This window comes from Cygnus atratus, chromosome 1 (assembly GCF_013377495.2).
Source record: "Cygnus atratus isolate AKBS03 ecotype Queensland, Australia chromosome 1, CAtr_DNAZoo_HiC_assembly, whole genome shotgun sequence".
NCBI lineage: Eukaryota > Metazoa > Chordata > Aves > Anseriformes > Anatidae > Cygnus > Cygnus atratus.
The window spans coordinates 205,556,628-205,700,806 of NC_066362.1; the positions used below are offsets into that span (position 1 = coordinate 205,556,628).

Consider the following 144,179-nt stretch of genomic DNA (forward strand, 5'->3'; position numbering starts at 1 on the left):
AAGCCCATCCAGTTCCAACCTCCTGCCACAGGCAGGGATGCCACCCACTAGATCAGGTTGTCCAAAACCCCATCCAACTTAGCCTTGAACACCTCCAGGGATGGGGCATCCACAGCCTCTCTGGGCAACCTGTGCCAGTGCCTCTCCACCCTCTGAGCGAAGAATATCCTCCTAACATCTAATCTAAATCTCCCCTCTTTCAGTTTAAAACCATTCCCCTTGTCCTATCATCATCTGCCTGAGCAAAAAGTTGCTCTCCATCTTTTTTATGGTCCCCCTTTAAGTACTGAAAAGCTGCAATAAGGTCACCCTGGAGCCTTCTCCAGGCTGTAGAAGAAACCCCAAACTTCTGCACAGCTCTTCCAGCCCTTGTCTACAAGGTGCTGTTTCTAAATGCTTTTCTACACTGATTTGGGGTCCTCTTATTAAAAAGAGACGTCCTGAGTGGTGTTTAAACACTGATTTTGCCAAAGACCTGGTCTGCACCAGGACTTCATTGTGGGGTTGGGCTGGGGTGGCTGTGATGGATGTACAGACCTGATGTGGAGCTGCTGATGTGCCACGTGCTGGTAGCTGAAGAGGATGGGTGGTCTTGGTCCATGGTCCACGAAAGGGGCTTCTACTCCATCCTGACCACGAACATCACGGGATGTGAGCGTATGGACAAACCCACTGAGCTGTACAGCAGCTGCAAAGCAAATTGAGAGCAAACAGTCAAATTCGGGGGAACGTGGCAGAGAGATGTTCAGCAGCAAGCCATTAATCAGCCCTCCCACTTCAATTAATGCCAGCAGCAAGAAAACCCAGCTGGAGTTTGCTTGCTTTTCAAATAAGCTGTATAAAAATATCCCTCCTGTGACAGCTCTGCTTTGATGTCGGGGCTCGCAGGTTCATTGCTGGTTTAAATCTTCTAACTAGCACTTAATCTTGTTTTCGTTCCAGCCCAGGCAGGACGTTAAAAACAAGAAGATTAAAGAAAAGCCTTGAACAAATAGAAAAAAAAATAAAACAGCAACAACAACAAAAAAACATGAAGACTTTAGACTAACAAAATCCTGTTAAGCAATGACTCACGGGTGCTGGGACAGGTCTGCCCAGGTGCAGAGTGGATTTGGCTGCGGTGTTCGCTGCTTCTCTTACCTGAGAGGTTGGACTTGTCCCCAGGTTTACACAATGCTGCAATATTTTAACCAATTTCCTCCGTTCCGCTGCCCGGCAGTGAGTCAACACAGCAGCTACGAGGAAAAAGCACTGCTAAAGTTAGGCATCCACATAAATCACTGCAGCAATGATGCTCTGCAGCCAGCCTATAAATATTAGGGGTTTGACATCAGTTTACATCAGCAGGCTAACTCAATTAATTCAATTTCTGCAGGCTTATGCGAGCTGTTGCTCATTAACATTCACCCACCTGAGCTCGGTGATGAGGAACCACTGAATCAGAGCCCTCGATGGCTCAAGTGTCACCGGGTGCTGTGCTGTGGGCGCGCAGTCCCCCGGAGCTGCACGCGCCGAGCTCTGGTGGCGTTAATTACAGCTAATTCCATTAAGCCGGCGTGTGCCTCCCGCATGCAAATTCGGGAGCCTGTCTCAGAGTGAAGCAGGTTAATCAAGCTGGATGTTTTTCACTGGTTTACTTGGATTACAGCGGGTGTTGCGTGGGAGCCAGGTGAGAAACCCAGCACAGGGAACCCAAATTCCTGGTAAGGGATTTAGGAACCAGGGTGCTGGCTTAACAGGACCGCTTGCAAAATGGGTTTACGGTAAATCCACGAGGTTTCTGCTTGTAGGTTGGGACGTTTTATCCATCACACGTGGTGCTCCATATACCAGGTCCCTGTTGACATACGTGGGGTCCCGTCATGTGCACAAGGTGAACGACGTCTTCCCAGCCCTGTTCGTGCTCTGGGTGCAAAGAACCTCCTGGAGCTCCAGTTCTCACCACGTCGTACCCTCTCGTGCTCTCAGGTGGCTGAGGGTGGATCCACACATCCGCAGACCCGTCTTTGTCCTGCTTCTGTTGATCCTCTTTTCCATGCCAGGACAGCTGCAGCGTTGTCTGTCTGTCCTGTCCTGCTGGGGACCCATCAGAGGAGCCTTGCTGGAGCTCAGGCTGGCTTTGGACCCACCACTTCGGGCGACCGAAGTCCTATCAGCCTCAACATCGCCACTGACAGAGCACCAAAGGTCCCCTGCCAAGGTGGCAGTGACCATCTCCATCGTGGGCCCCTGGTTAGGAACACAGGGATTAAAGTATTGCAAATAAATAGCTTCAGTTTTATCATTTTAACAGGCTGAGTAAAGAAAAACAAGGGGAAAAAAAGAGGGGATTGGACATTAAGAGAGCTGCAAGTAAATTTGCAGTTCTGTAAAGGAACTGTCAAGCTTGAAATTGAATTTTCTGGCTGGGAGGAGGTCTTCGATAGAACCACGATGTTCTTTTTTTTTTTCCCCCAGGGAAATTTTGAAGTATTAACCAATTGTGGGCTAGTGCAAAACTGTGCTTCACCCAGACTAGCACTCAGGCAAAGTTTGGCTTTATTTTGGACGTGCACCAAGGAAGCAAAACCGAGGTGACCCATCCAACGCGGTTCCTGGTCACTCCATGTCAGATCTGCTAATTGTATGGGTTGCAGGAGAAATACTGAAGCTCCAAAAGCTGGAACAAAAAAATAAAAAGTAAAATTCACACCTGGGGACTTGGGGCATGCAGTTCCGATCCCCCAGGCTCTCTACGCTCTGAACTGCAGGGAGCAGTATCATGGGAAGTGAGGTTCCCCTGGGCATTTACCCCACACTGCTATGAGGTTTCCTGCTCTGTGGCTTGGCCCCCAGGTATTTAATTCATGGTTTTTCCTAAAAGAGACACGGCTGCAGAGATGTGAGCAGGAAGAAATGGGGCCTCTGAGTAGGACGGGCCAGAAGTGGGGGAAATATCCCAAATCAGTACCTGATTCTGGCTGCTGGGGTGTGGTATGTCTTGCTGGTAAGCGCCTACTGGTCCATGGTTTCTGCTTAGAGAGGTTCTGCCGTGCAGCAATTCTCCTCCTCTGCCACTGAAAGAGGAAAAGGATGAGGTTGAAGAGGGCCCTGCTATCCCCTGCTCTGAATCAGTCAAGCTGTGAGCTCCAAGCTCACAACACATTCACATGCCTCCCACCTCCTGCTCTCCCACCCGTGTCAGGCATCTGAATTCCCCTTTTAATGGGCGTGCTGGGGATGGGCTTTGAGGGAGAGAAGATCCTGTACTGCCTGCAGGCAGCACCCCACCTCTGAGCAAGGTCCTGTGCTTGAAGGGCCCCAGCAAAAGGCAGTGGACTGGGGAAACATGAGAGCCTTGCACTGGAGTTCAAAGCTCTCTTAGTTTTAAGATGTTTTTAAGATGTTTCTGTGCTTGGTAGCTGGCTACAGGCAGGAAGCCCAGCTCACCGAGCTACCACGGGGCTCTTACTGCAGTGGCTGCAGACAGGTGGCTTTCCCCTTCCTCCTCGTTCTCCCCAGGGAAGGAGATCCTCTGAGTGCATCTCTGGAAAGGATCCTGCATATTCCTGTATTAGAGAAACACAGCACGGGCAGGATTAGAACAAAACCAAGCTCTCACTGCATGGAGGAAAAGGCAAACCGAGAGGTGTCTGCGTGCTCTGTAGCAGCGCTTTGCAATCGTTTTTGTGTGCGCTCCACGGGAGCAGAACTGCCAAAAACGAGCTGGCAATTTTAATGACATGACCACAGAGATGAGCTAACATAACTGGGGCTTTGTGAAAAATGTCAATGCCTTCACTGGATGTATAACAAGAGAGGATGCTTGGAGGGGGCTTCCAATCTAACCCGAGGCACCCAGCCACCCATCAGCATCCAGACGGACCAGCCAGCCCCGTGCAACACAAAAGCAAAGAAACACCCAGGGAAAGTTATATTTAAAACAAATTTCTTTAATAATTTGAACTATAAAGACACAAATTAGTGCTTGACTGCAGCATGAGTAACAACTGAAATACATTAAATATACAAAGCTACCGTGTTTGCAAAACAAGACAGGCTGATACAGAGAAGCCTAATGTTAGTTACCAGTTGCTCTGGTACAAAGAAGCAGTCGAGTATTATCAAAATTGTCAATAAACGTTGCTCGATGCAGCTGTGTTTTACAAGTCAACTGCTCTTCATCTGTCACAGTGTATTTATCCATCTCCGCAACAATATGCTGAATTTCAGGACAAAATATTACAGCTAAATAGTGTCAACGTTAAAAAGTTTGGTCACATAATGCGCCGGCTATTTCCTGTCCCTTACAGGCAGGCAGATGTTATGTGCTACGACAGTAAACAAGGCATCATCAGTGCACGAAGCTGAGTTCGATAGTTAACATCAAAGAGTCAACGTCAGTTTGGAAGATCAAGAGAAAAAAAAAAAAAAAACAGTTCCTGATCAGTCTGAGGAGTAACTACTGCTTATGCTGCTTGAAATTCTCTTCCAAAATCCAGGGAGTGATATTTATTCTTCTGCAGGGACTGACCAAGGTGTTATTTTAGCAACTCATGCTACCAAAATGATTTCTATGAGCACGCTGGAAAGCCCATCTCTATACAATATTGGTTTTAAGAAATAGATCTATGTTGTTCCAGGGCTTTGGGGAAAGAAGGATGAACCTCGGATTGTGCTTACACATCTTCCCGTGTCCTGGTGAGGAAGGACAAACAATGGGAAGACCCTTTATTGAAGATTCATTCGGGAAATCTCAACAACCTGCTCTGAGCATCAGGCAGATGTGTGGACTCAACCTGTGCGAAATGTGCGCAAAACATTTTGCAGGCACTGGTTTAGGGTCGTGCAGCAGCTGGATTCTCATCTTGATTTGTCTTAAATCTGCTGTTAGGTGCTTAACCTAAGCTAGATGCCTTCAACACGTATAAATAGAGAGTTCTGAAGTAAAGCATGAGATTCAGGCACCAATCCTGCCCCCCATAATGTAGATATGAACTCTCTGGAGCATCAGGCAGGGAGCTCCAGTAAGTAAACGGGGCTCTGCATAAAGCGCTCGCTTGACTGCTGTGCCTTCACGTTGCCTGTCACTGATTTAAAATGTGGGGCTAAATCCAGCAGGCAGCTTCCAGACTCGGGAATGACCCAACAGCATCAGGGACATGGAGCTGGGAGGCACGTGGTTGCAGCCAGGAAGAGGAGAGCTACGTTTCTGCAAAGCAACTAAAAGGAGGAGCACTCCGACTCCTGCATTAGAACAATATTTAACAAAACACAAACCTACCAAGGACCTTGTCTGCAGACCCTGGGGAAAAACATGGCCTCAGCTCTCAGAAAAGACTTAGAACAGAGAGTTCAGGCACTTGGCAGCAGCAGACAGTGGCTGGGCGAGACAAACCAACAAACCCCAACCCAATCTCAATGGTTACCCAGTATGATCTCTGCAGTTACCTTACAGGATCCCAAAACTGGCAGAGGGCGTTCCAGATGCGTAAAAAGCATTTTCGTTCATGTGTGAGACAACTCATGTCACGTTCCAGCCTCATAAAACAGCTGAAAATCTACAAGGAACTGAATGTAACATCATTCCATCACCTCTACAGTAAAGACCGCAGGCAGCATGAAGAGTTAAACGTAAAAATAGCAAAACATTCAAGCTTGTTACACAAGTATCTAAAGTGCAGATATCAAGAGGGTGGTTGACGTAATACTATGGGATTCTGTGCTTAATCTTTTCTTATTCTCTTTCCATATACAATTTCTTAATCTCCTTCTGGCTTTCACTTCCCCTGGGTAATAAAGACTCCATCATTTATCCCTTTTCCTAAGAAAGCCTCACAGTTAATCAGTGCTTTGCATTTAAAGCCTCCCACCGCCTACTTTAGAAGTGCAGATGGGAAGATCAGATTTCTTTAAAGAAAAGCAACTGTTTTACCTGGATATGTCAATTAAAGTTATGGGGCACACAGTTCACCAAAATGATAGTGTGTTCCTGGATTTTGAGGTGTCCTGAAGAAAACAGCAGTGCTGCTTCATTGCAGCTCACCTTCCACTCCCAAGTATCACACTCAGTTACAAAAATACAAAAAAAGAAAATCCATGGGGAGAAATAGGTTTAAAAGTTGTCTTACTGGAATTATTGAATGCAAGCTAAAAGATGTGGTGGTGGCTGTGAGAAACACAAGTGATACTGGAAGGACACTCTTGTTATGAGTTTCACATAGATGAGTTTGCTGAAAAACTCCTTCAGCTGCTAGAAACCAGGTGCTGGGAGCAAACTATGGCCAAAGAATCAAACGCATTTCGAGGCACACAGTTTCCCTTCAGCCAAACAAGGCAGGGCTGAGGATGAACACAGCCCAATATTAGATTAGAAGATAATTAGAACTAACTATAGAACAGTATTTCCTAACACATCTTTTCCAAAGTCACGCCAAACAAGTTGTAAGCATCACTTGAGCTTTAACTGTAACAATATAGTGCCAAAAAGGTTTCACTCCACCTGTCTGCACTGAAGTCCTCCTACTCACATCCCCTTCTAAACCAGACTCCTGGGTGCAGAGGAAGAGCAGACAGAGCAATACCTAGGAGCCTGACAGCCACCAAACGAGTCAGGACATTTGCGCAGCGTGAGCAGTCAGCCACAGATCCACACAATACTGCTGCAAACCTCAGGGGCTGCATGCTGCTCCAGCATCTGCATTTTCAGGCAGGCATAATTAAGGGCACAGGCATTGAACAAATACAAGACAGAGGTAGATTGGCAAGTGACAGACTGCATAATCCAATGCTGACTACGGGGCAGTCTTCTAAACACTTGCTGGTAGCACAACTTCCTTGTGCTTAAAGGAAAAGCAACAGAATGAGGTCCGGAGATGACTAATACTGCGAGCCAGCTTCAAACGCCGCCTCCAAAACACAGACAAGAATCCTCCTGGTGGCAGATTTCTCCTTCTCATGTCTCCTCTTTATAGCTGAAAACGTAGGTCTGGGGCTGTATCCAGAGAACCTTGATTCCTGGCGTCAAGTATGGAGTTGATCTGTATTGGGAGAGCTGTTTTGACATTTTTCTACTACTTGCAAGGAAGAAGTTCTCAGCTGCTGATCTGTGCCAAGCCGATGGTCTCAAGATGATTATTTCGTGGTTCTTCATAGATGTTGAAGAATTGAAGAGTTTATCACTGTCATTAAGTCTGCCCAACACAGCCTGTAGGATTCATTTTACAAGCCACCTGCTATTTCTGTAATCCCCTTTAAAGTAGCTGCTGTCTGAATCCTACTCAAAAAAATAGGATCAAAGATGACCCATCTTTTAAGTTGTAGTGCAAGAAAAGTTTGGGATATGCTGCTCTTAAGACTGTAGGGAAAAAAAAAGCTCAGCACATAATTCAAGTGATGGAAATAAAAAGCAGTCTAACAGACATCTAACAAGTGACAGTCGTGAAGACTTATGTCTTTCCAGGCACTAGAAAAGTTATTCTGAATTTCAGTGACATGAAGCTAGAATTGGCTTGCCGTTTTCAATATCACTTACAATAAGGCAGTCAACCCGAAGCACCCATAATTTTAGATTACTTATGCTTAGAAGGATATGCATATAAAATTACATTCTTCAGGGTCTAACATAACCTGAAAGAAAGGCTACTGGGAGGGTGTCCGTCGGTCATTTGGAATGAAAGAACAACACTATTTGCACAAGCTTTTAAGATAAAAACCATCAGAGACGAAGAATATCCAAATGAAAAGCTAACAGCAGCATAAAATTAAGAAGAGCTTTTCCATTTATTCTTTTTTTTAAATCCTAACAATTCAACAGGACCTGAAGAAAACACCGTGTACTTCCTTGTTCCGAGTGTGTAGGAGAATCTACAATTTCCTTAAAATATATCATTATAGAGATGCTTTATCAGTAAGAAAGTGGCTTTTTAGAATACTGTGACTTCTGCAGTTATGAAGAAGTAAAAAGCAGAGCCCTCAGATCCTCCAGAAACAAAACTAAGGGCAATAAAATACAGGTTTTGTTCGTTGTCTTAAAAATATTACCATGTCTAGCAGATGTCACTTGTGATTGCTGATGCATCTAGTTGCTGTGCTGCTCCTTTTACAGGACTCTTTCCCCTAATTTATGGGAGCATGTAAACATACTAAACAAGAAAACAAGATACAGGGTGCAGAAACACACTTGAAAGAGCCTGGAGATGAATAGGCAGGCACTTATTTTTAAGCTACATTTTAAAAACGGTTCTCAAATGTCTCTACAAAAAAACATGCCTTCTGGGTAATTACAGACATCTAGGCCAAACCTGCATTTTCCTCGCTCTGTGCTAGTTGTTCCAACCTCTTTCAGTTTGAAGACCCCTCAAATTTCCCAGAACTGGAGCCTACTGACAACAGATTTGTTTAAAAATTTTGTTCAGGTATCTTTATAGTGGTTTGCTGATTACAGGTTGCAATACACTGCTTTCAGCTCGTGCTTAAACCTTGCTGAAGTCATTCAAGGTTAAGCATCTTTTTCCAGCCCTGAGTTTGGGTCTGCATGATCCCAAGAGCTCAGGGCCAGTCACCAGATCCAAAAGCAATGATTTTGTTTGGAGACTTGCACCAGTAAGGGTGCTACTGATGGACACTGAGGATACAGCTAAGTCACAAGCAGGAAAAAAAATATTAAAGGGAAAAGACCGTTTTAGTTATCGCTGATTGTACAACACCGATTTCAGTCTGACTTCTTCCACTAGTCAGCACAAGGAAGCTTACAGTAGCCGGAATTTTGTGATCCTGGAGACAGCTTTATAGCTACATAACTATGCCTTGCTGCTGCGTGCAGGTTTTAAATCAATGCAGAACGGGAGTTCCAATCAGTCTGAGCATTTCCCTTTTTCCTTCAAGGCAAGGAAGGACAAATCCCTCAGAGCATCAGAAATTGCATAGCATGGCAGCCAGGAGGCCTAGAGACAAACTCCAGTAGTCGCCCCAAGATCTGGGGAGACAAAACAAGAGCCTCCAATATGAGGTATATTTTGAAAAACTGTTAGTTCAATGTTTTCTTTATGCTTACTGACTAACTTTGATCAGCTGAGTAGGTTGCAGAAATCAGAGGGTTTGTACCCGATTAAGAGCCAAAGGTTGGTTTTAAAAAAGCATTCAACTTTCCACAGGGAAACTGCGTAATGGAAAGATTAAGAGCAAGCAGTCAAAATACTGCCAATTGTATTTTGGGGTTTCCTCTATGTAAATCTTGTTCTTTACTCCTCTTTCTTCATTATTCCTGAATAAGAAGACAATTCTCAAAGTCAGACCAATATTTAAGACTCTTTAAATAGGAAAGGCATGAATTCAAAGCTGATCGAGCACACATATGTGGTGCTTGTCAACCTGTATCAAGAATGGAATACAGGGAATGAGAAGCAGGGACAGAAAAGGAAAGCATGTAAATAATAAAACGTTTTAGAAGTGTTTCTTGTGGTTATACAGTCATCCTGCACTCTCCTGATGGATCACTGATCAAACAAAACAGGATTTCTGTTTCCATACACAAACAAGAACCCTTATAATGCTTCACCATCGTAAACGTCTTCTCCTGGTCACACCCTGGAACATCCTCCAGGATGTACCTCAGCTGGACTAAAGAGAAAATGGAAACTTGGTAGAAAATTACCTAAATGGCACATGTATCCCAACCTTTTCTGCTTAAAACTTAAACAGCAAAGGAGGCTGTGGAGAAGCAAGGCTAGAATAAAGCCATAAATCAACCATTACATACTTCATTAATTGTATAAAAGTGCAAGGTTAAAGTAGTTCAGGTTAAGCATTCAGCTCACTATAGGCCACACAGATACTTAGCTTGGCCATCAATGACCTGTTTTGTTTTTTTTTTTATCATTCAGTTACTAATATTAGTTTAAACCACAGAAAGAACAACTGAATGAAAAACTTACGCAACCCACTTCAAAAATGGTTAGTTTTCTGTGACCAGCACGAAATATTAGCTCAGTATCACCAGCTATACAATATATACAGAAAAATATTGTGTCTTAAACTTTGTTTTAACAACTTAGAATAAAGCTGTACTACTAAACATTATTTCCCTAGCGTGCGAACTCTTCGCTCTGCTCTGGCTGGCGGGCCCAGTAACACCGAGAAGTCCTTTGATAGCAACAATACTCGAACAGATCCATGATTCTGACAATCCAGCCACGGCAATTGTTGAATCGCTTTATTCAGCCAGGCCAGGGGGTCGCGTGGGACTGCCTGGGTCTCAGTCAGAGCTTCTTGGGTGGCTCCACGAGAAGAACAGGCCATATCCCGAACACAAACTGTTAAAACATGAAAAGAGGGAAGATTTCTTGGAATACCACCTCTCCTAGAACAGAAAGCCAACTCTGTTAACGATACTTTAGCTGCTTTTCTTGGAATGCAGCTAGATATTGAAGACAATACCCTAAGGAGGCACAAAAAGCAAGCCTCTGTGTGTGTTCAGGCCCGAGACACCTGAATGCTGCAGCTCATGAATGGAAACAAAACACTGGTTGCTTACCTTCACCTTTGGCCTGTGTTTCAGGAAAAGTGTCCTTGTGTATAAACTGAGGAAAAGAAGGAGAGCGTGCTTGAAATTTGATGTATAAAATAGCATACAAAGTAATAATTGTGTCCCAATCCCAGATTTATTTTCCAGCTAGAAAATAATTGCTTCTGGGATTGCAGAACTACCCATTCTGTCTAAGTTTATGCAAAATAGGGAGTATTAGCCTACAGTGAATCCCACTGTGCTAGATTCCTATTAGAAACTGATCTACACTACCAGCTATGTGTGTAGGCAGAGAGAAACCAGAGAAGTAAATTCTCTCTGCTAAAGAAAAGACTGAGTAGGGGTTAGAGCCTGTCAGTTTGGAAGGACGTAATTTCATCAGTGTACCACAAAACGCAGATGTCAACAGAAATAATAAAAAAGCAGAGCTGGGTTCTGTATCTCATTTTTGTTCTGGCCCATCCTCTTTTCTCAGCAGACCTGAGCATGACCTCACTTTTTACGTGGACGTTTCCCCAGATAGCATAAGCGATGCCACAGTGTGGCTGAGAAAACACCAGGGAAACTACTGCAGAGAAAGCATGCGGTTCCTTGGGTTAGGACAGACATCAGGCATCTGTGCATTCCCCAAGGAAAAAGAAAAGTTGTTTTCTCTGTGCAAGCATGCTAGAAAAACTTTGCCTATGGTGTTCAAACTGGTATGTGATCACGTTTTCTCAACTATGTAGAACATAACTGTAAGAGAGTCTCTAACAGGTAAGTGGTAAAAGATTATTTAGATATTGAACATACTACCTACATTCTTCAGACTCCAGCTTACATTCTGCTCTCATTCTTGCTTCCGGTAGATGGTGGTATAGAGCAAAAAAACAGACAAATCTGCTCGCTGCACACTTGCTAATGTAGGCTCTTAAACATTTTAAGATTTCTTCTAAAGCTAACATCCTGCACTTCTGGGAACAGCTCTGCTCCAACCACTCCAGCTGTCACCCCTTCTGCACTACAGCATGATGCCTGCTTGTTTTCGGGAGTGACAGCGCTTATCAGAAAGATGAGTTACGCTTCTAAAATTAAACCGTATTTAAGCACTTGAGGATTGCTGCAGAAGAACAAAGATATTAATAGCTTTTATTTTTGAAATATACTGTCAAATAATTTTGCAGTTGCGCTGCTAGAGTTCCCACCTGTGAATTGCATTTTCCTGAAGAAGTATGGCTATTTAAAGACTGATGACTATATTTTGAAGAACATACATTACTTCTGTAGAGTTTACAGATCAGTAACAAAAGGGAAAGGAAAACTCACACCTCCTCCAGTTTAGTAAGAAGTCATTTTCCTGTTCTTCTCATCGATACAACTTGTTGAAGTAAATCTGAACCTTGGAAACCTCCTAAGACTGCTTTATGATAATCCGGTTTAGAAAACATTTCCTACCTTAGCAGGATATGAAGGTAAGAGCCCAGGCCTGTGAGAATATGCCACCACGCATGAAACTGTGTCACGGCTCCCACAACAGGAGGCATCTTCTCTCGTAGTGCCCTGTAAGAGAGAAATACCACGCAATTGTTTTTCAAAACTAAGCAATCTCGGGTCTGAGTGATCAGTTACCTCTGGAGTAAAACGTTAGAGAACATATTTATGGCATCCCACACTCTCAAATGAGTGCTATCATTCTTCTCGCCAAAACCCTGTCAACTACTGTCCATAGGAAGAAACGCTGAGGATACGGTCGGAGAGAACAATCTGACATCACTGCTTCACCTTTGGCAACCACTCCACCTTTTCTCCAGTTCCACGGGGGCTCAGCTTGGCCATCTGTGGCTTATTATAAAACAGGGACAAAACGGGTGTTTAGTGAGGAAGCAATGAAGGTGGAGGGTCTGAAATACTCTGCCAAACTGCTCTATATTTTGAACAGTTACGAGGCATTAGCCACTAGGGAAGAGGCTAAATGGAGACAGAGAAAGAAAGGGAAAGAACTAAGTTGCCCTTTCTTTCTCCTGCTCAGGAGGTTTCTGCAGGTAACGCCTGTTTGGTTGCTGGTGAAGCAACATTTACACCTGCCTGGCTTCTTTTTTGACTTCTATTTCACATTCAGTCAAAACAAAAAGGGAAAATAGTAACGGTTGCAGGCGTGAAGGAAGAAAGACCTGCAGCTTCCGTAATACTTATTTACTGCATGATGTTACAGTGTCTAGTAACTGACTAAATGCTAATCCCTGAGCTACTGCTTAGGTTTCCAGAGCCACTCAGCTACGAACGTGAGCACAGCTTCAATTCAGTCAGGAACACCCAAACCATCACCCTGGCACAGCCTCAGAGCAAGATGCCTCAGAGCAAGATGCACAGCCTCAGAGATGGCAAGAAATCTCAAAGCTCAAATTCAGAAGCTCCTGATTTTTATTTTTATTTTTAAATCAGCTCCAGTCTAAATGAAACAAGGAAAAACAAGAACTGCATCAAAACACAATTTTCAACATTAAAACCCAAAAGAGCAGGTGGGTGGATGACTCATGTTAAATCTTCAACAAATAAAAAATTACAAGGAACTAAAATATATTTTTTTCCAAAGGTTCAAGTTATAATACCACCTGTAGAACTCAAAGGCTCTGCAGACATCTGATTATTAAAGCTAGTAAACAAGAATGTGTTTTTGTTTTTTGTTTTTTTTTTTCCCAGCACCATAACCAAACAAGTGTAGCAGCAGATATGCTAACATTTTTTCCCTTTGCAAAACAAGGCTGGAAAAAAGCGCTTAAGCAGCTGCAGCAACCTTTGGGCCTAGGACCAAGTTCCAAAGCCCCACAGAGCTCCAGCAGCAGCTCAGCAAGCTCAGAGAGCTGGGGGTTGTGATCTCACCAGCGATGTGATGCAGCTGCAAAAATCCACCTGGATGCCAGCATGTGCAGAGCCACTGTACACCCACCTATTTGTGTTGGCAAATAACTGTATCAAGCTGTATCAGGTATTTTTAGAGTTGTGGCATGATGTACTATATTCAGTACACCTGTATTTTTTAAACATTTAATGGAAACCCTGCTAGAGTTAAGTTTCAATTGATTTAAAATAGCGCAGGGTCTACAGAGCCAAAAAGGACAGAAGTGGACTTCTTTACAGCATGCTACAAGCTCAGCGTGACAAAGCAACCTACTAGGAGCTCTGCGCACCACAGATTCAAGCGTATAGCAGTGCATGAGAGAGTCAGGATGGGATTTTCTGGATGCTGGCATCAACCTCTCCATCTCCACCAGCATGTGGTGGAGCACAAGCACTAAGTGAAAGAGAGGTGCTGCTATGAAGCTGCTCAGCTCCAGGGAATGCAGATTTTGAGAACAACGTGTTGGACTGGTGTTCTTTCTTGCACGGACAGAATACATAGGCTTACAAGATGGTGGGCTTGTCTGGAAGACTTTTTTTTTTTTTTAAATAAAAAAAAGCCAACAATTGGCAATAGACTAAACAGAAATGAAATCTTTCCTGGCCTCCTCTAAGTGCTAAGACTTCAGGCTTAATAATGACAGCCAAGCACAATGCACTGGCTCAGAGTTACTGTTCTTTCTCAGACACTCCAACAGCTGCTGTTTACTGGTGACAGATAGATTGCAGCAGGTATTTCTTTAACTTGCAGAACTGCTGCTTTTGATATTTTCCCAGGAAACAGAAACCAAAAAAAAAAAAAGCAGGATTAAAATCTCATTCAGATGAAATCAGGTGTGAAGAGCAGACTTTTTGTATGCCACAGATCCTCAAAATTACTTCAGTGACATTACTTTCCCTCAATTTAAATTGAGGTTAAAGAGAAATATCAATTATAAAAAAATAAAAGGAATCTATTCATGGGAAAGAAAACCTTTAAAAGAACTGTTCAGCGTTGAATCTAGTCACGAGCAAACTGGATAAAAACACTTGTGAACGTTTTGCAGGCAGCGTATCATATATACCATGAGATGGAGACTTCAACATACACCACAGAAAAAACAAAGCTTTATGCTAAAAGATCATTAAGACGAAGTGAAAGTGCTCACCTCAATTTATCACAGAAAATGTTGTCCACATTCCAGAGAAAAAATCCCATTAAAAATACAGTTAAAGATGTATAGCCTAGACCTCTAAGCCACGGGTATACCCTAGACAGAGAGAAGAAAAAAAAAATAATATTAAGTTTAAGATGCTTTAAAGGCAGCTTGTAACATACATAAATACAATTACATACAAGTAAACTGATTAATTTAGGAAGATAGCTTTTCCAAAAGAAAAAAATAATATTAAACTCTAATTTCATCTCTTTAACTATTATATTTTACCTCTTCTGCTTTTCCTGAATTAGCACTCTCTAGGATTGGTCTTTCGGAGGCTTTACTTCTCCATTACTAGTTGTTCTGCTAAGTGGGAAAGCTGAAGTTGTCTAAAATATATTTGTCAGTCCTACGAACAACCTTCCAGTTAAAAATTAACCATGTTACAAATCGGGACTCTCCCAAGAGAAGAGGCTCATTTCCAATACAGAACGTCTTTATAGGAGGGAACTCATTCAAATAAGGTCTTTCAGAATGGCCGTAGTCTTTTGTGAATGAAGACCACCACGATCAACAACGAACCAAATGAATGCTTTCAGAAAACAATAATTTCATATCGTATTTTATCATTGACTGCCCCCGGCAATAGAAAAATGATAATTCCATTTTAAGAAAAATTAGTCCTATTCAGGATCTAAGAACCATACCGAAGACTCAGCTACAAGAAAGCGCATCATTAATAAACTCACCCTCACTACCTGCCTTCAGGTTGGACCGTGGAACTGTCAACTTCCTACACGAAGCTGCTGGCATTTGCTCCCTTCCCACTAGCAAGTCCAAAAGCAAGCCCTATTCCAACCCCAAGAAGCTGCCATGAAATACCCTTCGAGTGATTTTTATAAAATGCACAGTGTAGATATTTGGGTTAAAACGCATTCCTGAGCTGCTTTTCCTCCACCGTGCTGTACAAGGATTTATTTCAGAGCTGTGAGCACTGGCGACTGAAATGTCCAAATGGAACTAACCAGATACAAGTTACACATGTTAACAACACGTGTACTGCCAATATAAACCAGCAACGTGATCATTTGTTTAGTCTAATAAACGCATGGAGCTCTGCGTGGTGCATGGCAGAGAGCACACTGTAATATTCCCAACCCAGTGCTCTAGAGACACAAGGAAGCCCAGGACATGAAAGAGCACTAAATGGTATGTTATACACGCTGGTAATTAGGTAATTACAGCTAGAATTGTTCAGGGAATTAATGGGGGGGGGGTTGTGAGGGAATATGAGAAAGGCTGGCACCATTCATTAACAGGGAACTCGCTTTGTGAACAAAGGGCAACATTTGCCAAGTCATAATCTTGGGAAGGAAGCAGACCCAAGAGATGAAAAGCTGGGAAAGAGAGGCAGGAATGACAAATGGCGAGGACCAGAGGAGGCAGCAGCCTGACAGGAATTACGTTCTGCCTTTCGAGATTTCTGTGCTGAGCTCAGAGTGACTTCCAAGCCTGTACTAAGAAATACGAGTGATAGAAAGTTAATGCATATTAAGGAAATAAGACAGAAAAGCAGAAACAGCAGTTGATGTATGAGTTAAAACAGAATTGGACAAGTGCTAGAGCTACGAACAGAAAGACAGAAATGCATTTCAGCAATGCAGAGGAAGTAAATCCAAAAGTATACTCAGGGCTGGCTTGTAGAAGAGAAAGGGCACCACCAGGTCAGCACAGCTTCCCTGCCAGAACATCTCTCCCCATCCCAACCTTCTAACCACAATTTGCATCAGCATAGCTTATGTAGAGTGATGTTTCAATGAAGCGATCTAGCTAATTAACAAAATACACCCCCAAACCCCTAAAATTGAGGGGAAAAAAGCAGGTAGAACTTCATAGACTTTACTGGAGGAAAACAAGGGATGATAGCCCGGGAGGATGGTTGTGTTGGTAGTAACAGGAAACTGTGAAATGTTGCAGAAATAATGAAAATGCACAAAAGTGGAATTTGCAGAGCTGGAAAGAGAGCAGGCCCAAGGGCTTGTCTACACAGAAATAAAGAAATTCAATCTAAATGGCCAAAGCTACAAGAATAAAATTAGAACTACTTAAACTTGATTCAAGTTTGTTCCCCTTGGAAGTAAATTAAGGCAATGCCCCTTAAGATCTCTAGGTTAGGATTAAAATTTCCATGTTTATGCGTTTGGAAAGTTTCTTTAAACGGGTTATGGTTTCTACAGCTGCAAGCAAATGCAATCAATTTTAAGTTTTTCTTGCTCAATAGCAGTCTGTGAACATTTATGCTTGGTTTGTGGTGATTTCTTGGGGAAAGTCAAACTAAATTAACTGAAATTGCGATTGAAAGGTGATTCAATGAATCCACTTTAAGTTCACACCTTTTGTTGCATTCTTCCTTGTGTTCCTGAACAGTTCCGTGTAAAACTCAAAGGTTAACAAAAGGCAGATTTAGCCTGAAGACACAGTAGAAAGAAATCAGCTATTTTCAAAGGCAAAACCCAAACCCATGAGAAAGCCAGCTGTTCACAGGGGAGAGACAGGAACTGACTGAGCCCCTGAGAGCTAAAGGAATATATTTATCCCAGCACTGATTCAACTCCTTTTTCTTCAGTTTTATACACCAACTCTGTGCTCTGATGCCTCTCAATGTGTTTCAACATTCAATTCCTTTTGTTTGGTGTAAGTATCTTTTAGTACAATTTCTATTACATATACCTAACTTTACTTATTCAAAACTGTAGCGAAAACTATCATTAAACTTTTTGTTTGTTATCTTTTGCATTTGAATTTTAGATACTTGAGATGGAACGAGGAAAGGAAAACGTGAACTAATGGCTCAGCTCTGCAGAGCTAAGCTCATACCTGTCTCCAAGAATCACAATTAGAGTTTGGACAATTGCAAGAGGTCTCACATTTTATCCAGCTCTGTGAAGACAAGGCCTCTGTCCCCCTTGAAGTCCCAGGCTAACAGCCGGAGCTGCTAGCAAAGAACCTGGCAGTGAACACTGGCCACAAGTGCAGAGATAGCAGCTTTGTTTAATGATAACCCACTGGCTTCAAGAAAATTCAGAGAGGTGCGGCAGTTCCTTTTAACCAAGCAGAGCACGTGAGCTACCATCATATACCTAGTTCAAGAAATTTTGTCACTGCTCGTTTCTCATGTTAAGCCTACCAAAAAAAGACACAAATGCTAAATTATATCTTACAATGGGTTAATAATGATACATAATGATACTTACCATAATACTATATAAACAGACCGTAGAACTATAATGGAAACCAGTGTTCCATACATGATCTGTAAATAAAAACAGAGACAAAATTCAGAAGTGGTAGTCAAGAGACTTTATAAAACACTACAGAAATAACATTTTTTGCAGACTTCGATTTTAATTTTTTAACCTCAAGAAAATAGCATCCCTGCTACATATCTCTCCAGGGCTTCCATAGAGGTTTCAAATAAAAATAAAATTATAACCACGCTCTTTATGCAATCACAACAAAAGTCAGTGTAAAACCACAGCAACATTTTTTTTGAATCAGAAAGCAAACACTAGATGGCACTCGATAAACATCCTGAAATCAAACTGGTAAGTAAATCCTATTATTTCTTCTCTACCTGTACATTTTAACCCTGGGACGCATAAACACCAGCTGAAAACACTTTTGAAAATTATTAATCAAATATTAGTGAAGGAAGTGTATTTTTTTTCCTGAAAGCAAACACGGCAATAGAGCACACATTCTGCCCACACCAACCACCAGCATGGAAGAACCTTTGCAGGAAGCTTTTAAATCGACTATTCCGCATTGCTGGGATTCAATCTAAGCACACAGCGAGGAGGCTGCGTGCTCCGAAAAGCTCCACGAGCAAAAGCTGGCTCACTGTAGGCTCCATGAAGTTGAATGCAATAGCCTGGCTTATAGAAAAGGTTGAGGTAATCGTTTATTTTCCGCCTCGTGATCTTCAAATCACTCTCCATTTGTTTTTGGTTTTTTTGCAAACTTCGGATGCACCTAACACCATCTTCAAGACGCACAGACTAAAGATAAGCATCATGCCCGACCGGTGATGCAGAAGCAACGAGGATTATCCGACACCGGTACCATCACTTCACTTCCCATCCTTTTTATTCTCAAAGCCTTCATCCTGCCAAAAAGCAGCTTGTTCCGAGCAGCCCTGCCCTGCTCTTTGCCCCTCTCCAGTGACCCACAAGGCCCTTGCTATTTTTCGCTTGCTCATTCCCTGACCTTCCTTTCTCGTTTTTGCTTTTAGTCAACTTCCACCTAACTCTGCCTTGTTTTACATGACCCAGAAGAATGAGGAACCTTTGCTGTGATTTTCGAATGACACTAAACCTCGCAGAGTACTGGTTTGCAAACCAGGGTCCTTACAATGTTGTATCAACTTCCTAATCCCCTTCTTTTAGACGATATTGTCTTCAAGGCAAGGAATACCTCCTACTCTGCTGTAACCAGGGCATTCAGCTATTACTGCCCTGCAAGCACATGCATGCAGTCATTTGACACAGAACAGACTGCTGTGAAATAAAATCTACCCTTCAAAATGTCCATAAAGGCAAATTTCCGAATTTGTTTTAGCTCTAAGGACGAGGTTAGCAGCGCACACCACGTTATCAGTGCGTATATAAGGAACCTGACAGACAAGGGAGCCTTTATGTTTGGCAACAGGTGAAAGTAAGCTCCAATATTGACTATGTAAAGTCACTCAGCACAGCAGCTCTTTATTTACATTCAGCGAGAGATCAAATAACTTCAGTAACCAAACCGCTGCTACTGTGTTCTGTTCGAGAGCTAAACAAAGCAAAACTATTTGAAAGGCTAATTAGTCCTGGCTTGTACTTTACACAAAAACTGTAAACGAATTCCAGTTCCCTTGCCTGGGGTACGGCACATAAATGAGAAAAAATCCTGCTCGACACGCCCAGAGTATCAAGGGCTGACGAGTCCCAAGTGAAGCTGGAAAGGGGACATGGGGCTGGGGCTGCCTGTGGGCTCAGTGCTTCACCAATTCTTCAGCACTGGGAGAGTTTTCCCTAAAAAGACACCGCCATACGACAAATACAGATTTAAAATTAAAAGTTAAATGCCATTTTATTCTGTCAGTCTCATTTAAAAGAGCCTGTTGTGCTTTCCTAATCAAATCCAGTCAGTCAGTCTAAGAGAGGGAAGGCAAGGAGGAAGAAATCTCGTAGAAGGGCTCCTCAGTTCAACTTCATTTCCTTGCTGTTCTCTTCTCACCCGCAATTTCCATTGCTAAAACGTTCCTCTGTATCACAGACATAGAAAAACCTACCCATGAAGCGAGAGACTTCTATCATACTGGTTTAGAGCATGAGCACACTCAAGCTTTTATCATTTAACTGATTTGCTCTCAGCTTCTTTGTACGAGGAGCTAAATAGTGCTAGATTATGTCACGAGAACGCAGCCCAAAGCCCAGGTAAAACACGGGTTAAAGTAAAACACTGGCTAAAAATGTGATTTTTTGCAGCTGCTAAAAGCAGGGAAAAGCAAAAGCTAGGAAAAGCTTTTTTTTTTTTTTTTTTGCAGAGCCACTGGCTCGGTATCTCCTAGCGAGTTGCTTAATGGCTTGTAAAAGAGGTCAGGCTTAAGTGTTAATGGAAGGAGAGGAGGGGAAGAAAAAAAAAAGGAAACCTTGCAGTGACTGAAGAAAAACTTGCCCAGGGTTGACACTTCCATTTCTTGCCTTTTCCGCTCCCCCACACAAATAGGTTGTTAGCAGCAAAACACGTTTGCGTTTAAAAGCCTGTGAAAAGGCTGGAACAACAAACTGCTCTGCTCTGTGCGCTCCAATCCTCTGCGCACCGGAGGTGGACATCGAGGAGGTGATGCTGTGACACGCCGAGGCTGCAGCCACACGTCTCACTACAGCTGCTCCTCACCAGACGCCCATAAACGGAGCCACGTAACCTAGTTTATACTTTGGGGAGCAGTGTTTTACTTTTATTCCTTCGCCACCCATTGGGTTTACCAGTTTAACCACGCCACAAACGTGTCAGGCATTATCTGTCCACCCAAAGAAGGGTAAAGTACCAAATAAAACACAAGACATCTACCTTATTGAGGTCTGCGCTCAAGTTTCTCAATTCCTTTAGTCCCCTTTGTTGTTGTTCTTTAATTAATAAATTACTTCAGTGACACATGAAAACCCAAGCATCGAGAGCCTGTTATTTCCACTTCCATTTCTTCTGTTTCTGCCCATTCTTTGTTAACAAAGTCAATTTATTAGCCTCAAATATCAGCGCACACTTTGGGAAACCACACAGAGATTGTGGGTTCCTGGATGCCACTACTTCTCTATTAATATACAAACCATCTATCAAGAAATAGCTTAAGTACTTGAAGATGAAAACTGTATTTGAATTTTACAACAAAGAAAACAGACTTCTACATGTTCTTTTCTAGGAAAGAAGTCTGAGCAGAGGTAAAACGGAAGGGATTGCCTCAAAATAACACTGCAAACTCTGCATAGTTTTATGGCTGCACTACGTGCTGCCCTGACAGCTCACGACTGAGCTAATCCAGATTCACCTGCCTTGGTCTTGTTTGGATGCATGCACATGATGGCTACACAACATCCAAGTCCCTGCAGCTGCACGGTGCTCAGCAGCTTTCCAGAGCTTCTGGGACATGGTCTGCAGCTGGAAATTGACGTTTTCTTGGGTTCCCCTTCAATGACCTGTAGTGCTGGTCCTCTGCAGAGCCTGAACATCTTTCCACGTTCCCTAAGCTATCATGCAGGTAGAGGTACCGGCTAGAGTGAAAGCTGTACTGGCTTTCTGGAAGCAAGGCTGTGAAACTAAAGTTTCACTCAAATTTTGTTTACGCCTGCTCTTCAGCAGGGCAATGTCTAAGCATAAAAAGCTCTGTGGTGAAGACATGTCCTGAAAAACTCGTTTTTAACAGACTGCTTGACATCCTGAGAATGCAGAAAGAAAGAAAGAAAAGTTCCACTAAAAGGTACAATACATTAAGCCAAAGTCTATAACTAACTGTTGCCTTAGCAGCAGGGAGGCACTCTGGAAAGCTGCAGGACACCGAGTGTTGCCCACAGGTACTCTCCAAAACAGGGAGTCCTGTAAGTCTGAACAAGCTGTGCTCTGCCACAACATATTCTTCATGCAGTTTCAGGCTCCCAAATGCATTTCAAAATACAGGTTTTGTACCACCTTAAGTCCTTCTGCTGCCTTCTTTGCATTTGTATGTTTAAAACACCTCTGAAGACAATTTTACTCATTTAGGCAAATGAAATACCCTTTCCTTCAACACCCACCCTCTGCCTCTTACCTAAAGCCACCTTAACCGGTAAATCTGATCCATCTTTTTTACTTCTATCATTTTTATTGTTATTGTTGCAGATAATTCACTGGCCACGTTATTATGCTGTGATCAGCAAATGCATTCAGGCACTGACTCCTCCTTCAGGAACCCGTGCACTTAGAGCAGTAATAGCTGGTATTCACCCATCACTGCGTGTTGCTCTTCCATTTGGAAGCATTTCAGACACTCCCCTGTTTATCAAGTTAGTCCTCCGGGTCTCCCACTTCTCTCTTCATCCTCCTCTGTACTCAGAGATGTCTCTGAACTTCGTATCATCAGAACTTTCATCAGGAGGTGAGTCTTTTTCCTGCTACAGGTCATTAAATAAAAACACTTCCACCACCGATCCTGAGAAAGTCCAGACTGAGACTGCCTTTCATCATCTCCCTCACTCATGTTCCCTTAGTCACTCCCTTACCTTATTTGAAATTTCATACCGCCCCACTTCTCCAGCTTGCTTAGTTTCTCATGGGAGAACATATCAACACTTCCGTCACGTCTATACAAAAGATGTTTTTTTAAACTGCATTTCCTAATGCAGAGAAAGTAGCTACCAGAAAAAGCTATCAGGTTAACCTGAACATTTCATCTAATTTTCTAATTACCTTCTAATTATCTCTGTGAAAATCTTTTTTCAAACTCTTGCAGCAGATGATTACGCAAATGAAAAAGTTTTTTAGATTTATTTCATTATTCCTGTAACTTGGCGCACCAGCTACATGAGGTTTTTGACCACCTCAGACGTACAGGCAGCATATGGTATGTAGCAGGTAAATAAATCCAGAGAGAAAGCCACGTTTTGCAGATGACAGCTTTCTAGGCCATACCATATTAGAAAGAAGGCCACCTGTAAGACATGACTCTAAAAATTTAACTCTCCAGGTCGTTTCTTCTACTGTCTTCTATTTGTCTTTATAGGGATGACTCCACACCAGCAGCCAATCTTCCCCCACCCCTTTCCTCCCATAAGCGCATATATACATGTGGTAAACAGGGATGAGAAACTAATCTGATTTAAGACTAATTCTGAAAAGCTTTAACCTGTTCAGTTCCCCAGGAAGATTCTCATCAGAGAGTAAATTTATGTGCTAGGGGGGAAAAAGGAGAGAGGCCACAGCTATTTTCCTTGGCAATCATGCTGGCTTGAGAACGACCGTAAAACTGGGTCCTATGTCTCTTTAGCACTATGGAAATTAGGTAACAGTGCTTTAGCCACAGTGATTTTGACATAAGCAAGCCAATACAAGCTTGTAAAGACCAGTGCAATCTTTTGTTTGACTAATTGATGAAACTGAAAAAAAAAAAGATCAGATGTCAGGCAGACGGGTGTTTTCTTCTAACAATGTGCAGTGTCCAACTGACCAAAATGTGCATCTCCTTCCTCCTAAGGGTCTCGGTGCTTCACCTTACAGACCTGGAATGTCTGAATGGAGAAAAAGAAGCTGGTCTCTGTTGCCACTGTGCCATGAATAATAAACTGAAATCCCCTTCATGCCCTGCTGGCAATATGCAGTTTAAGAGCCCAAGCTGGGAAGGAAAGTGGAAAGCAATTCACTGAAAAGTAAGGCTTGGATCCTGGCTACGAAATGTAATAGAATCCTTTTCCATTCTTCTTGCTCGCCTTTTGGGGAAGAAACACGCTGTAACAACGAAGAATATAAAGCTTTCCAGGTAACTATTCCCCTTTTTGCAAGGCTGACAACGATGATGATCACAAACACCTAGAGGAATCAAGTGCTGTTTTATATCCTAATGCTGCTTTCCAATACAGCTAGGAACTAAGACTGCAAGTTAAAACTTAACCTTCCTTCAAGTCTATGCAATCCGTCCAGTTGGAAAATACTTACTGAAATTATAAAGAGGACAAATATTAAGAAACATAACCTTGCTTAGCTGTGCAGTCAGAAATGTTTCCTCCGGATTTACAACATATTTGGCAAAGGGTAGGAAAAAATGAGCGCAGTACTTGGACATTTGATATTTGGCCCTAATTGTACGTTCTCCATAAAAATCAATATAGAAAGAGTTGTAAAAAGTCCACCAATTTTATGGGCCTCAATCTTTCCTACATTGATTCCTTACGTATAAATTACAACAGGGAATTTATATTCGGAACCTAAGAGAAACCAGAAGCAAAAAATTAATGGTCTGTGGCAACAGGTTAAAGTTTCCCTATTTCGCTATTTCCAGAGAGGTCGTAATATTTTTCTTCTTAATATCTGGCACGTTGAACAATACCTATATGAATGCCTCAAACAGGGAAGCTGTGATCTACTTTTGCAATAAATACAGGTTGAGTAGATTAATTAAAGAAATACAACAGTCCAATGTAAGTAGTAAATTCTGCTATTATTACCGAAATTATTTTAAATTACTTCATTCAAAACCAGTTACAACTATCCCAGTAAAAGCATCAGAAAATGCCATTTTCACCCTGGCTAACATCTTCCTGCCAAAAATGTAAGCAGGGGGTGGGTGGGTGGAATTTAATAAACGTGATCAAAAAACCCTGCAAGTTTATCTTTTTATCTAGAGGTAGAGTCACAATTCTTGTTTCTAGGAGAGACTGTCTGGAGCAGTTGTGAATTTATTTTATTCGTCATCGGTTTACTAATCCAACACTGGGAAACGTGCATCATTTTTATGACCGCTGATGCAACAGGCACGTTTTGACAAGCGATGGCACTATCTATTGCAGAAAATGAGGCTTTAAAGCTCTGTCCTGCAAAGAGCTGTGCTTTTGCTTGGCAATTTTTCAGCTGTTATCCCTAATCAAAAAGTCATAAAAGAGGGAAAGCTACTCATGGCATAGATAAGCAAGCATGACTTCTAACCTCCTGTGAGCCGGCAAGTGCTACAAATCCTATTCCCACCAGCAGCAGATGCACATTAATACTGTCGGACAGCGTTGCTACAAAAAGAACTTGTACCAAACATGCCATTAATCCTCTATGGCCATAACAACAAACCTGCCATGTAACCTTGTAAGTCATTCATTTAAATTCAGCTTGGATTTATACAAAGTAAAATTGAGTAGTTAAAAGAAAAAAAAAAAAAAAGTTAATATATAAAAAGGGAGAGAAGAACATGGGGTTAAGTTGCCCAAGCCATGTTATGATGTCAGGTCATAGCTTCACAGCAGCCGCTAATGTAATAAAACACACAAGGGCTCATTAAGGCCTTCCTCTCCTTATAATTGTCACTGATGAAAAACACCTAGACTATTAGGTCAAATACGAAAACAACACACAAACCGTTCCAGTTTTTCAGGTCACCAAATAACAGGATGGCGATGTGACAGCAGTACTGCTTAAAGAAAAAGTGAAAGGCAAATGGGGTTTGCCTTCTCTTCTTCCTTCCAGCTACAGCATCCTACAAAGCATTCCACTAAAACAGCACAGTTTAAACAAGATCAGCTTCTCCAACAGAGCGCCGCTTACCTGGTGGAATACAGGTTCTTTCAAATTTAAGTAAACCTGCAAAGATTAAAAAGAGATAAATAATTTGCAATGGAAAACAATTATAACATTATTAATTTAAATATTGCCAACCTTGTTCTGCTAGAATAAAGACACGAGTGCCTATCCATATGCCATTAAAGTTGATTAAACATTTGAAGTTTCCTCTGGCAAAACCTGGGGGTTCTTCAACAGATTTTAACCATGGAATTATTTAAAATTCACAAGCACAAATGGCAATATCAACAGCTAAAAGCTCCTCATTTAATAGAGTTGCAACACATACATGAACAATTACAATGCAGAAGTTACCAGACACATTCTTGATATGCGTTGTGAGATAAAAACGTACCCTGCTTTGATTTGCTATTATTGTTTTTGATGATAACATTTCAATTCATTTTACCAAAAGCTAGTAGTTAAGGTGTATAACATGTATCTTAGGCATAACATGCCATAGGTATAAAAAATAAACTTTAGGAGGCACAGGAAAGACGAGACTTAAAGGCAGAAGACCTCTAACGCTACTTTAATAAGAAAGGTTTATCAATAAAAATAATTAAAGATGTTCCAACTGTGGCTGACGGCCAGTACAAAACTAATTTTGTTCATACAGGCAGCATGGTGCCTTGAGAAAGGGAACCGAGTTAGGCATGACACAATTTAAAGTCTTCTAGTTTTTTATACAGCTAGGTTCCTTTCTTATTCTGCCTGGTGTTTCAAAAAACCAGCCAATATACAGGACTGCATCACAGCTCACTTTTTGCAGCCTGTTGAGCAGGATTATTTTCATTTCTGTTGACGAGTTAAGGTGAGGCCCAGAGGGAGAAGACAGCTTGTCCAGGGTCTCATAACATGTCACAGCCAGAGGGCACTGTTTTCCTCACACTCCTATTCTAGCAACTGTATTACTGTGTTTCTTCTTCTTCATTTATTCTGTATAGTGGTTTAGATTGAAAAATGTCAGGTTTCTCAGGCCAGCACGTTATTTTACCCCCCAAAAAACAATTACTCCTTCTTCACTGGAAGCGGGGAGATTCAGGACTGCCTGTGTAATGTTCCATCACTGGCAGGAAACTGTCAACATACGGGTGAAAATGTCAAATTAGAAAAGTTACTTACTATGCTGACTACGAAGCTGTATGTTATTAACAGGAAAAGCAGTGGATAATTGACTGTATTCTTGTACTTGAAACATTCATACCTGGAACAGAACATAAAGGAGAGTGATAACATTCATCACTTACCATATAAAGGCTGTGTTTTTCAAGGTATATTATCACAGAATTTATGAGACAATTGATCTAAATGAGTCTTAGGCCCTTCAAGGAATTGTAGCTGCTCCAATAAAGATGTGTCATTTTAATATGAAAACCCCACACTTCTACCAATAAATGTTTTTCAAAAAGTCTATTGCAAAATAATAAAAAAACAATAAGCTTATGCATATAAAAAAAATAAGCCAGTCAGCGGAAAGAAACTGGTAAGCAGAAGCATTTTTCGAAGGTGCTTAAGGGGTGATAATGGATGACAAATTAGAAACAAGTTCAAAACGCAATACAGCTGCCAAAAACCATGACATCTGTGAGCTCAAGTCAGTGTGGGAAAGGGACTGCCTTACAAAACAGCGAACTCTGGAGATCTGGTAAAACGCAGGCTGCTAACAGCTTTACCACAGCCACAGTGCAGTAAATTTACTAGGTCAGGTACTGGAGGAAGTGGGAAGTAAGAACTGCTAATCGCTGCCAGTATTAATTAAAATTAGCTTCACGATCTCTGTGCTGCACTTCAGGTATAACTGTGCTGGAATTACCAGACACATCCCAAAATCACAGGGCGTTGGAGGTTGGAAGGGGCCTCTGGAGATGACTGGGGCCAACCCCAGGCAGGTTGTGACCATCTCCAGAGGAGACGTATGAGGTGGGCGACCTCTCCCGGAGCTCTGTCACCCTCACAGTCAAGTGTTTTCTCACTTTCAGCTGGAACTTCCTGTGTTTTAGCTTGTGCTCGTTGCCTCTTGGCCAAAAGAGTCTGGCCACATCCTCTTGACGCCCTCCCTTCAGATATTTATACACATTGCTGAGATCCCCTCTCACAGCCTCTCCTCACATGAGGGATGCTCCAGTCCTCTAATTACCTTTGTAGCCCTATGCTGGGCTATCCCCAGTATGCCCAGCTCTGTCTTGTACTGGGGAGCCCAGTGCTGGACCCAGCACTCCAGAGAAACAAAATTTTTCTCACAGTGGGGCCTCACCAGGGTTGATTAGAAGGGGAGGATCACCTCCCTCGGCCTGCTGTCAACACTACTCCTGATGTACCCCATTGGCTTTGTTGGCCACAAGGGCACATTAATGCCTCACGGTTAATTTGTTGTCCACCAGGACTCCAGGTCCTTCTCCACAGAGCTGCTCTCCAGACCATAACTTCATCAGAAAAGAAAAAAAAGCGAAGAAAACAACCAACAATATCATTTTGTGCTTCTCAAAGTCACCAAATCATTAGGGCTGGAGGAAGATGTCTGTATAGCTACGAGTCACATCTGCCTACTTTACTATTAGCTCCTAAGAAACAGCCATCATCGCGGATGAATAAAAGGAAACAAAAAATGTGTAGGAATATCTGGAAAAAAATCATCAGGACAGCACATTGCGAAATGGATGGCCCAAGTAATTGCACAACCGGAGAACCACTAGGACTGAATGCGGTATGAGGGCATGTCCTGGGCAGAACTACCCCACCACCTACCTTCAAGAAAACCATAATGATTATTAAAGGCCTCCCGAGCTAAACATGAGCTCATTCTTCAGAGCATTTTAATTACTACCAAACAAACACACGCAGAATCTTATTAGGGCTAGAAATACAGTAACAGACTGCAGTGCTTTTGAAGATGATAGTGTAACCACTGCACAAAATGAGCATGATTATTTTTTCAAACAGTTTTTTTAAAGCCTCTTCTCATCTTTTCCCCAATCACATTCAAATCAGACAAAAAATGCAAAGGCAATTTCAAGGAGATCGGGAGCTACGACGGAAATATTTCCACTAACAGAGGCATTATTATTCTGGTCCTGAGCTTGCACAAATCATACTAACGGATGAATCAAAAACTGATGGTAATTTCCACAGATGGAGGTTTAGTCCTGTAGCATCCCATCTCCACTGCAAGCTACCAGTAATCTTCACCAAAGATGCTCCAATTTGCAACAGCTGAATATTTGATCATATGTTCAAAAGCAAAAAGACAATTATTTTCTGTCTGGAACGGGTTGTTTTTTTATCATTTGGACTTTCCAAGTGACAGAACAAATTGTGTTAAATCCAGGCCTTGCAGCAACAGGCAAAAAAAAAAGATAACTTACTGTACCTTTACAGTCACCAAACACTACATTGTTCCTGAAATTAAATGGCAGAAAACATCTTGGCACGGTATTAGGCAGTGATGGATGTTCTGAAACACTTCTCCACATGCACTCAACTCTTCAGAGAATCTTTTAATTTTTCAGATGAGTGAAAAGCAGGTTTAACCAGAAATCTGAAATTCGCATTTGGAGTCAGACGACATCATAGAACCATAGATAAAATACCAATAAATTACCATGTTGATAATTTTGTAGGCATTACTGAAGTGATTTTATTGTGTCAGCTGTTTACACACCAAGTAACACTGAGCTCTGGTTGTATACAACACAATTCTTTAATGAGAGGGTTTTGTGTTGTTTTTGTTTGTTTATTTGTTTTACTGCTAAACAAACACTGGTTAAACATCTCTAAATTAGCAAAAACTAGGACTAAAGCCAGCCTGGTGCTCTAATGGCCAAGTCACCAAGCTGTGCTGCTGGCAAAACTGAGATCTCATTGAAATGAACAGAAGCTTCAGTGTCAGCCTCACTATACGCTACATTGGGCTACACATATTCTATATAACCAAAGGTAGTATTTCAAAAATATTCAGAAAAAAAACATTTAACAAATACTTACAGGCAGTAGACAAACACACAACAACTGTATATCATTGGCAGCTCATCCAACAGCTACAAAAAGCAGAGACATCAAAACATGAAAACTACTTTTAACTGACACGCTCGTGAAAGTTAATTAAGAAGTCTTAAGAAAATAGGAGTTTAAGTCATTTGGATATCCACCTTCTTGATTGTACTTTCAGTATGTGGCAGTGTCAAATCCTATTCAGCTACTGAAATTTTGCCGCTTTAATAATTTTATTACAACGAATCTTTTGAAAACTACAATTGATAAAAAAAAACATGCCTTTAAAGAATCATGACGTTTTCACTGTTCATACCTCTTTAAGCATTTATAATTAGTTTTTAGAAGTCAATTTGAATATGACCACACCATTTACAGCCTGCTCAATGCAGTCAGCCACATTTTCTCGCTTCTATACAAGCTTCACACAAAGAAACTCTTTACAATATCATTTTTCCATAACGTAAAAGAGAACTTTAGACCTTTTAGGAAGCACCTTGTAATGTGCTTGAATGTTTACTTCCTAATTTTGGACATCTCTTATGTGGATGAGCGAAGACCTGCTGCCTCTGATTTCTAATACATCCAGCAAATTATACCGAGCCACTTTGAATTGTTACTCCCCCCCACGATTGCCTCTTTTCCAAGAAAACCAAGAACCGGATGCAAAGAGATTTTGATCTTGTTCCTCCATCCCGCTGGAAGTTGTTGATGGCCATGTTTGTACAGCAACTCCCTCCCCAGTACTGGTAAAGGGTACTTAACGGTTCACAGTCACGTTTTTCTGACTGATGAGACACATTAAGAGCAATACCAGCTTACGGAAACCCTTTCAGAGAGCCAGCCTGATTCTGTCCCAGTTGGCAGCATTAGTCTAACTGCACAGGCAAAAACCTCCTTTTAGTTTTGAGCATTCATACTGGAAAAAAAAGTGAGCTACAGAAACAGAGAGGTGAATTATTCCAAGCTTGAACTACTAGCTTTTCTTGCGTTTGGTCACAGAAACTTCAGGAAGTATTTCACAATGCAGCTAAACAGATCGAATGACCAGCTGCCGCTGCAGGACAGGTCTTAATTCTTCACCCACACCCTGGCTGCTTTTCTTGAGCTAACAGTCCCACTTGTCTGACCCACAGCGAGCCATTTCCAACAGGCATCCCAGCACACATCTAACTTCGCAGAAAAAATAGGTTTAAATCCATGAATTTGTGCGTTATATTGTCAGGGACTGCAATAGGTAGCTCAGAAAGTATCAGGAAGACAAAAGGCAGATGAGGCTGTCAGGCGTGTTCAGTGGCGCTTTGCCATCAGATTAGTTCATCTGTGCTGTGCTGCCTTAGAGAGGAAAAACAAGCAAGAGCTGAATTCAGCTTTATACTAATAATTATTACTTAGAAATTGAGCAATATTCTTACTGAGCCCGATAGGAATTAGCTGCAGGATTAATTCATGCGGCTCTTGAAGAGTCTGAGTGATTTACAGTCTCGCAAAAGAAAGAACGCAAGAAGAATAGGAAATATAGTAAATATTTTCAAATTTGGACAGCTGTGCACACACTGCATATACTGATAGCTTCTCAGGGACTTTGCATTAACAGCAAAAAGAGTCTTAACAAATCCTAGCTAAAATTTGCTTGCAGAAGACAATGGCTTCTGTAGCAAAAGGAATTCATCCCTCCAGAAATCCTGTCAACAGGATGTCTGAGCACAGAAGAGACATGTATAGGAGGAAATTTGGTGCGCTGATTTAACTGGTTAAATAAGCATTTTGGATCCCTCGAGCCACAATCAAGCAATGTTCCCATCAAAACAAAATTAGAGGAAAAAAAGGTGATAAATTCAGAAAAAAATATTCCCAGCAACTGCTTTCAAGAACAGAAGCTTTCACATTTCTCCTAATTAAGCTATCTGCACACCGAACATTTACAGTATTAAGACTGAAAGAAATGTCAAGAAACTCTCTTCAAACAGCTATCAATGCTGATTTTAAATCGTAACAAGACAAAGTGAATGAAAAGAGATTATTTACTGGTTGAAATATTTCCTCTGTGGTGATTCATCAGTTAGCAATCAGTGTTATGGGCCACAGATCTAGCTTGGCTGCCAAAATAATGTGCGCGCTTTCTCTATCTCACACAAAGCCTTTTACTCCAGTGGGAAAAAATGATGCAAAACCTTGCTGCTCCCCTCTTCTCTGCTTCTGTCTGCCCTTAACATACCACAAGTCACAGGACCTGCGGTTGTTCTGAAGCGACACCACAACTGTGTGGTTAGCAGCATCAAGTCACGTGGATTAAAAAAGCCTCTACACACAGGGAAAAAAAAAAAAGAAAAAACAGTGTTTAAGCCTGGATTATTTTAATGATCCAGAGTTCAGTGTGGCTTTGCTCACCTGCATCAGTACAAGAAAGAGGACATGCCTAATGCCCTCTGAGATGCCCTGGGGTCTCCAGTACAGCCACTCAAGACTGGTGGGTGTGATGTGGGGTCTAACGGACCTGCATCTTTGTGGGATGGCAGCTGGAGGCCAGGCAGAATACTCCTGTGGTCTAAAATGGCACTGAACACACCTTTCTTTAGGAAAGCTGATATTATTCAAGAGAAGACTTCCTGGAGAATGCCTCAGCCCAGCTGACCGGTTCCCTAAGCTCCACTGACTATGGCAGGAACACAGATTTCCGGCACATGCTTTTCTATGAAGGCTTCTTCATTTTGAACTGAATCCCACTTCTTCCCTTCTTTGATACAAAGATGAATTTCCTTAATTTTCTGAGACCTAAAACAGGACAAGACACTGTGTCCTTTAAGAAAATGGTTAATACCAGAAACAAATTTACATGCCCAGTGATTTATTGCTGAATACCTTCTGCTTGAGAGCAGGAGAGAGAGGGAGACTCAACTACTGCTACTCAGAAGATACTGACCTCAGTATCTGTGCTACAGGTAGATCTAGATCAACACAAAATATAAGAGAAAACAGTAAAATGAAATAAAAGCCTAACAACAGTCTGTGCTGCTTGCTGTCAAACCACAGCTGCAGGAATTTTGAAATAACAGCGTGACTAAGAAGCTAACTGTGATTTCCCAAAGGATAAAGTGTTGTCTGCTAAAGTAAGCAATAGATTAGAGCTCTTACTTTCGGAATACATAAAAGTGCATATTCCTCTACATCTATCAGTGGAAAATACCTAATGAAATAAAACCATGCAAGTTTTCTGCTAAGAGTAGGAGTCATACGGATGATATTTGAGGTAGATGAACTCCTGTTACACAGGTTTCCTCCAGTCCAGACATGGCAATATGACTATGCAGTGAGAAACACCACGATTTACAGCTACTTAGCAGTACTCACCTGCATTTCGTACTTCAGGGTCATGTGGAAGCACCAAGATCCCAATCCCACAGCTGAAAACGAACCAAAACCATGGTTATAATACAAGACTATGTAGAAAAATTTCAGGCGAATTAAATGAAATACACAAAATTTACTGGGGAAAAAAAAATAAACCATCAGCATCCCACTTCAGGGACACAAATCCAATTTTCCTTGGCTGCCTACTTTATGTCATCAGTGATATACTTGGACTTTTGGGTGTATGGAGGAGGTTTCCCTGTCTTCTACAAACTGGCGTGATCTCACTTGAGAGTAGGAGTGGAGAGAACCAAGAATGAATGGAGTATTTTTATTCTACCTCTTTTTTTTTAGCACATTAAGATTTATTTGCCTCAAACCTTCTCTAATGGAAAGCATCGTTCGCACGCAGTAGTCCTGAAAGTCTATGATATTTCTTCTTATTGTACAGTTTTAAAAGGTACATTTTACAAGCAGCTTTTGGTCAGCGATAGAGGCAAAACCGAATTGTTATTAGAACTCAGAGAATCAGAAATTCAGCGTACACAAACAAAACACATACAGTATGGTTTCATTTTGTGAAATGAGATCACCATTTCCAAGATTTCTTCTTGGAAACTCAACCTTCTAAACGATGCATTTTATCTGAAGTACTTTCAACTCTGAATTTATCTGGAAATTAATTTATGCGATGTATGCTTGGCCTATAGAGACTTGTTTTTTTTTTCAGTTAGATGAAGACAGTGTGTCTTGGAAGTTAGATTTCATTATTTAGAGCAAAGCTGGTAGAGTATTTAATGTATCCTTCATTACTTTGAAATGTGAACAATTAAGCACTCTCATTAAGCACTAGCTCGTTTCTATTTTTGCAGGAGTAAGTACATTAACTTGATGTCTTGTCTTCCTTCAAGAAATTAGGCTTTACCTTGGACTAGTTTCAGCAAAAGCCAAGTATTTCCCACTCAGTCCTTGATGGCTGGGCAGTGCTGCTGTGCTCTGCTGCAAGATTATCACCTCCTTTTCCACGCACAACACCTAGGCTTCACCGATGCATAAACAGATCACGAGCCAACAAACAGTGCAGTTCGTAAAGGATTCCCCAGACAGCTGACTGACATGTCTGGAGATGTTCCTTTAGATGCTTTTAGACTAGAATTGTGATTATATGTACTCGACCAAAGCATATAATTTATAAAAAAAGCATATAAAACACAAAAATATTTCCAAACAATAAGCAATGTTTGTTTTCACCTTCATTAAGGTTTTAATGAGAAAGTCTCCTAGCTGTATTTCTAGGTAAACACAACGGATTACGACCGTTATTCACTCTGAAGAAAAAACACATGAAGATCATCAGTAAAACAGCACCACCCGTTACATTACCCTGGCCGTCACTGTGATTTCAGTATCTTCTTGATACAAACCCTCACAATTTATAACAACGATAACGTTCAAATATGGACAAAATCATTGCAACTCAAAGAAACTGAGATTCATTTTAAATTACCAAAACATCTTGTTAGGTTTCTTTTGTTTCTGTTGTCACTTTTTAATGCTATTGGGGATATAAATCTCAACAATCTGTTGCTGAACACACTCCTCCCCTTCCTGCTACATGATTAGCAGCAGTTATTTCTGGCTTGTTTTTCCTCTCCACTCTTTGTAAAAATTGAGAACGCTGCAGATATTAGTGTTTCAGGTCATTAATCCTGGGACTACAAATAATTTCTATAAATTGTTAATCAAAAAACTGCTGCGTCTGTGTCCTGATCACACCGAGTTCCTTCTTCAATTACGAAAGTTTGCTATGCACTGGAGAACTATGCATAAAATAGTTATCTAAAACAAGAAAAGTTTAAAAGGGAATCATCACAAGGCCATTCTTAAAATAAAAACCTCTACTGGAAATGGCTGTAATTCTGCTCACAGCAGTCTTGATGGAGCATTAACAACATCTCCTCCAACCCTGCTGCAACTGGGCACAGCAGCATCTTTACGAAGAGATAGTTTAAATGATGACTGAAGAATGAAATGTGGTTCTTCACTTACCCATTTATACCTGCTTACTGCAAAATCAGGTATAAAAGCTAAAGTTGAATGAGCTAAGAACCAAGTTTCTGATTTTCTACCTTTGGCTTATCTGCTGGCTTAACACAGAACTCTGCAAAGAGCTTCATGAATCTGGTCAAAATTTAAATAAAATAAAAAAAGAAAATGCTTTAAGAGATGATGAACCCCAGTGTACACTGAAGCAGGTGATGCTCTGCCTCACTGACACTACCATGCGACTTCTAAGCTTCAGCAGAAGGCAACTAACGTCTAGAACTGCACACACTGCTGAGTTGCTGTTTCGTGGCTTAATGTATCAAAGTTCAGTGCTGAAACTTTTCCGAAGTGAAGGGAGGAAACACCTATAACACGCCAAGGACTGCAAGGAAATCTTTACTTCCTCTGATACGCTCAGAGCCCATCACCTCTATCTGTGAGGCTTAGAGCAAACTTACAAGGGGCTTGACGTGTATTTCTCTCCAATAAATAGTGGTTTATTACTTAAGCCTGGATGTCTTTGTGTGCAGCTTCTACGTGCAGATCTACTGGAATGCAGCTATCTGCAGACATACTTTTTATCACATAATAACTTCAGGATCAAGGCATTTCTAGGGAATATTGGCTTCACAAAGCCACTGTTGCCATGAGATGTTCTACCAGCTTTGTAACTTTCACAATACAAGTGATCACGATCACAGCAATTACATCGGTTTTCAATAGAAGCAGCTTCCCCATATAGCCACTGACGAGCTGAGCAACAGATTTGTTCCTTATCTGGTAAGCAGAATTTACCGTTTTTTATCTCCTTTTATTTCCTTTTGGAAAGGAGCTCAACTCACCAAAAACTTCCTAGCAATTGGGAAGGTTAACACCATCTGAAGCAACACCATTTTGTCTGTAGCTGCTATAACTCATGGATACTGCACGTCACTCAGCATTTATACATCGATGAACCACTCCAGTTACAGGGGATATACAGAAATATATACATATTTATTTTACTGTCCTCCAAACACCGAGATTTCAAGGCAATATCCATACTAGAAATAATTACGCCTGAGATCAAACTCCAGATACGTACCACGTAAACTCTCAGGATTTGAATCTGAGAGTGACCTTAATAAATTTGAAGTTTTCAATAGCTTGAGGAAGAATTAGAGGTGTCACAATCAACTGTAATTCATTTTTGATATAAGACTGTCCATCAGCATTCAGAATTTATCACGAGCCTAAGCCTTTATAGAAAAATCAGTTTGTTAGGATTTCATAGATGTGAATTTAAGCTGTACAGGTCCTATACAAGAACACTATTAAGGGCAGGCTCCAGATACAAACACATTTATTTTGGTATCTAGACGTATTAGATATCAAAAATACATATAACTGTCTGAATCTGGAGCTGAAACGAAAGATGAACAACAACATGCTGCACCATAAACAGCCACAGAATGAAACAAGAAGAAAAAGCAGAGTTAAATGAATTATTTTTATTATTTTGCTTTCTACACTTAAAAATGGTTTCCCCTCCGCTGCCTAAGAGACTGAAGTGCCCCTGGTGACCCCCAAGGTACAGCTGGGATCTGGCCCCTTCCAACCAGCACCTTCCCCGAGCAGCTCCCGGGCACCATCCAGCAGCCAGAGGAGCCCTGAGCCTGTGCCCGACAGCGGATTTGTATGCGGTCACCTCGTCTGGGAAGCTAAAATGAACAGACACGGGCTGTTCCACGCCGCTTGGCTTCAGGTCTCAGGAACGCTCCTGAACATGTCTGATTTACAAACACCGACGTGGCCTGCGCACCTCCTCTTTGGCTCTTAGGTAACAATAAGGGAATTTATTTCAGGTCGAGGACTTCTAGCAACTAATTTTGCAGATATATAATTTCAACGGAAATAAAGTTCGGAAGTAAATAAAAATATACTTAAATTAAGACCCTCGTAGCATATAAACCGCTTGGGAACCACACAGGTAGAACCTGATAAAATGCCACAGCATCAAAAATCCCAAACATCTGCATGTTCTTTGAGGCAGTGACAGTCTGATTTATTCTACCTGCTTTGTGAGATGCAAAATGCTAAAGTAATTGCTTAATTCTTAAGCAATTCTTAAATGCTTAATTGCTTATTCTTAGTAATTTTAGCTCGATTATTTTCAACAGTTCTCCAAGGCTTAAAAATCTTACCCAGCTTCTGTTGAGTTCACTGACAATATGCCCTTTGAGCTGAAGTGCAGCAGAAACGAGGGCTGAGAACAGCGTGCTGGATCTCAAAGAACTTGCTGAAAAGCACAACTCAGCCTTGGCACCAGCACGAACAAGGAATTTATTTAAACAGTTACTTAGAAATCCCTCCTCTTGTCCTGCCAACTTGGGATCTTAACACGTACGTGAAACAAACAGTGCCCTCCTAATTCAATAGGCGCTCGGTTCAAAGAGGAAAATTGTAGGGTATGAAGTGAAGCACTGAGCACAGCGTGATAAAACACAAAGGAGCTGACAATCATCTAAACGTCTGGATGCATCCAAATGAAACAGCTGATTTGGATCACAACAACGTCTAGAAACAACACGTCTTATGTTCTCAAATGCCAACAGATGGAATTGCAGCGTCCGCTTTGACAGCCGTCTTAACTTCTTGTAAAATCTCAGTAATCACTCAAAGTTGTTAAAGCCTAACTAAAGTGTCCACCTCCATCTTCATAGCAGAATCATGGAAGAATTTCTGCTTTAACAGAACAACCCACTGGTGTTATTACCTAGCTGGAAGCTCTACTCTGTGGTCTTTTAATGAAGCATGGTTCCTGAAGTGAAATCAGCAGTTTTGTGCTAAATTCACTGTTCCTTTATGGATTTGGTCTACTTCTTTGTTACAAATTACGTACACAGAGTGAAATCTGTTAATAAATGAAATTGTTGTAAGGAAAAAGTATTCTCTTGCACTTACAAAAATATATTTCTGTACACTTACCCTATCCTCACTCATTCCCATGCAAAGAATGCTAACGGTCTTGGCATGTTTCAACTATATTTAAAATTCTATTTATCTACTCATTTGCTGCTTTATTCGATAGTAAAACACGTGTTAAGAGGTTTGTGATTCCAAACCATCCTGCTCCTGTTTTTCACCGAGAAACGATAAAGCTGCCGACATTCCTTTACATTTTTCAACTGCTGTAAAACAGCCCTGCATTGCCAATACCGAAGTGGAGACAAAACAGAAGAGAAACGTTTTGGAGAGCGACCTGCAATGTTAGGTCCCAACACGAGACATGAAAGTCAAACCACATGAGCATTAACACTTCAGACAGTAGTCAAAGGCTTCTGCCCAGCCACAGAGGAGCAGAACTCATCTGGAGGTCAGGACTGCCCTGTAGCACCACTGCCAAGTCTGCAGGTTGAGCTCCCCTTCACAAACACCAGGAACAGTACAAAAAACTGTTTAAAAATTATGTATCGTAAACAAAGACAGAATTTGTTTGTTGTTGACTAAAAACAGGCACATTAAATGGTACACAAGAAGCCCACTGAGGGCTGGAAATCCTTCTAGCAGTCTTGGTGTGACATCCTGATGTTCTGTTCAAATACTGGCATATTTTATCCATCGTGAAGCATTACTGGTGGAGGCAGCCACAATTTATGGTGAATACTGAGACTAAAATGCATTTTTTTTTCCATTTTTCAGTTTAGAAAGAATGGCAGTATAGGACACTTTGGTTCAAGAACAAGGGAAGAGCCAACTGCAGCAAGTGCTTAGTTTCATTCTCTGTCTTTTAAAAAGGAAACTGACCCTCAGAAATTCCTTCTACCAAAGTATTTTATACTGGGACAAAAATGAATAACCATAAAACGCTTACAAATGGCTATTTGCAAAGTATTCAGAAACTACCGTGGCTGTACATTGCTGCTGCTTTTCTTTCACACGTATTAGCAAAGCTGAACTGGGTCTCCAAGAAATTGAAAAACCCTGAAGTTGTACCTAGCGTACGTTACAGCTTCATTGGCATCAAGAATATGTTTAGCATATGGGTGTCTGCTTTTCTGCAATGTTTCATCTAAATACATGGGTATGCCAGTCGTGGAAGTAACAGTTACAGTAAACCAGTCTCTCACCACTGAGAAGGCTGAGGAAAATTGCTTCCCCAGAGATGGGAGCTACAGCAAACACCAGAAATCCTGTGAACCACAAGTTCTGTGAAATCCACTTCTCGAGACCAACTGCCAAGTCTGAGTCATCTTAAGACACCTCCTCTTCGCATAAGGAACGTGATTTTTAGTTGTATGATTGAGATTCTAAAGGGAGGTGTTTCTTTTCTGCATTTTGCCATCATAGAAAGAAGTTCACTGATGCCCCAATGTCACGTTGTTCTTCCACCCCAGCAAAGCTTCCTGAATACGATGGCAGTCAGGTTGGTGGGTGGTTTATGCCAAAGAACCAAACACAAATTGCAACTCGTGAAAAAATGCTTTTCAAATTCCTCTAAGATCTTTCCCATTTATTGTATTACTTTCCCATAGAAGTATTAAAGCCCACACTGATACAGCATTAAACCATTTGAAAGCAGGACCACGTAACCTCTGTAAACCATCAAAGAGCACTGTGAGCAGAGATGCACTGAGCAGGACTTTAAGGGCAGAGAAGGACCACTTTAAAACCTCATTAAGTTATTTAGTGAACTCTTAACTTCATGCCCCTCCAACAAATGCCACTTCCCTGCAAACGCAAACCTCAATTTTACTAAACCGTTAAAGTTTCCCACACGCAGTATTTGGATTCTAGTACTCGGTTTATTCACATTCGGATATTGTTCATTGCCCATCTGGGCTCTCTTTATAATGAAAGAGCAAATTAAGTGTTACACATACCTGTAAGACACAAATAGGCAGCTAAATACCGTTTTTCAAGGCCATCTTTATAGGTCTGAATCGCACCATAGATTGGAGGTAGAATGAAAATCAGGTTACTCACTGTGTTCCCTGTAGGGCAGAAACAAAAAGCAGAGGTTTAGAACTGGGTTTAGAACCGGGTACTGGGCACTTTAAATAAACACAGCTACGTTCATTCGTTAAAGACTGCTCCTACAGTTTCCATCCAGAAAGCTACCCCTTTTTGAAACAGTCTTCTGCTTTCACACATAACACAGGGTTAAATTTTGGCACAACGTGGTTAACTATTTGAAGGCTAAATAGTTCTCTTTTGTCCTTTTACACGTTTGGAGAGCAATAAAAAACTAAATTAACTGAAAAGGTTGGCTTAGGTGGTGGTAGGGTTACCCTGATTGCATGGCACATGAATTATAACCCAACTCCTTAAGGGCATGAAAGCCCCAAATACAGTTTTCTATGGTTTTTCTTCCCTTAGCGCTCTCCTCCACACTGCCTTCAGATGCTTTAAGGTCACGAAGTGACCCGTTCCTAAACAAAAGCCATTCAGGCTTTCCAGAGCACACAGAACAAACCTGACGTGGAGCTGCATTGCAGATCACGACGCAAGATCAAGGACTGCATGATAAGGACCAGCAAAAAGAAGCCCCTAACGCTCAGCATGGCAGGCAAGTGCCAAAGCTCATCAGGAGCACCCGCACCAGGGGACAGGACAACGCTTCCAGCACTGGGAAAGATGAAGAAACCTTTCTTTCCTCTTGTTTTCTGTTTTCAGAACCACTCTCCCACTTCGACAGGTTTTCAAACTGTCGTGGCCATTGCAAAAGCGCAATGAAATAGCGAGAAATGCAAATGCATCAAAAGGAAATGTAAATTTCTCAGCAGAAGGGGTGCAGATTCAGCTTCTGAGCCCGACCACAAATCACAATTTTGAGAATTAAGGCTTTGTAACAGGAACGAGACGACATGCAACTTAGGCAGAACGCTGCTTACGTAAATTAAGCTGCAAATTTTCACGTGTCATCCGTTAAATATTTATAGTTAAAATTTTTAACTCTGATTTCCAAATACCTCCATGTCAAGTGTGATGTATGATATGCAGAGGCCAAGAAAAATTATTTCTGCCTTTTGTGTTCAGCAGAAACTCCTGGAAGCATGTCACCATGTAAAACACAGAATGAGCATGAGCAGACCACGTCTGAGCACATCCAAGCACCTGCTTTTCAGATCTGCCCTCCAAGATCCATACCAGAGGAAAGTGGTAACTGCCAGACTACGATCATAAAACCCCAAGGTATTACAGCACCTCTGGGAACAGAAATCCCTATTTTACAGGCTTACGGAAAATTCAAACCCCTGGCAAAAGTGGTTATTTCAGGACCCGTGGATAAGAAGTGCACCCAGTCAGCCTTAACAAGTTAGCTTTGTAGATTCAACAAATGAAATCCAAATCTCAGTTTGAGACGCTCTTCTTGACCAGATAAGCATCACATCCAAAAAGAACCTTTCTTTACTGATTTAACATCACCTCCTGCACAACCGCGAGCCTCACCAACTTATGACAACCACGCCAGAGATGTCACTCCTTCGGGCAACTCTGCAGAGAGGCTCCCCCACGTAACAGAAGCCCAGCTGAAATCAAACCAGCTCTGTGAATATGTTCAGGTTTGTACCAACCCAGAGGTTTTTCAAGCCTCGTTTCTCGGGGGGAGCATTAACCTCTCGCAGCATTCCTGCAGTGATGCAATGGGCAGGGATTTGCTCTCTCCATAGGCCAGGCTTGGCAGAAAGCTGCTGCAATCCGGGGTCCGTCGCCGCCTCCTCCCACGAACCACGCAAAGACGTCACCTAACCTTAAAAACCGGAGCAAAGGCTACACCCAGACCGGGCAGCAAGTCTGCTGCTTTCTGGAGGAGCTCTCAAACGCATCCATTTCACGGAGACCTTAGCAGACAGTACATAAACATCATTGTTTAAGGTCGTTTTATTATGCAACAGGCAAAAAGCTGGCAAAAACCCAAACCTGCAAGCGCTGAACAAAAGAAATCCCGCGCTGTTTGTCCCCGGGTGGGAAGGCACGTGACAGCCACGGAAATCTGCAGCAGGCTAACAAGCCTAAATGGACGAAGGAACGCAGTGAAGAGATGCCTCTGTAGGAAAGCGAAGGTCTCAACACTTCCTGCAAAGCTGTAATTACGTTAAATTACGGGAAATTTATGAGCATTTAATCTAGGAGCATCTTTGCTGGGAGAGGAAATACCGCAGGCCTAATGTAGCTGTAAATTCCTGCCGCTCCTTCTCGACGCTTTCTGGCCCGCATTATTCAGTACGTTTACAGCACGGATTAGGCATGCCTATTTGCAAAACATTTATTGAAAACCGTGCCTTTTTTTTTTTTAAATAAAGGAAATGGGGGTGGGGGAACAATGAATGAAGCAGTTGGGCATGCTGCTAGTAAAATTACTTCTTTCAAGAACGAAAATTACAAGGCCTGTGTTAAACCTGAGAGCCCTAGGAGTGCAGATTTCATAGAAGTCCTGTTAGTCTTCGCAGGATTATCCTCACAGAATAGCTCAAATCAAAAGGGATTTCTCTTATTTTTTAACTAACTCCATCAAAAACGGCAGTGAGACGTGTCCAGAGACTAGCAACCAATACCAAGAAAGAAGGAAAAGGAGACACAAGTAACTGCCGCCCTATTACTCTGAAGTTAATTGGAAACAAGGACATGAAACAAGCTTTGAAGGAAATAGATCTGGAAGTTGAAAATGGGGAAAAAAGCTGATAAAAAAACTGATCTTTTTGTTTTTCATCTGATTTTCTTTATAAAAACTACAAAGGCAGCAAACTTCTTTGGAAAAATCAGAGATTGGAGAACGTGTAACTAAGACATGACAAAGAAAATATACAAAATAATTAAGGAGATCATTGGTTATGCCTGTAAGAAATTCAATATATCAGGAATTATGTGACTGCACATGGAGGGGCCTTGGGTTTAATCCTGTACTGAATTCTTACATTTTGTACTCGATTCCTCAGATAACTGGACCAGTACTTGAAATATCGTGACTGAGACCATGCCTTGCCATATGAACGTGAATCCTTATTCCAAACATAGGATTAATTTACTTGAAGAGGCAGAAAAGAGAACAAAGACTGTATGGTGACAGCCATAAGCCATCACCGGAAGGCACCTAAAATTTAGGCCACCTAAAAGGCACCCCCAAATTTATTTCCAGGATAGGCAGGGAAACAGGAAAGTCTTCACGCAAGCCAGTAGTGGAATACAATGTTCTGTGTTCATCACTAAATGGAAAAGCACATCAGTTGCATCACTCAGCTGCGAGGGTAAGGTGGGAACCTACAGTATGGGAAGGGACAAAAATGGTTTAGCTCACCTAGCCCAACAAAGAAAGGCTGGAGGGAATGAAACCGTGCTCCGCAAACACACCGTGGGTAAATGCCAAGGATCCACGGGAGCTGTTTGAACTAAAGGAATACTGACAAAGGGATAAATAAACTAACCTTAAATAAATGCATAGTCGAGCCGTATCTGTGTTTCACACATCTGCACACTGTGATACCAACACAACAGCACAAACTACCAAGCTTTTTGTTTTGTTTTACTACGCATATTCATTCAATCATCCTCAGGTCTTAAAAATATATATACACACGGTATCATAAACACACAAAGATCTGTACAAAGACTGAAATCACATCACAGACGAAAATTATAAGCAAAAACTTGGAGAGGAAATAGTATTTACAGGCTAACATGGGCACAATATATTACTTACTCTTATCCTAAAAGCTTCACAGAGCTGGAGTACACGAATTTGAAGGACCCTACTTTCACAACCTTTCTATTTTCCCCCAATATGTAGTTACTTCTCCATTAGAAAGTCCTTTCTGCAATAAATTTGGATGAGAAGTCAAAAGGATAAAGCAAGCTACGTTGTAAATATGTCAAGTGATAACACAACACGGTGATAAAGAAAATACCTTGCAGGATGTAGAAGCATCAGGAGCACAGCACATGGAGCTAGGATACAGGAGATGCTTTCAGTGAAGGAGGAAAAGGGGTATTTAAAAGGAGCAGCAAAAATTATCACCTTCTGCTTTGGACAAGGTGAGTGATGTGGCTTACAGGGTTAAGAGACCGTAGTGACCCCAGCCCCTTGTGACCCCCCGTACCTTGCTGGTGGGGCAACACCAGGAGCTGAAGGTCCTTGGCTCTGTGCGAGCACTGCTCTGCGAGAGCCAAACGTTGGTGTGTTTCAGTGTTATTCTCATCCTAAATCCCAAGCGCAGCACTGCATGAACCCTTACAGAGAAAATTACCTTGATCCCAGCTAAAACCACGACGGAGATCCTTCCTCCAGTTAAGTCTTACAAACTGGCATTGACCTTTTCCAATGTTCAAGTGTTTTCAGTCTCTTGCTCACTCTCACACTTTGGACTCCTGTAGGGTTTCTACAAGACCCAAAACCCAACAGAAATAACTGTTACCTCCAGACAGCAAAGAATTATTTTTTTCCAGTTTAAAAAGCTGACTATTTATTAAAAGCTCATTTAAGATCAGGTCTAACAAACACGATATTCATTACTGCCTACCCTTACGAACAACTGCAGCTCACGGTGAAACACCAGAACGAGCGGGGGCTGCTAATTTCTAAACTATACACACCTAAGCTCCTATAAAGTCAAAGTGTTCCCTTGTAATTATAAATGAAATAAGATTTTGAGGCTGATGAAGTCTGTTCCATTGCACGTGTGTCACAGTGCACTGCACAGTCAGTTTTAGGGCACTACCTGGGTCCTGGAGCTTTCCCTTTTTCCATCCCCGTATGAAAAAACAAAACTGATGTTAACAAAGAGAGCCTGTCAGATGGCCTCATGACACATGCAGAACCTGGATCATCCTTCTAGCTGCTTTCAGATGCAAGCTCTCTCTCACAGCTCGTGTTTCTGGCATCATCTCTAGCAGCTCTGGCGCAAATTGAAGGGTTTACCAGCTGTAAAGAGCTTGGGAAGCAACACGCTGGTGTGGGCACGTAGGTGACCACCTACCGTGGGAGTACCTTCTCTTAAAGAGGACTCTTCTCGTGGAAGGATGTCTAGGGATACGAAAGCAAATAGGAGCACACTTAGTATCAGCATAAGAACAGCACAAGAAGAACAGTCCTGGTGCCCAGAGCACCAGGCACGGGGAAACAGCAAAAGACAGAAAGGTTTTTGGAAATGAGATTCAAATCTTCACCTCCACCAGCCTTTTTTTTTTTTTTTAATATCTTCCTCTTCAAAGGCCACAATAACCGCACTTTGGAGGGTCAGGAAATGAAAACTCCTGTCTCCATTTGATATTTCTAAAGGACCTCGAGGGGAGAAAGACGAGTCATCCCGATGGGAATTTTGCCAGTAGGTGATTACCGAGCTCCCTGCTGGCTGACGCGCATGCGAGATCGATGTCCGCACACCTACCTTTAAAAGAGAGAAAGAGAAGCGGGGAATGCTTTTAAGTGATGAGATCTGATTCTTACCTCCTGCAATTCCTCCAGTCTCCTTTACCAAATGCTAAACAAGCCTTGATTTCGTTTACCTGGCCGTTCACTGAAGTTGCAGCTTGCAATGATTCTGCTGCAACTTGTGTTAGCCAGCACACCTCGAACAACAAAATGAGAAAAAAAAAACACCCGAGGAAACAAACAGCGAGGCAATTACTGAACCTTATAAGCTACGTATGAAAACTTACTGAAGAACCATAAAAACAGGTACAGGTAAATAACAATTCAAACTAATGGGTTATTAGAGAGACTGTATGTCCCGAAGTATTTAAAAAAAATAGAAATCTAAAGATCAATTTTTGTATAAATCATCAGAATTGTAACATTAAGCTCCACAGGAAGACAAAACACGATAGGAAAATGTGATAGCGTAAGCACATTACAAAAGAATATTGCATTAACCCAGCCCTGTATAGACCTTCGCAATATGAAACCCATCTTGGCATACCATTGGGAGAAAATACAGGAGGGACGAGCCAGAGGGCTTCAGGTAAGAGCAACACAGAGCTCTACAAAGGAAAAGAAAGATTTGGAGAAAAAAAAAAACAAAAACCAGCTACCTCAATGCTGGCCAGGCAGCAGCGACAAGCAAGTGACACAGAAGTCAACAGATTTACAGGGTGCAAGGAGTGAAAAAAAATATTTGCATTTCTAATAAAGAGCCTTTTGATTAGCATTTACAGACTACACCAAGGAAAAGGGAAATTCAGGCGGAACACCCAGAAGCTAAGCTTATTTAGAAACCAAGTTTCCGCCCCAAAAGAAGCCACGAGTCCTAGAACAGTTTCAAACGAGCCTGGACAATACGCTACAAGATTGTAGACAGATGTAGATGAAGTCCCGGAGTTGGACTCGATGATCCTTGTGGGTCCCTTCCAACTCCGGAGATCCTCTGATTCTATGAATGCAGCACCTGGGACCTGTGCTTTGAGATCTCGGAGGCTGCTTCGTCCTTGGTGGGTCTCCATTCCTCCAGGATACGTGGATGTAGGCTGGCATCCTTCCGGACAAAACGTGCCCAGGTAAAGCATTTCAGTGATTTAGTGGAGCGGGGAGGAGCAATGAGGTAATTTTAGGGGGGAAAAAAGATGATTAGTTATTAACAACGCAATTTGATTTTTATTCCCCGTGCTCATTTCCGAGCGGCTCCAACATGCTGCGTCAAGCAACACGTCCTGATTTACAGCCTTCCACGCCTCGTGTTCCAGAACTCACCCCCTTGGCATTCGTCTGGCCCCTTCAGCCAATATTTTTGCAGACGTTTTTACCCCGATTACAGCATTTCGTGTTACATTTGTGTTCTTCACAACAATCAAAGCGCGGAAGGTAATTAGGAGAAAAAGCTCTCAACTCCCCTGACTAACGACGCACGCACGAGAACGCTCAGTTCAAACCTGTAAAGCGTGGGTGGATTTTCTAATGCACGAGCCTCTCTTTGGTATGCACGTCTTACAAAAGCACTTGTTATTAAACTGCTTCTGGATCGCCCTGGGTTACAATTAAGCTATCCTTTGCTTTCCCCTCACCTCTCTGCAAAGTGCTTCGCTGCCGTGTAGGGCAGACAGCAGAAAATTAGAGCCTACCAGGAGGCTGGACTGGCACCGACCTTGCTTCTCATGGACGTTACACTAAAAATAAAACAACTGCATGCAAGTTAACGCTACACGAAAGGAACTCTTACAACTCCATGCATTTCTTCACCAGAACGCAGTATCTGTGCAATCCCGTAAGTACAACATTCGAGTTCAGAACGTAGATTTCAACTCAAACGTTGAAACATTCATTGCTGGGCCAAGAAGATTTTGTTTTTCCCTCTCAAGTCTAAAACAGATCCATCACCTATTTAGTTTCTGTTACTGCAATGGCTGAGCCACTCCAACCTCCTGTGTGCTTATCCTCAACAGCCCTGCAAGAGCGATTTGGGTTAAAAGAGGGTGCCTGAGTCCCAAGGAAACCTGCACAAAACCAAAGCCAGGACTTCAAACACCAAAGTGTTTCTCTGACCACTAGACCATCCTCACCTGCCACAATAAAAGAGACTTAACCACACCGCCTCTTGTACATTAAGTTTTAGAGTGAAGAGTCTGCAAGAGTAAGGACTATACTTTCCAGAAACAACGTTTTTATGACCAGTTCTTACTTCTTCAGTCCTCCTTCTACTGGAATTTTATTGCAAAATGAAGGAAAAGTGTCTGATAACCAAGAGCTTGGAAGGGTGATTCTTCTGAGGAAGGATGATTGACTTTTCTTTTTTCAAGGGGTTTGCTTGAAGCCCTTCATGATACGAGTCCGAGATATGCACGAGATGTTCCTTCTGTTCCTCAGAAGAGGGTCAATAACAGCTTTGGAGGGCAGATGACAAAACGTGGGGGACCAACTGTGAAGTCTAACAGAAAATTAGGAATGCAACTGCAAGGAGAATGTTCTGAGCTGTAGAATAAAGACAGCTACACAAGCGAAATCAGAAGGGCCACGCTTCTCACTTCCAAAGCCCAGCTCTGCTAATTGTCCTACTACGGCTGTAACGATGTCTATGCCACCTAGGCCTGTCAAAAGTACAGGGTATTCTGAAGATCTAATAAGTTTTGGGGGTTTTGAAGGGACCATTTCACTAAATGTAACAGTATTTGAGAAAGTAACGAGAGCACCAGAAGCTACCCTTGGCTATCTTTTGAGTTTGCAAGAAGAAACCTGGACATACAGGGTGATACACACCTCCTTTACACTATATTTCATTTCCAGTCCAAGATATCCACAGTCAACTAGACTACAAGAAATAAATTTGCATCACTATTAGCTGATGTGCCATCCTGTCACCTCTGAATGTTGCTTTCCTGGAATATGGGAAGCCTCGTGGAAGAGAACGCAGCATTTCCCTGAGAAACGTGCACCTGAGACGACAGCAAGCAGACCAATTAGGCTGAAGTACACCTGGAAGGATTTTGCCAGTAAATTTGAAGTTAAAACACTCGACATAGGCACATCGTTTGGGAAAAAAAAAAATCAATCTACAAAGCGCACCAAAAGCAAGTGCTTACAGCTGGAAAACGCAATCAAAGTCAGAAGCGATTAGGCTGAGATGATGTAAAGTTAGAGCATTACATGCAATAAGCTCCTTGCTCAAGGGCAGATTTGCTGCTACTACAGCCTTGACTGGGAAACGAAACGTCTCTTAAATGTTATTTTAAGCCAGGCTGCTGATGTCAAACTGGAAGGAAACAACCAAGAAGGGCAGGCTTGCTCTTGAGCCGGTGCTAAAACCGAAGCGACCAACACGACGTTACAGGTATCATCTGTGGCATTTCCAGGCTTGACTCCCTCCTCTTCACCTTTCTCCTTCTGTGCTGGTGTCAGCCTCCCGGCTCCACGTTCAGTGTCCGCACCAGTTCCTCCAAGCCTGGGGCTCTGCCCGGAGCAGAAAGCACAGCTTTCGGCAACTGTCATCTGTCTGTCCTCACCCAGACAGCGCCTTGAGGCACCGTAGCTGCTCCCTGAACGGTGGGTGGCAGAGGGTAACTCGTATTAGTGCTCTTTTCCAGCCAGTTGTAGCTTTAATTTAAGCAGCCTTGCTTCAAAAATCCAAATCGTCTTGCTTTCCTTCCTTTCTTCCTATCGCTGCGGATTTCCCCTGGGTGCTCAGCATGACTGAAGTCGCCCCTGCTGATGATTCACGCAATTCTTCTGCGATGGATGGTGGGAAATTAAGAAGAAAATGGTAGGTGACAAAGGTAAAAACGGAGCACACCGAGATGATGAAACCAGTGCACAGCAGCCTTCACAGCACCGGTTGGTGGCATCCCCTCTCCTGCCGCTAAACTAGGCGAATTCTCATCTCTAAGTTAAATTTTCACAGGGCTGCCTTAAATTAAAAATCCCCAGCACTTACCACAAAGTATGATTTAAAACAAAAAGGCAAAAAGGGATCAGATCTCAGAAATGACTTTAACTCTCCTTCTTCATGCCTAAATACCCAACTTTCTCTCTTTTACACACGCACTCCTCTTCTTTGTGCCACCTCTGAAGCCTGCATCACCTTTCCCCATCAATGCAACAACCTAGCAAGGACTTTCAGCTGTACCTAACTCACGAACCCAAGACTTGAGCTACTTCTAATTCCATCTCTCTTTTTCCACTGTCCAGCTGTCATTTCAAGACAACTTCCAGGTTCTCGCTTGAAAAATGAAAAGAATAAAAAACCAGCAGCTGCCTATTAGCCCTCAAACATCAGCAAAAGCTATTTATCTATGTGCAAATGAAGCTTCTCCACATGGACAGCAAGATCCAAGTTCAGATCTTTAAGAATCTCACGATCTAACCCAAATATAGGAAGAGGTACACAACACACTGAAGGTTCAAGCTTTAGGCAACCCTCTTTTTAACTTTACCAGCTCCGGTTCATACCCGGGGTGGTGAGCGTTCAGGCCCACAAAAGTTTTGGTGCATACGGATATGAAACAGTTGAAAACTAAACACAAAATGAACGAAATTCCCAGCACAAACGGCAGCCTGAAGACTGGCAGAGGAAGCTTTCAGAAGGCAGAAGAAAATAGAAATTAACATGAGTCCTATGGGAACCAGCAAGGAAAACTTTAAAGACAAGAAAAAGGATTGAGTTTAAAGAAGTTTAAAGGCAAGAAAAAGAATCCCTTGGAATGGGATATGTTTAAGAAAAGGAACTAGGAAACATTCCTCTACAGCCTGCAACAGAGAAGGAGGGAAGACAAGAAAAGTTAAATTGGGACGGACTCAGTTTTAGCATTCAAATACCGTGCTGGTGTTGGACATCGTGCTGAAGACAACGATAAAACTTGGGCCTTGACAGATTTAACAGCCACCAAGTCCCAAATGCCTGCGAGAAAAACAACGGCGCTACCGCAGATCACAAAGCCGTAGCAGCTTGTTGAAGTGAAGGAAACCAACATCTGCTGTATGATTTCACTACCCCGGCGCACTTCTCTGACACTTCCCAAGGCATCTACACGACTCAATGGAGCTGATTCTTCTCAGCGACTCCACTCACCAGTTGGAAAGAGGGACAAGTGACACAAATCAGAGAATCTCAGCTGGTTTTCACTCTGCTGCTTCCCCGGAAAACCAGGAATTTTCACCTTACAGCAGCTAGCTGCAGCTTGATGATGATGGCATCCAACGGCATCCAGCTGCAGCAGCCAGACCTGCAGGTACCAGGGGCTGCGAACAGCAGCGCTTTGCTTTTGTTCTCTTTTTGAGCTTCTGATAAGAAATTCAGAGTTTAAAGGAAAGCATTTTGCTTCTCCAGACTGCTTATGCACGCACTGGTCAACGCACTGCGTGGTTTTTGTTCTCTCTGCTTGCATCGGTCATTTCCACAGCTGCAAAAAGGACTTGAGGGGAAAAAAAAAAAGGAAAAAAAAAGAGAAAAGATAAAGACATCAGCTTGCGCTCACAAGCGAAATATCATCTAGAACAACTCTGTACATACACCTGTAAGATTTAACACCTGAAGAGCCTGCGGGTAGCCTCAGTGCTGCAGCTTGGGGCCAGCACCAGAGCTGGCAGCCACCAGCAGGGCTCCAAGAAAGCCAGACTTGCAGATTGTATTTCTCAACAACGAGTAATTCTTCAGGTATCCCTGGGTTTCTTCCCAGCGAGGTCAAAACACCAGCTGGAAGGGACCACAGCGGCGTGCTTTGCAGCTGGGAAGCTGCCCTCCACCTAACCACTCAGATGGCACAGACTTGGGAGGATGGAAAAACCCAACGAACAAGTGACAAGTCTAATACCATGGGCAGAAATACTCTGTCCTGAGATCATCAGAGCTCCAGGCTATGCTAACCGTGCTGCAACAGCCCTACAGGCTCCTCCTTTGATCGACTTCTGTATCTGCGTCCCGGATCCTGCCCAGCTGAAAGCCCGTCTCCACCTGGAATTAGCAATTACCAAAAATCCAGCCTACAGGGCAGCAGCATCACTCCCAGCACCTTGGTTTTTCTCTAATTCTGCCTTCCTGCCTAAAGCAGAGCGAGCCGTGCCCCCTCCTCAAAGCCAAATGTCAAAAATCCGTAACTCGTGAGTCATTAGTTTGAGTCAAGTCTCAAACTAATGGCCTGGACCTTGCCCAGCTGCGCCAGCTCACGCTCCTGTCTTCCTCCCCAGCTCCTCTGGGTTGCAAGGAGAACGAGGACAATGTTTCTTGGACTAGGTCGCAGGGGAAAATACCCTCTCCGCCACAGAGACCACTGGAGATCCTTCAAGAGACACACACCACGCATACGTCATTGCTGGGTCACCCCAAGGACACCGGATTCTGGAAATAAACCCAAAGGAACCGAGGAACAACATCTCCCCAGCAAAACCAATAAAAACAGGAGAAAAGAATAAAATAAACTAACACCCCAGGACGCAGCTGGGGAACAGATTCCCCGCTGGACATTAATCTCCATTCCGAAATCAAGTTTGGAATTTCCCTCGGGAAAGCTCTGCAACGGTTGAGTCACCAGTTGCTGGAAAGGCGAAGAGCTGGAGAGGACCCCGGGGAGGTTGGGGGGCACACAGGGTGCTTCTCCCAGCGAGAACGAGAGACAGAGGGGTTGCTCCTGCCCCTCGAGCTGCAGGCACGCTGAGCTCCTGCTCCGCCAGGGATCTGTGGCCCTTAGAGCCAAGCAGAGAGCGGTCCTGCAGGGACTGACACAGACACAGACTTCTAGGTTGGAAGAGACCTCAAGATCATCGAGTCCAACCTCCGACCTAACACTAAGTACTCCACTAAACCATATCGCTAAGCTCTACATCTAAACGTCTTTTAAAGACCTCCAGGGATGGTGACTCCACCACCTCCCTGGGCAGCCCGTTCCAATGCTTAATAATCCTTTCGGTAAAGAAGTACTTCCTAACATCCAACCTAAAACTCCCCTGGCGCAACTTTCGCCCATTCCCCCTCGTCCTGTCACCAGGCACGTGGGAGAACAGACCAACCCCCACCTCGCTACAGCCTCCTTTAAGGTAACTGTAGAGAGCGATAAGGTCGCCCCTGAGCCTCCTCTTCTCCAGGCTGAACAAGCCCAGCTCCCTCAGCCGCTCCTCGTAAGACTTGTTCTCCAGACCCCTCACCAGCTTGGTCGCCCTTCTCTGGACTCTCTCGAGCACCTCCATGTCCTTCTTGTAGCGAGGGGCCCAAAACTGAACACAGTACTCGAGGTGCGGCCTCACCAGAGCCGAGTACAGGGGGACAATCACCTCCCTAGACCTGCTGGCCACACTGCTTCTTATACAGGCCAGGATGCTGTTGGCCTTCTTGGCCACCTGAGCACACTGCTGGCTCATATTCAGCCGACTATCAACCAGTATTCCCAGGTCCTTCTCTGCCAGGCAGCTTTCCAACCACTCATCTCCCAGCCTGTAGCTCTGCTTGGGGTTGTTGCGCCCCAGGTGCAGGACCCGGCACTTGGCCTTGTTGAACTGTGCCAGTTGCGGGGAAAACATCCGATCTTCAGCCACTGATCGCTGTGGGCGTGCGGAATGCTTCCTCAGAGGAACTAAGTTAATAAAAAAAAAAAAAAAATAGTTAGCCTGGTCAGCCACTGTAGATTTTTGAGCTAGCATAGGGAACCTGAGTATTTCGCATGTACATTTTCAATGGCACAAAGGGGGCTGTGCCCAAACTTAAACGCTGCCCAGGGGACTCTTGCCTGTACGGGGATCTTCAGATGCTCCGATCAGCTCATCGTAAGAAAACTGATGCTAGAACAATATTTCTCTGTTTTTTGGGGCTGTAACATTCTCCAGAAACTTCTTTCTTCCCGACACCTTCTGGCTTTGTACTGCTTCCACAGCCACAGGAGAGCCGAGCACCTTTAATTCACGCAGCAGCTTTGCTTCTTCGCTAAGACTGAAAACCATCTGTAATTAACGAGGCCCACACACAGGAACTCAAAAGCCATCACAGGTGGGCAGCTTTGCCCTGAAAATCCCTTCGAAGAGGGTTCCCTCCTAGCATTGGAAATTTTACTTCAAAATATGTATAAAAAAGTAAAACTCTTTGCGTTTTCTTAACCTCTCGCGATCTGCGAAACTTTCTGCGAGCCTTTTTAGGCTTGTGAGAGAGAGAAACGGCCACACGGAACAGTGCTTGCACACGCTGCAAGACGAAATGACCATATACTGCTGAGCTGCAGGGACTGAAGACAGCTCCCAGGAATCCTCTGCGCAGTTTTGCCACGATTATTACATCTTGCTTTTGTTTAGAAAGCACCTTCCCCACTGTTCCGTGAAAGGCTCGAGCAAATACGGAAAATGCATTACATAAATAGCCGTTTCAAAAAAATAAAAATAAAAAAGGACAAATCCTAAACAGCCTAAAGCCTTTTTTGTCTTTCAATTATAACAACTGTCACTAAAGGCTCCTTTAAAGGCATCCAGAAGTCCGCAGCGCTCCTTTACCATGATTTATTTTGCATTAATCTTCCTATTCCGAGCTCCAAATAGATGCTCTGTAAATTCATATCATGCGGTTCGTAAGCCTCTCTGCCTTAGTTTGCACATAGCAAAATTAAACTGTATAAATGCCACTGCTCTGTTCCCATTTGGAGTGGCAGATGTCCAACTGCCAGCTGTACAAGCACTGAATGTGGAGCACTAATTACAGAGTAATCAAACGCTTTGTTAATCCATACACGGGACTTTTATTGTCACTTAATAAGTGCACCACTATTAGTGGATAAACACACGTGCGGTGCGTTACCACTGCATCCATCGAGCTTTGAGCGTTTCCATAAGGTGGTAGAGAAAGGAGAACTAGGTGGCTGGGCAAATGTGGGCTTTCCCGAAGCTTTTGGCCCTGTCTTTCCCTGAGTGCTCTTGTAAGAACAGAAAGTTGAGCTGTCACGGGATGACAGGTAGAGCTGCTTCATGGATTAGAAACTGGCAAAGAGACAAAAAAAGAATTCAAACATTGATTGTGGCAAAACGCATCAGAACGGTGCCACGAGATTAATACACTTGATTTAAGCTGGAAGATCATTTACAAACTAGGAAAAGAAAGAAAAATAATAAAAGAGTACTTGACACTGACCCTAAGTTACTTAAAATCTTGATGCGAGACAGCGTGACAGCAGAAACTGGCTGTCTGGCTTACGAGTTTACTTTCAATGTATTATTCCTTGAAGAAAGGGATCCTCTATCAGCTTTGTTTGGTGCAGAGCACAAAAAGCAAGCTCGAAGTGTTAAACAACATCCCCCAGCTGAGCCCTGCTCTATACACCCCCCCGACATTACAGCCACCATCAATTAGCTTCATTTTCCCTTACCAGCTCTCCTGCCCCCTAAGTTGAGGGAGCTCCCGGAAGGAGGCTGATAAATGGGAAGAGGAAACCTGCGAGGAGGCTTCCTGCATCTGGGTCAGGGAAGTTACACACTCAGATCCATTTCAGTCTTCAAGACCGTGAGGCTGTGGCATTGTCTCCTTTTAAATCACGCTTTAGAAATCATCAGTGTCATGATGCCTTTAAATAATTCAGCTGCAGCCAGGCAGTCGGGCTGATCGCACCCAAGTAATCCTCCATTCTTCCTTCACCTGCCACTTCATTATTGAAAGAACAGACAGAGCTCTTGTAAGCCCGTGGAGGCAGACACAGTTGGCTTTATTTCATTTCAGGTTTTTGTTTGGTCTCACATGGGTAGTACCTAGCTCAACAGTCCCTGGCCCTTCTCCAAAGCCTCTGGAGAAGGAAGCAGGATGTCCATGAGGACCAGGGGACAATGTATGTGACAGTCAACATCCAACACTGATGACATTTTCCAACTTTAAGTAAGTTTAGCTAGTTGCTAAGTTCCAAAGTAAGGATCCTCCTGCAAAACAGAGATCCCGGTACCTTTGTCGACAGCTCAGCTACTGTTTTTGTAAGCTTGCTCAGAAAAGACAGTGGTATTTTTGTGTCACTGTTTACAACACTGGGAGTTCTCTGTGTCTCTCCCACCTAACCACACAAACAGCAGCCATCTTACCTCTCGTCTAGATCGGAAACGGGAATGATTTAAGAAACACTAGCAGAAGTGGCGAGAAACATGGGCAGATTCTTATGATCTGCTTTTTTTTTTTTTCCTGAAATACGGGTTCCATAAGGCAAGGAAAGTTATAGAAATATGATAAACAAAAAGCAACAGGTTTAATTCTGGTAATAAAAAGCATCTTATATGAAAGTAGCAGAGCTTACTGACAGGCCAAGAAACCATTTCACCAACCCCTCGGAAGCCCAAAGCTGCCTTCAAGACATTTGCCATTGTAAATGCCAGCGTGAGGAAACAGCATCCCAAAAGCAGCTGTGCTGTAGATGGTGCATATTGCTCAGACAACGGCAGCATGAGGTGTTACTTCGCATACCCGGAAACTTTGATAAAGCTTGAACCAAGCTGAAACCAACTGCAGAGCTACTAACAACAACAGATAACCCCCAAGATCCTTCTGACTGAGGATTATAAACCTCTAGGTACCACAGAGGGCTCTTTTCAGCTTAAAGCATCCATTTAAATCTCGCTGCTCTCCACGTTCACAGCAATGGAAGTCTATGAACATCGGGTACGTCCACTTGTTGCCGTCCACAAGAGGAATATTTCTCATAAGGACGACAGCAAACACAAAAAAGGTGAGGCACGTATCACAGAGACATTCAAATCAAAACAGACCCCCAAAACTGAACACTACATGGACTAAACTGACCTGAAACATCACCCCCACTAAAATAAGGAATAAACTGTAACGATTTTACCCTTAAACAGCAGGACTTACATCCTGCTGTTGGGGTGGGAGGGTGTTTTCCTTAATTATTATTTTGCTTTCTGTTGGAGCACAAAAGCTGGGGTAATTCAGCAGCCAGGCACTGGGAGGTGGAAAGGATTAGCTCAAAACAAACACACCTGTACGGCTTGCCCTCCAGCACATGGGAGTCGATCCAAAGCTCCTGAGGAACCCTGACGAGTGAATTACTCCACCACACAATAAATTTCATCAGTGAGGGATATGAGAGTCATTTTGGTGCTTAACACAGGTTGGCACAATAATTCTTTACATCTGTTTTTTTCCATTTCAATCTGTTTAATATTCTATGGAAAGACACAGAGCACTTAGTCATCCACCTCCACGAGGCAGGAAAATTGGCAAAGTGCAGACCCAAGGCAAGAAAAAGCATTTTTTTGTTGTTATTAAAAAAAAAATAAACAAACTGTGAACACAAGTCATTGTGTTTGGAGTGCATCGAGAAAATGCAAATATGAAGTGCTATAGAAACAACACTGCCCCGCGTTACCTCACCTTCACTTCTCTGGTTACATACAGTTGATTAGCTGCCACCATTTACTAATTCTTGAAGGAGTGAATGGCAAAGAACAGCACGTAGGCTTCGGGAACACAGTGTGGCAATTTTAGTACAAAATGCTAAATATCACAGACTTAATTTGCAAACCAAGCTTTCAGTTTGACTCTCCAGCACGCTTTAGAGACCTAAAGAAAACACAGTATTTGTTCTGGAACTACCATTATCCTTCAAGCTTTGGGCCTCCAATAGCTTCTTACAGATTATTGTTATAAATTATTCACAACAAGCATTCAAAGCAAAAATTTTAAGCATGCCACCAGCTTAACTGACTGATATCAAGACAGCGAGAGGTCAGAAACTGATTTTCACTATTCTATGAGGTAAATAACACAGGCTGCAAGTTTATAAAGCAACATCTTCAACAACAACATCAAGAATTACTACAATGAAAGTTTTGAGCAAGATAAGAGAAATATTTTTGTACTTTCTGGTTTGTTTGCTCTCTGAATTTGATTTTTTTATTAAGAGTAATGAGGCCACAAAGGCACAGCAACTGACGAAAGGCAGTTGGGTCAGAGACCCCAAATGTACTCTCAACTCTTCAGTTAAAGCAACTAGACTTCAGGACAGCATCTCTCTGATCTTCCAAAAATAATTAGCTCCAAATTACGTATTTCAGAGAAAGTTGGGAAAGACCCTTCAGCTGCTTTATGAAAGACATGCTGCCAACTCACTTTAGCTGGCTAAGGCTTAATTACAGTGAATCCACATCCTCAAAAAAAAAAAAAAGTATTTCCTCTGACCCTCACAGTGCAGTTACAGAATTATTGCTGAGTAAGATCTAAACCACTGTGACTTCTCCAATGACATCATCCACTGTTAACCTAACCCTAAAATACAGTGGATTTATTTACTGTTTTGCTTTTTAAATTTGGTCAACTTAAATGTTCTAAATTACAGCACAGCTCTTATATGCAGTTGTTTCCGAACAATTGTGCTGAAAAAAATGTGGTCCCAAACACTAAAACCATCAGAACAGACCAGACCTTCTATTGTTAGTCCCTTTTTCTTCCAAACACACACCTTTCCACTTCCCACCATTAATCTCATCTTCTTTCTCCTGCGTAATCCAGAAGCGGATGAAAACTATCAGTTCACACATCCAACAGCCAGGAGACTATTTCCAAATTTACATGCTAGTCAAATTTATTCTTGCATGGGTGAAGGAGCAGCACTTCCTCTTCCCTGTGCAGATTATCTCACAAGCTACTTTTCACCAAGAGGAAAACACAGAAATACATACTCTGCAAAAGCATCAGTCTATTTAAGAACTTCCCATTTCGTCCCATTTTAGTGTATGAAGTTCCCTCTTAAACAGCCATAAATCTACATGCCAACTTCCCTTTTCCTCCGAGTTTCTATGCCGTTTGTGCTAGTGTTTTTCACTCTTTTCCCATTCCCACACTCTGAAACCTCTTTCACAACTATTTATTTTGGTTCCTCACCCGTGTCAGTGTTTGTCACCAGGAGTCGCAGCCTGGCACATACACCCCGAGCCTTCCCTCCCCTGCCTGCCAAGCTCTTCCAAAGCGCTGCGGAAGCATCCCAGCTATGTGAGAGGCATTCTCGGATTGCCTACTCCAAGCACTTCAGGAGAGGAGAGCCTGTTCAGTTTAACAATTTTCCTAGGGTCTTAACGCTTCAAAAGCAGCCTCTTACCTTACAGGTGTGAAAGGTTTGTTTTGTAGGGCAGGGAGTCTGTCAGGTGGCACGTAACTACAACTACTACACCGCTGAAAGTCACAGGACACAAAAATACTGCATTTTTTGGCAAAATATCAGTGACAGAGGGCTTGACCCCTTACCCACTACCGCAACATACTGTATCTCAAGCGCCATGCAGCCCTGCTGGATGACCCTGGAGTTGAACAACCTTCTTCTTTCTCTAAAGCTGGCTTATATATGTACATATAAATTCCTGACTGCCCTGAATAACAGAAGTTTGACGTCAAAACAACAGCCTGAAGGACTCCTGAGGTTCTTCAGGGCTACTGTAACAGGTAAGGCCCACCACCTGCAAAAAAAGCAGCCTGAGGAACTGGCGGAGAGCAAGCGAAGGCGCCTGTCGGGTACAAGGACACCTTCTCCCTCCCCAAACTATTTCGGTGTCATCCCCACCTCCTGCAAGGCTGTATGGCTTCATGGCACAGTGCCCCGAGTTATTTTCCAAGAAGGGGACCCTCTGGCAATGCACAGAGTGCTGTAAAACCAACTTTATTCCAGCACCAAGCCCCCCTGAGACCCACCTCACCCCTAAGATGTCTCCCCGAGCACCCTCCTCCTGCCCCACCGCAGCTCGGGGCAAAGCCAGAGGGGACAGCTTTGGGACAGCCGGTGCCCAAACACCACACGGAGCCGTGGGGGAAACCATTCAGACGGCTATTTTGGGGTAAAAGGGTCAGGAAAAAAGGAAAAATCCCCGCTTCCACACAGCACGGCTGGCTGAGGGGCCTCCGGCCACCGCTACCCCGCCATCTGCCCCCCCGAGGATAGGGACTATGGAGGAAAGAGGGTAAATTCCCTGCGGTGGGGCTTCGTGAGAGGGGCGAGGACACCTCAAAACACCCGTGGGGATAGAGGAGAGGGGGAATTAGGGGGTGAAAGGCCGGGGCTGGGGTCGGCGGCCACTCACAGAACTCGGCGATGTAGTAGGAGACGGCGTAGTTCTCCTCGCACCACTCCAGGGTGGAGGTCGGGGGGCCCCAGTAACCCTCCCGGTCGGCGGCCGGGGCCATGGCGCTGACCGCTCCAGGCCACGGAGGAGCCGGGGGAAGGAGAGGGAAGGAAGGAGAAGGGAAGGAAAGAGGGGAAGGAAGGTGGCCAGGGCCCTGAGCAAGGCGGCTGGAGGGCGGGAGCCGCCGCTGGGCCCGCCCGGCCGAAGGCGGAGCTGGAAGGGGGAGCGAGAAAAAAGGGGGAGAAAATGGGGAGTTGTCATGGCGACCGGCTTGCCGAGCGCCCCTGTGAGGGGGGAAATGTGGCGGGGAGGCAAATTTTGAGGTGGAAATGGGAAATTTGGGGAAATGCTGATGGGAAAGGCCGGCTGGGTGCAGGCACCGACATGGCCTCGGTGCGCTGCTCTCTCCTCACCCCCCTCTAAGTCCAAAACATCCCCCCCAGGGTCGCTGTGGTGGCATAAAGGTGGTTTCCCCCCGTTCTGTTCTTTATTATAAAAAATAAAGGTTCATAACACGCCGGTGTCTTGTTTTTAAACGAAGAGGAAAGCGTTTCTTGGAGTCGTGGGCCGGGAGGAAGGAGGCAGGGAGGAGGTTTTTTATAGCACTGCCTACTACACGGGGGTTTTCTCTCATCTGATGCCTTATTTAGTTCCTTGCTCTTACTACGCGTACTATACTTACACCAGGAATATGCAAAATGCTTTGCAAGCAGAGTTCATTTCCAAAGGCAAATGCAGGCTAAAAAGAGAAAGCCTTGAAATGGGGGAAAAAACGCACAAGTGAAGGCCTGATAACGCTGTGTTCTTTTTGTGTTTCAGGGAAAGGTCCCAAGATGTAACGAGAAGCTTCAGGCAGACCTTGAATGCTCTACCCAGTTGTTACGCCTACTGGTCAGTACAATTTATTCTATAAAAACACACAAACTTCTTTTGCCACGTTTTATTTCTTCTCGCCTCCCCTTCCGTAAGCTGAAAAAACCCTCCAGTCTAAATACAGACCTCTCCTAGTGTAAACGCAAGTGCTCCACAATACATGCATCTGTCCTGAAGAGTAACCTGCCTCCTTCGGTTCAACATGTATCTAAGTGCTTTCAGCATCATGCAGAAACGTGTTTAACATTTTTTGTAATGATATAAAGCCTTCAAAGCAAAATTAATTTTAGTGATGGCATTGATAAAATATTTAGACTGTCAAAACATCATCAAAATCGCTGTGCATTTTTTTATGCAGACCTGTCTTTTTCTTTTTTCAGAACCAGATTATCTTCCCCATATTTAGACTTTTGAGACTGAGGTCTGGAAGAGCACCAAACTGATTCAAAAGCACAAAACTGGGTGCGCATTTTGAGGAGGAATCTAGTCTGGTTGATGCACAGTAGCTTTTTGGACTTTTCAACGTTCATTTCTTGTAGTAAGGAAGTTGTTAGGGCTCTGATCTATCTTTTCTTATCATGGTTAACCATATTAAGATTAAGAACTCTTAACAGAAAAATAACTCAAAGTTTGAAATTACAGTAGTTCAGAAACTGAAGAAAGAAATATCCCCTTGACACAGCAGGAGTACAAAATGGGAACAAACAATATGTACCATATTCATTTGCAATTGGTTTTAAATAAATAATTTAAAATATTGATGTTTGTTTCTTTTCTCATCAAATGCATGCTGGGCATGACAAGGTTTGTAATTGCAATAGGAAAAAGAAAGCCAGATACAAAACTAGCTTTATAACTAGGAGGATAAATTAATGAAAGATTTTATGGGGTGGATAATAACAACATGGATTGTTATTCTTTCTATTTTTTCTAGGTAAGAAAGAGAAAGATAAGCTCAAATGTATAGCTAGCCCTTAATTTGAATCATTGGGAAATTTTTATTTATTTGATGTGTTTTGGTAGTGTTCTTCATTTTAATAAGCATTTATTTCTGACTTATTCTGTGGTTTGGATCTCTGCTTTTGAACTTTGGCAAACCTTTCAGTTATTGCACTCTCAGAAGGATAGCATTTAAGAGACAGCCACAAACCATTCTAATACATGCTTTTCTTTCTAAAACTGTTTTTTAAAGGTAGATCCGTTTACTACAAACACAACTTTTACTGTTTCAGCTGCTATGTTAATACATATTAAAAGCAGTACTTTTCCTCTGTAACACTGAGCTATGCTTTGTAGTGTAGATTGCCACACTGGATATAATGTGACAGCCTGAAGTTATTTGCATCTAAATGTGTTTTCTCTAACTAGATAGTCAAACCTACTTGTGTCCAGGTGTTATATTTTCTTTGTCTAATCTGTAAAATACAGAGGAAATATCTCATTTTTGAAGTAACAAGTAGAGAAACTATCGCAGAGATCTTAAGTGCTTATTTTCAGTATCACTAAAAATTTACTTCACATGCCAGTGGAGTAATTTCCTGTGGCTTCTCCTGCTTGCATGTGGCAAAGGATCCTCTTTCCATACTGTTTTGTGTCACCCTAGACCTCATGGCCTAACTGAAAACTAGCGGATCAGTTAATCGAGTCATGTCAGTTTACACCACTAGAGGGATATGCCCTGTAAATTTAGTATGTGAATCCAGTAGTGTTTTGCTTGGGTCTGGGAAGGAGCTGCTGTTCAAAAATTGCACAGGTTCAGCTGTTTCTCTTCGTGGTCCATGAAATTCAGAAAATGACCCCTGAATGCTGAAGAACTTTTTTCTCAATCCCTTCACTATGGAGACACTTTATCATGGCTTGTTCTGCTGGATGTTTAATTTCTGTACAAAATGAGTCCTAACAAACAGATTGATTAGAACTCATTAGAGCTCCATATGCTGGAGAAGACTACATATTCCTTCTCATCAGTAATTGCATGAAATAGAGGAGATAAAATTGACGCAAAATCTTGAAGACGTTTTCACTACTTGGTTCTAATAATGTTAAAATAAAGGTATCAGTCACTGGTTCAGAAATAAAGCTGAATTTTGTGCTACAAATTGCCTGGTCATTTTTTTTATGTTAATTATGAGCCTGTGCATCTTCTAGTATTGTATTTTAATGGATCATAGCATATACAACATTTTAGGTATGGAATCCTGAGACAGGCTTCTCAGCTCAAAAAGCTCACATCCCATGAAAACGTCAGCTTCCAAATCCTTCAGCTCAAAATGCTGTTTTTGGCAGCTTTCTGGCAATTGTCTACTCTGTACAGAAGGTCATTAACACCTTTACATCCCCCAAGCCTGATCCTGTGTAACATGTAATTTATCCCATTGATTTAAATGCAAATAGCATGAGTAAGATGCTAAAAGCAGGACTGAAGGAGACTGAATCAGACTCTTTGTAAAGTGCTTTGAAGTTTAAGGGCACTTTGTAAGCACTGTTGTTAGGCTGATGATAATTATGCCTGAAGCAATATCACAGAAACTATCAGCACGTGAATGAATGAAAAAGAGAAGACGTTTCCTAACACGAAGAAGGATCTGATCCAAGAAACTTCAGCAGACTTTAGCAGAACTGATTCCCTATTCATAGCTAGGTAAAGCAGATATGTCTACTGGAGTTAAATGGAGTGATACATTTTGTAAAGCTTCATCAAAGTCCTAGAGCCGTATAAATATTCATGAATTTGCCAGTGCAATATGACTGTTCTTAGTCATATTTTGGGGGGTATTGTGTGCATTTTGGCAAGTGGCTGTGGTAGTGGGTGACAGCATCACAGATTTTGGCTCTGGATTCTGTGAGCATCAAGCACTGACGGGATCAGATATAAATGCAACCACTTGAATAGTGTTGGTGAAAACAGGAACTGCTGAGCGCAGCTACTTAGGAAAGGGGGTGCAGCCTACCAAGGAGCCACATTCTCAATTACATCCACAGTAACTCCTTTGACTTCAGTGAATTCAATAGAAATATGTGACGGTGTCAGAGGTGAAGTTCAGCTTTGGATCCCCCACTTCCTGCCAGCCTTCAGTTCTCGTGTCGCCCATGACCCCAACATCCCTCTCGCAGATGTTTTTTCAGTTCTGTATCCAATCCTCAAAGCATTTTTCCTCTTCATCCTTTTCCTCATCCAAGTTTATCTGATGGGGTCTAGCACAGATACATCCCTAACGCTTTCAAATCAAAAGCTGAGGCAGATGGTCACGTCCAAAGCAGGTCCCATTTCGCTAAAATCAGGATGTTTGCTTACTATTAGCAATGGATTAAACTAAAGCTTATCTGCACCCAGGTTACTACCCTGAATGTAGACAGCATGTGTAGGTATCTCCAAGCACCTGGAGCTTTTTCATGCATCAGCAAGAGATAAAAATTATGTCAATTTGCACTAATTTGCAGGTCTGAAATTGGTACAGGAGAAGATAAACCTGCTGTTCAGCCACTCCTCTGGGAGAAGCAGCTGGTGCTGGGAAAGGTGCAAAAGGAGAGCTCAGCTTGGTAACTTTTCCACTCATCTGAGCTTAATTCACCCCTAGATATGAATCAGAACCCTTATCGGCTGCAAAACAACTCTGCTAAATGTACACCAATTTAAGCTGAAATATGAAGTGATGATCCATCAAGGGAGGGAGACTTTCTAAAAGCACAAATGGCAGGTGCCTCAGTCTCATTGACTTTCAAAGGAATCAGGGAATCAGTCTGCCTTTGTTCTTTGGAAGTCTTCTCATGCTTTAAAAAAGCAAAAGCAAATGCCATAATGATTCATTGTTTACACTTGTAAACAGCTTTCTCCTTAGAAAAAAATACGGCAAGCTATCTTTTTCTGTGCGCTGATTTACGTACACCAAGCTCAGTATGAGACTCACGTGAACTTTGTAAGTATTTAAGCCTGTTAACCTTAACTCGGATCCTGCCTTAACATCTCCGTTCACTTCCTTAAGTGCTGGCATCTGTTGTCACTTGAGATTCTTTCAGAACAGCAGCTGAAGGCCAGGCAGGATGCCCTGGGGTCACTGGATATTTCCTAGATCCAGTGTCGTAGCACATATGGCTCTCAGCTGCTCTGCATCCACGAGCACAAAACGTCTATGTTTTGGGGACTGAATTGACCATAGGTACCTGGCATTTTTGGACGGCAGAAGTTGGGTGAGGGCTTGAATCCCATTTATACTGTTCTGCAAAGCACTTCACTCTGGTTTGAGGTCTGTAAGCCTCCTGCTATGTTTTCTGGGATCTCTGATGGACTCTTGGAATTGCTTTGGCCTCAGCTGGCTGCGGTTCAGGCATTCATGGCAAGCCGCCTTACTTTTACATATTGTACCACTCAGTGGAGCATGCTGTCCTTAGGACAACTTAGAAACTTCCTATATAAAACCTAGAAGGAGAGATAAACCAGAGGATGAGAGCCACAAAATACTGGCTCTCTCCAGGGCTTGAACAGGCAGAACTGAGTCCATCTGGGACTGAAAAACTTGGAGCAGCCCTTTGGCACGTGGTGAGACTAGGAGCAGCACTCCTCTGTGTTCCTGTCCTAGCTCTCTCCCCAAGAATGGAGCTGAGAAAGGGTTTGCTAACCTGTCCTGCTGAGACTCCTCAAGCTGGGGCCTCCTTCCTTTATCTCATCTGCTTTCATTCTGGTAAAGTTTCTGGCACCACAGGCTTTAAGTCCTGGCATTTCCATCCTTCCCCCTCTTACCAGTTTTGGTGTATGGTCAGATGGAGACTGAGCAGAGGCTGATCTATGACCACCTAATGCAGGAATGGAAGTCCGAAAAACATAAGGGTGACTTAAGGTGAATTTTGAAGGCAAAATATTGTTGAGCAAACCGTCTGTGAGTCAGGGAGAGGCTAATCTAAAGCCTGTGAGGGATAAGGGCTGACGCCTTTCTACCCCAAATCCTAGTGGGGTAGAGTTAGAAGAACTAGTTATAACCAGCATCTCACCCTTTTTTCTATAATATTCAGCTTGTGGAAAAAAAAAAAAGCACCCACAGACCATTTGTTCACTGTATCTTGTATAACGAATCAATTAGTGCCTGCACATGGAAGGCAATATATCCCACCCCGTCCTCTACAGAAGCCTTGTCCACCCAGTTGTGCACTGCTTCGCATTCAGTTTCATTTTTAGGGAAGGCAATTTCCTTGCATTGCTACTCTTGAAAACCCCTGGAAAAGGGGAAAACCACGAGGAGCAAGCAGCAAGTCTCAGTGGTAAGCAGATACAGCTATATTAAAATGTCAAATGTTAGAAGAATTAAGAAATAAATAAAAGAAAGAAAGAACGCTAGAGATATCTTCAGTTACACTGCACCTACAGTAGGAAAGGCAGCTGCTATTTTCTTCCTTGATCTCTGGAAAAATGACATGCATATTTACCCCGAGCTTATGCAAATTTTTCTATCTTGCCTGGAAATGAAGCACGTTCTGCTCATCTAAAGCAGCCATTGTTATATTTCTCTCATTTGCTGCAGGAAGGAGGAGGAGAGGAAAGAGATCGAGTAACTATTTACTTGGCAAAAATCCTTTGTTACCTTTCTGGATATCAGCTAATTACCAGTGAGCTAATCAACTTACACCTCAGCCAAATCCTTTCTTTTAACAAGTCCTTAATAAAGGAGACTGCTCAGACAGTTCAAATTGACTTTATTAGCATAGCTTGAATAATTCAGAGCTGTGAACTCAAAGGGGGAGAAAAGGAAACGTGAGGAAATACAATAACACATTTCCACTTGCACCTTTCTTCTGGGGTGACGTCTGTCCCATGGTCATTCCCACAGTAACTGATGATCGGCCTCGATAGGGTTGCTCATTACTAGGCAGGGAAGGAAAGAAGTTTCCTGGAGCTTTTGTACCACCGACCCCACTTTGTTGGTGGCATCGGCTCCTGAGAATCTTGTGCTGTTGAAAACCAAAGCTTCAGCCACCTTGGTGAAGCCCTCACCCTTCCCATATTGATGTGGATGAGAGCTGGCTTCCAGGCACGGCAGTACCCAGGGGATTGACACCCTGAACCTAATACACGTGTCCTAACAAAGCTGTAGAGAGCTGGTCCATCATGACACACTTTAGGGAAAAGCGTGGTCCAGAAGTTTGACATAATTATTTGATTACAATGTGAATGGCTTAATTACAAGACACAAGGCTACATGATGGGTATGAATCACACTCTGCATTCGGTTTGAAGTCATTACAGCTACAACACTAACTCTGATACAATGCTGAGTTACTGTGTCAGGCAACTTCTTGTGTTCAGGCCAGGCTGAATCACTCAGTGGGTTCCTGAGTTCAAATGCCACAGCAGTTGTGATCTAAAAGTTAGGTGATGCTAATATATGGTTTAAATACAGCCCGATATGCTTAGCACAAGCCCTAGAGCACCCGCTGCGAACACTGCGTGATTTCTGTGATCTGTATTAATGGTTTTGTAGGAACTGGAGTGTGACTGTCTCAGGTAAGGGATGCAGTGACTGCCCCTTGTAGGCTGTACTTCAAAATCCAAGCCTAGGTTTGTCACCTGCTAAATAAGAAAAGGACCTGTGGAAGAAACCCTGCTGGTCCGGGGTGGGTTTTCTTTATGAGCTTTGCCAACCCAGGCTGGTAGACTGTCCTACTTGGGGTCTGAATTGTATGCAGCAGCGCTGCTACATGAGCCATATGCCCTATGCACGATCAGATATGACTGGTAAAGGTTAGGGGACTGCTGATGCTTAAAGGGATGGAGAATAAAATTCAGCAAGTCTCCAGCTCAGATTGGCTTCTGTCTCATGCCCAGAGAAAACTGTGATGTGCTTAGAGATCGGTGCTGTACAACAGCCCGTTGATCAAAAGCTAAGCACTGTTTCTGGGTGAATTAATCGTTTTTTTTTAATGCCATCAGAGCAAATATACGCTGTATTGTTCAGTGCTCTGCTGCCTTCCTGATACACTGGATCCAACCAGAAACAATTCAACACCTTTCTTCTTGTACTCCCTCTTAAAAGGAACATTTCCATGCCCTGCTTCCATCGCCAGGGACGCTGCACTATTCACATGGCCACCTTCTTTTTGAAAGCCAGTGCTTTCTCAAGGCGTTGGAGGCCAGACTGCTAATCTCTTGACAAGCAAGGGTATTTCTTGACAGTGTGATCGGTGCTGGCCCATCGCCCTTACTGGCTTGGCCCTCTGACAGCTGGCAGTGATTTTCTGACGACTGGAGCCCCAGTCACATGCCCCCTGACAGCAGCAGAATAATATTCTCATGCCTGTGATAATGGCAAATGCATTCGGAAGGCTCATGAATAAAATTCCCTTCTCTGTCTCTTTTTATAACTTTGACATGCTTCTCAGTTGCCCAGTTTCTCCTCGTTCTTTTTCCCCCTCCACTGTAATTTCTCCCACTCTATTATTATTCCTCCTGTTATCGGAGTGGCGGAGACAGACACTTCTAATTTCTTCCCTGCTCGAGGCTCAATGCTCTTTCTTTTGGTCTCTGAGCAATATTCCCCAGATATTGTTGGCAGGAGGCTCTGTCGGTGCTGAGTCCTGTGTGAAACTGCCTTGCAGAATCCCTCTTATTTCGCTCCTACCAGCTTCTAACAATGCCAGTTCCGTCTTTCGTGGGCCTCGCTTGCCAGCTTTGATATTTATTTTCAAAACATGCTTTTGACTCCTCTGTTTTCTCAGGGAAGTTTGGGCTTGGTTCCACAAGCCTGACATACCTCCTAATTCAAAGACCTCAGATGCAGGGAGGCAGGGGGAATGGGGAGCCACAGTGTAAAAGCTGCTTTATTTAATTAATTAATTTATTTTATCACAGAAAGTCTTGTTTGCCCTCAGTTCAGCAGAAGATAGCTGTGGCTTATACCTCAGCTACATGTCGGAGCAGGCATCAAGGAAGTGGAGTCTGGAGATTTTCTTAATGTGACTTATTTATTATTGTAGAGAAACTGGTCGTGGGAGGGAGGGGATTGTTGTCAGCACACAGGAAATCTCTCATTTCAGCAATCTCAGGTGAAAGATTAATGTCTAATACTCTAGGGGTTTGGGTAGGATAGCAAGATAGATTATCCTGCTGTTTGGAATTCCCCCCGTCAAAAAGAATGTGTGTCACTCGACGAACAATCCTAAAATAAAGCTGTGTGGTGCGGTTGATACAGCAGAAGGAAAGGGATGCCATCCAAAGGGACCTGGACAAGTTTGAGAAGGTGGGCCCATGTGAACCTAATAGGGTTCAACAAGGCCAAGTGCACGGTGCTGCACCTGAACAATCCCAGCTGTGAGGGAGAGAAGAACTCCTTGAGAGAAGAACTGGGAGGAGAACTCCTTGAGAGCAGCCCTGAGGAGAGGGCCCTGGAGGTGGTGGGGGGTGAGAAGCTGGATCTGAGCCAGTCCCGTGCGCTGGCAGCCCCGAAAGCCAAGCGTGCCCTGGGCTGCAGCAGCAGCAGCGTGGCAGCAGGGCGAGGGAGGGGATTGTCCCCCTGGGCCCCGCTCTCGGGAGGCCCCCCCTGCAGCGCTGCGTTCAGCTCTGGGCCCAGCACAAGGACACGGAGCTGCTGGAGCGGGCCCGGAGGAGGCCGCGAGGATGCTCAGGGGCTGGAGCAGCTCTGCTGTGGGGCCAGGCTGAGAGAGCTGGGGGTGGTGGGCCTGGGGAAGAGAAGGCCCCGGGGAGAGCTGCCAGCGGCCTGCCAGGGCCTGCAGGGGGGGCAGGAAAGCTGGGGAGGGACTCTTGGTCAGGGCTGGGGGGACAGGACGAGGGGCACCGGCTGGAGCCTGGCAGGGGGGAGGCTTCGGGGAGGCGTTGGGAAGAAATTCTTCCCCCTGAGGGTGGGCTCAGCCTGCCTGTAGCAGAAATTCAAAACCTCCACTGAACTGAGGAAACTGCACCCTTGTCAGCTCCCACGTCCTCCTCTGGAGAACGTGAAGAGCTGGACCCTGCATAACACCCAAAATGGGCTCAAGCCTTTCTTTCCAAGCAGGTCTCAGAGCTGTGCCCCAGTCTGTGCACAGTGTGAGGAACATGGGCATCAGCCTGGTCCTGAAAATGACCTTAAACCCCAGCAACCCAACCAGAGTCTGGGGGCTATTTATACATAGGACAACAGCAACACATGTCAAGACAAGACCTTCAGTATTCCTAAATCTTGCTGAAGTACGAAACTATTTTGTTCACAAAGATATGTCAGAAATAGATATTTTAGGTGTTAGCTGAATAACTTGAGTGTAGAACCACTGTAAGGGAGAAGGGCATGAGGCTCCTGCATTGAATGACCTGTTCTGGGCCCAGCTGTGATTTCTCTTAGTCTATCTCCTGCTTAGTAGAGACACGGGCTCCTCCTGTTTTGTGCTGGTGCAGGAGGATGATATGCCACCTTTGTGTCCCACCTGAGTCTAGGTCAGCCCTGGGAGCACTTCCATGCCCAGCAAGAAGACTTTTCCTGGGGTTCACAAGAAAACCTATAAGATGCTGTAGCCTGAGCTCTTTCAAAAGCAAGAATATGCTTTCCAGAAGTGCTTGGAGGAACTCCAGGAGAACAGCTTCTTTTGGAGGCAAGGAAATGACTGCAGCTACCCGTTCAGCCAAGTGGGCAAGCTGAAGCAAGTGGCTCCCTGGAGCCCCCCATCATCGCTCTCGGGAGTGCAGTTAGGACAAGCTTTTGTTCTGTGTTGCGTGGGTGTCTCAAAGCAGGAAAAACACCCTGCAGTTTCCTTCCACTGCTGCACTATGCTGCTGCTAACAAGGGACCGTCACAAGAGATTTCTCTTTATTTTACACAAAGACTTACACAGAAGCTGTCTTCCAAAGACCTGGGAGTTACCCCGAAGGTGTTTTAACTGTGCATTTGTGAAATAATCTCTGGAGCACTTATTGGTGGTCCAGGAAGATGATCTGGCTCTTCAGGGGGCCTCAATCCACCTTAGTTTTCTGTACTCTGGTACTTGACATGTTTTAGGATGAAGCAGAATGAAGCTCAGTGCTCTTCTGAACTGTGGGTGTCATGGTACCACTGGGATTTCTTGTCTTCTGTAAGTGTGCTCTGTGATCCCGTATTGCTTTTGGTCGTAACAGGTCATAATCTTTGTCCTGTGTTTAGGACTTCTCAGGACTGAGACTTGCCAGTTTTGTTTTGTCTGAACTTTTCTTGCCCTGCCTGAGCTTTGTTTTACTTGGTTTAGCCATGACAGCAATTTCACCAATTGTCCAGGTGCCTATGGCTAATTTGCTTCTCTTTCATTTATCTTTGTGTGTTATGACCGTAGTTAATATGAACAGCAGCAACAAGCAGTTATTCTGTGAAGAATGAGATACAACTCTAACACAGTGATGTTGTGTAGAGAAATACAGGCCTGGTGTGATAGCAGAGACCTTGAGAAGTGCAGATACAGGAGGCGGCGCAGAAGAGTGCTGGCGTGGGATGAGAAGAGACGAGGCACAGGCTGGCGCTGGAGACTTGCCCATGGTCAGTTAAAGAAATGCAGACCTGGGGCTGAACAAAACTAGAGGTAATAAAGAGAGCAAAGACATACAGTCTAATGTACATACAGGGTACCATACACAGTAAATTTGGACGCAACATGGATCTGTACACTCATGATGAAAGAGAAAAGTATAAAAGAACATTAGCAAGCACATGAAAATGACCCAAAGTGGATCTCAGAGTGCGGAAGGATAAACCAGTAACATAAATTGTATTTTTAATTGTATTATTACTATTTTTTGGAAACATTTTCTGTACTATATATGGAATTTTATTCTTTCTTTTTCTTTTACAATTAGATCAAGACAAATAGTGATTCTAGAGTTAGTTAAGATTTCAGTTATACTAACAATAAGTTCTAGGCTATAGTTACATATATAGTGCGTTTTCTCTGCCCATGCACAACATTTTTATTGTAACACTTTGAAGGTTGAATTTTTTGGATGAAATACAAATTTTCACGGAGTGGATGTTTCCATCCAAGCTAGATACCACAGATGCCCATTATTGTCAGCAGAGGCTATAATTTCATCTTAAAGTAGAAGTCTAAAAAAGGGTCAGATGAATCATTCTGTAGGACTACCCACATTTGTTTTCCTGTTAATTTTACAGAGAACCCAGGCTGACTAGCTTAGACAGAATTGGTGTAAGACTTCAGACGTCTTGAAATAATATGAATCCACCCCAGATGTCCTCACTGTTCTGACCACATGATTTTGTCTGCAGACCCAAGATACCCTTGAGATCCTGGAAACCCTTCTGAGAAGGATTCATCGCTCACACAGTGCTGCTGCTAGGGCACAATGGACATGCAGAAGGAGCTGACCAAGCAGCTGACAAGTGGGCTCAGGTCCCATTTGGCCAGCTAGGATCTCCCTAAGGTCTTCTCACCAGAGCCAACACCAGAGCACGTTCTTTTATTTAAATAAGTAAATTTGGATGCCGGTACAGTCTACAGCTGACATCTGCTCGAGGGTAGGAAGGCTCTGCAGGAGGATCTGGATAGGCTGGACCGATGGGCTGAGCCCAACTGTATGAAGTTCAACAAGGCCAAGTGCCGGGTCCTGCACCTGGGGCGCAACAACCCCAAGCAGAGCTACAGGCTGGGAGATGAGTGGTTGGAAAGCTGCCTGGCAGAGAAGGACCTGGGAGTATTGGTAGATAGTCGGCTGAATATGAGCCAGCAGTGTGCTCAGGTGGCCAAGAAGGCCAACAGCATCCTGGCTTGTATAAGAAGCAGTGTGGCCAGCAGGTCTAGGGAAATGATTGTGCCCCTGTACTCGGCTCTGGTGAGGTCGCACCTCGAGTACTGTGTTCAGTTTTGGGCCCCTCGCTACAAGAAGGACATCGAGGTGCTCGAGAGAGTCCAGAGAAGGGCAATGAAGCTGGTGAGGGGTCTGGAGAACAAGTCTTACGAGGAGCGGCTGAGGGAGCTGGGCTTGTTCAGCCTGGAAAAGAGGAAGCTCGGGGGCGACCTTATCGCTCTCTACAGGTACCTTAAAGGAGGCTGTAGCGAGGTGGGGGTTGGTCTGTTCTCCCACGTGCCTGGTGACAGGACAAGGGGGAATGGGCTAAAGTTGCGTCAGGGGAGGTTTAGGTTGGATATTAGGAAGAACTTTACTGAAAGGGTTGTTAGGCATTGCAATGGGCTGCCCAGGGAAGTGTTTAAGTTACCATCCGTGGAGGTCTTTAAGAGACATTTAGATGTTGAGCCTAGTGACATGGTTTAGTGGAGGACTTGGTAGCGTTAGGTCAGAGGTTGGACTGGGTGATCTTGGAGGTCTCTTCCAACCTAGATGATTCTGTGATTCTGTGATTCCTGGGCACATGTCTATGCTGGTGAGCAACAGTGACAGTTACACTTATGTTTCATTTCCTAATACCAAACCAAATTTGTTAACATGACTTTTCAGTTAATTATTGATTAGAGGCATGTTAAAAGATCTATCACTCAGAAAACACTTTTCCTTTCCAAAGACCATTGAGATGCTGATGTTATGGAGAACTGCTGCATCAGCCAACCAGCTTTTGTGCATGCGGTTCCAGGGAAGGACATGCTATGTGTGGCGAGGCTTTGACAATCATTTCCTACCAGGTTGAAACATCTTTCACTGAATGTATCAGTATTAATTTATTTGGTGTATCAGTATTAATTTATTTGGTTCATTTACTTTACCAAAGGGTTCCCTTTGTTGGTAAGATCTCCTGCTCTGGCTTTGATTCAGACTTTGCAGCACTTCTCTAGGACCTCTGGTGGGCCATAAGGGGCTTATTTTTCATGCAGGGACTCCATGTGCCTCATCAGAAGCAATTAAGCAGAAGACATAGATGCAGCAAACATTATTCAGCTCTGAGATCAGGCTTTGAATCCTGCCACCTTCCACATCCCAAAAGATCTTCCACACCCCTGCAGCCGTTGCTGCTCCACGAGGCTCCCGTGTCCATTCTGCATCCCTCCTACCATTCATCATCCCTTCATGATTTAGGGCTAGCGTCAGGAAGGACTCTCCAAATGGCTTGCATCTTCCATGTGCGTTACTCTACAGGCAGACAGCAGGTCCCACTGCAGCTGTTGGAGATGCTAGCGATGGAAAAACAGCCCCGCTGCACCTCCTCTGCCAGTGCAACAAGGCAGGGAGAACCTAAAGTCCTTTTCTCCAAGAAAATTTCTTTTCATGAAAAGGCAACTGTCAGCTGAAACAGGAAAACCTCTGACTTTTCCTTTGCTTTTTAATTTGAAATTGAAATTTGCAGCCCTCTCACAATGCAGCCTGTGTTAATCAATTGTCCCACGTGTCGCCTTTAATTAAACAGACAACTGGAGTGAATTACGGCAGGGACAGCCACACAGGGAAATTTGGATTGCAGATGATCGTGGGGCGATGCAGTGAACACTGGCAGGCAGGAGTGCTTGAGTCTGCTGCTGTCTCAGCCACAAAGCCTCCTGTTTGATTTTGGACACATTCGTAGACTTGAATCTGTTCCTCTTCATGTACCCCTTGCCTACACAGTCTGTAGGTCTTCAGGTGCTGCAGCGATACAAAGAGATGTTGCAAAAACCCTGAAACACTGCAGCTACAGAAATATTCTGTGTGCACAGATAAAGCACACTGAATCTGGTTCGTTCGTGGTTTACAGATAAATTGATCTCTACCCTGCTGAATTCGGGGGTGTTCACTTAGTTCATCTTGCTTCAAAGAAAAGTTCCTTTGTGATGCCTGGGAATGCATTTTTGCTAGTGTTAGATCAGAAATTGGTTAGCAGTAAATACAAAAGAGTTGCCAATAAGAGCAATTTGGCAATAAAAACCCTGCGTTGAGTCAGGACCACTTGTGAAGGTAATAGTAATGATGTGATACTGCTGGAGTGTTTACAGATTATTGGACATCAGCCTGCGAATCCCAAAGGCTGGTGCGGATTTCCCGAACAAACACTTATTCACCTAAAAACGCATAACATTTCTTAGAACCATTTTTTGTTCGCACTGAAAAACAGCATCTGTGGCTAAGCTCAACGTCTTACTGAGCTGGCCAAAGCACAGGCAGTCCCTCCTGCCAAAAAGAGGTGGTTTGGCAGAAAAGGCAGAGGGGGACAGGACACCACGGGGATGGGGTTATTCACCTCTGTGCTATAGGGCAAGCCCAGGGACCAAGAGACCAGTGCTTTTGGCCGTGATGCTGTCTCATCCAAACGATGACACAGGTTTTGTGTGCTTTCAGGATGATCTGTTGGGGCCACCATATGCACCCCGGGTCCTGGGACACCACCTTTAAGGAGCTGGCACCAATGACCTACACTGAAGAAGAGCTGGGTGAGCAGGGATTTTGCTTCATGCCATGTAAGTTTTAGAAACGTATTTAAAAATTCCGACTGAGAATGCCCTGAATCACACACTCGCCCCCTTCCAGCCCTGCCTCCTCACCTTCCCGCAGTGGAGGATGCACAGTGGCACAGAGGAAGAGGAACACGGTGAAAGGCTCGATAGATGGTGATTTGGTGACTCACATTTGCTGAACGGCTCACAACCAGCTTTCCATGGGATTGCAGCAGTTTAACTTCAGCCTGCTTTGCATCTAAGGCAGAGACACTATGGTCCCTTCTTCTGCTTTGTGGCAGCAGTGCATCCCGAGCCAAGTTTTGTGCTCTGTTAATCCAAGCGTATCAAGAGACAACTGCCTTTTGCTATTTGCAGCACATAAAAATCAATCTGCCACTTACATATCCTCTGACTGTCATCCCAGACACTTCTGCTCTGCTATTACATGCAGCAACGTTACCTCCTCCAAGCAGAACGCTTGTCTATTTTCTGCATGAATGAGAGAAATGCTCCAGCATTATGGCCCCCTGTAAATTATAGGTGCGAGAAAAGGATTTATGAAGGATATAACAGGATGAGTGGCTTCCGAAAACAGAGGACTGTGCCCCATGAGCAAGGCTATTCTTTCTATGCCCATGGCCCTGATCTTTTCACTCAGAACCAAATTCTGACTGCAAACCTCAAATGAAAGGTGTTCATAGACTTCTGTCTTGGAGGTGTGGTGGAACAAGATGAGATCCAGCAGCCAAAAATATCTTCTGCAGACCTGTCCTATCTGATCTACACCACAGCAGACTATTTCAGAGCTGAAGAACCAAGCTGTTGTGCACAAAATTTGAAAGACTTTTGGGCCTGGGGTCTTAAAAATAGAGGAGGGAGGAGAGACGCATGGAAAAGGAGCAAAGAAGAGAAAAGATGGAGAGATGACTGAGAATGTTGTATGGAGAATGTGCAAAAATAGGGCATGTAGCCATATAATTTAAATGTGTAAACCTTGGAACAGGGAAATGTTGGAAGAGTAAAGCCAACACAGGTGCTGATGGACACACAAGGGGGCTCAGGTGCCAGGGTCTCCCTCAAGTGGCATGTAGAGCATGGGTCCTCTCCTGGTGTGGAGCAGGCGGGGATGAGGCCGCTTTCTTTCCATCCTGTATCTACTGCCCTACCTACAGAACCACCTCGGAAAGCCAGAGGTTCAACTCCTTCCCTTTCCAGCAAGGATTTCTACCCAGAGCTGGGGATCTGCCTGCCACCAGCCTGCTGGCCCCACGGCTGGGATGAAATTGGTCTCACCTCCCCCCAGCGATGCCCAGCAAGACAGCAGCAAAGGCACTTTATGGCAGTGATCCCAAATCCCTGCTGGGATGGTGTGCTCACCCAGACGAGCCCCCTCTGACCCTCCCTGCCATATGGCAGGAGCCATCATCCCCTTCTCCATTCCCTTCCCTTTCTGCTAGGTGGATGACACCTACTCCGCTTCTTGCCCTGATTGCAGTGAAATAAGTGTTTTTTGCCTGTTTTCCCTTGCTCCATTCCCCCTGTGGAGGCCCACAGGAGAATTTAGGGTTCCTGCAGCTGCCTGCAGCCCTTCCCTGCTCTCAGCAAAGCCCCCTCTGCAGTCCTGGCCATGCCAAAGGCTGGTCCCAGGCCACCTTCCTGGCTCCAAGCCCACAGCGGCTCCTTCTGGGGGAAGGAAGGTGCCAGCAGATGGTGCTCTAAGACCCCAAATTTAGCTCCTCTGCCCCACATCCCAGGACAGGGGCACTCTGCCCCTTGCACCCTCCCTGCTCAGGCCTTTCCCAGCCTGGGCACTGCACTTTGCAGCTCCTGGAGGGCCAAAAGCTGAGGTCTGTAAGCTGTGCATGTTCTGACATCTTCCAGCTCCATCCCCCAGGGCCTTTCACACCGGGAACAATTTTTCCCTGGCAGGGGGAGGATTTCCAAGCAAAGACAAAATTAACGTTAACTTCTTTCATCAGAATCGATCTGTTCCAGAGAAGTTCAATGAGTTATTTTCTTTAACTCGCTCATTAACTCGCCCACGTCTTATCGGCGTATCCTTGTACAGAGCGTGCTGCTCAGAGCAGGTCCAGCCATCTCAGGGGTGGATGAAGCCATTTTCTGGTTTAAAAAAAAGACAAATTTCAAGGCAGAAAAGCAGCCCATCTGATGACAGTGTAGCCTGGACTTGGGTGAAAAAAGCCAGAGGTGGGCAGTGCTGGAAAGAATGAGTTATAGCTGCATATAGTTTATGGGAGATGTTAGGTCTGTGTTTACAAAGTAAGAAGAGTATAAAAAAAAAAAGTGCTTTTAAGCTGTCAGCTATTTATCTTCAATATTTGTTTAATTATGGACGAAATATTACAGTGGGAGGAACCAGCGGGTGCAAGTACGTGTTGATATCCTGGCAGGAAAGTGGTGTAGAGACTTAAAAAAAAATCATGCTGCACTTCTGTTCATGCTACCACAGTGATTTGTGGAGAAGAGGTAGCAAGAGGTGAAGGTTTGCTTGCATTACCTGGGGCATGGTTGCTTGGGGATTTGGGCTGCGAGGTCAGACGGTATGATTTTTTTGCCCTTGCAACTTGGGATTCCTTTTGTTGGATTGCTGCCATTAATAAATTTATTATTTTGTGGGGTAAATTTATTATTTGGGGGGGAGGGGGTAAATTTATTATTTTGTGGGGAACCCACCCCCCTGACTCCCACTTCAGAAATGACTCTTTCTCGCTGGAAACCAAGCTGCTCTTGCTTACCCAAAAAAGCCAACACTACGGTGTTTGCTCCAAAGCTCACAAACTGCTTTTTGTGGCCAAATATACAGAAATCGCTTTTCCTCACCAAAATGCAGCTACCTATGAGATAAACCACAATGGGGTTTTAATGATGGGCGGCTGCTTAGCCAGAAGATTCCCATGTCCTGCTGAAACTGCATGGGGGAATTTGGGCTAGCAGGATGTAATTACCAGAGCTGGAGCTTGGCCACGTGCCTGCAGCTAGCATCCTCTCGCTCCAGAAAATTGCTGTGAATGATCTCAAGTGAACACGAGCATCCAAAGTCTCCTTCCTGAGTCCCGTCCTGGAGATGGCAGGTCCCACCGCGGTTCTGGCATCCATCACAGGAGGAGGAAGATGCTGGAAATGCAGCTTAGGAAGCCTTGCAATCCTCCCGCACCTTGCTTTCGGGGTGAGGCTGGAGGTAGGAACAAGCAATTTGATAGAAAACCGAGAAATACACCAGTAATGAGATAGCTGTCAACACTCCCCGTGGATAACTTCACGGCAGCAGAATTATTTATAGACAGAAGTGTCTGAGAACTTATTTTCTTTGAGACTGGCCATGGCAGAGTAATGGATAGCTTTACAGGATGGGTTTTCAAAACCACTCAATTAGGAGCAATGAGGTGCAAAATTACATGTGCAAAGGGACGGAAACGTAGATGTTTGAGATGAAAAGGGCTTTGCTGGCCTGCCAACACCATCCTGTTCCCAACAGGACAGAAGTGCTCTTTTCTAAGCACCCTGGTGTACAATTGGTCTTTTTTGCAGATATTTTTGTATACGTGAATGTGATATGTAGAGCCTGAAAACTGCAGATGTTTGCATTATTTTTTATTTATTTATGTATTTATTTATTTTTGCTGCTCTGGATGCCTACGTGTGTTTAAATCCCCATCTAAGCGGTGAAATTGGTTTTGCTTCTCTCTAGAGGGAGAACGTTAGAAAGAACTCGATTTAAAGCGGAGTTCCCATTTTCATTCATTCTTTGGGATAAAAATAAGAGTAGCTTCTTCCAAACAAGCATCTCCATCCGAGGAGGTGCTCAGACACAGCTTGTCAGAAACCCTTCCCTTGGATGCAGAGCCAGTAAGCTCTCCTTATTTTTACTCTTCCTTGAAATTGTTTACAACCCAAAATAAAATAGTAGCACTAACCTGAAAATCAGTGGTCTGCTTCTTGGGCAAGGAAATATTTTGTGTAGGGATTGACATGGAGGAATTCTTTTTTCTGCTGAACTATTTGTCAGACTGGATTTGCATTTGCTGACCTTTGTAAGTTGGAGGGATCCGGGCTTTCAGACTAAATTCAGTCCCTGGGAAAAAAATGTTTGGCCACTTCTGTTTTTTCTGATTACAGGTGAACTTAGGTTTTGAGAGAAGAGTCCAGTTCACTCTAATTTCAGCCATTCTTGCTGCTTGCCCTGGTCCTTATCCAGGATGACTTTTACTGAATTATTTTTGGGAGAAAGAAGGGAGAAAACTGGTGCCCAGCAACCTGATTGCAGTAGAGACATTTCCCTTGCTGCACCGCAGCAGAAGGTGACATATTTCAAAGGATAAAGTGGCAAACACCCATTAAAGGTCATAAAGACGCTCTGGTTTTTATTAAGACCAAATTGCAGCTGCAACGATTTGAATGGCAAAGGGCTCCAAATGCAATCAGCTGGCTGATTGGAGCACCGTGGAGCGCAGTCTGCGGGCTGCCTCCCTCTTTCCCTGCTTCACCTTCTGCTTTCTTCACACAATCTTCATCTTCTTCCATGCTGCTTACACTCAATCCAAGAATCTTCATTATTCCTCTTTGCAGAAGTCATTATCACACCAGGGGTTAATCAGCGGGGCGTCATCCAGCCAGCAAGTGCCAGTAGACCCAAGCATAGAGATTTGATCACTTTTGCAAGCCTTGATGATCACGGTGGGCTGTGATCCAACAAGCACGACCCAGGTGGGCAGGGGAGATCTGAGTGCTATTTTGTACTCATCTGGGCAGGATTTCTGGACCCTTGGACAGATGGGGTTTGAGCACTGACTGTGTTTTGTGCAGTCTCCCTTTCTTGACCCTACCCGGCATCCTTGTGTTGCTATACGCAAGACACTTCCATCTCAGGGTAGGATTGAATCCATTTTCCTTCACGCATCTAAATGCAGATGTCTCCATTTGATTGAAGTGCCTTCAACTTCTTTTGTAAGTCACAAAAGAGAAATGGCCACTGTTAAAGCCATTCCCCGGCCCATTTTAGGTGCCTGCCTTAAGAGAAGCCAGATGACGTATTGTGCCTCTAAAATAAAACGAACCAGCTCCTCACTGACTTGGGTTCCTGTGCCATTTGTGAGAGGTTGAGCTACAGCCCCACTAAAATTTCACTCAGCCTCATGTGCCTAATCACCAAAATGACTTTTCCCCAAGCATTTAAGAAAGCAGATGAAAGACTTTTAACACAGCTGTTAACCCAAGACACACGAGGCAGCACATCGGTCTTCTTTGCTGTTCATATTCCCACGCCGTGTACCAGGAGAGTGGTTTAATCCCCTGGTCTGCAAATATTTGTGAGTCCAGGACTCCTCCAAAGACCTGAAAGTAGAAATCATGTCATGTCAGCTGTGGTAGAGGAGCCTGTAGCTCCAGGGAGGAATTTGTCCAGTCCAGGTTGAAAAACACCATCAGAAGACATGTCCTCTTCTGGGCCATCCTGACACCTGTGTTGATGGTATCAGCTTAGGGACATGGTTTAGTGGGTGACATTGGTGGTAGGGGGATGGTTGGACCAGATGATCTTGAAGGTCTTTTCCAACCTTAATGATTCTGTGATTCTGCAACCCCTGTCCTCCACCATGATGCAGACTTGGAGGGGTGAGTTCTTGCCACCATTGCAGCTACATACCCAAGGCACATTGACCTGCCCATCTTGGAGAAGCATGTGTGGGCTGGTGTTGTGCCCTCACCTTTATGTCCCGAGCCTCTGAGTGATGCTGAAAGGTGCTTTGGGTGATTTATCGTCCCTGAGCGATGTACCGAGTGTGATCGGAGACTCCTGGCCCAGGGGAAAATTGTGTCTGAGCTTCTCCCATTGGAAACCCAGCTGCAGGCTCTAACCTCTGGGCTTTTAGGCAGGATCCAGGTGGCACCACCGTCCTGGTCCACGTGTGGGTTGTCTGGCCCCGGCCCGGCCTCCTCTCCGCGCCGTTGCTCCCACAAAATGAGCCGTATTCAGCCCGTACAGATGCGGAGCGTGCTGGCGTGGAGGGAGTGCCATTCATCAAGGGGCTCCATTCTCTACTCATTATGTGCCGGCTACAATGAATCAACGGTAATGAGGCAATTTTGGTCATTTCCACTTTGTATGCACAATAATTATTTTCCGCCCTTGCAAAATAGTCCCTAATTAAACTGATGGATTTCAGCAAGGTCTCGCAAGACTAAACCCTCTTCCTCTTTTATAGGGGCAGCATGGCCTGTGAAATCCATTGCGGCTGAGCTCTGCAAAGCACAACAGAATTTTCAAATGCCTCCCTTTGGTGGATTTTAATGGGCTGAACAAATGGAAACCTTTGGTGAAATCAAAGATAAAGACGGAGGCAACACTTCTCTTTCTTGTGGAGGATAAAGAAAACCTTAATTCCTTCAAATGCCCTGGGACAATGTGCTACCAAACATGCAGGAGAACAAGATGAAACTCATTCATTCACTCAAGTCTGGAATGCCTGCTCAGGAAAATACAGGCAGGAAACTGCTCTCTTTTACAGTCTAAATGAAACAAGGGGTGACATTTCGGCGTATTGCCCGCTGCTCTCTAAACAGCCCTGCTCCAAAGGGATCATCTGAATGCAGCGTCTCCAAGCTGTCCTGCCACACTAGAGTCTTATTTCTTCTCAGTGATAACTGTTGAACCAAATGGAGGTCAAGAGCCTATTACTACCAGCATTAAAGCACCAGCAGTGCTCTCAGAAGAGCCTGGAGGAGCCTATGCTTTAAAGCTAAATGGTGTCACTGTCAAACTCTAACTGCTGTCCTTGGAGCAAGCTGTTACAACTGCTTTGGAAATTGTTGGTGCTCGTTGCATGAATAGATTACAACAAATCAGCTGAGCCACAGCAATTTCTCGGGTGTAAACTTGTAGCTGGGCAAAAGCAGTGTTCTGATCTGAGCTTAGCTCGTGAGCCAGGAGGATGAGTCTAAAGCTGGTGAGCAATTTCTCAAGGCAGAATAATAATAATGCAACCTTGTGCACGTGTCCTCAGGCATGAGGAACAAGAGATCTGTGGCTTCTCGTTTATTTGCGGGTTGAAAGCAAAAGCAAAGTAGGAGTCTAAGGCCTTATGTAGATGCTCCTAGCCTATGAGCTTCGAGCCCCAAAACCACTTGGCGGGGAAGCTTCATGGAGAACAGATGCAAGCCCAAAGCCAGCAGCAACCTGGGGGTAACCTCACAATATCTTGTAGGAACTCATCCCTTCATGCCTCAGTGTACCTGCCTTTCCCTAGGGTAAATACACTATGTGCAAGCATAAGACAGAGGAACTCAGAGCTGAACTGTGCAGGGCTCAAACAGTGGCACTGATAATGGTATAAAACACCTGTCCACCCCAAAGACAGCTTTGTGGCAGGCTGAGAGACTAAACACCGGGCTGGGGCTGGGTTGGAGGGTAAGTGCAGAGAGTGAAATTCTCATACTTGCAAACCAATGCCTACTGCTGCTTCTCCCTCAGCCCATTTGCAAGAACCCTACCTTCTACCTTTCCTTCTCTACGTCTAAGCATCTTATACATCACCGTTTAGCCTGATTTTCCTGTTTCCCCTTTTTATTTGTAGTGCAACTACCACCAAAGACAAAGCAGAGAGTGTGAACGACTGAAACCTTAAAAGGCTTGCTGGAAAAACACTGCCTGGAGCAGCGAATACATCAGTTTGGATATGGAGCATTGATTTCTTTTTATCACCCTGCTTATTAACTACACAGGATTTGCTCTTAAAGAAAAAAAAAATCAAAATGAGCCTAGAGGAACTGTGAGAGATAAGGGGAAGGATGTTTGCTCAAGTTGTTTCTCTTCATGAAATGCTTTTAGCTCCAGATCTCAGGTAGGGAACCAGTTTCCTATCTTCAGTAATTAAAAGGAAAAAAAAAAAAAAGAAAAAAAACCTGGCAGTTTACCAGCCGTTCTTTACACATAGAATTAATATCTTCTTATCTTCCAGAGATAATACATGAGCTGGAGGAATCAGATCAGAACATGAATGTCTTTGTTGTAATTCTAACTCAAAGGAGCATTTTTGCTGTAATAAAACCTAACAGTATTAAGTGGCCTTTATTTTTCCATTGTAGTATTGTGGCTTGGTACCTGAGTAGCATCATATAGCTGGATCTTCGGCAGAGCTAAGCTGGTTGGTTTACCAGTAAAGTAAAAGCTAAAGCTATTGATCTAATTGGGGCTCTATTGCTCTGATTAAACAAAGAATCTAACCCATTGTTTCTGGTGAAGTTATCTTGAAGCGCTGTGGCAGAGCATCAGTATTAGCATCAAGTTGCCCAGCACTAGAGACATGGAGAGTGAGACAACTAGCGTGACAAACAGTGCAAAGGTACTGGAAATTAAAAATAACCCCTGGAAAAAGAAGCAAACTTTGTAGGTGCAGAGATTCAGGGAGAAAAATGGAAAGTCTCTGTGTTTACTAGAAAAGGTAATGTTCTGAGTGACCGTGAACCTCCTGTCGGAGAACAATTCCTAGTGAACAGCCTGGGAGAAACAAAGCAACCCCCCTGCCTCCCTCCCAAATTCTTTCCTTTGATTGTTTGTTTATCCGTTTTCATATCAAAGGCTCAGCTCTGGCTGTCTTTCATCTTGGCTATCACCATCACCAAGGAACGAGCTTCAAATCCACTTTCTTGAGAGCTGTGTTCTAAGGAAACCTTCTTCAGTAACAGGTTTTACATGTCTTAAAATTCCTTTCAGAAGCATCAAAGTACCCACTAATTGCTGTGCCCTGCCTCACAAATAACCTGGATCCAAAGAGGTCCACTGAGCGGGACCCTCTCAGATTGGCTCAGTTAAAAATATTTCATTATTTTACTCTCTGATAAACAATGAGGAGTTGGAAAGTTGATGGTGTAGTCAAGTGACATTGACTGAGCTAAGCCTTCTGCACTGCTCCACACCTCACAGTCTTTATGCTTTTAAGAGGTGTCATTGAGAAACTCCTCAAGCTCTCATTTTCCTGCAACAGCATAAATGAGCTAAAGAAACCACCCAGTTGTGCCCTGGATGGAGGAGATGCCAGTGTGGGGTGGTCGTGTCTTGAGGTCAGCTGTTGCTTCACCAGATGCAACCAGGATTCCCAGATGAGATTGCTCTGAGTGTCTACTTCAAACCAAAGAAGAAGGCCCCAGAATAATCTCCAGGGTCTTTGTCTTGCACACTGGTAATCAGTAATGACCCCATAAGCAGTAACATCAAACTGTTTCCATCAGCAATGAGAACAGAGATGGGCATAGAAACTACCACATTTAATCGAGTTGTAGCCACAGTTTCTCATACTCAAGGCCATGCTATAAAAACCCAGGCCATGAGCATCATATGAATTGTCCTGAGTGCCTGTAAGACAGGATGGCCTGGAGATACGGATCCTGTGTGCACACAGCATGTAAGCCAGGACAGCAACTTGTGGTCAGCCTGTCCAGCTGCTGAGCCTATTCTCATATTGGTCCTTTAATTGCCAGCAGAAAGGAAGTAGAGCAGGTGAAGCATTTGCCATGCAACTGACACCTGTTAAATTAATCCCAGTGAGATGAGTGCTAATTAACTGATCATGTTAATGAGCACATTGGATTCTGTCAATGCGTTTTGATTTTTGATTGGAGAGAATGGTGGATGCTGGTGTGCAGAACAACTGCATTCTGAGCGATGTATAGGGGCTCGTGTTGTGAAGAAAATTATTTTAAAAGTGTTAATACTAAAAAAGAACCTGGGGGTCCTGGTGGACACAAAGTTGAACATGAAGCAGCAATGTGCCCTCGGTGCTAAGAAGGTTAACAGTGTCCTGGGCTGCCTGGGGCAGAGCAGGGCCAGCAGGCCGAGGGAGGTGATCCTTCCCCTCTGCTCAGCGCTGCTGAGGCCGTCCCTGGAGCGCTGGGCCCAGCGCTGGGCCCCCCAGCACCAGCCAGAGCTGGGCACCCTGGGGAGAGCCCAGCGCAGGGCCCCCGAGGTGCCGAAGGGCCTGGAGCACCTCTGCCGTGAGGAGAGGCTGCGAGAGCTGGGGCTGCTGGGCCTGGAGCAGAGGAGGCTCCGGGGGCTGCCAGCCATGGCCACCAGCACTGCCGGGAGGTGCCGAGAGGCCGGAGCCAGGCTCTGCTCAGGGGTGCCCAGGGCCAGGCCCAGAGGCCCCGGGCCCAGCCTGGAGCCCAGGAGGTGCCCTCTGCCCCTCAGGAAGCACTGCTGGGCTGGGCGGGTGCCGGAGCCCTGGCACAGGCTGCCCAGAGAGGGGCTGGGGGCTCCTCCTTGGGGATCTCCAGCAGCCGCCTGGACGTGGGGCTGGGCCCCCTGCTCGGGGTGGCCCTGCTGGAGCAGGGCTGGCACCACAGGGACCCGCAGCTGCCCGACACCACCAGCCACTCCGTGATCCTGGGATATTAAAAAGGGGATTGCAATCTAACACCAGAATAACAAACTGAGACCTCACATTGCCAGGTGCTCTCTGAGGTTTTCAGTTCTGTTCTTGCAGCCGCATAACGTAATAGTTTTATTTTTGTTATTTACCTAGGAATACAGTGACAGTTTTAAGTCTGTCACACTGAGCCAGCCTCAGATGCACTACAGATCTATCAAATTCCACCCAGAGGTCACCAAGGCCTGTGTTTGCCACCAGATGTGCAGCAGTTTCCTGGTCCACTGTTACTCCTAAGGGGTCTATTTTCATTCAGAGAGATCATTTAAATGCTGCCACAAAGTGACATTGGTTAACGAGGTTCCTCTCTCATTTCTGCAAGCTTTGTTCCTTCAAGGATCCTATGAAGGACAATTTGATCAAAAATCTATTCCCATTTCGCAAGATTAATCAATTCATTAGTGCCAGGGCATGCTCTGGGGCCTGGAGCATCCGTTCAGTCGTTTCTTGATGCATTGCCAGATCGGTTGGTGATGTGTGCTGGCTCACACGTCTGCTGAATATCTGATCAGGTTTCAAGGGATAAGTTGGGGTAGGAACAATTCCCAGTAGGCCAGTAATGTTCGTTCACCCATCCCTGATCATCAGGAAGTACAAGCAGAGACAGAGACACAGGGGCAGTATCAAAGTGTCACGGTCTTCTATATCTCTGCCATGCTTGAGCTGGGCAGCTTCACTTAACCCAGTTTCTGCTATTTCTTCTGGAGCTCCAAGGTGGCTGGGGCCACCAGATGGTGCTTAGTACAGTGCTGAGCCCTGACACAACCTTGTGCATGGATAGGTACAGGAGCACACTGCTAGCACTGCCATACAACTTGCATCCAGCCTGAAGCATGGGTGGAGAGGAGACATCTCCCTGGAAATCTTTTCCAGAGGCCAGCAGGGATGCAGAGAATTCTGTGCGATGATTATTAGCAAAGTGTAGGTCATATCATTGTGTTTTGTTCCATATCTATATAGTTCTGTCATTTAAAAATCCCCACCTTCTCTCTGAAAAACTTCACCAGTGGAGTTGAATGACAGTTGAAGGTGGTTCCATGTTTCTAGAAGAGGGTTGGGGATGATTTGTGTAGAGGAAACCCAATTTTCCAGCCATTTGAGCCTGCACTGCTCTGCCAGACGGCTGTCTCACCAGCTGGCACAGTGGGCAGCATCCTCGGCCTGTTGGGATGAGAAAAATCCAGACCTGTCCACAAGCATGGCTGGGGTTTCCATGTCCTCCCTGTCTCCTGCACCTTCAAAGCACTGAGCATTTTGCCCATCTCTCAGCAGGGGCTGAGTCCCACGTAGGGATTTGGCCCTGGTGCAACGATCGTTGTCAGCTAAAATTAACAGAGGTCATCTCATTCACACTGAGGCTGGTCAGCCAAGCAGAGCGATGTGACAGGCCTTAATTAGATCCACAATGATTGCCTGTCCAGGGAGAGTTGTTTGGTGGCTTGCTCGAGGCGTGTAACATAAGTGGTTGTGTCGTCACCGTGTGCTGGAGGGCAGCTCCCAAGTGCTCCCTGCTAACAAGAGGGGGAAGAAATTTGTCTGAAACAGATTGGGATGGGTTTTGGGGGTTGCTTTCCTTCAGACACATGCTTCTATGCTGTCCTCTTCCCCACTTGTGTGTTTGCTTTCACTTTCACAGTATTTTTCCCATATATGCACAGTCACAACCTTGCACACCCTATTTCTGCCCATCTCTCTCTCACACCCATATGGTCTACCTCCATTTTATTTCCCTCAGTCCCCTCAAGTTCATCTCCCTCACTTATTTATACTCTTTTTTTCTCTCTCAAGATGAAGTCTGCTGGCAGAAATGCTTGCAGATGAGTGGGTTAATGGGGAAAACTTGTGCAAAGCTTTGCTGCAGGAGGCTGATGGGGAGGCAGGCTGGTATGACCTGATGATAGGTAGGCAGAGAAGACGGTGCAAAGAGAGGCACAGGACCTTCAGGCAAAAGCAGAGAACATGTTCTGCTACCAATTGCAATTGTGTTGGCAGTCAATGAAATAGCTTTGGACTACGGCCCAGGTCCAGCAAGGCCATTCTTTAGAGTATGTCCAACCCAAAGCAGGAAGGAAACTAGACAATGTGAATGAGCCGGTCGTAGGCTTACAGTTCAGTGGGTAGTTCTGGGTTGAAGCAGAGTTTTGCACAGAAAAAGCCCCAAATGTGGTCCTGGGTATAATGAGGTGCCATGAAGAAACCACAGATGGAGGCATTTGAGATGGGAATACACAAGAGCAGAGGTGGAGATCAGTTTGAGGGTGTTCGGAGTGAGATGACTGTGAGAGATGAGGTAGGGACGGGATGGTGGAGGACACCAGAATGAAGTGATGTAGGGTGGGGTTCAGCCTGAGATATGGACACCTTAAAATAGGCATTAATGCCCAGAGGGTGATTCAGATCATCCTAAAGCAGGCATTTACAGCCAAGCTGAATTATCCAAACATCAACATTAGGAAGTCTGAGAAATTCATGGGGGGCTGGCGGATACATCATGGAAGATAAGCTCCTACACTTTAGCTAATCACAATTACTGCCTCCCCTTTCTTCTCCGGACTTGGCAGAGATCATATTTTGGACAAAGCTTTGGTCACAGTCTTACGGGGCCTTCAGTGATCAGTTGGCATCTGGCAGCAGGACTCGTCCCTGGGCAAGACCTCTGAGCTTTGGTTGGTGTGAACAATGGGGAAGGGGAAAGTTGGCACGCTCGTGTTCCCACTGGGCCAAGTCCTTTCCTCCATCCATGCTTCAGAACAGCAGCTCCTTATCCCGTCAAGCCCCCCAGTCTCCTTCACAAGCTTCAGATGGCTTAGTTTTGTTTAACCTTTCCTTTCCAGTTCTTAACAGACTTCCTCTAGGCTTTATTTAGAGCCAGCAGTGGTTCCCACTGGGATGTTGCCAGGCAAGGAATTACTTTGTTTGGGTGGAGATATTAGGGGTCAGTGTGGCTGTCAGAAATCTAGACAAAGCTCAAATGTTGGCCTGGCCGCTTGTAGCATCTGGCTCTAATGGACTGGATTGGATTTCTTCTTTAGAAAGTCTCTGTATCACAAACAGGGCAACCTGGGGGAAGATAAATGGCAGAAGAGCAAGGATCTATGTGCTCTCACACTCCTTTAACTGCAGACTTTCTCATCTCTCAAGTGTATCTGGCATTCAAGTTCGTATGTGACCCTGCCCTATATATTTCTTGTAGCAGATATTGCTTCCATCAGAGCCTCAGCCTTTTGCTATCCCATCTCACTGCTGCCTGACTATTACAACTCACTTGTCTGGGTAATACTTTAATGAAGAGGTGACAGATGATGCTGAAATCTGTCTCCTTTTCCAGGTGATATGTGAAAGAGCAAAACTTTGGTGTGTCAAGCTGTCAAATAGCTCTTCTGCAGCAGAATTTCAGTCCTAACCATTAAAACCTGGCTGACAGCATCTGCCCAAAGCATCTCTTTCTGAAGGAGACAATCATACAGTGACACACTGCACAGCTTCACTTTAGTTCCTAAATTCTTCTCTTTTTTCGGCCTCACACCTTTGCTGGCTACCAGCAAAATGAGAATCGAGGGAGAAGAGAGACCGACTTGGTAGATATCTTTATTTCCATTCCCATCTTTGCCTGCAGCTTTGTCCCATGGGGGAAAACCAGGTAGAGCTGCAAAAGGTCTGGAAACTAAGGGGAATCGGAAGGTAAATGGGAGTAATTTCTTCTTACACTTGCTCAGAAAGTTTGGGTGCTGTGGGTACAGCTGGAAAAAAAAATGCTTCTTTGAACAGCCCCACTGTGGGACTTGTTTCGCCCCTCTGGGTGCCCAGAGGTGAGCCGGTCCCCATGGGCTTTCTTAATAGCCAGCAGAGGGAAATAAGCACTTCTACAAGGTGATTCATCTGGATCCTTCAGATCTTCACTTCTGGGTGAGTTGAATCACACACAGCAGCTCCTGTTCCCCTCTTGCATCTGAGCTGCTAGCCTGAATGGAGACATCTACTCTGGGTAAAAAATCACCACCTCCTACCCCTGTATTTGTCCTGAGCAGTTCCACCTCTGGTTTTGACCCAATGTGCTCAGCTCTTTCACAGTATAGGGACCCTCTGTAGTCCCAGAGAGGCGTCTTCTCAAACAAATCAGAATTTCATAGTTGTGCGGGTACCACTGAAGCCCGTTGGCTTCTGGCTATAATTCTGGATGTTAAAAATATCTCAGAACCCAACCACCACCCCATTGCATTTTCCTCCACAAGAAGGGGTGAGTAATCAAACCCCAGGACCCTGACTTATCTAAAAAATAGAAGACAAGGAAAACCAGGCAGATACAACAAACACTTAGGAGGCGGGTAAGGAGTGAGACAGCATAACAAATGCCCTGTCCTCTGGATAGCTATTAACTGTGCCAGTCTTCTACAGCATCACCCTTTGCTTAGGTAGCACTAGGCAATCCTTCATCGCTTCTCTCCTCTGGCCCAAGGAGAATAATGCGATCTCCAAGGTCAATGTAATTACCTGCTCCTTCTCATTAAAGGAATTGCCAAAGTATCCATTTAAAATCATTAGCCTCCCCGCCCCTTTCATTGTGAATGATTTATGAGGAGGTTATTTATTCCCTCCTCTTTTCTCCTGAACACCTTTCTAATTAGGAGCGGCACATTGAGGTGCCTCGTTCTCCAGGGTGGAATCCTATTTATTGCAATGAGAGAGAGCATGGCAAGCTGGCTGACAAAGCAGGCAGCTATTTGTTTTAATGGAATAAAATTGATTCAATGGCTGATACTAGAGAAACAGCTCCAGCTACAAGTTCTCTGCCTGCAGACCATGGGAAAGAGCAAAACCAGCTGTACAGGGAAGGTTTTAATAGATACTGACTCAACTCTTGGCCATGCGGGTGAGAAGATGACTAGAGTAAGTTCCTTAATCTCTTAGCTTCCCGCCTATCAAAAAGGCAATAATTCTGGCCCATTTAAACTGCTCGGAGCTGAGAGGCTGTTTTCGCAGTTGTAAGCCTGCATATCTTTCTAGCAGGACAAAAACAGCAATCACACTTGGACTCTGAGTATTTCTAACCAGCAGAACAGTCATGCTTGGCCAGGCTATGGAAAAAAACATTGCATTTGAATTTGAATTTGAAAATCTCAGCCCTGCACGATGATGTCGGGAGCTGCCAGAAATGACAATAGTCTTTTGTTGCAAGTGTTTGGAAACTACAGTGCTAGTGTTGTGACAGGGCAATTAGCTGTAATTTTTTCAACCAGTTGTAAGGCTCTTTCCTAAGGCCATGACTCTCTGCCATCCCAGATCAGCTGCCAGCACTCAGCAGTCCCTGTAGCCATGTTATTAATTTAAACCTAATTCAGTGTACACCTTGTTACTGCATGTTAGCCCTCTGTTAACCACAGGTATGACCCGCTGGATCCTTTTCTGGGCAATCCCAGGAAAATCCTTCCAAGGAAAGGGATAAAGAAGCATCTGCTGGGTGCCACGGGTCTTGCCTGGCATTGGAATCATGGTGCAACAAAATCAAGAGCTGCACATGCAGCTGAGCAGCTTAATTTACACAGCAATTTCCCTGCCAAACTGTGAGCAGTGAGTGCAGGTGATGGAAGAATGAACAGAGAACTTTGTGATTTAGGGGGCACTGGTGTCCCCAAGTCATCACAACCACATGCAGGATAAATGTGACTGTAATAAAAATGAAGAGGTGCATGCCGTAGAGCAGCTGGACAGAAAATTGGGATCAAAGTGGTTCAATTCTGGTCTCACACCAGTTTTGAGCTTCTGTTCTGTGGGTATGAAAGGAGCAATTTCTGAAAGCTTCCTGACTGTTATCACACAGGAGCTCTTGGTGTAAGTATAGCTACTAGCATGAATTCTTTTAAAATTGAAAGAGCTAATTAAAATTAAAAGAGCTGCATCTCTCTGCTTGGTCGCAGCAGCCTGACTTAGAAACCCAAGACCTGCCATTCCCTCTGAGTGTCTTTTTTCTTCCTGCAAATTCTGCCTTAATTTACTCACTGTGCCACACTTTCCCTCACTGGCCCTTATAATTACCAAATTGGTCTTACAGGGATGTCCACTGTGGGTGAACAGGCAGGAACTAATTCTTGCTAATGCCTTGTATTGTGGGAGGTGTCATGGGTACAACACAACCCCAGCCTTTTGCTGTCTGCCTCAGTTTCCCCATCAGTACAAGGAAGCTAATGACACCAGTTTTGGAGAACAGAGGGAGTCAAGTGCCTGCAGATAATTGTTTTTGTGTGCTCCTTCACAGCCCCCTTGAGAAACCTTCCCTTGCGGTCTTGTCCTGCACCAGAAACAAAGTGCTCGTGGCCAGAAGAAGGGGGATATCAACTCTCCTAGATTTTTTTCTGCAAACTGAAAAGCACCTGCAGACTGGAGATGGAGCCTGTGATTGCCTCCTGAGCTTCCATCTCAGCCCTGCACCTTGTCTGGGTCTTTCTCCAAGCCCTACCAAACCCTTTGCCCTTTCCCCATGTGGTGGCTGGAGAAGGTTGGATGTCTCAGGGCTGGTTTTCCCACGTCTCCAGCATGAAAATACCTCCTTCTGTCATCCCAGCTCACTATGAAGTAGCAATAACTTTTGGCTCTTTTGGCGGGGGGAAATTTAGCTCTTCTTGGGTGAAGACGGATGTGCCGTGTAAGGCAGATGACATGAAACCCCATGACGGTTTGATCTTCCTTCTGTCACTACCTGGTATGTTGGGACAGGGATGTCTCCCTAGATATATCTGTGCAGTGCATGGCATGACCAAATCCCCCTGGAGGATCAGCCATGGTGCCATATGAGGATCAGAGGAGCCATCCCTGTCCCATGTCCTTCTTGGGGTGCATGTGCTGTGCCTGCCCGCCCCAGCCCCACAGGCAGGCAGTGAGTGGTTTGGGTCAGAGCTCCCCAGCACCATGAGGAATGTTTTGACGCACAGATGTGCTTGTTCGACACTGCCTCAGCTCCGTGCTAATTAAATCCAAAGGGTAATCATTATTTCATTGAGTTTCCTCCAGTGCTGTAATTCCATCTCAGCTGTGGCTGAAAGCCCTGAATGGAGAGGCAGGTACAGGGCCAGTGCTTTTAGCTCTTTGGTTTTTTTTTTTCCTTTTTTTTTTTTTCCTTTTTCTTCTCTTCATTTTCTCCTCTTTTTCTTCTTTTTTGTTCTCTTTTTTCTTCTCCTGTTTTTTCTCTATTTTTTCCCTTCCCTTCCCTTCCCTTCCCTTCCCTTCCCTTCCCTTCCCTTCCCTTCCCTTCCCTTCCCTTCCCTTCCCTTCCCTTTCTTATTTCTTTCTGCCATTCTTTCTTCTTCTCTCTCCCTCTCTCTAACAGAAAGGTGTTTCTTGGTTTTCCATGCAATACGTAATTCCTTGCTGCAGAACCGTAGCAGAGTGAAAACGTCTTAGGGACCTGAGACATCATAAAAAGGACAGATAGAATCACCAAATGGTTTGGGTTGGAAGGAACCCTGGCCAGGGCCTCAGCGCCCTCAGAGGGAAGAATTTCTTCCCAACGCCTCCCCGAAGCCTCCCCCCTGCCAGGCTCCAGCCGGTGCCCCTCGTCCTGTCCCCCCAGCCCTGACCAAGAGTCCCTCCCCAGCTTTCCTGCCCCCCCTGCAGGCCCTGGCAGGCCGCTGGCAGCTCTCCCCGGGGCCTTCTCTTCCCCAGGCCCACCACCCCCAGCTCTCTCAGCCTGGCCCCACAGCAGAGCTGCTCCAGCCCCTGAGCATCCTCGCGGCCTCCTCCGGGCCCGCTCCAGCAGCTCCGTGTCCTTGTGCTGGGCCCAGAGCTGAACGCAGCGCTGCAGGGGGGGCCTCCCGAGAGCGGGGCCCAGGGGGACAATCCCCTCCCTCGCCCTGCTGCCACGCTGCTGCTGCTGCTGGAAGGAGCACTCCATCTTCTCTCTGCTCCTGCCTGTGCAGGGATGTGTGGTGAACAGGGGCCTCCATATCACCAACACCCAGGGCTCTCTGGGAGACCTGAGCAGAAACTGGATATTTTGGTCCAGTGACTGAAATCAAGAATAACAGTAAAAAATAATAATAATAAAAAAAAGTTTTGTTTGAAGCAAACACTGTCTTCCAAGGGGGTTTCAGCTAAATGGTTTAAAAACAAACAGCAACAACAACAACAAACAAAAACAAAAAAACAGCAACCAACAAAATGAGAAGACCAACACTAAATCTAAAAAAAAACCTGTAGTGACTTCATTGTGGCTTGACATTTAATGTTCCATTTCTGTCCATGATGAAATACTTCATTTTAATTCTGGACTATTTAGTATGTTTTAGCTTTAATTTTTCCTTTTTCCTTCCTCTTAAAGATAGATTAAAGAGAGATTAAAATGGAAAACATCAGTCTGGACTTTTGGCTACCACACTGCGTTTCTGACGGTGCTGGATTGGGATTTCTGACTGTCCTCCCCAGCCAGCCAACGTAGGAGACCACACAGCAACCTGCCTTCATGGGCATTTTTGGTCCATTTTCTCACTAGATTCATTTTAGATTATTCCAGACAGATTATGTTGAAAGTTCTTTTCATAACTGAGAATCTGAGTTGGAGAGAGCCCTTTGCCTTAGAGAAATATCTTGCTGTTGTGACTGCTTCAGTTTAGGCCTCCTTTAGGTTTTTGGTGTTCTTCTCACTTGGCTTATATATCAGGTGTTAATGTCTCCAGCTAGGCCTGTCACCCTTTAAAATCAGTGTGAATAAAGAGACACTTTCAAGACTTGCTCCATCTGGCATATTTTGGCCCTTCTCTGCATGGCCAGATGACTCCCAGCCCTTGTTCTTGGTGGTTCTTGGCCATACTTCTCTGCAAATGACACTTCCCATCCAGTGGTTTGCCTCTTTTGGCTCGATCCTGGCTTTGGCCACATCCTGTTGGGCCTTGCATCCCTTGCTCCATCATTAACACTATTTATTTGCTCTTCCAGGCTTTGCCTGCTTTCCTTCCTCTTGTCTGTGGTGCAGAGGGTGGCTTGCATGACCTCATGGAGTTGCTGGAGCACTGCTGGGGAGCCCACTGAATGCTTTCTTGCTTGCCTTGTGTCCTCAGCAAGATTTTAAACCCTTTTGGGGCAGAGGCTTCCTTTCCACTCCCTATAGTTTTAGCACAGTCAGACTGCATCTCTTTATTGCTGTTGCAATAAAAATACCAGGCAAACCCAGAAACCTCTAAGTAGTTCTGTGATTCATATGAGGTTTGAAGAAATGTGGAGGCTTATCTATCCTCCAGTAGGCTAATGGGATAAGAGCCAGGAATTTCTGAGCTCTCTTCCAAGCATTGGCTGCATGCTCTTGAGCAAGGATCTCAGTCTGTATTATGCATTTCCCCTTTATTTGCTTGACACATCACGCATCAGATGAAGATGAATCCTTACACAGGGGAGTTTATGCTTCCTCAATTCACAGATTGCATAGTCAAAAGGCACCAGGGAGGTTATCTTATCTGATCTTCAGTACAAAGAAAATAGATTTTTCCCAGAAATTGGACTAGAGCATCTCCTTTCACAGATACCTAATCTTTATTTCAACATAAGAAACACTGGAGACTCAGCAGCCTCCCTGATAAGCTGTTCCAATATTTAATTACCTAAATAGCAACGAGTTGGTGTCCACTTCAAAGGCTAAATTAATCTAGTGCTACCTTCTACCCATCGTATTTTCTTTTTTTTTTCCTTATCAGCAGGACTGAAGAACCTCCCCTTCTCTGCCCTGCTATCAGACAGCTTTCCCCTATGTAAATATCCAGAGGTAATTATCCCTCTCAGCCCTCTCTTTGATGAATAAGGTTATGTTCCTAAATCCATATGTTGACACGTTGTGCGACTAAATCCTTGGCCCTCTGCTATTCCCCCAGCCCCTGGTGTGTGGCCAGTAGAACTGACCCCACACCTTCCAGCAGCCCTAGACCTGCTGCCTATCAAAGCATGAAGATTTGCCTTCATCTGCTGGGTCTTTCCTTGTTTTCAGTGCCCAAGGTCCCTGTGGGCCTCTTTTTGGCAGATCAGCTCCACTGTCTCTCACGCTTCCCCAGCCCAAGGCAGTCTCTCACCCTTTAGGTAGACTCTGATGAGGTATTTGCCCCCAGGAAAATACCCCTTTGGCTCTTTCCTTCCTTCTGTGGATGCACCTATGTGTCAGCCTAGCTCTCCAGCCAGTACATTTCCCATCCCACAGCCCTCCGGACTGCTCACAAAAACCCTGGCCATTTCTCAGCCCACTTAAAGTCCTCCTATACCTCCTTATAGCACCTCCTCCCCAGCCCTGCCCCTTCTGTGCCTGGAACTTCTTCCATCTGCTTCTTCATTGCTGTCTGGGATAAGCTCTCCTGCAAGAAAAGGGATGTAGCCCCTTCCCTTTACCGCCACGTTTCAAGATCTGTCAGGGGGACAGTTCTGATAGAATTTAATGCATGTTTTGTTAATCTCATGTAACACAATTTAGAAGAAAATAAAGAAAAAATGTCTCGGAGCAACTGTGATGTATTAAACCACCACAGCTGCTTTTATCAGCAGAGGCTGAAACGTAATGAATGCTGATGAAGGTTTTCTGCTTTGCCCTATGACTGTGTTTATAGGTGTATGTGCACTTGTCCAGATTACAAGCGTGTTGATGAAATCCCAAAGTAACTGCCCTATTGTTTTGCTAAGACCTGATGGCTCTCACCCACCCTTTTCCTTTGCCTGTGTTGCCATGACCAGGGTCCTGTACCAGCCCATGCCACCTCCTGAGGTTCCCTAAGACTTGTTAGATTTTATGTTAATGGTTCATAAGGTCAGTCCTCTATGAGTCCAGCTGCTGAGTTATCCAGGGTATTGATTTGAAAGATGTCATTACATCAGGTAATTCTGCCTTGCTGCAAATGGTTAACTTTCTGCTCCATCCACCTTGTCATGGTGCCTTCATCCGCACTAGGACTACAGAGGTCTATCAGGGATTTCTGAGCCAATGGTTATGATCCTTCTGAGAACATCCAGAGATCAGACTGGTCCTGACATTGTGATCCTTCTGTACATACGAAAAGTTTAAAAAGATGCCTCTAGACCTCAGGGTTGGTGCCCTCAGAGCCAGGCTGTTGTGTCTGGTCATGGATCCATGCAGGCAGCTGAACTTCTGACCTGGTTTTAAGGGGATCCACACACGTGCTTTCCCAAGCTTTTCTGCCAAAAAGACATTAACCTGAGCCATGGGCTGAATCTCAGCTACAACGCATTCTCTGTTCCCAGATAGGTCAGTATTCCTGATCAAGGTATACCAGGAGGAAAGGGCTTTTGCCTGACATCAGAGCAGAGTGTGGGTGGTCCCCTTCATTTCCCATGCATTTAACCATGATGGGTGCTATTTTCTACTCTGTTGAAGTCACATTTCTTTGAATGCCTGAATGTGGTGGCTATGATAATTCCCTGGAGATCTAGCATCAACACAGGCATCTCAGGGAACTTGCAGACGCTGCCTGAATGAATGATCTGAAGACACACATGTGGCCAGAAGGACAGGTCTGTGGATGCTGCTGGGAGCAAACTGGCCTCCTTCAGCAGTAGATCTTCAGGCTTTCTCTTCGGGTGCTCCCAGAGTCTTGCTGTGCTTTGTATTTTGCAATGTCTTGCATCCCTGATGATGCTAGCAGTGGACACTCCTCCTGGCAGCACACTTGGGACTCACCACCATGAGGAGGTGCAGTGGCACATCTCCCAACAGAGTTATCTCAGGGCCAGACGAGATATTGATATTTAGAGAAAGAAGTTGTCTCTAATCACATTTCTCCCATGAGTGCACGTAGCTCTGAACAGATGGAGGTGTCCCATGTCACCCTGACATGCCCCATTGGCATTACAATTTGCTGCTGTGGCTGTGAAGGAGATTGATCCAGAGGTCAGACCCCACATCCCCTCTGAGCCTCACTTCTGCCTGTCCTAGTCCACAGAGATCCTGAGTGGGGCTGACAAAATCCCTCTGTCTTGCCAGTGGCATTTATCTGGATTACCCAAGGTCACCACGATGGGGTAATTTCTGCCCTTATCTCCTCCCAGCCGAGCATCCCCTTTGTTTTCCATGCTTGCTCCCTGCTTAACCTGCAGTAGGTACCTGGGAAAAGAGCAGCATTCCCACAGTTAACGTGCCTTGTGAAGCTGATAAAAGTGCTGTCGGCTGCATCCCAGGCTGTGCCTGGTGCTGGAAGGTGGTTAATGAGGGAGCCAGCCATCAGCATTTCAAACACAGCTGAGATTTACCATTGCTCGTTAATTTTGTGACCTCCTCACCGCCTCCATGGGGTTAAGGACAAGGAGTTACCAGCCGGGGATGCAGCTAGGGAAGATTCAGGTTAGATTCTGGGGTTGTATGATGAGAAAAACAAAATAAAGACTGAAATTTACTTCTTTAGAGACGTCTGCAAGAGCACTGGAGATGCCTTCCCATCAGAAAGGGTAAATCTGGCTGATGCCAAGCTGGCATGGGACATGGACCAGTTAACGTATGGATGTGAGTTGAGAGTGTGAAAGGTGTGGGATGTTCTCTGCTGTATGTGGTAAAACCAGCCCTGGGAAGAATTACTGCCCAGGACATCAGTGTGATACCTTGCTTTGGGCTCCCAGAGCTGCCATCCCGAGGGTGCTTCTGCTCCGGAGAACTCTGGTGGAAGATGCCAGAAGAGAAGAGAGAGAGACATGCAATGAGACTGTCATGTCCCTGAGCTGTCATCTTTTTCCTCTAGAAATCAGGAAGATTAAAGAAATAAAGTTGAGGAAGATCTACCCTGTGCTGAATTTCCAGAGCCCATTGACCCTGGGATTTTGTCCTCTCCACCTGCCTCTGAGACTATTTCAATCCTTGGGAACAGATTTCTTCCAGACTTTCAAACATGTCTGGAGTTTGAAGGAGGGAGGATGAGCAATAAAAGCAACTAACAAATTATTCATCCCTGCCTGTGCCCAGGTGACCAGCAGCTCAAGGAAACTCGTGTGCAAGTGGGCACTAGGGCAGGCACCAAGTACTTTGCAAGGAAGTGTTTGAATCTCGGGGATCTTTGGATGTCTGAAGAGGACGTTTGGAGTCTGAACAGCCCCCTAACTGCCAAATCCGTAGCTATCCCCATCGCTCAGCTGGGCAGGCACACAAGCTTCTTCTGTCCATGCTAAACCAGGAGGGTACTGGGAAGTGTAATGGGGAGAGACCCAAGCTGGTGGGACGCAAGCCAGGCAGGTCCAGCTGCGGCCAAAATGCCTTGGCCAGGTCTCAACTGAGGTCGGTGCCAAAGCTAATAAGCCTGCCAGGAGCCAGGACTTCCTTGCTTGGGTGAAAAAATTGGGCTAATGGTGCTTGGCTGGCTGCAGAGCTCTGCTGGAAACTGCACAGCCCTGCTGTGCCATGGGGAGCTGCTGCTTGGGACAGGGCGGCCAGATCCTCTCCTGCAGCAAGGATGGGGATCCGTGGCTCTGAAATGTGGGACGTGACCTGGCACGAGGGTCTCTGTCCTCTCCTGTGGCTTGCAGAGAGAAAATAAAGGAATTTCTACAACCTTCCCATCCGCCTGCTGGGATGTTATTGCAATTTTGCTATCGCCTTTGACACTAGGATGGGGTTCCTGACAGTTGTGGTGCTTCTCTGTTTTGATTTTGCTGGCTCTGATTTTAGCTTCAGAAAGGAGGAAGCTGAAGCAATTCCAGACAGAATTATCCAAAACTGGTTGCCCATGGACTACGGGCTATGATTAGGGGATGCTCTCCAGGCAAAGATGACTTACCATTGCTTTTCTGGGACTGCTGGAACCCCACAAACAACATTTGCAGAACTACCATGGAGAAACACTTTCCCCCCACCTCAAAATCACTGTGTAGTGCTCTTTCCCACTCCTGTGGAGCAGAGACTGGCCTGCTTGAGTGTGGGTGTAGAAACAGCTGAGAAGGTGAAGCTGAAAAGAATATTCTGGTGAGGAATATTTGGGGCTGAAAAGGTGGCTCACTGGTGAATTCAGTTGTGAAATAGCTGTGAAATAGCCTCCGAAGTGAGAAGCCCACCAGACTTCTCAAAACTCTTGACACACCACTAGGACAACCTTACAGCAGATATGGACTGGAAGGAGCCAACGTGGATTCCTAAAGTGACCAGGGAAAAAAATAAAGCTTTGCAATGAGGCTTTGGGAAAACAGACTGAAACACAGCCCTAATCTTCCTGGATGTCTCTGATAACATTTCCTTTGGAGCTCTCCTCTGGTTGCAAGCCCTCTGGGGCAGGACCCTTCCCAGTCTAGCAGTGCAACAGCATTTGTCCTGTGAAGCTCAAGGTGCAGATATAAGACACTTAAGAAATGGTGTTGAAAATAGCATTATAGGACATCTGCACCCAAGGATTATGCAGGCATGTCCCCTGGGATATTATAGGGATATATTCTGTGTTCTCCTTTCCTGTTATTCAAGGGGATTTTCACCTCTGCTGTCTCTGGGATGCAGGTCCTAGATGGCTCTAAGACAAATAAATCTCTACATTATTTCAGGTTTTGTAATCACTGAGGAGATGAGAGAAAGAGCTGTGGTGAGTACTGGTAAAACAAAAACGACTGTAGGAACATCGTTCCTCAGAAATATCCCACAGGTTATGCAGCAGGACAGATTGATTGATGCTTTTAATATGAGTTCTCAGATATTTGATCAACTCAATGAGGTTTTATGAGTGCTAGCTGACCTGTGGTAACCATGTGCACTCAGTTCTCTGCAAGCACGAAGTGGGACGTATTAGCATAAATGCTTTACTGGGGTTTTACTGGCATGCTTTCCCCCACAGCTGCTGAAGCTAAGAGTTTCAATATGGTCAGTGGCCGGGGCTCGGTTAAAATCTGGGATTTGCTCAGCTGTGGTAATCATTGTATGGACAAGTCCTGCAAAAAATTAGGGACAATTATTGGTGGAAAGGGACTTAACAGCTTGGTATTGTTGGATTAGGGACCGCAGTAGAGCCATGGGGACACACCAGAGCTCTGTTCCGTCCGTGGATCTCTTCCTACCCATCGTATGTGGTCCTGTCCCAGGTGGTGGAGAGAAAAGTGCTGAGATAGATCCTCTCAAAGACTTTCTGAACAAGATGTATATCGAACATACTCCGGCCACTCAGAGATGCTTGGTAGAGCATCTACCAAGGGGTCAAGAGGATGGCTAACGCAAGCCGACAATTCAGATGAGCACCTTCTGAAGTCCAGAGGAGATCTTTTGCACCAGGTGGGCATGAACTGCAGCCAGCATGGGATGGAGGAGTAGATGCAGTGGCTGGATGGGGCCACAAAAGGAAACTGGTGGAGTTGCCCCACCAAAAAGCACAAATCCCCTACTGTAGTGTGGGCTCACAGCATGAGGGATCAGATCTTGCTCTCCTGGAGCAAACTGGCCCCATGTGCTTGGACATCTGCAGAAGCAATGGCTGAGACATAAAGGAACGTGAGCGAAATGGGCACGATGGGACTATCACGGGATGTTTGGTAAGTGGGAAATATCTTCTCTGCTCTCCCCTGAGCAGATCCACCACTGTCCTTCCAGGGACCTTCCCTCTCTGCACAGGTACTAGGGAGGAGCTGCATTCACCCCACATGGGAGCCGTGGTGAGACACACTAAGCATCATTAACAGTGCAAGGATTTTAGGACCATTGTCCCAAGGATGACCCCAGTTGTCAGTGGAGACCTAACAATGCAGGTCTCAGCTCTGCTGAGGCAGAGCTTTCTGAATATTGTATAATATAATAGTCCAATGCCTCACAGTCCTACATACCTTTACTTCCCTAGCAGCCCGGCCAGGGCTGAGTTATAGGTTTTACACCTGTTTTGAACCTAGCATGGATGAAGACGATCATAGAGTCCAGATGTTACCACGAAGAGGGACCAGGATGGCACCGGGCTCTTCTTGCCACGTTTCTGCTAGTGGCTGTGTGGTCAAATGATGGGTTGGTTCAGCTTGCTGGAACATGTCTGAAGACTTTTTGTGTGTGTGTGTTTTTCTGATGTAATGGGGAGGAAGGTCAGGACAACCTCAGTCACTATGTGACTTAAAGAATATTGGAAACACACGTCAGAAAACTGGTCATTTGTGTGGCCAAGCCCACCCAGGACATCCACCATGGAAAAGGGGCTTGAGCCTTCCTTCTGGGTGAGCAACCAATAATCTGTGGCCCTTCCTTGGCCCTATGTGACCGGAATTAAATGCCTCTGCCAATCCCTTGGGCATCTCTGGGCCATTCCTTTATCTTCAACCCCCTCTGAAATGAGGGGGCAGCATGACCCCTCCGAAACCTGGCACGGGTACAATCTCCCTGCGCTCCCCGCTCCGACATGCCAAGCTCCCATCAAAAGAGGCTCTGGGAGGAAGGAGCCGTCTGCTTCCTTTAACCTACAATAAAGTGAGGCAGTTCAAAGAGAAGGAAAAGGAGGTTAACGATCTCTTTGAAATGTAGGTTCAAATTCCCAGCACGGCCCGAGTCAATTACTAGCAAGCGCCCGTGACACGCATCCACTGCTAACGAGGAAGCAGAGGGGGGCACGCGGTGCTGAGAGCTGGGCAGGCATCGGCAGTGCTAAAAGGTGGTGGGAAAGGATCCAGGGGAGGCTTGCTTGGTTTTTGGAGGCTGAATCATTTTCCTGGGATGCACCAAGACCCCAGGAAGAGGGGATGGAGCACATCCCCCTGCCCAAACCCATTGCCTTCTCCTTGCAGCTGGTGGGGATTTTTGCAGGACAGAGCTTTCACAGAAGCATCCAGACCAATTTTATTTTAATGTTGTTTGTAAGAGGCAGTGCAGGGTAGGAATGGGGCAGGAGGTGGGTGGTTTTATTCTGATGTTTAAGGTGTGCACGCAGGCATACAAACACTGGGAGAAAAAGAAATGGTTAAGGGCCGGTGCTCCCAATCCCAGCTTATTACACCAGAGGATTTATCTGCTGGGCCAGTTTCAGCTCAAAATTTTCACCTTTTATTCAGGCTCCCAATTCCGCCATCCACTCAAAACGGGAAGGATGGAGATGTGCAGGGGTGGTGCAGCAGGAATATACCTGCATGCCCAATGCATTGCTGCCTCTAAAAAAGGCAGAGGGTTTCACTGCCCCAAAGCTGTCCCAAGGCAGCCAGAAGGACTGTCCCCAGACCCACAACGTTATTTTCTGGCATGGCAAGAGTGCATCGTTGATTTCCAGCCTGACCGAGCCAGGACGTGTGGAACAGACCTGCTGGAAAGAAAACGTCCTGCAAAATGGAAAATATACAGCTATTTTTAAAAAAGGGACAGCACCTACTGCCGCTGTGCAGCCAGCCACATAATCAGGCAGTGAGGGACTTCTGTGGGCTGACAGCCAGGAGAAAGAGCTCCTACAGACCAGTGATAAGGACCTTTGGGGTATCAGGAGCTGTGTCTTCTGAAATAAAATAAAATGAAATAAAAGACAAGCGGGTTGTCCTGTGCTGTCCCCAAGCCCTGGACATGAAGGAGATTGGGGGAAGTGACCCTCAATATCTTTCCCAGCATGCTGGAAAGGAGGGGGAGATGCTGATACCCCTCCAGGAGACAGAGCTGGGAACAAACAGCAGCTCAGCCGCTTCTTCCCCTCCCTACCCCAGCCTATCCTTGTTGCCCAGCCTCCGCTGAGGTTTTCCGGCTTCTAAAAATATGCAGCCTCTAATTAAAGCATCCATCTTGCTTGCCACGGCAAAAATATCTGGTCGCAGAGCTGGGGACTACCCGAGCTTGTAGGTGACCACCCTGGCTGGGTTGTCCTGGCCCGGGTGATGTCTGACACCAGGTTTTAGTCCATCACACCTCGGATCAGGCTGACAGCAGCTTCAGTAAGCTGGCACAAGGCCCTCCTCGATTTTCCAAGCCTGAAGCCTTTTCCTCCTCCACGGGGACACTTGTGCTGTGTTTCAGCTGTCCTGGAGATGACCTGGAGATCGTGGGGGCTCACGCTGCGGGTGGTATCTCGCCTGCCTCCTCCCATGCAGAGGGCTTCAGAAAGGCTATTTAAGTAATAAAAATGACCAGGAAAACAAGAGGGAGCTAAGATTTGGGAGCTGAGGAGTACTGGTAGGGACAAGGCGACACAGCGCTGGGAGCAATGTGTGAATGGGGGCATCCCCAAGGAATTTGGAGAGCCTAGCTTCCCATCACCACAAGGACACCAAAGGAGCATCCATCTCCGAGTGTCATCCACGGCTTTTCCCCTACAGGTCCTAAACTTGCTGTTCAGGAGCAGGCAAAGCCCTGGTGGGATCCTGCTGCTATTTATTCTTCAGTTGCATCAGCTCTGCATGCTCTTAACCCCCCACACAACAGTCCCCACTCCTCGGGGAGTGGCGCTGAGCCCATACCCACATGTATCTCACCTCCAAAAGCTCTGCAGTCTGGCATGAAGCACCTCTGCACACCGAGCCACTGCTCATCTTCCCACCCCCAGGGACTTGTAAAACAGCTCACGGACATTCCCTGCACCGCAAACCCAGCCTTTCAACCCTGCTGCCCCCATGGCAGCCCATTTCCCAAATTTGTTAAATCCATGAAGACCTTCCCACCAACCTTTGGAGCAGATCCTGGTGTGGGAAATTTGCTCTGGATACTCTTGTGTCAATTATGGACGCTGCCCCATGTCCATAAATTCCTTCGAGTCAGCTTGCCTGGACCTAGTGAAGCCCTCAAGCCTTTGTCCTAGTGCAAATGGAGCCCAATGAGCCAAAAAACATATCATTTTGGAGGAGCAACACCCACGATTCTGGTAGGGCTGAGCAAAGGGAGATGCCACCGAGAACTGGGAGCAACGTGCAGTGCTGTACTTTGGACCCAACTGCCCTCCAAGCACTAAGGCAATAAATCCGAGGGATCTGAGTTTATTCTCCTCCAAATCACTTTATTATATTGTGACTAATCACAAAGCCTTACAATGCTGCTGAGGTTCTTTAAGAAAAAGACAAACAACAAACTAATACAGCGACGGTATTTGCCAGCCTTTGCTAAGACTTGTTTATCTAGCAGCTAGCGTGAGATTACACCAGGAAATCTTGCAGTCTTCAGTTGGATTGTCACATTGGGTTTTAAATTTACCACAGTGGTGCAAAGACGGTGATTTTAACAGTGTATGATCCTCGTAACATTGCATCTACATACGGATTTATAAAATTAAACCACTTTTTTTTTTTTTAATTACATTTTTCTGCCAGCAGAAAATAATTCTCTTAAAAAGGCAAGAGCCACTAAAAACCACCCCCTTCCTCCCAGACTGCCCCCATCTTGCACTGCCCCCATTGCTATTCCCATGTGGGTCTCCATTCTGTTGCCTTTTTAAGAAAATCACCGTGTTTCTTGTGAATGTGAAGGCTGGTTGAGCCTTTCAAAGGCTCACTAGAGGGACAAAGCCCCCAGCACTGAAAGAAAGGGTTAAAATCCCACCCTAAGGTCCCCAGTCAGAAAAGGAGATGGATGAAAACGTGGGAGACAGATTTCAGTATCCAAAGTAAGGCGTTGAATCTGGGTTCAGCCCCCCTGGCAGCAGCTGGCTTTTATGAGCTCAGCTGTTTTCCACCACCCCCGTAGCTTTGGGCAACGCATTTTCCTTCTGCCAAGACCTTTGGGGGTGTAAGGATGAAGCCCAAGCTCCTCCCAGCACTCCTAAGGAGGGTTGTGGGCTGGGTTTATGCCCCCATCATCTTTGCATGGACCCCCCTAAACCTGTTTCCAACACTTCAAAGTCACCCTGATGCAAGGCTGGGTGTAGATCAGTCTGAGCAGAACCCCCTACACGATTTCCCTTCCCATCCCCAGGGCAGAGTGTGTGGGATTTGGGCTGGACTCTGAGCAGACACCTCCATGGGAGATGCTCTGTTGAGTAGGTTGAAGGCTTCACACCCGGCATTGACTGCTGCCTTCCCCTGCTCTCTCCTGGCCCAGAGATGTGGATGAGATGTGGACATGGATGAGATGTGGATGTGGGTGAGATGTGGACTTGGATGAGATGTGGACATGGATGAGACATGGATGTGGATGAGACGTGGGATGAGAGGGGCTCCCCCGTGCATTGCCAGCATCTCAGAGTGAAGTAAAAATAAAGCTTTGAGGACCAGGCTTTTCATCAGGTTTCAGTTGACAGCCAAGGAGCTGTGGGAAGAGAAAAAAAAGCCACAATGCTGGAAAAAAATAAACCCCAAGATCCTTCCTCTAATAGTCAAATTGCTCCAGGGTTGCAGGCATCAGCGTTAATTCTTCCCCTGGCACATTCTGGAAATTGCCTGACATGAGCTCAGCTGAGTTGCAGATGTCGAGTTCAGATGGGGAACATCAGCCTAGAAACAGCTTCCTCTGAAGTCCTCAGGGTCTGCGTCTTGGCTCGATAAGGTCATGGAGATGAGAATCCTTGTCAGAATTTCCTCCTAGGCTCATTCAGAAAGGAAGGAGGGAGTTGTTTTTCTTCCCAAGCTAGGCTACACGATCGCTTTGCAGCTCGGTTAATTTGCTTCGTGGGAGGCTGGTGCCCAGGTGCAATGCGGTGTCGGCGGACCCCTCTCTCCCCGCTCCTCTTGCTCTGCTGCACATCATCTCGAGCAACAAAAGGTTAAAAAGACAGGAGGCTGTCAAGGCTGGACCTAAAGCAATTTGATATGGAAAGGATCGAGATGGCAAAATAGGGGGAAAAGAGTGGGAAGAGTTATCTACTTCCTCCAGGTTCATTGCACGTCTATGCAAACAACATGTAAAAACCAGCACATTAGGAGCACCCTGCGTTCAGGTTTGTCTGGAAATGCTTCTTCAGACTGAAAGTGCACGGCAGGGAACAGGGTGCTGCTAATGAAGGCAACATCCAGAAGGCACTTCTTGGGGGATAATAATTAAAAAAAGGGGGGTGAAGCGCGGGGTTGTAAGCCAACAGCTACGGAGTTGGGGTGTTTTGGTGTGCACTCTGGAGAGGCGTAGCTGTGCTCCTGCAGGCGTGTCTGGGGCAGGAAGGTTTGCTCCAGAGCAACTGTTCTGCCCTGGGACTCACAGAGCAGCTCGGTCCCATTGTCCCACAGCGTTGCTCTCCAGCCAAGGGGCTGCGTGCTGGCCCTCAGCACCCCGGGTGCGATCAAGAGCCTGCAGGGGAGGCGGGCTGGGTTTGGCGAATGTATAAAATCCACGAACAATCAAGTCTTGGCATGTACAAATATATAAATTATCAACAGTTTTACAAAAGGCACACTGCAAGCCATCTCAGTCCGACACCTGTACAAACCCCGCGGCCCCCCACCCTCCCACCCCAGCTCCCCCATCCCTTTTTTGTCCTCTTTCATCACAAAACGTAAGGCGCTGCTGCTACGGCCCCATGGCTGTCGTGGCAGTTGAGGACCTCTTTTCTGGTCGGCCCAATTTGTCGGTGGTATTGTCCTTCTTTGATGGTCTTAAGACACTGTATGTTCTTCCCCAGGGTGATGCTTTTGATGGAGGGCAGGTATTTCAGCACAGTCTTTGGCAAGGATGACATGCCTGTCCCAGAGAGGTTGAGCTCCTGTAGGGAGTTCAAGCCAAAGATAACGTCGGCAGTCAGTGACCTCAAATCGGGATTGGTGGATAAATCCAGAACTTGGAGGGCTGGTAATTCCTTGAAACCATATGGGGATAACTCTTTGAAGCCACGCAGGCCACTGAGGGATAAATGAATCAAATCTGTCAGCCCCACGAAGTCTCCTTTCTCAATCTTGACTAGAGGGTTCCCATCAAGATTTAAGTATCGGAGGGGAATGCCCTGGAGGTTTGGCACAGACGTTAGCCTGTTTCCAGAAAGATTTAAGTTCTGGATGTTGGGGATGCTCTTCTCGCGGTGCCTCGTAATTGTGCTGAGCATGTTATTGGATAGATCCACATTCAGGGGTTTTCCTTGACCTTTGGAGGCAAAAACGTCCATTGCTATATCCAAAAGCTTGTTATTGCTCAAATCTATGTCACCCAGAGGGGAACTGGAGAAACAATCCTCTGGAAGGACTTCCAGAGAGTTATGACTCAGATCCAAAGACTCCAGGTAGCGAAGCCTGGAGAAGGTTGTGGAGGAAATCTTGGCAATTTTATTGTAGCTCAGGTCAAGGCTCACCAGGGTGGTGTATCCAGGGCCAGTAAGCATCGATTCATTGATTGTTTCCAGTTTGTTTGAAGACAGATCCAAGTAGGAGGTATCCAGAGGGATTGGGACGGGAACGATGTGTGAGCCTATGCCGCTGCAATCCACTTTGGTCAGGCTAAAGCTGTCGAAGAGACCAAAGCTTTCCACTTCACAGTGGCAGCCGGGGAAGCAGGTTTTGGTGGTACCAAAACAGGGAAGGAGCAGCAGCAGGTTGAACCAGGCTGTGAACTGCATTGTTGACCTGGAAAACAAGAAAGTAGATTTAATTGCCTTTACTCTACTGAAGGTACATAATGGTTTGAGTTCTGTCTTCACAAAGAGAAAGACTAAGTATACCCTTAAATAGCATGGATGCCCCAAACACCGTGTTTCTCATGTTATGAACCCCAGTGGGAACTTAATGGAGGAAAAAAAATGGGTCAACAGCCTTTGCAGGTATAACCAAGTTAACGTACAACTGGAAATTCGCTGTAATAGGCTGCCTTCAAGCAAAATCTACACAACGTGCATCCTTTCAACTGGACCCTTCGATGTGAGGCTAAATGGCAGCTCGAATACTGAGTCTTTTTACAGCCCAGAGGACTTCAGCACCCAGATCTCACCATGTCCCGCCCAGAAGTCAGGGCATCCACGTGCGTTTTGGGAGCACCGGGTTCAAGAGAAACCAGGTTGAGAGAAACCAGGTAGCAGAAATCATTGAGGCCGCGCATTCAGTGAGAACTTTAGGCATCCCCCCAAACCCTTATCAGACCAGGGAAAAACCAAAACTCTGTTCAAATTTCCTGTAGATGACAGAGACAATGGCATCATCAGAGCATCCTCCAAGACAAACACCGCTGGATGGTGGCAGGCAGGACAGACGAAGGCCACTGCTCCCTCAAAGGCATCGAGTGGGGAGAGCCAATTTGTTTCATGTAGACTCCCTGGGGACTCTTTGCTAATTACATTAAGTATTCTCCCTGATTAATGCTGCCAGCAAGCGAGGAGCTCTCTCCACCCCTCTGATTTTGACCTTTCTCTGAGACATTTCTGCCCCTCCGTCGCTGAAGAGGGCTGATCTGGTCCCCCTTACAGCCACGGGTGGTGGCTCCTCATGCCTTACAAATCAGGTCTCTGGGAGGCTGGCTACAAAAAAAAAAACTCCAACCAAAGCAGGCAAGCAGATCCAATGGCACCGCTCTTTGGCTATGCTGCTGATAAACACAGACTCACATGCCAAACACTCATTTGGCAAAAAATAATCCCCTTTAAACTCATGTTCCCATCCCCATCTCAGCCCCCTGGTCTCTATTCTCACCTTTCCCACCTCTGTTTAAAAACACTTTATTAACATCCCTGCAGTATCACCTATCCCACTTCCCCTTCCCCACAGCCCTTGCACCTTCCCAGGACCATTTCCCAGCAGCTGACACCTCCTTTTACCTCCTCTTGGCAGCAATTTCTCTCCCCTTTCAGCATGGTCATCCTGGCCCCATGCTCCTTCCCAGGAGACCCACCAAGGCTGACTTGCCAACGGGCAAAAGAAGTGCAAAAGGAAAAATGCCTTTGCAAAAATATCGCCCTGATCACTGGTATGACTTGTCTGGGAGCAACTCCCAGACCTCCTGAAAACAGAGTTTGGGACTCTGACCAAAAAGCCTGCAAACAGAGCACTGCTAAAGGCCAACACGCGATCCTCTGGGTTACATTATTCTGCAGAAACAACAGAAAAACTGTAAGATGAGCCCTAGTCTCAGCCCATCTCAATGGTTTCTTGAGAAAACACACGTGTCTGCAGAGGGGATGCAGGGGACAGGGCTGCTTTCTGCAGACACACATCCAGATATCCCTTTCTTAATGACATCAAGGCCGATCCACCCTCTGTTTCTGTGCATGCAGACCACAGCTTGCTCCATTTTGTAGCCACTCCTAAACTAAAAGCTGATTTTTATTTTATTTTTTTGAAACACACTGAAATGTTCCATTACCAAGGGAAATGAGAGCAGTGGGGAGTCCTTTGGAAACTAAAAACCCCCAAATGATAAACGTTTCATCTACAGGGAAGCACCTGCACCAGTGTCACCTCAGTCTCCTGGTGGCTCATCGCTCACATCCCTCCCACTTGAGGTCTCAACAGGGAAAATGCCTCCTAACTCCTCCTTTGAAACCCCAGCTCGGTTCCTCCTGGCATCCGGCTTTGGTGGGAGCTGGACCAGAACCCAGCAGGCGCTTATGTGGCAGCTATTGCCTCTTCCCTCCTGGCACCAGCGCCCCAAGATCTCCCTTACTGGCTTTGCAGATGAGATGCGATCCATTGCTACCAGTTAAAAAGTCCCTTATGGAGCAGCACAAAACATTCCTCGGCTAACAAGCCACTTGGCCAGTTCTCCTAAAAGATAGGAGAAATTAAGGTGCTGGTCACCTTCCAGTCCAAGGAAGAGACTCTTGTATTGCCAGATAATCAAGGAAGAGCTTAGTCAGGTATGGGCATGCTTTATTGCCGCATGGAGCAATCGATACAGCTCTTTGAAACGGGGCAGGAAACATGCCACAGGCATTTACAGTTCATCTGCGTACAGTGTGTATTTGAAACCGCATCAAATTGCCTTTGGACGGCTGCCTACGAGCTGCTCTGTTGATAAAGGCAGGAAGCCAAGGTATCCCCTCGCGAAAGAAAAACGAGTTATCCTTCCTACAGCACTGGGGACGTTCACCCGGAGGCAACACCACAGCCCAGAAATCTCCAGCCCCAGCGCCTGGGACGGTGATCGAGAGCAGGGAAAGCCACCAGGAGAAGACAACCACCCCTTGGTTTGTTTTTCCCTGCCTTCCTCAGTGACTTTTTTCTTTTCTGTGGCTCTCATGGTCTCCCTGCAGGGTGTCCGGCATCCTCCCCAAATCCCAATTCCCCACACCTGAGTTTGCAGATGCCCCAACCCCTCCTCCCTGCTCTGCTCATCCCTTAGCAGGACCCAGGCGGAAAACTCGCACTGAGATTCTCCTGCCAAAAAAATCCCTGAAAAGACACTCTGATTTTAAAAACAGATCACAGAGGAAACCCAGGTCTGGGGTGTGGGAGGGGAAAGCCCTGCTGTGGTGGTGTTGCAAAGTTCCACTTCCCACTGCACTCGTTTTCCTCCCTCCCCTATTCCTTAAACCCTTTTCTCGCTGCTCCAGTGATCCACAGCTGAGACTTTGCCACCTCGTGGAACCAGAGAATCATTTAGGATGGAAAAGACCCCAACCATCACCCAACACTACCAAGTCCATGTCCCTAAGCACCACGTCCACACGTCTCTTAAATACCTCCAGGGACGGTGACCCCACCACGGCCCTGGGCAGCCCGTTCCAATCCCTAAGGACCTTTTCCATGGAGAAATTCTTCCTGATATTCAATCTAAACCTCCCAAAGAAGCCTGCTTCCCACCTAGGAGGGATCTGCAGTCACATCAAACCCTCGATAGAAGCCTGCTGCTCAGGGACTCATCCTCTCATGGGGGATGAGGAGATGCAGGTGATCTTCAAGTAGAGCAGACACCCCAGGTTGTCTGTACAATAGGGTGAAGAGAAAGAAATTGCTCCAGAACGGGGTGAAACCCACCAAAGACAAGACCCATGCTCACCCATCCAACAAAAACTAACCTTTTTTCCCCATTGGATGTTAGTTTTCCAGCAAGTTTTCCTGCCCAGCTGCAGGATTACAGGGATGGGGAGAAGAAGTCTTCTCCCTGGTGGCCCAAAAACAGAGCAGATTTGGGATGACATGAATTCCTTTCTGTCTAAGGCGCAGTGCACAGATGTGGGTAGAATTTCCTTTTTTTTTTTTTTTTTTTTTTTTGTGAATTTGCTGTTTAAACTGGAGCATTCTGGCTTAAGAGCAAATACAGCAACCTTTAAGGACAAGAGGCAAAGGGGAAGGGCAGGAGTCCCGCTCCTGCAAATAAAGTGACTGCTTTAGCAAAGGGTGGAGGAGTTGTGCAAGCAGCAATATTTCATCGAGGGAAAAGTTTTGGGGATTCTCTTCTGCCTCCTGCGTCAGCCATATGAACAAAAGGCAAAATCTTCATAGGAAGGCCCATGAGGCCCACTTGGCTGCCTTTAATGGGGGGCAGGGGAAAGGGAACACTATTGGAAAATGTAGCGAGCTGCATGGGATATGATAGAAGCCATAAATCCTCCAGACTGCTAAAGAAAAGGAGGAAAAAAAAATAAAAAACAGAGAGAAAGTTGGCTCTTTCTCTATAAATACTTGGGAGGCTCTGAGACGCAGCTGGGACAGCAGCTCCGCAGTGCCAGGATGCTCCTGAGCCATTTCTCAAACAACAGAACTCCTTCAGAGGGCTTTTTTTTTTTTAATTGTTTTCCTTCATTATTGTGTCAAACAAGAATGACGATCAGGTGGGGCGCAGCACCAGTAACAGCCGCAATTCTCCGGTTTGGGCTCCAGCGGGCCGAGCCCGAGTGACGCCGCAGCTACAATCACAGCCAGGTCTCTGGATCCCAAACACCAGTGTGAGCACACAACAAAACTGGTTCCAACCAGCCTACGAGACCATTAATCCCTTGTCTCACATCACACACTCCTCCCATGATAAAGAAACTGCTGCTGACAACTTTTCTCTTTTTTTTTTTTCCTCATGAACCCATGAAAGTAAAGGACTTCTGCTCTTCCCTGAAGCAGTCCCCATATGCAAAGAGCTGTGTGTGCCCGCTCTGCAAAGCTCATTAAACCAATCCGTGCTTCCTTAGGGAGGAGTTTTGGTGTAGATGGGACCTGTAGATGGAGAATTTTTGTTTTTAGCTGCTTTGGGGTCCTGGTTTTGCACTTGTGTCTTCCTAGGCTTAGGAAGAGGAGAGTTAGCGAGATCCAATGTATCTGTTCATGAGGTTTGATCCTGCGTGGGTTTGGGGAGTTGATGGTGTTCCTAGGTGGGTTTGGGAAGTTCATGGAATTACTGTAGGTGTTGGTGACAGCAGGATGGGGGCTTGTCTCTTGGCACGTCTAAATTCAGCCCGATTTAACAGACCCCTCTGTCAGGAGCCGTTGCTTGAATTGCTTTTGGGTGATACGTTATCAGAGATGGTTTTATCGACGTGAAGTGCAAAGCTGCTGAAATAGCTGGGCCATCCCAAATTTCCCACCAGGACATAAAGAAGGGGGTGTGCGACCCTGTCTCCACCTTAACCTCACTGTATTTCCCCAGCTGTGTGTGCCAGCACAGGGCTGGGGGGCACTCAGCCCCTGGGACAGCCGAATTTGCCCTTGTGGCTCCGGCTAAAGAGGCACCGAGGGCATGAAGAGGAGCTGAAATCATCCCACAGATGGTTTTTGTTGTCTTCCTGCTCATTTGGGAAAATCGGGATTAAATACAGGAGAAGGGAAAAAAAAAGTTATGAATTCCTTTTCACTTTAATGATTTCTAATATTGGATGTAAGCCCACCTCGTCTGCATCCAGTCAACAGCCCCACTGCCAAGGGGGAGTCATTAGCAAGTAATTAACCCAGTGGTGTTGGGAATCCAGGCTATGAGACAATTGTAGGCAATAGGCCTATATTTTGGGGATGGAAATAACCACATCGTCAAGTCTATCGTTGCAAGACTCGGATCTCACCAAAAAGCAGGGAACTGGGGGTAAGGCAAGCCAGAAGGGCCAAGGAAGGGAAAACCAAGACCCCACTCCTTGTTTTCCCCCAGAGCTCCCTAATTTCCATTCATTTTTGTCAGCTGCAAGCACGGAGCAGCAGCTGAGCCAGAAAGTCAACGATTAACCAGTATCCCACAGCTGCTCTCCATCCATCTCCAGGGTGATTTTTATAGGCATCAAAGGTGATGGGACGGGTAAGATGAGCAAGAACCAAGCCAGACAAACCTTTAAACGTCAGAAGTGCTTTGCAAGCCCAAAGCCAAAAGCAAGCAGCCCCTCCTCAGCCCACCAGAAGACATGTGGGGATGGTCAGGAGGGAGCCAAGCACCTCCAAACCCCACAGCAGCATCACACCACGGGTTTGTTGTCGCTGGTTTCAGCGACATCCCTTGCTCTGCTCAAACACCTTCTCTTTTTTAAAGTTAGATGCATCTCCTTTTTTCACAAAATAAATTGAGAGCCCTGTTAAAATAATCTTCGCTCCAACTGTTTATGTCACAAATCCCATCTGCTCTGCAAGAGGCCAGGGGTGATTTATCATCCCAGGGCTTAAACCACCAACAGTTTATTCCACTTCGGCAACCCCAGGAGGAAACCGAGGTGCGGTGCGGGGTATTTTTGGCTCCCACAAGGGGAAACGTGCACAGGCAGGTTCGCCAGCCCATGGGGTGCCTTCCAGCTGATTTACATCCATCCCCAGCCGAAATAGGGCCGGGAGCAGCGTGCCTCCAAAAGCTGCGTCACGGGAGCTCCCGGGGATTTCACCCCGATGGGGGCAGCCAGGCAGCATCTGTGCAAGAGGTCGTTGCAAACTCCAGCACATTTGCAATCAAACCCCAGGGTTTTTACCCCAAATCCGCCTTCCGTCTCAGCCATAACCTCTCTCAGGTTATAACCGCTCCCCTTGGTGGGGAGGAAAAGTCTCCTGTGGCTTTTTGAAATTAATTTTGCCCAGCAGCCTCCCGCAGAGCTGTGCTTGTGCCCGGAGGAGGCGTTTCTGAAGCAAGAAGCCCTGGCTACACACACAAGAGCATCGTGGTCTCACCATTGCCTCCTGATCACGCCAGCCCCAGGACTGCTCAGCTTTTGGAGCATTTCCACTTTGGCATGGGCTGGTCTGTGGAAAGCGGGAGCACCAGCAGCAGCACACTGCTTCCCAGCATCTTAGGGTGTGTGGGCTCAGATGGGGTACCCAAGAAAAATGCCGGATTTCAGGGTTTTCAGGGAACATCCTTTCCCTTCCTGTCCTGCCATTTCTGGTGTCAGGACATCAGAGCAAATAAACCAACAAGCTGATGTGAATTTTTAAAGCATGAAACACCTTTTTTTGGGCATTTTATGCTTTAACGAAGGCTCTTATTTTTTTGGCTAGCCAATTATCGAAAGCTAAAAGGATCCCAGCATGCTGCTCCTCCAGCCTCAGCCCTTTACAATGCTCTCCCACACCTGCCTCCCAGCCTCACCCGGTCCCGCTACCAGCCCCTGCTGTGTCCGTACTCCTTTATAACACTCCAGCTCCTGGAGGCATGATATAATCCGAGAGGAATGCGCTCTGGGATGCACCCCATGCACCAGACCAGGGAGAAATGTTAAGAGGTACAGCACGGGGAGAGAAAGCCTCCTACACTCCTTGCTTTTAACTGTTCCTGGAGCTGCTTGGCCATGTTGTGCACCCAGAGCAGGTAGCTCACCCTTATCCTCCTGCATCTCCGAGGGCTTTCTCCTTGAGGCTGCAAAACAGCCATCCAGATGCAAGAGCTTTCCTCCAATGGCACGCCTCGGTTGCTGGCCAAAATCAAGTGAAAAGCCCAGGGAAAAGAAATCCACTGGGGGCAGAGCCTGCAGCCTCAACGGGAGGGTTTTAAGAGGACCCCGTGCAGCTTTAGCTCCCCGAAAAGCAGCAGCTGCCAACCTCCCATCTCCTCACCACCCTCCCAGGCCTGCTGGCTTCAATATGGGAGAGCAAATCAGGGAGGCAACATTAGGCTGGATGCCCTTTGGTGATGCCTTGGCCAGACCAGGACTTCTTTGTGGGCTTTTTTTTTTATTATTATTATTATTTTATTTTCCCCTGCAAAATAAGCTCCAGGCCCCTTCGCCACCCGTGGCTGTCAGCGTGCAGCTGCAGACCCTCCACGGAGGAGATAATAAATACAATCCTGGCCGTTATTGTTGCAAGCAGCACAGCTGGAGGCTCCTGTCTCATTCCTCTCTTGGCATCCCCCCCTGCCCCCAAATAATTCTTGCAACGTGACCGCTGCGCACAATGGGCCGCTCGGCGTGGTGGCCACCCTGCAGAGCATCACTGGGGGCTCTGGGAGGATGTGAGATATTTGCTACGCCCAGCAGGTCTCCTGCAAGATTTGGAAAGGGATTTGGGGACGGGAAGGGGGTCTGGGTAAGGCTGACAAAGGCTCCAGGAGGAGGGCATCCTTCCCACCACAGTTCCTACCCCAGATGCTGCTCAACTGTCCCCGTAACGTGGTGTTGTGGTGTCTCCTTAGCTCTCTGCCTCCTCTCCCTGGATCCTTCAACATCTCATGGGTGGTGTGGGAAAGGAAGGTGACGGTGGTTGGTGGCTCTCCGTGCACTTGTGTTAGGGGTTCATGCCGATATCTCAGCCCGAGGTTGCCAACCCCAGTGCTAACCGAGCCGGCGCAGAGCAGAAAGAGGCACTGAAGCACCATCGCCCTGATGGAGGCATCTAATGGAGGTTGGGAGAGCCGTGTCCCATGCAGGACCTACTGCTGACATTGCCATAAATTCCCCCCCGTGTGCCTCAGTTTCCCTCCTGAAGCCTTAAGGACGCCCAACCCCAGGACCGAGAGGTGAACCTGGAGTCACCCCGCCAAGGTTCAAACCCCTTCCTTTAACGGGGACTGGAGCACGAGCTGAGATTGCCCCCATCTCACCCCATGGGGACCCTCCTGGACATCACCACCGTGCTGCCATGGCCACAGCTGGCCCAGCCAAATGCCACCACTGTCCTCATGTGCCACATCCTGGTGTGTCCAGGACACCGGCCCTGCCTTGACTGCTACAAAAAGGGCAGCCAGGCTGGGGGACAGAACACCCGGGGACATCGGTGCGGTGGAGGAACATCTAAGAGCCTCTCAAACCATCGATCTTGGTGTCTCAACGTCTCCTCTGTGGCTGCCAGCAGCCAGCCTGCCTCTCCAGGGGGCTCTGCCCCATGCCCTGGCTCTGTTCCATCCCCATTCCTGTCCCATTACTCAGTGACCCCTCTGCCATGCCACGATGACCCCCACGTCACCCAGGCTGCACAAAACCACCCAGCGTTTACCATTCAACCCTGCCTTAAGCCAAATCCTAACTTAATTTGACCTGATTTTGCTGAGCAATGCTTCCACCCAGAGCACGAACCCAGCCACGTTCAAAGCTACCCCATATTCCTGCGGTCCCATGAGCTGGAGATGTCCTACAAAGAGGCTCCTCCTGGGTAGAGGCACCACACCTTGGTGGGAACTGAGCCTTTGCACCCGTATCAAAGGGCTTTGGAGGAACTGCCTCCTCTGTCCTGGTGTGGGAAACCCCCCCGTGTTCCCAGGTTAGGGGAGGTTTTGGGAACAAAGAGGTGATTTTGGGGCTGGGCTTGCATCCTGCCCTCCCTGGAGAGCTTCAGACGTGGTGGGGGTGTGGAATCACAGCTGCCTGACCCGTGTGCCACAGCGGGGCTTTGCTTTTAAGTCTGAATTTTTTCCTGATGATCTCGTATTCAAAGTCAAATTAGAAAGTCTTATTTCTTTCCCCTGCAGCTCACCTTTGAGAAAAAAAAAAACCCTCAAGGATCTACAGCGATTCCTGACAGAGAGGAATCAGGGCCCTTCATCTCCAAGTCACCTGCTGGCTCCTGTCCCTGTGAGGACCCCCACTTTTGTCCCACGAGTGGGGACCCCTCTTCCTCCAGCAGGACCTTCCCTCACCCCTAAAAACCAACTCTGCTCCCCTCTCCCACCCATCACACGCCGGGCATCAAACAGGGGAAGGCGACCAGTCAGCATCACAGATAGCAAGAAAGAAGCAGGCAGGGGGGAAAAGGGCAAGGAAAAGAGACCCCACGGATGCCAGCACTCAGCTATTACACAGAGCACATGGCCCTCTGCTCGGCTGCAGAGGAGATAAAGTGCTTTTTTTTTTCTTTTTTTTTTTTTTTTCCAGTTTGCCACTGCTCCAACAGGCGGGTTGGGAGCCTGGTTAATGCTAGGCAGGAATGTCCCGCGCTGCAGCAGCCAGGTTTGGTTAATCTCTTGCAGCCTTTCACGAGCAGGGGGAGGCCAGGGTGATTCCCAGAGCACGCATTTTCCTTCCCCCCACCCTCCTTGCTGCGCAGCTTCCAGGAAATTAATAAAATAAAATAAAATAAATAAATAAATAAATAGCAGCAGGAATGAGAAATCTCAAGGCTTCCCCTGTAATGAATGGCGCTGAGCCGTGCCTGCTCATCCGTTTGCCACGACGGGTCCAGGTGCCAAGTTTTGATACAAGAAAGGGCTTGCTCGAGCCAGCCTTTATCTCTTCCCGGCCCCCAACATCTCCACGTTCGCTCATTTCGGAAGTTTCTTTTGATACCCCGCCAGGCTGCCGGCTCTGCGGCTGCTGCGTGCCCGCTCCCCGGGGGCGCCGGGGGTCAGGAGGGCTGCGGACAAGGATGCCTTGTCTTAAATCCCCCCCTCCAGCCTCTGCTTGTCCCCACCAACCGGGCAGGGAGGAGGGAGAAGAGAGGGAAAGAAGGAAAAAAAAAAAAAAAAAGCACTTAGGGATGGAGGGAAAAGTGTAAACCTCCGAAGCCGGGGCCTCACCTCCTTTTCCCAGCTCCGTCTCGCGCCAGGGTGGCACACGCTGCTGCTGGCTGCAGGGCTGGGAGACCACGGGATGCTTCTTCCTCTATTAGCAAAAAAAAGACAAAAGCTTTTACATTTTTGCTTTGTTTTACAACTCTTTTCTTCCTATTTCCTCCCATCCTTTCAATGCTGTTTTTTTTTTCTTTTTTTCTTTCTTTGGAGCCAAGCTGGAAAAAGAGGGGTGCTGCAGACCCCTCGCAGCCTTTCCCTCTCCAGAAAATGAAGGTCCCCCGGCGGTGTTGGTCACACCCTCGTCCCCCCCAGGCATTTTGCCATCGCTCCCCGCTGCCTCTTGGAGCAAAGCCCCCCGATTCCTTCCCAGCGGGGTGTCTCCCACAGCACCCGACCTGCCCCGAGCCGCTCACCCCGCGCACCAGCTGCCTCCGGGACTGGAGACTGGCGGTGGCTGAGCTTGGGGCCTCGTTTATAAACCACGTGTGAGCAAGCACCTCCCGTGTCCCGTGGCCTCTCCGGGGCTGGGACTGGCTCCCAGGGTCTATAAATGCAGTGGAGGCTGGTGTGTGGATGGCATAGTGGTGGCCACGACCCACTTTGCCTTTGCTTTCCCTCCCTGGAGCGACCAACCGAGTTTAACTCTGCGAATCCTCCTGGGGACGTACCGGGCTCCCTCCAGTCCTCTCAGCCTCTCCTTATTCCCAGGAAAACCACCGAGGCGTTGCTCTAAATCTGCCTTTCCACCACGCCAGTGCTCGCTACCGCCGCAATAACGCCCCGCGCGCCTCCAGCCGGGCTCCAGAGCGGCGCTCAATGCAAGATTTCAGCCACGGGCACCGGCTGCTTTCCACAGAGCAATAGCACAGTGTCCGCGAGAGACAAGTTTCCCACTGTAACTCCAGTGAATGCGCTTATTCAGGCTCACGGCAGCTGATTTAGCACGGCAGGCACCCGGGGAAATCTTTCAGCTCCGAGCCACCGCCACCAACGCTGCTCGGCTCGGCTCTCGCGGGGCTCTCACTGCTCTGGGGCTCAAACACCTTCAATTAAATTGTGTTGGGGCTTTGCCCCACAAACTAACCGTGATGAGGAACGGCTGCAAGGCCACTTCCCAACGTCTTGACCCTTTTCTCCGTCCTCGACCCCTCTCTCCATCCTCGCTGCTCCCCGCTCGGGCTCCCCGCTCATCCCCGGCGGAGGAGCGAAGTTTCCTTTTGTCTGGAGAGGGCCGACACGTGTTGTGGGTGACTGCCCTAATAAATCTGCCGGGCTCCGGGGCTTTTAATGCCTCCGGCATTAATAAGAAGTTTCCATGGAGCTGCTTAAAAGTTTACAGGGTGTGTGCGCGCGTTAGCAGGGGAACCCCGTGCTTTCTGACCTCCCGCTTCAAAAGTCACAACCAGAGGCTTTTTTTTTTTTTTTTTTCCCAAGAAGAGAACCCGACAAACAAATAAATCCTGGGCTGCTTCCTCTCCCTTCCCCCCCCCCCCCCCCCAAACACACCTTCCCCTCCAGCTTAATCCACTTAGAGACAGGGGAAATTCCCGGGCGGGGAGCTTTGCCTTGCCCTTATCTGAGCCCCCCTGCACCTCCTCGCCCCATCCCAAACCCCCCTCTTTTAAGCTTTGCCTTCCTCCCAAGCTGCCCCCCGATTTTTCTCCCCTTACCTTCTGGGTGAGCAGCGAAACCCTACGAGCTCCTACAGCACGAGAACCCGAGATGGGGGGGGGGGGGGGGGGGGGGGGGGGGTGGAGGAACCAAAAAAACACCAAAAAAAAAAAAAAAAAAAAGAAAAACCCCAAAGGCTCCCCGCTGGAGAGGGGAGGGAGGAAGGCAGACAGGGAGCCCTGTGTGAAATCAAAGCCCTGAAGCTGGGCACGGGAGGCGGTGCGGAGCCTCCAGCTGCTGCTCGGATTACTTTGCAGCCGTGGCAAGCCCGATTGCTCCGCAGCCACCATTGCACGGGGAAGGAGAAGGGGAAAAAAAAAAATAAATAAAAATAAAACCCAAACCCGGCCGGAGCCGCGCGTCCTGCCCCGGCTGCAGCCCGCAGGGAGGGAACGGGCAGGGCTCGGGGGGGCTCGGACGAGGCTCCGTACCCCAAATCCCCCCTTTTTGGGATGCCAGGGGTGGGGGGAAAGTGGTTTCCCTCCCCGCCGGAGCTCAGTGCTTCCCCTCCCCAAACACCCCATCTCCGCACGCCCGCTGCTTTTTGGAGAGGCTGAGGTCCCACGCGGGGCAAAAAGTCGTGGCACCCCAAAAGTTTCCTCGCTCGGAGGTCGGGGGGGGGTCCAGCAGACCCCTCCCCAGCTCGGCCCTGAGCATCCCCGGGGAGGCTCAGCACTCCCCCGACCCCCCCATTCAGCGAGCTCCCCCTTCCCCAGAACGGGGAATTGGGGATGGGGAGGGGGCTGCTGCTTTGTCGGCTGCCTGTAGGCGTGGGGAGGGGATTGGGGGGGTCGTGGGGGGGGTCGTGAGGAGGGGGGTGGGGGGACACTCACCGGGGCCGGGGTCGGTTCCCACCCCGGGGCTGCTTCCCACGGCCACGCAGCGCCGGTTCCCACGGCGGGGAGCGGGCGCCGCCGGCAGCCGGCAAGAGCAAAGCCTGGGGGCCGGGTGTCCCCTTCCTCCCTCCTCCTTCTCCTCCTCCTCCTCCTCCCTCCTCCTCCTCCCTCCTCCTTCTCCTTCTTCTCCTCCTCCTCCAAGGCGTGCAGCTGGCCGGGCAGGCGGGCTGCCCCTTTCCCCGCAGGAGGAGGGAGGAGGGAGCTCAACAGATGGCTGCACACAAGGGAACATCTGGGAGGAGGAGGAGGAGGAGGAGGAAGGAGGCAGGAGGCAGGACTTGTGCTCGGCTGGGCGACTGGCAGACCCCCCTTCTCTTTTTTTTTTTTTTCCCTTATGGGGGAAAATGGGGAGGTGTCCAGCCGGCTTCGCACCCCCATCTGCTGCCCTGCATCCCCTCCCCGGGTACAACCCCTTGTAACCCCATTGCTTTTGTGGGCTCGGTCCAGAATTACCCTCAGCCCTATTTCCAGTCCTTCGTGTATTATAGCAGTGGGTCCTGTTCCCAAATACCTCCTGCCCCCAGTTTTCCAGGTGTGTAGGGACAGGGTCCGATCCAGCCCCCCCCGAGTTGCTGAGCAGGACAAGGCAGCACCAAGGGCTGAGCACCCAGACCAGCCCCCAATTGCTGCAGAGGCTAAGAAATCCTATGATGCATCCCCTGACATGGGATAGAGCCAAAAAAAAATCAGGCAAAACCCCACAGTCTGGGGAGCAGAGAGCCAGGACCCGTTTACTGTAGGATGGGCAGTCTTATGGGGATTCTCTGAGGAAGCTGCAAAAGAGCAGCCCCGTGCCCGAGTTTCTTGAGTGTTGGGTTTATGGCCCAATGGTGCTGTAATCCCAAAGCTGGGGCAGGTCCCGAGCTTTGTGCTTGCTGGTTTCTTCAAGAGTTTATGCTGGGAAGGCACAGTCAGGTTCTTTGGTGCTTTGAAACGCCCCGTACCAATGACCAAAGTTTGCTCAGCCTGACGTTTGCCTGAGATTTGCAGGTTTGACTTTGGGAACCGCCGTCAGTTGGTGAGCTCTCTGCCGAGGGGAAGACAGCAGAAAGCTGTGCTCAGGACCCAGCTGCACCCAGCCCTTTGGGGGAAAACCTTGGGAAAACCCCTTCGTCTGGGTGGTGATTTTCCAGCTGAACCTGGTGGCGGTACCTCCAGCCATGAGCAGTCTGCTCTCAGGCTCCATTCCCCGAGGCTTCTGCATAGTTCATTTTTATAGCTCTGGGCAGGGGAAGTTGCTGGGCTGAAAGCTTTTCTTTAATTTTTCCATTTTGTTCATTTTTTCCGCTCCTTGTGATAGGCCTTTGCCATGTCAGGCTTGGCCTCAGCAAAGCAAAATGCCAGTTTGAGGCTGGGGGAATTGGGAATTCAGTTCTGCAGCTGAGACAGACTTCAGCACTGCCAGGGCTGGGGATTTGAAACGAAGAAGTGAGAAAGATGATCCCGGCTTAAAACCTCCGAATTTTGCTAAAGAAGGATCTTTAATTTTTGTTTTCTTTATTTGAAGCCTAAAACGAGCTGCTGGACATGAGAAAATTGAGTGCTCAGAAATGTTGTTGCTCAGATGAAGCAATAATGAACTCAGAGGTGTTCTCCTTGAACTTCTAATGCTAAGAAAAGAGATTTTAATAAAATTTCCCCATTGGCCAAACCCAGAGGTTGACAATGGGCTGGCAATGTAAGTCTGGGTGATCTGGCAGGGATTGGCCCGGGTGTGCTGCTAGCACAAAATTATCCCTCGTGTTCTTCTGGCAGACTTTGTGCCCGCCTTGGCTTCTCAGGGCCCTCAACCATCCCCTGCTGAGATCTGTCCTCTGCACAGATGGATGACAAAGTGACACCTGGTGCTGGCACGGGCCACGTTGCAGTACCAAGAAGCCCTCCACTGCAAAACGCTTTGGCTGGACAGTCCTTGGAGGGATGATCCCTACAGATCCCACCCAGTTAATTATCATGATAACACCACTTTCATTTTCACAGGGCATTCAGGTGTAACATCACTTTTTCCATCACATTTTCTATTTCATTTTTTTTTGCATTTTGAATATTTGCATTTTCTCAAAGGGTTTTCCCAGAGCTGTATGGTCTCATGGGCTGAACTTTATCAAGTAGAGCCCCCCATGCTGTGCTTGGCCAAACTTCCCCACCTGTCTCAGACAGCTTACTGTCTAAATACACCACAGTAGGATGAAAGTTGGGGATAGGAAGGGACCTGCCTGAAGTCATGCAGCACCAGATGATGCCAGGACCTCAGCTGGGGTTTTAGGCACTGCTGTAGCTTGAGTTATCCTCCTTTTTTTACTTTGGGAAAGTAGATGAGAGCAGTTCCACCACAATACTTCGAGTTCAGCTGATTTAAAGGCCAAGTTATCATACATTTTTGCTAGCACATGTTGAGCTCTGTCCTGTCCCTCACCCCAGTTTTCCTATGTTGCTGTCTCCAGATGTGAGCTCAGCTCCACACGAGCACAGATGATTCACGCGTTCAGTTTGCTTTTTTGCCCTGCAGCCGCAAACAGCATCACTCCAATAACCTTTGTATACTGCTGCTGTGGAGACCCAAACAGGTCTGGAAATCATAAGATGTCCTCTCCTGGATCAGCTCCCTCAGGACCATGCCGAGCCTGGCTCTGCCCCATGTTCACCATCTCAGTTCCGTGTTTCTCAGCGTTTGATGAAATCCTGCCCAGTTTGGCATGGTAAAAGTTTGATGAAATCCTGCCTGGTTTGGCATGATAAAATCCAGGCAACTCTTCAGCCAAGGGTGAGAGATCTGAGTCACTCTGACTTTCCTGCATAAGTTCCGATAGACACATTCCAGGAAAGGAGTTAAAGGGTGAATGAAGATGACATAAGATGGATTAGTAAGAAGAGCCAGTGCTGGAGTTTTGCCGTATGATGTCTGAATCCCTCCCTGAAATCTCATTTCCCTTCCTCTTCTTATGCAATCCCAGGAAAGGTGAAAGCCACAGAACCAGACGGGTGCCCTGCAACCCCCAGCTCTGATTTTCTCCTGCATGGCCCCCTCCCTGGCTATTCCTGCGGGGTATTAATGAAGCCCTATCACAAGAGAGGTAGGGCTAGCTGATAGCTGTAGGAACACTCCCCTTCCTTGTGGGAGTCCTGCAGTAAGTCAAAACTGAACGTCTATAACACCAAACATCTACAGTTCTTGCCCAGGGAAGTGACATTAGTAGTAAGGTGATGGTTGGACCAGATGATCTTGAAGATCTTTTCCAACCTTATTGTCTAAATGTGGGATTTTGCTCCTCTGGCTGTATTCGCTGCTCCTGGGAAGTGGGTGGCTGTTTCCCAGCAAGCTGCTCACTGGACTGTGTGTCTCCTTTCTCTATATTTTGAGTCTCTCGTGGCAGATATTGACTTCCCTTTGACATCAGTCAATATTTAGCTCTTGAGTTAATAAATACTGAGATTTACTTGGATGAAATCAATGAGTCCTAAGCTTTTTCTGCTATCATTCATGGGCAGGCCCTGGGGTCAATGGGTGGGAAAACCCTGTCATGCTTTCCAGACCTGTTTCTGCAAGGGTATTTGCTGATTGAGTTAATTCTCATTGTAAAAGCTCACATCCTCAGCTGTGTCAAATGCTACCTGGAGTCATTGCGGTTCATAAAATCATATGGGGAAGAAAGAAAAGCACCTGGATTTTATTTTTTTTTTATTTTGCTCTGTTTTGTTTGAACAGCCTCATGTTGGCATCAGCAGATCAGTCTGTAGGTTGAAGGGTTGTTGGCATCTTTATAATGCCACGCAGGGGCTTCCACTCTGTCCCTCCTAGGGTCTTCATGTCCTCAGAGGTTTCAACATCTCTCATTCCCATGTACAGTGGTTGGAATCAGAAGGCCTTTGAGAAGGTAGAAATCACTGAAAATCAAAGCCAGGCTGTGTGCTGGCCCATACTTACCTGATTAATCCACACTTAGAGAGTCTGGGGGTGCGTTCAGGGAATGAGAATCCTACCTGGATGCTGCAAACTACTTTGGGTACCTTATTACCTAAAAGGACCGGAGGAGGCCTTTTATCCAGATAATCAGAAACCTGAACGTCCTCTCAGAGGACAGCCTGGAAAATAAGACTCATTTACATTGACAAGGTGAGAGCTAACAAGAAATAAGGTGTGCACTTTTTATAAGGACTACAAGGGCAGTTCTCAAGATGCAAACTCAGAATGATTTAGCTTAGAGGTTACCTCAGAATATCTCTGGTCCAAAACTCCAAAATTAGGTCCAATTCTCATCCCAGAAAGCTCTTAAAATCTCACTTGATATTTTTCATTTGCTAAAGCTCCGTTGACTTCAATTCTGCAGAAGATTATGATTTTCACTCAACACCTGTGACCTTTGTTAAATGTGTGTGTGCAAGGATGTTGCTGCAACAAGCCCTGCAGCAACATGTGTTGTGGAAAAATTAAAGGAAAAAATAGATAATGTTTAACTATTTTAAATGCTGTAGTTAGAGAAAGCAATGTCCACAAGCAATGAAACCTGGTTTCCTAGACCCCTGCACATTTTTCGTATTGCAGGACTCCCAGTTCCTCCCAGCATCCCAGGTGGTTTTGGATAGCAAAGAAACGAGTAAAAAATTGCTTTTCCATTAGTGGGCCAATTAACATAGACTAATTTACCTTTAATTCATTCTCCTTTCATTTGCATTTCATTCTCCTTTCCATGGTTGCTGATATTCACGAAGCTTGTTGGAAACTCATACCCCTCCCTGGAGTGGCAAAGACCCTTTCCAAAAAGTGGGATGATACTGCCTAACGGGCTGAAAAGTTTCAATATTTAATGGCTAACCAAAATGTCCACTTGGGCATCCTTTTGTTCAGGAACCAGGCTAAGAGGGTAAAATAACTCCAGACTCAGTAAAAAGCAGCATTTTTTCACCTATTTTTCTGCTTTTCTCAGGCTAACCTAAAACGGTTATGAAAGCTTTTTTCCTTCTCCTTTTAACTTGAAAAATAAAATTCACCCATGCACAGAAGCCTTGGAAGCAAGTTTTTAGCCCAGAGCACAAATCATTACCTGATGAAATTTGCCTTTGAGAGGTCAAATTTGAAAAGAAAACATTGACTTAGGGTGCTTTTGCTTGTCACTTGAGAAGATTAAACACCAAATAGTAGGAAATAAAGACAACAGGAGGCCAAATACTGGGAAAAGCTTCTTAAAAGTAAAGACTTTCATCTGTGGAATTGCCTGCTGAGGGAAGCGAGGGATGCCCTGGTTGCTGATACTTTTAAAGTTGGATTAGGAAAAGAATGAAAACATCTACCGCCTAATATTTAGACCCCATTTCTTGTAATTTTAATGAAAATACGCTGACTGCAGAGGCGCAGCCTTCTCCCTTATCTGTCTGCTAATCACTCTCTCCTTCCTCTGAAGCTACCTATAATGTCCATTGCTATGGTAACCGAGCATGGTATGTACCACAGACGAGACGACATATGCATCTTTTCCTGCTTTAATAGCTTCTCTGATGAGGCAGCAGCCTTCCTTCATTGCCGAGCTCCCCAAAGGATGTACATGCTCTGACTTCGGTGGGATTGCATCTCCGGGTGGCCAGCCGCCCCGTTCACCCACACCGGCACCGGGACTTTGGGGTGTGAGGTGTGAACCTCCTCTGAGGTTTAATTACGTGTCGTTTTAGCTCCTCTACAAGAAAATATTTTGAAAGAAGCAACGTTCGGCAAGCTTCAAGTGTAATTACCCAATAGCTAAACATGCCCGGAGAAACGGGAGTTATTGCATTCTCGGCTTTGTCGGGCAGGTCAGTCATTAAAGTTTAACAAATGAAGCCAATATTTTATCTCAGCGAGTTTGCAGCAGCTAGCATTGATCCGGCCGCTGTTCGTTCATGCTGCCCTTCCAAAATACATACCCATCAATACCCAGCAGCCTTGTGAAACCCAAGGACAGGCTTATAATGAAGTGAGCAGACAGTTGTGAGCAGCGCTTAGATTTACACCACCTCACAAAGTCATCGGCAGAGAGATCTTCAAGGTTTAGCAGTAAAAGCAGAAGCTGGTCTTGACCATCATAAAAAGATGTGTGGGGTGGTATCAGCTCCTAACACAGCCTGTCTCTGCCTTGGAGTCCCTAAGGAACAAGAGCTTGGGACTTTTTTTGTATGGTCAGAGGCAGAAGCATCAGAAGCTCTTGCTGAGATATGGTCTGATTAGTAAGAGACATCTTCTGCAAAGAGCTTCTTTTCCCTTTCCACAGGGCCAAGCACACCCAGAATTAGACGGGAAGAGGGCACGGAGAGGGAAAGGGACTTGCTGGAGCCCCTGACATCGACCTGGCTTCACGCCTGGCTTGCCCAGAATGACCTGAAGAGATGCTCTACCCAAATGCATGGTGTAAATGCTGGGGAGGGAAAAGAGCTAGGTGAGCTGAAGCTGCCCCTGGAGAATGGACAACAGGGTAAAGATGGGGCAGGGATAAATTACAGCTGGAAATGACACATTTCCTGCCTCTAGTTGGGAAATAGAGCTAGCGAGGCATGGATATAATGGCCCAGAAATTTCTCCTAATCCTTTGAGGGCTATCATTATTTCATATTTGCGAGCAAAATCGCATCTATTGGTGGGTTTCCTCCTTCTATCCCCCTTTACTCTTTCTCTGCCTGCAGCCAAGCCCCCCAGGAGCTCGCTTCCCCCCCAGATCCCAAACCTCCAGCCCCTTTATTTCCTTTGCAGCCTGCTGATGACTCAGAGTGTGCACAGAGTGGGCTCCACAGGAGAGAAAAGCTGCGCTTTCTTACCCAGTAATGAAGGCACCTGAGGTACCCTGAGATAAAAAGGTGAGGCAAATAAGGCAGCTCTGTTTTACTGGGAGGCACGTTCACGGTAATCAGCGGTGCTTTGATGTTGAAACACCTGAAGTGCCTCTTTTCTGGGCCAGCGGGGCTTGTGCACGCTATTCCTGCTAAGGTAAAAAACCCTATTTCTGCATGCCAGATGTAACGAGGCTGTATTTCCAACAGAGCTGGCTCTCTTCTCTGATTGTCTTTTCCTCTGAATGGTACAGAAATTTTGCTGCTGTCTCTGCCTATAACCTCCTCCCACTGAGTGTTTTGGTGAGGCTGCTGTACTCTGTTGTCCAAGTTGTTGGCTTGAGATGTTACTGCAAAAAATGACTTAGAAAAAAAGACAGGCTGAGCACACAGATTTGGAGCAAGGAGAAGCTTGGACTTACATGGTGAGACCCCAATAGGACAGGTGTCCCTAGTGGCTTGGCTTCTTTGTTCCTTCTGTCCTTCAAACAGTGTGATGAGATTGAAAGGTCTCAGATGGACTGCAGCTTCTTGAACTCTCATTTTCTCATCATTTCTGGTTATAAATGGACCATTTCTGATTGTAGATGCAATCACACGAGGCAGCTCCTGAGTCTAGCAGCAACGAGATCCATCCCATTCTTCTTCTTCCTGGTGTGGGTAAGCCACAGACAGGACAAACTGCTGTTTCTTTCCACCCACACGTTTTCTGGTGTCAACAGTGAGAGAAAATAGCTTTTTTTGGCACTTTGCAAGTTTTATTATAGCAGGAGCCTTAGTGCCTCAGCTCCCAGGTTGTCTGCTCAGGGTTCATATTGATGGGGTCCAATCTATAAGCTTGAAAATCTATTTTTTTAAGCACAATCAGGTTGATTTTCTTGAATGCTTTGGAAAGAGTAAATGTTGCCCATGTAGACAACACAGGAAAGCAGCTGCCAAAGGATGGGTGAAGCAGACAGAGACTTTGATGGGTCTATATATATAAATCTGGGGTTTAGTCCTCTCTGACTCTGTTCCCATACAATAACACAGGTAGCCCACAGGAGCTGGAGTGACTGTCAGTGTGCATTTGCTAGTGGTTGACAGTCTTTTGTCTAAGCCATGTGGATCATGTTTGAATGTATTTCTATGATATTCTGCCATCTCTTTGCTTTCTGCCTTACCTCCACTGTTTTTCAGCTCTTCCAGGTCCTTGAGTGTCCTCGCCTTTTGACTCTTGAGTCTTCTCCTGTTGCTTCACCATTAATCTTAAGATTGCTCTGCTTTGGACCTGCTATGGCCCAAAGTCATCCATGGCTCCTCCTGTTCGACACCTGTTCCACCAAAGGCAGGTGATCCCATTGTCCAGGCAATGCTGTTGGTTTCTTGGACTGTTACAACTCTCAGATATTCCCTTTTTCCGACACCACGACATTCTGTGCAACAGTACGAGATAAGGAATATGTGTTTAAAACCTTTTTTTGGGAGTAAGCCCTCATGCTGCTCAAGGAGTACAAATTAAACTTTTTGTTCTCCTTCTGCATTTTTTTTTTCACTTCAATTGCTGGTCTTTCTGTGACATTAACTTTGGCGTTTAGTGGAAGTTCCTTTTTAACAAAAGTATTTTTACAATGTGTGAAGCCCATCATCTGCCGATTGCTTGGTGCCTTTTGCATAAGATAAGGATCTTAACGGTATAACACCCATTGTCACAACATTCAGCTCATCTTGAATTGTAACTACACTGTAAGGGAAGGTGAGGCAACATTAACAGTTACTCTGTGCAGCCTAAAACCAGACTCGAAGGGGTTGCTTAACTTTCTTCCTGCTCTTTCTGCTTTACAGAGCAATGGCAGTTACAATGCTTTGAGCTGGAACATGTATATTTTTAAAATTTCTATGATGCTTCTCTCAAAGTCATAACAGGCATCCTCGAAAACACCTTTAATCTCCATCCTCACTCTTTTTCTACCCACAATCAGAAGACCAACATTTGATCTACTGCCCTCTCACAGTTCAGCATTTTTCACCCATAACTTACCTTAATCAGCCAGTAATTAATTCCTCTGTGATTTTTCCCACCGCCCCATAACGTATGTCTTTACAGTTTCACTGGTGGCAGTGATGTGTGTTATTTTTTTACCAATTATCTGATACCTCCTCTTTTTCTTAGTCACGGGGTGACCTCTAACAGAGCTGGGACATATGCTGCTATATGGATGAAGGGAACTGTTGCTGCTACATGGTCCTTTCCACTTCTCCATCTGATTTTGGCTCAGGGTCGACAGCTTTTTTGTCATGCAAGCTATGCTCTTGAACGTGGTGTGGTGTGATAGTATCCAGGTAGATGAGAACGCTCAGCAAAATGCTCTTTCCACGGCTCCACCTTCTCATGCACATTTGGTCTCAGTCCACCGGGACTCCTCCTGGTGCTCCTAGCAGTGTCCCAGTGGTGTTTCCATGGAACATAATCTTTTACCATCTCAGTTTCACTCTTGATCTCCTGGTGTTTCTCTTAGTTGTTGAGTTTTTTTTTTTTTTTTTTTTTTTTTTTGTACCATGAAAGGGTTTACTTGCTCAGCCTTTGGAGATTTTCTTCTGCTTTGTTTTGTGCTTTTCTTTCCACTCTCCCATAATCCTTGTCTCTGTATTTTCCCTCTAATGTTCTTGTTTTGATGTTTGTCCAGCTCCTCCTTGTTTGTTTAGGCCTCCCAATAAGTTCCCTACTGTGTTCTCTATTGCTTCCTTAAATATTTCCCATCTGGTCTCTACTGAGATTTCTTTATCATTCCAAATTAATGGTCTGAAACACTCTCCAAGCATTACCTTCTCTGTTTGTCTCGTGGACTTGCCTTTTAACTTTACGGGATCAAATTTAGATCCAGTGTCACCCATCTCTCCCCTGGGCTTTAATGTGTTTGCCATCTTTCCAATAAGTAATTCATGATCACTGCTGCCCTTCAGCATTGCTATAGACTTTCACATCCAGCAGTGACTCTGCCGTGCCTCTTGCAGATAATTGTGGCCCATCTGTTTTTGTGGGTGACCATCTGGTGACCCTTTGTAAATCCATGAGGGAGCCAAATGCCACCAGTTGTAAGAATACACATGCACCTCACAGCAACTTCTCTGCTTCTTGTCGGCTCAGCTTCTTCCAGTTCTCCGTCATCCAGCATATTCTTTTAGCCCTTATTTCTGCTTTCATCCTCTGTGTTCCCAGCTTTCACCTTCACAACTGCCTCATGAGCTCGGGCCTCATTTCAGATGTTCTACAGATAAAATTTATTTTTTCCCCCTTCTCTGCAACTTGTTTTGGTGCATAACAGCAAATCACAGTTAGGCAGAGATTACTTCAGGCTGCAGTAAATATCGCTGTGATGATCCTCTCAGACATTAGTATCCCGTTGTTCACAGAAGTCCTTATTCCTCTTGTGCATGTAGGCAATATTATTTATATGCTTTATTCATCTGGAAAAAAAATAAATAAAAGAAAGAATATCAGCCTTGCTGGTTACCTGTCCTTCCAGGGTGTCTGCTGTCGGGCAGCTGAGGATGCTTAGCTCAGCCTGGGGTGAGAAGCAGGTTCAGGATCAAATCTCAGAAGCTGTGTGGTATGTTCAGCCGTTCTCCAGCCTCCAAGACCATTTCTATGTGTTTGAATCATTAGTCAGCTTGAATTGCAAAACCCTTCCTGCAGCAAATTATGGATTTAGTGACTGGTTATGCCAGTCCAGTTTATGTAAAAGCCTTGCCATCCGTTGCTGTACTGCTTGCCAAGGACAGTGGCATGCTGTGGGTTAATCCCAGCAGGTAGCTGCCTGTTCGCTACTGTCCCCCCTCCAGTGAGACCGGGGGAAGAGGAAAAGCAAGAAAATTTGTGGGATGAGATAAAAACTGTTTAATAAGTGAAGAAGTGGAAAAAGAGAGAAAGAAAAAAATAAGTGATCCAAAGGCAATTCAAATCCAAAGGCTCACTATGGGTAGACTGGTGTGCAGCCAATTGGTAAGCAACTTCCCTAAAGCCCTCTCTTTTCCCTTCTTTTTGCTGAGCATGACATCAGATGGGATATCTCTGTGGGCTATAGTTAGGCTCATCTGTCTGGCTGTGTCCCCTCCCAGCCTCTTGTGTGCCCCCCATCTATTGACTGGGGGGCAGAGTGAGGAGCAGAGACAGCCCCGGCGCTGTGCAAGCACCATTCAGCAGCAGCGAAAACATCAGCGTGCTGTCGGCACTGTTTTTGTCACCATTGTAAAACACAGCATCACACCAGCTGCCACGAAGAAAATTAACTCCATCCCAGCCAGACTCAGTGCACAAGTGCCACCTTTGTGTCTTGCTTTCCACAGCTGGCAAGTTTGGACTCCTAAGATTAAAAATCTGAATTTTCCTCTGCCTACATAGATCACCAGACAAGGTGGTGAGCTTCTTTAGTGGAAGATGCAACTTTTCCTTTTACCTTAAATGTGACAAATTCACAATATTTTATACGGTAATATTTGATGCGACATTTCTGGGTCATACCCATCCATCACCTAAATTTGGTGCCACAAAATGTCTGTATCCCAGCATAGGAACGACCTGCCTTCATTTAACTTTTACGGTGTGTGATGAGATGCTTGTTAAAATGCTCTATGGCTGAAAACACCGTGAACAGAGAGGACAAAAGGATGGGATTCAGTTTGAAATTAAGGAATTAAGGTGCCTACATTTAGGCATCTGTATGAGGGATATGTAACTAAGCTCTCATATCAGTGAATGAAAATTGAATTGTTGCTTAAATACAACCATGTAGTATTATGTGAGATGCTGGCTGGGCTTTTCTGTTGGCTACAGCTCTCAGTCCCTTAGGGCACAGGAGTGACCTGGTCTTGTGTCATATCATCCAGTCCCATGAGGACGTGTTGGCCACCGGATGCCACCTCAGCGGGAAGCCAGTGCTTTTGTTTGCACTTGCTGAGCCTCTGGTCAACACAGAGGATGTAGTCCAGGTTCAGCTAGGCAAACACGGATGTTGAATTTCAGAGGCAGCCGAATCCCTTTGCAGACCAAGTCTTTGCTGATTGAGGAGCAATCAGATGCCCATGGAGATGCTGATGTTTATGTGCCTCATTAAGGTACAATAGGCAAGTCAGCCACCTCAAGGAATGATGTTGGCACTTAAATTAACCTTCTTTTGTTACCACCTCAATATATTCACAGTCTGGATTAACAGTGAAAGCTTCCCAGTACAATTTTTTATTCCTCCATTAAATGAACTCATCCCAGAAACAGCCAAGTCTCAACCACCATTGTGTTGCTCTCAGTTTTGTCACTAAAACCACTACAAGATAATATGAAGTTTGAAACAGGTCTTGAGGAGCTCACGCTGTAGATATTATGAGGCTTTCTTCATCCTGCTTTAAATAGACATGTAAACTCTTGGGGAGCGGGCGTAGGGAACCAAGACTGATTGGTGTTATGGCCTCCATTTGAGAGTTATTGGATCTTTATGTGCTCACGGAGTTCATTTCCTTAAGGCCAATATGTACATGAATGGCACACCACCTTCCCTTCTTAACTGCTAAAATAATTGGCCTAATCAGGGCTGGAATAGGACAATGGAGGATGAAACCATCTATAACTGACATTTTTTCTTAACTAGCCAGGACCAAACTCCCAATGATCATGGAAGGAACCAACATGATCATATAAGTTGACCTACTGCATCATTCAAACATCAAAATTTCACTCCTTATGAAGTCTGCTGATACAGGAGTGCCTATGCTAGAGCACATCTTCTCAGGAGACCTCCATTCCTCAGTCGCAGACTGTTCCAGGAAGAGTCGATGTCTAAACAGAAATGTACACTTAGTTATGAGAGAAACTGATAGACAGGTCTCAAAAACCCAAAGCTCAGAGTCTGCATTTAGGAAAATCAATGAAATGGATCAGATTGCCAAAGCAGGACATAATGATCAGTGAAGCCATGCTCAGACCAGAAAGCTGCCAACATGATTTCCTCTCCTGGCGATTTGCTTGATTATTCTTTTTTGCTTATGCTTTCAGGGGCAGCCTGAGCTTCTGAGTAATGTCTTGCACAGCCAACACATAGATGCACTCGTTGGCTTAAGCAGCAAGACGGTACAAATCAGACCATTCTTTACCCTTGATCTTCTTCAGGCCAAGACTTCTCTGATGAAACTGAGATTTTATTCCAAAAAAGTTTCATGTTTTGTGACACTGTTTTAAGCAAAGACTTTTCTCCTGAGCTGCACTTTGCAAACTCGAAAACTGAGCCATTCCAGGAGATACAGGAGAGAGATGAAAGTAGTGATGGCATATAGACCCTTGGGTCTCCCATATCCAACGCACTGCAGACTGCAGTACCTGGGAGGTGCCTGGAGAAATCACAGTGAGTGCTCCTGAGACGCGACACGTAGCTCAGTGCTACTTGCTGCCTGTGATGGAGAGTGAAGGAAGGCTCATTGTTTCCACTGGGAGTGACCTCGGTGACACTTTCCACCTCAATTTCCATCAAAACACACTACGAGTGATATAAAGCTCAGCACTCACAGGAGAGGTTTTCCAAGCTGCCTGTGTGTATCTGAATGTGCGTTTCCTATTAAAACAAACCTCTGAATACAAAGGCAGCTTGGAAAATCTCAGCTCTTTGCAGAGATGCAAAGCAGGTGGTATGAAGTCGTTTGGGGAATTTCATTCTCTGGGATTTGTGCACTTAACTCATCTATCTCAGCCTCAGAGCCTCCTGAGACTGGCCAACACTTTATGTATTTAAAAATGGGCCAAATCCTACCCTAGTTGTAAATTCAGCCTGTTTCACCCACAGCCATTAGAAGACTCGTCTGTCTATGCAGTGCCACCACCCATGCAGTGTGGGGAGGTTTTCCAGGGGCTCTAACATGAGAGGACAAAGCTACAGCATGAAAAGCTCAGGAGGCGAGAACTTGCTTTTTCTTTTTACCCATTGCAGCCAGAATCATTAATCTCCGCACAACGAAACCCCTGCTCTAATTCCCTCCGGCCTTAAGGGCAGAGGTGGAATGAGGAAGATGGATTACAGATTTAGAAACAGAATATCAGCTTTCATATAGTCACAGATTTTAAAGCTGGGGGGACATTAAACACCACCCTTCTTGGCTTCCCTGGGGTGGGGGGTGGGGGTGCAGAAGTTCCTGTGCTTTGAGGGAGGTAGTTACCGGCACCTGGGATGCTGATGAATTGCCAAGCAAGTAGACAAGGCAAATGCATTTTAGAAATAGAAATAAAATCTCAGCAGCAACCAAACAACTTTCTTTGTCTCCCAACCTCCCCCCAAATGCTTTTACAATTGAAAATGAAATTGCACCTCTGGGCTGAGCTGCAGCTTTGCTCCTCAGAGGCCCCTTCAATCCAACTGGCAAACGATGGGGGCTGGCAAGGCTTAGTCAGCTCATGTTTGCAAAACGCTCTGGAAATAAAAACTGCTGCACAGCACTGAGTCATGCAGCTGCCACTATGGAGAAGTGAAGCCTAGGGAGCCTAGAAATACAGCTGGATCCCTTGTGGAGAGCAACTGGGATCTGTGGGTTAAGCGTAGAGGTCAAATTAACTAGAACAACTTACAATCAAGCACTGGGCTGGAGGAAAAATGAAGTCTCGGGGGTTTTGCAGGCAGAGTAGCCTATTTGGGACCAATGGGCACTGGGCTTTGGGCATGTGTTTTGCTCTCCAGTACAATGGCAGAAGTCTGGCCATGCACTATCATGGGTGGAAGCACTGCTGCTCTGGGTTAATACTGACCTTTGAAGAGAAGGGAACCAACCTGACCAACAAAACCAGGAGTTTAGCCAAAGGGAAACAAGATGAGGTAGTGTTTACCCATCCAGGACAGCTCTCACTGTCAGCCTTGTGCACCCGTGTCAACTAATTCCCATAGTAGATTGTGTGCTATGTCCCATGCACATCGCTGTGTTAGTGGTGGCTCTCATCAGAGGGATGAGGAACTGGGGCAAAAGGGACTTTTGCAGACCCCCTTCTATAATGTTTTTTCTCAAGGAGCAAGGACTCGTGCAGCCATCTCAGGCCTCACAACAGCCATGGTGACCAGGTGCTGCAGATGCCTCTCTTGGACATCTCTCCTATCTCTTCCCAACGGCCTGACCCAAATATGCTGTAAGCTGCTGGCCTTGAATCAGCCCTTTAGGGGACCTGAAAGTCTGCCCCTCTGTTTCTTTTCTTGCAGTTATACAGTTATCTGCTTATGTTTCTTTTCGTTATTTTTTATTATTATTATTTTTGAGAAAGACAAGCCAACAGAGGGAAAAAAGATAAATGCATCTGTAAAAAAAAAAAAAAAAAAGTACTTTTGCTATTTTTCTTTGTGACTAGATCCAAGCTAACCTCCACCTGCAATATCAATTTGGGTTGGTTTTCCTTCCTTCTGTCTGCAGGGAGAGGTCTCTGTTAGTCAAATGATTATTCTTGGAATAATAAAAACTTGCAGATGGAACCAAGAGCCTGGCTGACACAGACAATGAAACCATGGGAAGGCGTGCAGAAAGAAGAGGTCGCTTAGGCTTGGCAAGCTTAGAAATCTCCGTGTCTTTGTGGCTGCTTGCTTTAACCCTCTTGCAGATCAAACCCTTCAAAATTAACCCAGCTGCTGACACGGAATAAAACTGGAGAGCATGGAAGGAAAACCGTACCTGAAATAACAGTGATGCCTTCAGTGAGAGGAGAAGGTGTGCAGCCTGCAGCTTACAGTCCATGTGTAACAGCTTGTGTAAGGAGGGAGGAGCTGAAACAGAAACAAGAAAGAAGATACCATCCTGTATTATTGTGCAGATATGGAGACCTCCTAAGATTTGGAGTGAATATTGGCACCTGACGTAATAGCAGAACTACAGTAAAACAACAAACTGAGATGTCTTTGGGCGCATTTAAGACTAAAACTCCCTTAAGAACAGGCTTAAGTCCATTACTGCTCAGCAAATTGATATATGCAATGTATGCAATCAACAGGTCCCCAAATCCTTTTTAACCCTGAGGGTCCCAAGGGTTTTGCAAGCATTAACAGGAAAGAACATGGCACATCAGCACACACATAAAGCCCAATACATGGGTGACCAGCTAAAATGTGCTAATGACCTATGACCCTGTGATATGCTGTCATCTTGGCTCATTTCTAAAGATGTTGGAGGTGAGAACTCATGAACTGTATATCAAAAGGTCTCATTCAGCCCTGGCTGGGGCTCAGAGATGACGGGTGAGCCTAAAGGAATGAGGTATCTATTATGTCTGATTGTATTTAGGCTCTGACCTGTGTTAAGAGAACAAGGGGAGGATCTTCTTTTAAATGTAATTATGCTCCAAGTCAAACTCTGATTAAGAGTCTGGTCCTGAGGGCTCTTCTGAGCATTTTGTCCCAAATCTTTGCATGTTTTACCATGGTTTTAGCTGGGTCTTACCTGGAACCAGAAACAAAACACTGCTGAGATGTGAAAACACAGGGCAGGTCTGGAACAAAAGACTGGAGTTTAGCTGGGCCTCTTTTCTACTCAGAACTGGAAGGTGAAGTTTTCACGTGGGCCAAAATGGCAGGCCTAACTGAAGGCCTAAGATAACTTGTTTGGTCTCTCCTTGTCTCAGCTTCCCTGTTAGTAATATGAAGGATGGATTTGGCAAAGCGTTTTAGATAAACTTTGCTGTTTAAATCACTATGGGCTGGTGGAAAGCACAAAGCAGCCGGAATGCAAGAGGCAGGGGAAAACTCTCTAATTTCTTGTAGTGCTTCATCAGAGGGGTGAATTTAACCTATTCATCTCCTTATTTCATTCATAGGTTATATCACTTCTCCAGGCCAAAAAGTCTCCACTTGCTCCTGCATTTGGTGGCATGTCTTTTCAGTGTTGGTGTTTGAGGCTGTTCCATTGCACAAATGTGACGGCTTTCCTTTTGGGGCCAGCCACTGCTCTTCTTGTGTTTACAATTTTCCTAATAAATGGGTGAAATTCCTCTAAAGAAAAAAACAAGGCCTTGGTGTAAGAAATTGCCAGTCTTTCTGATAACACTTTTACACATGTGGAACAGTATAGGTCAGTGAAGCCTTTTGCTCTTGTATTACTCAGAGTCTGATTTATGCAGTTGAATACAAATGAAACCACAACTGCTTGTGCTGCCTCTTTCTTCCCCCTCCCTTCCATCTATTGGTGTATCTACCTATCTGTGTCGTCCTTGGGATAACCAAATACCTTCCCATAAATTCAATTGCAGCTCAGAGGTTTCCAGTGAATTTCTTAGAGCCTGTGAAGTCACTGACAGGGTTAAAAGCCTTTCTGTGGCCAGGTTCAGGGCTTGGATTTGGGGATTTAATTTACTTCACTTCTCAATGGGATTTTGCTGTGTAAAATCAGCCTGAACAGTATGGGAGAGCCTTACAGAGAGGATGTGTGCATCCTGGGCATCAAAGAGATTCCTGGGTCCTAAACCAAACTCATTGCTGTTGGTGGGGTGAAGCCGTGCCTGGTGGTGTGCTTGAGGGCCTCCCACGCCTCTCCGGGATCCTGTTCCCTGGGGAATTTCCACTGCCCTTCCTATTTCTCTCTGGGCTGAATTTCTCAAATTTCAGCTTGGCAAGCTAAACTCCTTAAGCAACAGGAACAGCTTGCTGGGATTGGTGTCGGCTTACAGAAAGGTGCTGGGGTAAGAGACCCACATTGTCTGGAGCACTGCAGTCAACAAGGACTGATGCGTAAGAGGGGGGCAAGGCAGGGTGGGGGGAGGAAAGAGGAACACCGGCTGAGTTCTTTCTCTTACTGAGTAATAGCACTTGAAGGGCTCAGTTAGGGAAGACGTGACCCTGTATGTGTGTGCAGAAAGCAGCACCGAGCCTGGAGATGGAGCTGAGCAGGCCCTGTGGTGTGCAGGCCTGAGGGAGCTGGGCCCTTGCCAGGCCCTGTCTGTGGCCTTTAGGCACATGGCTTGAATTGTTTTGTGACCAAAAGTGTTTACAAAGTCCAGACCTGGCTGATTCTCCATCCCATCATGCTCTGAGATGGGTTTTTGCTTGGTCCCAGCCAGGAGGACATCAGACTTAAGATGCCTCAGTACCAAGGGAGATGCTGCTGCACGCAGTTCTCTGGTTTCTGCAATAAATAGATGGTGACTGCATGATTAATTCCCTTCTATATCTATCCCACCTAGCTCTCCATACATTTTCACTCCCACAGCTCCCACGGTCCCTGTATGGATCTGCTTTAAGGCCTGTGTAACTCATGAGTGCACCAAGTCTTCCCAATCTTATGGGCAGCTTCATCGCTGGGTGAGGGTAACCCAAAATGAGCCTAAATTGGGGTGAAGCCAATGGTGGAGGGATGGAGAAAGCAGAGAAAGGCAATGATAGAAATGTTGTCAGTGATGGGAGGAGGCAGACAGGGAGGGGAGTTGAAGAGTTAAAGCTCTTTCAGCCTTTAGCACCCAGTCCTATGAGACATGTTTTACTCCACTGACCATTCTGGACCCCAAACAAGAGCAGCCTGGACTGAATTATGTTTATCCCCTGCCCATCTGGCCTTTTCTCCATGCATGGCTCCAAAAAGCCGATGTACACGTCTGGCATGCCCACAGGGTGCTGGGGCTATGTTGGGGGTATCTTTTGCTCCTGCTTTTTTCTGTGGGACTTGATGAGGAAAGGTCAGTAGGGCAGGGAACAGCAAGTGATGAGCCAGCTAGGGGGTAAGAAGCAAAGAGGATGGGGTGTGTTAGGGGAAGTGCAAGGAATTCTTTAGAAACCACAGAATTTTGTGGTTTCACAAAAAAAACATCTTTGTTTGCATTCATCTTGCAAACAAAATATGGGTGGCAATTTCTCTTTTATTCCCAATTTGGTGCCTAGTGGCAGCTCTGGCTCCATGAAAAGTGTTATTGCCCCTGATATGCAAGAATGAACTTGTGGTCAAGGTCCAGGCCAAGGAACCCAGCTCCTCCGCCAAGCCCTGGGCTTCGGCCATGCGGCACGGCAACACGCATCCCTGCAGCTGCAAACGCTGAGCCAAAAAGCTGTTTCTGAGGCCACCAAGTGAGGCATGCAGCTCTGAGGAGCATCAGAAGAGACAGCTTGCTCTTGCCAGTTAGAAAATGCTGAGGAGAGGCTGTTAAAAGAGAAAAAAAAATATATATATATATTTATACTGTTTATATATATAATATAATATATATTTATTATATATATAAATATAAACATATACATATGTTTTATATACATATATATATATATATATATATATATTCCTTATTCCTGGTGAGTGGAACACCTTTTTGTGTTGGGACTCACAACTTTGGGACATTTGCTGGCTGTTGTCCATCTTGTCCTTTCCCAAAGAGCAGCCAGAAGTACCTGCCTCTCCCCTCCTGCCCAAAATCCTGGGTGTCTACGTGCACAGCTGGGCTGCAAGGACCAGGTTCAGTGCAGATCCTCCTTGGCTGAACCCATCCTTCAAAGATGAGCTCAATGCATCATCTGAGGTCATGTTACCTCCTTCCAAGGAGGTATTCCATGTGGTTTTTAATAAATTCCCCACATGCTTAATAATTATCCCACATATATTTTCAGTCCCTACCCCAACTCCTTTGCTATGTGCAGAGTTGCCAACTGCTTTGCACGGCTCCCCCAGATCCCACCTTGGAGTGCACCTTGTGCGAAGCAGTCCTAGGGAACCAGCCCTGAAATGCAAGCTGGATTGGGCCTGGGTGGTAAGAGGTTTTAGGGCATCAGAGGAACATGGAAACCACCTTTCACTCCACAGCAGTTCCAGTTATGTGTGGGGCTATTCTGGAGCTGAGAGGGGTTAATTCATGTAACATCACAGGCACCGTTTGGGCAGAGAAAATGAACTGCTGCTGGTGCTGCTGCAGCTGGAGCTTTTGATTTCACTTTTAACATATTACTCAAGGCAAAAAAAATAATTTCAGGAGGTAAAAAGCGGCTGTGACCAACTGCAGAAGTGGCCTGGAGTGAGCAGAGGGAGCAGCTTTTTTGCATGAAAAAAAAAAGCAAAGAAAGCTGCAGGTCCCCACCCTTGAAGGCATGGCTGGAAAACGTGCTCACCCTGAGCAGCCTGGGTGAGAGTGGGTCAGGGTGTGAGCTCTTTTTCGGTCCTGAGAAAGCCAAACTGGGTGGGTAGTACCACAACAGGCTTCTCCCACACTGGTGTGAGCACCTCTGGAAGCTTTGGGGTCCCCAAACCATAGCAGACACCTCACCAGGGGTGCCCAGGCTGCTCCAAGGTGGTTCATGGATGCTGCTCCCTCTGCTTGGGTGGGAAATGTGGCTCTGAGTCAGTGGAGCAAAGACACAATGCACGCAATGGGAAAATATTCAACTCGGTGGCTTTAGCTCGAACAGAGAGCATTTCTCTCATGCCAGTAGCCTCTCAGAGCTGTGTTTAGTAAGCCTCTCCTGCCATATCTTGACATTAACTTGAGCTTTGGGAAAAAACACACTCAAGGAATGAAGGGAGCATCTGGCCTTGCCAGCAGTCAGTAAATGGGAACTTAGGTGCCTAATTCAGGTCTGAAGATCCCTCTGCCCCCTTTTTGTGGCACCTGGCCATCTGCAGACTGTGCTGGAAGCCCTGCAAAGCATGTCACAAGGAGCCCTTCGGCCTCTCTCCTCAAATGATACCTTATCCCTGGGAGGAGGGCTTTGGATTCAGCTTGGATCAGAGGCCAACAGAACAGATAGAGGCTGGGCTTAGAGTCAAGGTCAGAAAACACTGTTTTTTGTTGGCTTTTTTTTTTTTTTTTTTTAATAAGCCTGATATTCTTCCTTTACTACCCTGCTCCTTTCCACCTCTCATAGGACAGGTTGATATTACAACTCCTGTTAATTATTCATCACAGACTATACTTGCCAACGTAGCATTGCACGTCATGAACTCCCCTAACCTGCCCGATCTAGCCCTATCGGGTTGTAAATTAGCCACTTGCAAGAACAGAGGCAGTGCTGATGAACGGTGGCCACAACATTTCCTCCTGCAAACTGTTTCAGGATGACTCTGCAACATTTTGAAGCATACATGAACCTTGCTTCTCGTTTTGCTTCAACGGTGCCTGGCGAAGGCATCGCTGTGTCCCAGCAGGGCACATAAGGTTCCTGGCCCTTTATGCTGGGTTGTTCAACCTGGTTTAACTCCACAGGAACCACACGATCCTCACAGGTTTAAAAAGGAGCAACATCACTGATTTCGAGGGAGGTACACCAGCAGAAAGCCAGCCCAGACAAACTGAACGATCCTAGCCCCTGAAACAGCTGGGACCAATGGATCTGAGAGGGAAACATCTGGTTTACAGGAAGGAGGTCAAAAGCAGGCTAGTAGCCAGGAAAGGAATTTGGGATCATGGTAAAAATATCTGTGAAATGTCTGAACGAACCATAGTTAGGAGCAAAAGAGACAGCAGAGACACAACTGGATTGCATTCCTAGGGCAGCACTGCATATATTCAATGCTTGGTGCAAGCTGCTTTAGACCTATCCCACTCAGGAGCCACTCAAAATCCCAGCAGCAGCGGCGTGATGGCACTATAAGGTGTGACCAGACTCCTCCATCTTTTTTCAAATGTGGGGGTGGAAGATAAGGGGGTGTCAGGATGGTGGGAGAGAGCATCCCTCTGAATCTGATGTGAGCTACAGCCAGCACTGCCAGGAGGGAGGTGAGCCTTCCCCAAGCTAACACCAAGGTAGCCCAGATGCAGCTCCAGTCCACAGGCTCGATTTCACCCACGTGCAAATCTTTGGATGATGTCGCATAAAAAAATGCAGCAGTGTAGTGTCTTGGCTTAAAAGACAGCCTCCTGTGCCATGGTTATTGCTCCAGCCATGTCTTCTGGACCTCGGCTTCCTGACTCCATACCATCCCAGAGGGATAAACCAGGGTGGTGCTAGGCTCCCTGCCTCCTGGACCGCTCAGCATCCTTTATTTTGTTTGCTCAGCTGTGGCTTTTCCACTATGAGGGAGTTTCCCTAAAAACAGCATCGGGATGGTGGTGGTGGGGATGATTGCCTTTCTGTCTCCTCCCTGGGAAAGACTGCACCTATTTAAAGAGGCAGATAAATAAATACCTACACATATAGTTTTCCTACACACACATAGAGTTTTCCTACACATAGGGTGAGTAAATAGGCTATTATAAAAGCCTTTGGACATCAGAGCAGTCTGATTAAGTGGCCTAATTTGCAGTGTGAAGCACCTGACAACACATTGCATTAGTGACATTATGTAGGCAGACAACAAGCAGGACAGAGGCTGAGCACCACGCTGCTCCCATCCTCGCTGTGTGACCGTGGGGAGGTGACCTACACCTGGATGCTCTCCTCTGACCTTCATGTCCTCCTTCCTGGACAGGTCTTTGGAGCTGGGACAACCTTTAATTGGGGTACATCAGAGCTGCTTCCAGCCCAAAGTGACCCATTTACTCCTTTCTCCAGGCTGCCTTTTTCCTCCAGACTTCAGTAAAGGCACGGGGTCATGTTTGGGGTTGTCTCCTGAGATGATGCCTTGCCTGTCAGTGGGACAGGGTTCTTCTCCCATCCCCTCACCCTAATTAAAAGAGAAGGGGTTACCATGTGTTGTCACAGCTGAGGAAAACATATTTTGGAGAGGGTTCGGGATGGAAATCCATGTCAGTGATACTTCTCCAGCAGGCAGATGTCCTCACCATGCCTCATGCAGCATGTCCCCATCCCATGAGTGACTGGAAAAGATGGGCATGGAGATATAAAAAGCAGGAAATCCCTCTGCTAACATATTCCTACGGATACATTCAGAAAAACATCCATTAGGCAGGTAAAGTGGAGAGAGTGCATCTGTTGGATGGACAAATTGGGAATATTATGTGTGAATATTATTTTGAGTTCCCCACCCCTTTCATAGAATCAAAGAATCACAGAATATCCTGAGCTGGAAGGGACCTGCAAGGGTCATTGAGTACATCTCCTTCATGTTTGTGGGGGAAAACTCCTGATAATATATCACCATGGGGAAAATATAATATACATTATATAAAATATAATATCACAATGGGAAACAGGACCAAATAACCACAATGTGGATTAGCAGTGCTTTCTCCTTCTGGGAGATATTGCAGCAGGTCAGATATTCAAGTGCTCAGCTCTCAGGGCTGTGACCTCTTCCAGAAATCTGTCCCCTTGTTCTGGGAGCTCTCCTGGCTCCAGACCGAAAACTTTCCACGTATATTTGGGGATTAGAACTAGATTATCTGTAAAGTCCTTTCCAACCTGAGCCATTCTATGAGTCTGTATTAGTGGATAGAGAAAAATAAAAAAGCAAGAAGCAACTACTGCAAAAACTTCCCAGCCCTACATGGAACAAAAAGGAGTTTTAAGGAACTTAAGGGTCACCTATAAAAAGCAATTATCTCGTTGTTCCACTTCTACTTTCATTTCCTAACCTCCTCAGACTTACTTTCGCAGGCTGTTGTGGCCGGCGGTCTGACACATTGCCCACCCCGCAGTCCCTGCCCCAGCAGAGCCCTCCTTGTCTCGAGAAGTTTTCGGGGAAAGTTTCATCCAACTGCTTGGCTGGGCATGCTGCCAGCAAAGCCGTCCCCTCTGGGCCCATCAGAAGAGACCTTGTACTACATTTTCCACTATACTTATCTAATCTTGGCTTGCGTCCATCCAGTGTTTGTGCAGTAATTACCTCACTAGGCAAAACAGTTCCACTGCCTAATTGTCTTCACTCGCAGGAAATTGTGCCTAATAACCAGCTAAATTTAATCTCCTTTCCTTGCTTTAGCCATGGCTGCAAACCCATGCAGCCCTTCTCCCTCCGCCTACAGTTCTATATGTGAAGCAATCATATGTGGAGTGATCTTTGCCCAGAGAAATTGTGGATTTATCCAGAGAAGCTGTGGGTACCCTGTCCCTGGAAGTGTTCAAGGCCAGGCTGGATGGGTTTTGAGCAACCTGGTCTACTAGAATGTGTCCCTGCTTATGGCAGGGTTTGGAAGTAAACGTTCTGTAAGGTCCCTTCCAACCCAAACCATTCTATGGTTTTATGATTCTGTGATACAGCATTATCTGCTCTTATTTCTCTTGGTCAAACATGCAAAATGATTTTCTAGGACTTGTGTGAGTCACAGCCATCATCCTTGAGTCATTTTGCTTGGGTCTGTTTGAACTTCTTTCTGCAATCTTCCAGACTGTGTCCAAAACAGAAGAGTGATCAGCCCCCAGGTGCACTGAGTTTGTGGATCAGGCTATCACAAAACAACTTTTTCCTTAAAAAGTAGAGGAATGTAAAAAGAAGAGATGTATTTTTTTAATACTTCACCTTCTAGATCTTGAACCTTGAGAGTTTATTTTCAACTTCTTTGTGTTTTTCAGTTTGAAAAATGCTTTTTTTTTTTTTCCTAAATGCAAGGTAAATGTTTGCAGACGATCACGTGACTCCAGCTAGATCTTTAAATA

At 45.7% G+C, this 144,179-nt stretch overlaps 2 protein-coding genes and 1 long non-coding RNA gene across 3 annotated transcripts; 1 reads left to right on the forward strand and 2 right to left on the reverse strand.

Moving 5' to 3' along the window:
* Positions 1 to 3,911: 3,911 nt before the first annotated feature.
* ACER3 (alkaline ceramidase 3) lies at positions 3,912 to 59,351 on the reverse strand. The gene is made up of 11 exons (XM_035560471.2): positions 59,168 to 59,351; positions 39,603 to 39,713; positions 32,695 to 32,747; positions 29,338 to 29,390; positions 26,479 to 26,560; positions 25,339 to 25,374; positions 17,775 to 17,833; positions 14,530 to 14,631; positions 11,939 to 12,043; positions 10,514 to 10,559; positions 3,912 to 10,292 (listed from the first exon to the last, which is right to left on the reverse strand). Exons 1-11 carry the CDS (start codon positions 59,268 to 59,270, stop codon positions 10,239 to 10,241), a joined length of 804 nt encoding a protein of 267 aa, XP_035416364.1. The 5' UTR covers positions 59,271 to 59,351; the 3' UTR covers positions 3,912 to 10,238.
* Positions 59,352 to 59,398: 47 nt separating this feature from the next.
* On the forward strand, positions 59,399 to 61,207 carry LOC118254819 (uncharacterized). The gene is made up of 3 exons (XR_004780768.2): positions 59,399 to 59,495; positions 60,029 to 60,100; positions 60,463 to 61,207. It is a non-coding gene; the product is annotated as an uncharacterized LOC118254819 (long non-coding RNA).
* A 42,475-nt stretch (positions 61,208 to 103,682) lies between these two features.
* Positions 103,683 to 119,984, reverse strand: TSKU (tsukushi, small leucine rich proteoglycan). Its single transcript, XM_035560504.2, has 3 exons — positions 119,878 to 119,984; positions 117,380 to 117,464; positions 103,683 to 107,175 (listed from the first exon to the last, which is right to left on the reverse strand). Exon 3 carries the CDS (start codon positions 107,166 to 107,168, stop codon positions 106,110 to 106,112), a length of 1,059 nt encoding a protein of 352 aa, XP_035416397.1. The 5' UTR covers positions 107,169 to 107,175; positions 117,380 to 117,464; positions 119,878 to 119,984; the 3' UTR covers positions 103,683 to 106,109.
* Between the last annotated feature and the right edge of the window lie 24,195 nt (positions 119,985 to 144,179).

Bases quoted from the DNA above. Each gene is read 5' to 3' on its own strand.
- ACER3 (XM_035560471.2), bottom strand. From the start codon at position 59,270: ATGGCCCCGGCCGCCGACCGGGAGGGTTACTGGGGCCCCCCGACCTCC. The intron at 26,561-29,337 runs GTAAGTATTTGT...GTTCTGTTCCAG, and splicing joins TGTGTGTTTGTCTACTGCCT to GTATGAATGTTTCAAGTACA. The intron at 10,560-11,938 runs GTAGGAAATGTT...TCTTTTCCTCAG, and splicing joins TACCTTCATATCCTGCTAAG to TTTATACACAAGGACACTTT.
- TSKU (XM_035560504.2), bottom strand. From the start codon at position 107,168: ATGCAGTTCACAGCCTGGTTCAACCTGCTGCTGCTCCTTCCCTGTTTT.